Genomic DNA, 113,193 nt, shown 5'->3' with positions numbered 1-113,193 from the left:
AATTTCATGCAGCTGTATATTAGCTTCTGTTTCACTAGATCATCACTAATCTTGAAGTGTTTTACCATTTTAAAAGGCTTGGAATTAGTTTTGTTACACCATTAGCATAAGAAATCTTTCATTAATGTCATAGAAATGATACTGATACTTTTCATGACAGAAGATAAATGTACTTACACACTGTTTAGAGCAAACTTGTTTAAATATTACTTTGCCTTGCTCATCACTGTCTCATTTTCAGATATCCTTTCTAATCAGAAAGTGCAGAAGTACATGATGTTTATGTGATAAGTCTTCATCTATATAGTAGAGCCCTTCAGGAGACATAATTTTTTTTTTTGCCTTCATTTGTGTTGTGCTAATGACTTCAGAATTTAAAGGTCAGTATAAAGCACAATATGTTGGCTGAAGGAGCCCATGCAATTTTAATACTGCTTAGTAGCCTGGTGAAAAGAGCAGCCTTTAACAGTAGGCATGTTCTGTGGGAGTTACTGGTTTGTAAAGTGCAGACGTTGAAGAAAGAATACCAGTGGACAGGAAAGTTGTTAGAGCTTAATGATATCCTGCAGTTAGATAAATACCAAGATGAACCAACCATTCTTATTTTCAAGCTAGGATAAATTGATTTAGTGATAATTTCTTTCTTGATGAATTATAAATAATATCTTCTGTCAATATGAATCTTTTCTCCTGCTATTCATGTAACATCTTGTCTATAGTAACTTTTCCTTTTAAGTTCAACTCACTTTTGCCTTGAGAAAAGTTTGTGCAGGGATGCAATGATGAAATGGAGTTTAAAACCTGTCTTCTATGCGGATGGGTTTGTGTCGTGTCCATGTTTCCACCCCACTCATTTAAATTCTGCATTAAACAGCCTCAAAATAACATGATATTTAGAGGAGTGGGTCACTTGTTTGGGTTTTTTGAGAGAGACTCTCAGGGTATCTTGGGACCAGCATTCTGTCATTGGCATTAGCTGTAAGCTGAAACCTAAAATACAGCGTTAAAATTAAATACGTGCATTGCTAATGTCAACATGTTGTAATGCAGAAGTAAAATGAATGTGGCTGAGAGAATTTTAATTTTTAGAAGTTGTGACACATGCCACAAGCTGAGAAATTATTTTCTTCTTCTAACAATCTGATGTTAACCATAGAACTGCCCAAACCAATGTAGTTTTCTTTCTCCTCTAATTTCATTGCATCTTTTCCTTTCATTTTCTTGCAGAATAATAGAATATACTGTTTGATATAAAGTGTGAGCACTCATTCTGTCTTCCAGCTCTTAACGAGGTGTCTTTGCAGGAAAGCGAGACAACTTAAAAGAAGTAAAATCCTCCATGTCATGAAATGACAAACTTTGAACATTTTTTGATGCATGTGTCTGATCTTTCAGCACACTGAATTTGACCTAGTTAAACTTACTTTGTCAACTCATGAGTTTTAGAACACTCTCTCTGCTTTACCGATACATCTAGTTTGTTTTGCCGAATTTACTACCTATCATGTAATAGTAAACTGAACTGTCATTGATTGTGCTTTGAATCTGTTTATTAGAAATTCAGCTGAGGTCACCAACATTGACATGTTAAGCAGTGGCAACCGCTAGCTGGACTAGTCTTAAGAGGAGGGTTTTCTAGATACCACTGCTTAGCTTAGTCATCCACAGTGTCGTGCTGCAGAGGGCAAAAGTACTTTTATTTGCTGTCTGTCAAGTTTTTGTGTTTACTTTTTTGTGCTGACACTGAATAGTGTTCTGGGTCTGGAAGGAGATGTTGGAAGCTGGTCCATAGCTATTGTTAACTTGCTGTGTATCAGATCTTCTTCCTGAGGTGCTGTGTAGTAATGAAAAATCTCATCATTATTTGTTTAATGATGTGAATGCAGTAAAAGGAGAACATGTCTCCTGACAGGTGAACTGAGGAAACAATTAATAGATCTCCTAGTTCTGCCTTGTTATTTCTCTTTTCTTTTTTTTCAAATAAAGCCCCCATTTTGTGCTTTACATAATGCTGGGATTAGGCAAAGAGTAGATTTTAGAAAGGCTTGTGTAAGTGTCATTGAACCATGCCTGTCCGGATCTTCCCTGATAGGGATATTTTTTGTTTTCTTTCTCTTCCCCATGTGTCCTTTTCCTACCTATATGTGTCATTTGGTTCATTTGAATAAATGCAGGAAAATGTAACAATTCAATGGAAATCCACTATAAACTTCAGAGTTCAGTATAGTGGCATGATAGTGGTTCTTGTATTGTAAAATCAAGACGTTACTCCAATAACAGATCTGTGCATAGATTGTGCAGAATCAGCTTACTTTCTTCCTAGTACTTGTGATTGCTGATTTTGAGATATGACCAGGAATTAAATGTAATGCTTTGGGGCTACTGTAAATAAATGTGGTTTATTAGTGGATAAAGCTGTTGCTTTTCCTTTGGACAGTCTGAAATAGTGCTCTTGGGTAACAGGAGAGTTGAATATGTACAAAACCAAGATGGTTGATACTACCGTCCTCTCAGGAGTGGGTAGTGAAGGGCTTTTACATTTATGTAGCAAGGGAAGAGAAGAATGTGTGAGAATTCTTGTGCTTTATTTTGGAGTGTAAATGCCCAGACTTTTCTTCCTCTGAAGTAAATAGGTTTATAAACATCAACAATATGAACTTAAAAATGCTTTCAGCAGACTCTAGTAGTAAAATAACAATTTTTCAGCAAAAGATTTTTTTTTATAGGCAGCATTATTTCAACCATTAACTTTCATAAACTTGAGGTTGCTGTACTCATTTCCATTAACAAACCGAACACGCATTTAAAATACACCCAAGACAAGTGGAGTGTGCCTGTGCCAGGTCTGATATGTGAAACTATGTCTATATTGACAGTACTGTTTGCTTTGGTCACAGTGTGTGTGTGGATGGGGGCAACTGGCTTGGTTTTCAAGAAAATTGTAACACTCCACTTAAAACTCAAATCTAGTTCCCTGCTCAGTTGGCATTTGTACCTCAGACATACGTCGTAACAGATTTGCATCTGAGTTGCATGCTGCATTTGAAAAAAATACTGCGTTTTTTGAACAACACTCTCTTCTTTCTTTTTTGCAAAGTAACACTGAATTTGATCAGAAACTGCAGTTGGTTGATTGTGTCAGAGGCTTGTGCAGGTTTTAAACCATTCAGTCTGTAGTAAAACTTGCCTGAGTTATTTTCAGGTAAATATCTGGTTAATTCTAAATTCCCTGTGGATTGACATAGCCCAGAGTTCCGTTTGTTTTAAAATAAATACATTTAAGAAAAACAAAATCCTATGCTTCAATGGATTTTTCAGATAAGGACCGAAGCAAGTCCTTATAAATAGCAGAGTTCATAAACCGTGGGTAGGAGTCTCTGTGCATTAAGGTATAAATTTGAAGCTGTGCGTCATCGAAGGTGTGTTGCGAAGGTTCCAGCATGTTTCGGTTAATAACTTCTCTTACCCTGGAGTCCAGACTGACCTGCATGTTAAAATAGAAAGTCATGTAAGTAATCGTGGTGAATAGTATGTGTGGGCTTGAGAGTTTATTAGTTGAGAAAGCAGTCTTTTTAAAACTATTTCAGCTAATGTCCCTCAAGAGTGTAAAAACTGCAGAATATACTTGGGCAGAAAAAATGACTGGTGAAATCTGGACATAGCAATATCTTGAGCATGAATAGAGAAATTTTCTTGCTGAAGTGACCTTACTTTGGAACAAGGCTGCTTGCAATCCCATTACTACTGAAACCTCAGAGACTAGTGGACTATTTACAGACTTCTGCTCTTTAGTAGAGAGGATTGGTAATTTTTTGTGACAGTTGGTTTCCTTGGGAGTTAGTGCTGCTGTAAAGAGACTGAATTTGGAGTAAATGGTATGACGCAGACGGAAACTGACCTGGGAAGCTGTTGCTTAATCAAATTCCTGTTAAAAAAGCAGGGTGAATTGATGCAAACCACAGGTATAGCTACAATGATTCCATACAACATACAATTAATGTTGGCAATTTTTTTCTGCATGGCTCTAGTGCCTGTAGAAAGATGTTAGTATTATTGGAATAGACTGACTAGATTTAAACAGCATTATTGTAAGTACATAAGTATAGCTTACAAGGTTCAACAAGGACAAATGTGGAGTCCTGTATCTGGGAAGGAACAACCCCATGCACCAGTACAGGCTGAGGGACGAACTGGTGGAGAGCAGCTCTGCAGAGAGAGACCTGGGAGTCCTGATTGATAATAAGCTAAATTTGAGCCAGCAATGTGCCCTCATGGCCAAGAAGGCCGATGACATCCTGGGATGCATCAAGAAGAGTGTGGCCAGCAGGTCCAGGGAGGTTCTTCTCCCCCTCTACTCTGCCCTGTTGAGGCCTCATCTGGAGTCCTGTGTCCAGTTCTGGGCTGCCCAGCTCAAGAGGGACGGGGAAGTGCCGGAGAGACTCCAGCGCAGGGCTACCAAGATGATCAGGGGACTGGAACATATTTCCTATGAGGAAAGGCTGCGGGAACTGGGGCTGTTTAGTCTGGAAGAAATTGAGGGGTGATCTTTTTAACATTTATAAATATCTAAAGGATGAGTGTCAGGAGGTTGGGACATCCCTCTTTTCTATAGTAGCTATCAACAGGACAAGGGGTAATGGGATGAAGCTGGAACATAAAAAGTTCCACTTAAACATAAGAAAAAACTTTCATTGTGAGGATGATGGAGCAGTGGCACAGGCTGCCCAGGGAGGTTGTGGAGTCTCCTTCCTTGGAGGTCTTCAAGACCTGCCTGGACATGTTGTATGTGACCTGATCTAGGTGAACCTGCTTCTGCAGGGGGGTTGGACTAGATGATCTCTAAAGGTCCCTTCCAACCCCTACCATTCTATGATTCTATGATAGCTGCAGTGGTTTTGCGTGGGCCACGTTTTGGTAGTGGGGGGCTACAGAAGTGGCTTCTTTAAACAAAGATCTCCCAGAAGCTTCCCCTGTAGCTCATAGGTCTAGGGCCAGTAAATTCTAAGATGGACCCACAGCTGACCAAGGCATGGCCAATTAGTGACTGAGATAACGCCTCTATGAATAACATATTGGAGAAGGGGAAGAAGTTGTTCCACAGTTGATAAAACTGCAGCAGCAACAGGGAGGGAGAATGTGAAAACATCTCTGCAGACATCAAGGTCAATGGCGAAGGAGGGGGAGGAGGGTGCTTAGGCCCTGGAAGAAAGACTCCCCTGTGACCTGTGGTGAAGAACATGGTGAGGCAACTGTCCATGCTGTCTGTGGAGGCCACCAGGAAGCAGAGACCTACTTGCAGCCTTTGGAGGACCCCACACTGGAGCAGGTGGATACCTGAAGGAGGCTGTGACTGCATGGGAAGCTCACCCTGGAGCAAGTTCCTGTCAGGACCTGGGAGTCTGTGGGGAGAGAGGAGCCCATGCCAGAGCAGGTTTGCTGTCAGGACTTGTGATCCTGTGAGGGACTCAGGCTGGAGCAGACAGTACCTGAAGGACTGTTCTCCCTGTGGATGACCCACGTTGCGGCAGTGTGTGAGGAGCTGCTCCTGTGGGAGGCCCCATGCTAGAGCAGTTCATGAAGAACTGTACCCCAAGGGAAGGACCCACGTTGGAGAAGTTTGTGAGGGACTGTCTGCCATGGGGAAGGACCCCACAGTGTAGCAGTGGGAAATATGAAGAGGCCCCCCCCTGTGAAGAAGCAGTAGCAAAGTCAATCTGTAATGAACTGGCTCATAAAACCCTATTCCTCTGTGCCACTGGAGGGGAAGGAAGGAGAGTCCAGGGAAAAGGAGGGCTGGGGGGAGATATCTAAAGATTTGCATTTTATTTTTCATTGCTCTGCTCTTTTCTGATGGTTCGTTAATAAATCAAACTGTTTCTCCCCAAGTTGACTCTGTTTTGCCTGTGACACTAATTGCTGAGTGATCTCCCTGTCATGAACCTTAACTCATGAACCTCTTGTTATATTTCTCTCTCCCTTGTCCAGTTTAGGAGGAGGAGGTGATAGAATGACTTGGTGGGCATCTGGCACACAGCCAGGGGCTAAAACAACCACAATAGTTTGTACCGCAAACAATTAAGTTTGGGTTTTGCAAGGATGCTGGGAGGTCTAAAAATTCCACACTACTTGGTAGGATGATACTCAACTGAGATGCCTTTGAAACTTGGCATATTTGCTAGCAGCAAAGTGACAAGTCGTTTTGAAAATTTTCAGGAAGTTGGCGCGCTTGTTCTATGCTGTATTTTAACAGCTGCTCTTTGAGCAATTTGTGCTTCGCAAATAACACTTGCGATTACTGTGTTTTAGGAGAGAAGTGCAGACCCCTTTCCTAGTGCAAAGAAAAATCAATTTGCCCAACAAATAAAATTTAAGTTGAGGAGAATATTTGTATCTCAGACTAAAGGCTTCCTGTCAGCATGCCAGCGTAGCGTAGGAAGAGCTTTCTTAGAGTTACTGTAAATAGTTTTGTCCATCGCACCTCAACAATGGGGCTGCCATTTTCCCTTAAATCTCTACTTGATGGCAGTGGACTGTGGGGAGGAAAAAGTTCTCCTTTGGTATTGTAGCTTTAAACATGTGTTTGAACTAAATGTGCAAAGCAGCATCAAAGAATATAGTGGGGAAAATAATATACCTCTTTCGGAGAAAGGATAGAAATATAATCTTCATAAATTAGTCTTGCTTTTTCTTCAATGACACTTTTGTTGGATTCTTGTTTGAGTTCCTCACAAGCCATCCAGAAGAGCATGTTCTCCTCGCTGAATTCTGTTCGTAGAAATTCACGAAAAGCATTTCTGCCAGCTGGAGTAAGCATCAACTTGTCAAATGATTGAGCCCAGGCATTTACTTCTTCAAGAGTAGGAGCAGGGCTTGAGGAGGAAGGAGAGTACAAGAGAGAAATGAGTGATTGTTACTCAAGCTGCTCACATCTGGCAGGAGGCATCTGCCATCACGATGAAACACAGTCACAAGGTTCATGGGATTCTTAATTCCTCATGGGAACTACCCAAGTGCAAACTCCAGTAGACATATTTGTAAGATGCTTTTTGAAAGCATAATTGTCAAAAGCTCAGATGCAGATGATTGCCAGCACTTTGATGCAGAAATTGTAGTTTACTGCTCAAAGTAATTGCAACAAAGAAGTCTCCCTGCAACAGCTAAGCATCGTTTTCTCTACCCCGTAGTCCTTGTTGAATTATTGTTAAAAAATTAACGAAAATATATAGAAAGAAGCAATGATTCAAACACCATAAAAGGGGTCCTCCTTGCCTATTACAATTTTACAGGTGCTCCTGCCTGTTAGAGCAATTCTAAAGAGACAGTTGCCTGATTCTTGTGAGGATCTGAGCTTCTCTGTTATCTTTATTAAGCCAGTTATCTTTGTTATATAGTTGCTGGGTGGGAACAGATGTATTTAGAAATTATTTCAGAAAAAAGGGAGACTGTTTACAATGTTGTTTTTGATTTGCCATTTTATGAAAGTGGGGATGTGGTTACAGGTTGTATATAAATAATGTAAAAGATATTAGGTCAGGCATTTTGTTCCTTAGGAAGTAAGAGAGAGATGACTGCAAATTCAGCATAAATGACAATAATAGTTACTTACATACTTCAGGCAACTCACTTCAACTATTTAGCATGATTTGTTTGGTTTTTATTTCATTTTAGCTTGTTGGAACACTTGGTAAACACCATACCTTTCCTCACAGTTTGGAATGCCTTCTGCTTGGAGTTCATGAGATGATCTTCTTGCTCTCTCCTCATCTTGATTTCTGACAGTAAGACTGCAAGGTAGCAAACAAAATTGCAGTCAGCTTTCAGAGTAAAAGGCTGGACACCAAGCGCTTTTCCTCTGATATTAAAAAAAGAAAGAAAAAAAAAAGGACAGGAGCCCATAGTTATTCTCTAACATTTTCACAGTTGTAGGAGCCTGCCAAACTTTAATGTATCTGAATGCTGTTCAGTATTGTATCTCACAGACTTTCTATAACAAGGACTCACAGATGATCTCTGTCACTTCTTCCTTCTAAGAGGAGGAGGGCTCTTCACATTCTTCCCCCACTCCAATGAGGTGTCTCTCCCGTGAGGTATGGTCCTTAACGAACCTCTGGCGTGAGTCCTTTCCAAGGGCTGCACCTACTCACAAACTCCTCAAAGAGCCACGAAAAGTTTTGGGCAACTTCTTACAGGAGCCACCATTACAGTCACTTCCCTATTACTAGAAGCAGCTCCACACAAACCCAACACAACTGCCAAATGGGACTGTTAAACTGAGCCCAGTGTGGCCACCAGCCAGGCACCGGGACGAGTTCCTGTGTAACCTACTCTAGTTGGTCCTGCTCTTGCAAGGGAGTTGGACTTAGATGATGTTTTGAGGTCCCTTCCAGCCCTTAAGGTTCTGTGATTCTGTGACCATAGATTTGAAGAATATCCTGAGTTGGAAGGGACCCATAAGGATCATAGAGTCCAGCTCCCTTTACTTGTATACACAAGTACCCTGTATCACGTACTAAGTCTGTTCTCTATTAATGCTTGCTATACTGTGTATGATTGAAGTGCTTTTACTTAAGTTCAACTAGACACACTAGTTTTGTGTGAATTAGGTTTCAAGGTTGGCTCTTCTGATGTTTCTTTTGGTTTAGTTTTTTTCCCCTTCTTTGGTGCTTTTATATGTGCATAGGGCAGGATGAAGGCCAACACTTTGGCTTAGAATGGTGATAACCATGTTACAAGAAAGTGAGAGTTCAGAAGCCAGAGTACAAGTTATAAGCAAGCTAGACAGTTCTGTAAGTATTGTTGGATGCATAACCGTCTTTCAGAGTTCAGATGTAGGTGGACTCAGATTGTGTGGTAATCGATTGCAACTCTAAATTGCTAGTATATGCTTGAAAATGTGAGGCCTGTAGCACAAAAAGCAGATATGTAATTGCTGAATACAATTTTGAATGTGTCTGACTGGTAATGAGTATTAGCTTGTTTGTGGCATTACAAAGAAAAAGTTTGCTGCAATCAGTAATGATTATCAAGAGAGTTTTTCATGTCCTATGGAAGGGTAGCTGTCAGCTCCTACTGCCTTCATCAAACGTTAGTTTAAATAACTACACTTTTAAAAAATTCCCTTTGTAGTTGCAGATGATTCTTTTTTGTTTGAGACTGGATTTAAGAATATACATATTTCTACTTAGGGAATGAGGGCAACGTTCCAGTTCATAGGCTGACATAGTTCAGTGAGAAATGCATGCACACGCTCACACACACATACATTCATATAATCTGTAAAGCTGCTTAAAATTTGCCAAGAAGAAAAGGTCATGATGAAATATCACCTGTAATTTATGTGAGACAAGTCCTCTGGTTGAAATGAGGCAATACAGTTGCTATAACTTCTAGGAAAATGTCAAATTTAATATCTTCATTTGTATCTCTTTTTTTAATGCTAGTGTCATAACTGTTTTATTACCTTAATCCTTAAGAATCTAACATATCTCTAGTAAGGCTTTTTTGTTAAAGCAATTAATTTTTCTGTCCTTTCTGCCTTCTAAACTCATGACTTTGTCATATTTGCAGCCTTACTATTTACTTATCTTTTTCTCTTGCATTCTCTAGTGTTAGTCCATAACCTGCAGGGAAGAGGCCTTCTCTTTGCCAAGGCAGTTCATGCATTGAAGAGCTAGGGAAGCTTTCCTATTGCTAATTGGAGAGCAAACACTTTTTTTGTTTTCTGCAGCACCTGAGCCATGCATTCAAAACGATGAACTCCTTCTATTCACCTTTTCAAGACAAAAAAAAAAATAGTTACAGTTAGTTCTCTCTTCGTTTGGAGTGTGTAGGTCTAATCCTTTCCTACTCTTTTTACCAATGGTTCTGGGATTTTGGGTTTTTTTTTCTTTCCAATATGAAAAGTGATGTATTACATATTCCTTGCAGACAAGAAATTATTGCTTGTCAGTTATCTTTGAATTGGGAAACGACAGATCCAATAGAGGATTACAGTCTTCATAGGATAACGTACAAAAAGGGAAAAAGACAAGAGAAATAACAAAAGCTGCCTTAAGAGAACATGTCATGCCTCAGAACATTACTTTCAGGCACGCTCTTTGCCTAGAAATGTACAGGTGAACAAAGAAAAGGGACTAGAACAATACTGCATTTTCTGATGACCTGGAAAAGTAACAGGTTGGAGGCTTGAGTTTTGGCTGTGGGAGTGAACAAGGCCTCTGAGCATCCAGCTGAGAGACTCATTTCACCATTTCATCCTTCTAAATCTACTATTAAGAGTAAGCTGAATATTGGATGTTCAGCAACTCAGCTGCATGACTCATGTAGACTGTTATTTTTATCCCTATTCATAATTTTTCTGTTCAAAGTACTCAAGCTATTTTGAGGAAAGGCTCTATGAATAGGGAACATAAATAGCTTAATTACGGTTTGTTTTTGCATTTCTTGCTACTAGAAAACAATTGCTCTCAAAAAAAAAAAAAAAAAAAAGCTAAAACAAGCTTAAGCTGCTCTGTTTTCAAGCCTGCACTGGTTTCCCAGATGATTCTGATATGCAGATAGGAACTTTAAGCATCATGAAATTTGGATACTTTCACACACTCTGTTGAGTAAATTGCTTTCTTTGAATAGTGTGGTGCACAAAAAATAAGTATCCTGGAAAGTATCAGATAAAATGGCAAAAAAAAAGCACTTTATCAACAATTTTTTAAATAACATGCAAATTTTGTATAGTCTGATTTAGTAGGCAAATGTGCCTTATTTTCTTCTTTTATGGCAAGATGTGTGTGTGTAATATGCAGCTCTAGATCAAGCTTCTTGCAATTGCACTGGGCAACTGATCAGACTGGAACTGATCAGACAACACTGGAATTTGTATGGTGATGCTGTAACATAGATGCTATTCTGCAAGGCAGCAAACTGATCCTGAACCAGGCACGGGACTTAATATTTCTCTCAACTCTGCCTTAGTTTATCTTTAAGCACCTGCTGAAAAGCTTGGTAGGATCAGAGCCAGAGTACTTGGCATCTTGTAGAAAAAAACTTCAAGCAACCTTTTGTTCTTACAGAATACTGTAGTTGCATAAGAGAGGACAGAATTGGGTATCTCAGCTTCTGGTGAGCTGAGTGCTAATAGCAAAGCAATGATACCTTGCTTCTCCTTTGCCATTTAATGGTGTTCTCCAAAGCATTTCCTACTAGCTGCTTTTCGAAAGAAATAATGGTGGAATAGATTCCTAGCTGGGTCTGTAAAGTTATTTATGACTTCTTCCCTTCACCTCAGTGCCATATTACCATGCTCTGAAGTGTTTAAGTGGTGGATAGTGCCTTTATAAAAAGCCTTCAGCTCGCTGTCAGTGTTTTGGTTGAACTCCTATGGCAGTTAAGGAATTTTTTCCTTTATTTCATTGCAAGTTCTAGTCTCGCTTATTACTTAACACTTGGCCCCAAACAGACACAGGGCGTTTGGGTATGTGAAGTTTTACTACAGATTTTAATTAAACCACTTGGATCTGGAAAAGATGGTAAACAAAATTAGTTTAAGGAACTGAGTGACTCCTTTTCCTCTTTTGTTTTACTTCCCAGAAAATTTCCTCCTTAACACTTTGTAATGGGAGTTCTTCTGAATTATGTTGATCTTCAGCAAATACCCACATTGTTTAAAGTCTCTGATCCTAAGGATTAACATATATGAGTTGAAGGTGCCATGAGCTGGTATCACTAATTAATGACAACAGATCCAGTTGCCTTCAAAACAAAGAACAGTGCTGGGCACATGATTATTAATTTGCAGACATACAAATTCTTCCACCTCCTCCTAACTCCACTTAACAGAATTTGTGCTGTGATATATTCTGATATTGTTTTTCGTGGAATCCCCAGTGAAGCTCAAGCCTGAGGAGAAACAGTCCTCCATGAAATAGACCTTCCATTACACAGTATTGACAACAAAAGTACAATAGAGATACAGTACAGAGAAATATAGAAAAAAATAAAATCCATTATTTCAAAGGCAAGAAGAAAAAGGGTAAATGGAGTAGCAGGCTGCATGCAGCACTACAGCAGAGTTATCTCTCTTAGTCCCTGAGCTGCAGAATTACCCTGGTGGTTGCTTTGGTTTACATTGTCCTCTACACTGGCTATTGCCTCCCACCGCTGCTACTCTGTTCCCCAGAGGCTTGAATAAGAGGAGTTACCACGAGCAGCTACAGCAACAGCACCAACAGAAGCAGCAGGCATTGGAACCCCGATTCCCTGCAGCGAGCTGCGCCTGCGCCGTGCCTGGGGTCTCCTGGGTGGCAGACATCTGCTGTTTGCGTATCTCCATTCGCTCCGATCCCATGGGCTGCAAGACAGCAAGAGGAGGGGGATGTAAGCGACCTCTTTCTCACTCCTTTTCCTTTTGTTTGCTTTAAAAGCCTTACCAAGATGTGCTGAAGGCCACAGCTCCAAAGGAAACTAAATGCTTGATTTGTTTGTATTTTTTTTGTTTCCCCACAGAACCTCTTTGGTGCTGAATCCTTTGGACAAGTCACTGGTTTTATTTGAGTGCTGTGATGGGAGGTAGAGGGCTAATGATTTCTGCACATGGGTGGGAATACAAAGTGGTGATGCAGAGAGCAAAAGGTGGAAGTAGGGGGTCTTGGAGAGCTGCAGCTCTTAGCGCAGTGGTTTGTAAGCCTAGGAGTTGAAAAGGGTTTCCTGAGGCTTTGACTTCAAGGCCAGCCCTAAAGAAAAAGGTACAGAATAAAGGTAGTTAGAGGCTCTTTTTTTCTTTTTTCTCTCTTTCTTTTCTTTTTCTCTTCATTAGCCAATGCACAGGCTCAGTGAGACATCTGAGCTCTCCTGAAAAACCAGCCTTTGAGTACTGAGGATGGCTCAAACCTGCAAGTTACCCTGTAGCAAAGGAGCAAAGCTTACCTGTCCATTCTAGGCCTGACTGCCACAGTTAAAAAAAAAAAAAAATGTTTTTCTCACAAGAAGAAATCAAGTGCTTCTATGGAGAAAACACCATTGGATGTTAATACTTAATATGCAGGTTTTTGGTCACCTCCCCTAACTGAAGATGGCATGAAACAGTTTTTAGTGTCTGTGGTTTTTCCACTGTTCTAGGAAACCTTTTTGGAGCCTGAATTCTGCAGACTGCACAGAGAAGTGGTGTTAATGAAAAGGCAAGTCCCCTTGAAGTCCCTGTCCCTGTCTGACCTATCTTTGCCCTTCAAACTTGCTCTACAGCACTTAATAATGCTCTCCCTATTATGGTGAGAGTTGTGCTGTATCTGGCAGATGTCCTTTATAGATGAATTACCAGCTTGTACAAATATTACTTCATTTCTTTCATTTCTGTCTTTCTTCATTTTGATTGTATTTGATTTTTGGATACATAACTGGTCATCTTCTTGTGTCATTAGATCCCTTTTGTGTGTAGGGTTTTTTTCAGTTTGCTGAACCTTGAGGCTGAGACAGTTGTCAGGGAATTAAAACGAGCTGATGCATTCTTTTTTTTTTTTTAAATTGATAACAGATTACATTTCCAGTCTAGTATTCAGTGCTGAATACTGGAAGGTTAAAAGTTGCTTTCTTTTCTAAAATGTTCAGCCAGATTTAAGAAATACTATTTTGACATGAGGTGGGGAGAGGTGCACAGACAGTGTCACGGACCCAACAGAAGCGTCAGGAGAAGCAAGGACTTTAGCAGAGTGCAGCATTACATTTTGCTGGATTTTTTTAATGCTGAATTTGTTTCTCTCTTATAGAGCTTAGTAGTTTTTGTTTTTATGAGAACCACCCACTCTCTCAAGAGAAAAAAGCATGCCATGCTGAGCAGAAGATGCACCTGTTTTGCAGAAGGAATAAAATGTAAGAACAACACCACAGATAGAAATGATAACCCATTTTGTAACTCTATAGACCTAATCTGACAAGCAATGCCTAAATGCCCAGAAATAGAAAGTCAGAAAAAGAACATAGCTACCAAAAACCTCTCAACCTTTCTTGTTTCAAAATGTGAAAGAATAAACATAAAATGTAGGATACGTTTGTAGATTCAGATTTCTTTCCTTCAGAGTTGCACATTCACAGGAACAGAATGAAGCCCTAAGTATTGACCTCCTCTATAGATACCTATGCTTTTTTAACTAGAGCATCTTCATGTTTCAATTAGAAAATGTTAGCATATAAAGCTTAATGGAACGATACTATAACAAGAATTCATGCTGCTTTGGACAGTAAGTGACTTATTGATTAGAAAAGTGTAACTTGGATTCACATACATGTTTTATATAGCCTAACCCATCCACTCTTACTTTTGAGATGTTTTCTCTGGACACTTCACATATGATTATCTCTAATCCATATTACAGTTGAACTGACAGTGGTCTGAGTAGAAAAGCTGGTTCCCGATTGCTTTTTTCCTAAGAAGAAAGGCAAAGGATGGTGGAAGTAGGAAGAACACACTCTTCCTCCTCACTTCATCCCACTGTGGCTTAATTCTTTAGCTTGGAGGAGACTGAGGGGTGACCTCATTAATGTTTACAAATATGTAAAGGGCAGGTGTCAGGAGAATGGAGCCAGACTGTTATCAATTATGTCCAGTGATAGGACAAGGGGCAATGGGTATAAGCTGGAACATAAGAAGTTCCAAAGAAACAAAAGGAAAAAATTTTTCACTGTCAGGTTGACAGAGCACTGGAACAGGCTGCCCCGATGGATTGTTGAGTCTCCTTCTCTGGAGACATTCAAAACCCACCTGGACGAGTTCCTGTGTGATCTACTCTAGGAGGTCCTGCTCTGGCAGGGGGGTTGGACTAGACGATCTTTCAAGGTCCCTTCCAGTGCTTAAGATTCTGTGATTAATTCAAGAGATCTTTCTGGATCCACTGTTACAATTTCAGGCTCTTCTTCAGAATTGTTCCTTGACATCTTTCAATAAAGGGAAGGATATGTAAGTAGCTGTACAGCAAAAACTGCCCAGCAGCATTCTGTGCTTCACTTCTGAATCATGCACCTTACTTAGAAGTGTTGTGTTGCTATAGTTTTTTATGAATGTTTGTAATTGCATGACTTCTCACACAGTTTATGGAAGATGGAGGATTGAGCAACACAAAAACTCAAGACATTTCTTTCAGATTAAATGATGCATTTTAATTTTTATTTAGTGGATGTATAGCAACTTTTTTCTCTGAATAAGCAAGTAGGTTTTAGTAGTTTATATGGAGAAGGTATTTTTAGCTGATAAAACATGTTTTCAAGATAGCAGAGCTGTATTAGAGTAATGGGAAACAAGAAAGGACTGGAATCTATCTGTTGGCTTAAAGATGCCCAAGATTTGAATTACAGTTCAGCGATTATCACGGATGTATTTCCTGTGGCAGCTGACACATTGTACATTCAATAAAGGTTTGGAGCGGATCATGAAGTAATTGCCATTCTGTGGTGTATTAGCAGGAATACTGTGGTAAGGTACAGGATTTACTCCTCTGTGCAGGCACTATGACTACCACATTCCAAGAAAGATCCAGCATCTATTTAAACATCTAACAATGTCTGGAAAGCATTATTTGAGTGGAAGAAGTTTAGAAGTTTGAGCTGTTAATCTAGAAAGGGGAACTGAGAAGCATATTGATCCTTCTGGTCAGTAAAATATTATGATGCTCTATCTTAGGCTAAATTAAATCTAGGCACAATTTTACAGGATAGCAAAGTAGAGAGCTGAGTAGTGGTGCAGGCTATTACAAAGTTGTAGAAATTCCTTTGGCACAGGCACTATTAAGACCTGTAAGATAAAAGTTAGTCAGGCTGGTCCAGGTTCACAGATGAAACAGTAAGTGATCCATCCCAGTGTTATTTTTCTAACTTCATTCTTCCTTGCCTTTTTTTTTATTATTGTTATTTCAATGCAGCTCCAGTTCTAAAGCAAAACAGTCCAGATTTTTGGGGTTCTTCCTCTAACCAGGATCACAAAGTTAAAATGTTCGTGTTTGTAGCACAATTTGTTGCAAATGTATATCCCAATCATGATTGTACTGATTCAGTATCATGTCAGATATGAGGCCTGAACACATAGTCAGGCATGGGCTCTGCCTAAAGGATATGTCACAACTTCATATAAATATTCGTAGACTAGATGTTTTTGCTTTTTTAAGAAAAAGAATCAAAAAAACCCACCACAAACGTAAATCAGGGAAACACAAATCCTGCAATTTTGCAGCTGTGTGTGGTGATACAAGTTTACCAGAAGTTTACCGTGCTGTTTTCGCTCTCCCATAAACTACTTCTTGGCTGGAATAGAGGCAAAGGCACTGAGTTTGTGCAAGTCATCTAAGGATTCATTTTCAAAGAAAAGTATCTTAAAGAGTATTAAGACTATTTGAGTGTGACTGCACACAAGGAAGTATGGAAATAAGCTGTGTATGGGGAAAAAAGTCAAAGATGAAGCAAGTTGTTTCAGATCACGCAGTGAGCTAATGACAGAGCCACTCATGGGACACAAACAGAAAAACCTTAGGTTATGCATGCACTTTTCTTTCTGCTGTCTCTAGTATATCCAGAATATATCGAGAATTTCACTATGGGTCATCAAAGTTCTCCATCACACGTCACTGCTTCTTGCTGCAGCTACCATAGCTGTGTAATGAGCCTTTCCAGATAACTGCTTGAATCACTGCTTCGAGTTGTGCAGTGTGCAGGAATGGACAATAGATTTATCAACAACTCTAGCAAAGAGTATTTGTATGGATTTACAAAATTTCTTGCTTCTTTACAACCCATGTTAGCAACAATTTAAACAATTGCTTGACTAACTTACAGATTTGGGAGAATGAAAGTTATTTTTTTGCCTTCAGAATCTAGGTGCTCAGGGCAAAAGGGAGAGGATTTTGGTTTTAGACCTCCCAATAAAAAGGTCTTAATATTATTAATAATAATAATGTTAATTTGGGACATCAGATGGTCTGACTAATTGGTAAAACCAATTAGAAAATCTAGTGCCTGTGTTCTTCACATCAATGGTGAGAGTGCGTATTAGTTAAAAGAATTACTTGCCTGTGGCTCCAACTGCTTTAGTACATGGTACCAGTGATTGGTGACCTCTTCAAGTTTATTAGCCCATAGTATTAGGCCAAAGAGCCTCAACCAAAACCAGTGAAATTGTGACAGCTAATTTTGCAACAGGGCTTTCCTTATTTTCTAGGCTGATATTGTGGGTGATCAGGTTGCTTTCATAGTGAAAAAACTGAATCATCAACAGCACTTTGATCTAATGGCTTACCTTAAAGTTGTTAAAAGAAATGACATAGGTTGATACTTAGGTTGAGCTAATTATTTTTCTTTCCATATCCTAGTTGAGAATACATTCAGTAGACTCACAAGTGGTGGAGTGGGAAAGCAGGGTAAGAGGCATGTGGATTTTGCTGTCCTTTCAGCTGCTGCATTTCATAAGTAACATAGAGTTGGCCTATACTTGTTCCCACAACCTGACTGTGATGCTTAAATATTGATCTCTGTATTCTTCAACCACTAGTATGACGTTGCTGAAAAATGCATATATAGAACCAGGAAGGGAAAATATTAGTTGTAGCAATCTGTTAGAAGACTTTGGAGCTTGAGCCCAGAAGGCTGAAGTATGTAAAAAAGTAAGTGCACTCAAGGGTGGGGGATAGTTCAGAGCTGTTTTTTGGCTGCACAACTAAAGAGTGCATTCCTGAGGGAAAACAAGGTGTACAGCCATCTGCCTACACCTGCTGCTGTCAGGTAGATCACTCCAATCTGACATGAGGCTGTGTTTTAGTCAATATAGCATTGAAGTAGGAAAGAAACTGCGTTGAACTGGACAGATTTTTCCCTGTAGAGAAATTTTATAATGCAGTTAGAAGAAAAAAAAAAGAATAAAGTGGATGCATTTTCTGTAAACACCAGTGCAAATGTTCTTCCTTCAGCCAAAATGTTCTGTTCCTTTTTACCAGGTGTACACTTTGGAAATGGCAGTCATTAAATACAGCTTTGTTGTCACGCTGGCCTCCCGGGACAGTTACTTATTTGGTCAGCTGACACTCTGAAATAAAAACAAGATGGAAGTGTTCTTTCTAAGGTTTTCAGTTTGCATGGTGTACAATTACTGTCTGGTTTTAAATGGATTTTCTGTGGGACTGTGTCAAGTATTTTCTGTTTCATTTCCCTGGACAATCGAATAGAAGTATGTTCATCAACAAAGAGGATGTTCTCTTTGGAACATCAAGATCTCATCGTGATGACAGAAAATTCCATCCTAGTTTTTATACTTTCAGGTTTGAAGTATTAATGCTGCTTACGTGTAGTGTGTGTGTCAAGTTTTCAGCTGCTGAAGAACTACATCACTTTGCTGTGGCCAATGAAGACAACGGGACTTACACTGGCTGAGTATCTAATCTGGTATTTGTATTTATGCTGCAGAGAAAAGTCACTTCATATCTTGGGTTGGACTAAACATCAGGTGGTGCTAAGCAGAAGAAGTGCCTTTCTTCAAAATTTCAAATTGTTTTGTTTAAAAACATCCTCCTTCTGCTTCCTGAATGCATTCACATTCATATGGTTACAGAGAGAGTTTTATCTCATCACTGAAAGTTACTTTTTCCATCTTACTAACAGAATGTAGAGGGTGAATGTGTATCAGTGCAGATAAACTATTGCTCTCTATTTCTGCTCTTATTTAATACTTTTTATTTATTCTTTGAGAGAAATCTTACTGTTTTGACTCCAAAGTGATTTTAGAGATGGATGTTCTTATTTTTTTCAAAGGATGTTTAAGTATGTTTAGATTTTTTAAGATATATCTCCTTAAGTAATTAAAGAATCAGACCTACGAGATTCTGTTCTACTGTCATTGGGGTCCTTTCAAGTTCAGGACGACTAAAATCTCAAATTACTGCTTCATTTTTGTTGGATTTTTTTTTTTAAGTCGCTTGAGTAGTCACACTGAGGTCTAGTGCTTTCCCTCTTCAAGACCGAGGCAAGGTTATGTTGCCTCTTTAAGGCAAGAGAGGAAAATGCAAAAGGAGAAGTTTTCCCTGACTCCAGTGGAAGGATTAATCAACCTAGTTTGTGACAGGTTTATCCCCTCATACACCTGTATTTCAAAAACCTCAGATAACTCTCGGGTCTCTTGTTTCATTTCCTATTGCCCTACTGGGTGGTTGTACTACAAGAGCTATCCATACCCAAAAATTTGCCTCGCTGAGGAAGAATAAGCCAATCAAAAATTGCTTTTCTTTCTCTAGGTTATCTCCCTCACACCAAAATGGAAGTTTCACTGCTCTAGACACCCTGTGTCTCCTTTATCTTCTCAGATTTCCAGACGTCTCAGAAGGTGCTATGAGGAGTAACAAACTGTGGGAGCCCTGTGTGCTGGATGCCATCTGCACTTTGAGAACTGAGGTCTGCCCTCCCTGTCTCTGCCATCTGGAGCACCTATGTGCCTTGTTTGAAAATGGGTTGGAGAAGAAAATATAGGGAAGTTTAAAAACTGGAGATGGACTGTTACCTTGTACATGCTTTCTAAAGAATCCAAAAGTATTTTTAGACTACTAAAGGAATGAAGTGAGATACCTTTAACCGAAGGACTGCAACTTCTGCTGTCTGCAGCATTGTTTAACCCCAGCCCAAGGATAGTTTTAGCCAATTGCTGATATAACATGCATTACAGAATGGCAGCAGTTGGAAGGGACCTCTAAAGAAATGTATCTATGTCCAATTTGACTATCAAAGGCACCTTTGTCTGCTTGGTAAGTGGTTGGGTAGCCATAATTTAATAGAAAAGTATGACTTTCTGGTTCATGTGGATAGGGGAGGACTAAAAGGTGATTTTCTGCTGGTTCTTAGGTACTCGGTAGGATCTGATTTTGCTAATATGAAGTCAGTGTGAGGAATCAAATCCTTGACCAGGACAGTCAGTCAGTGTCCAGATAGTAACAGGAGTTTCTGTTGCAGAGGTCATTGTAGTGGTGGTATTGGAATTATGCGTTACTTTGTAGTTCTTCAGGCTGACCCATCCTCCTTGGGACCAGCACATGCACGATCCATCTCTAGGGATTATCTTGAGCTACATACAAAACATCTCCTAACTACCTATGCTGTGAACAAAAGACTGTTCTACAGGATCATTTCTGCATCTATGGGAAGTTTCTTCTATTTGCAAGTGACTGGCTACTTACACTACTCCTCTGACTACCTGCAACCTTGTCATGGTTTAGCAAGGAGCCACTTTTGCTTGGTAACAGGGGGAGGGGGCTGCAGTGAAGACCCGGTAAAGAGTAATCAGACTTTCCCCTGGCTCTTGGGTTCAGACCCATCTCCAGCCCGGCTGGGCCAATCTGGCACCTCTGCCATCACTGTTTAAGGATGGGAAACTGAAGTGCTTGGGAGGAGAGGGAAGAGTGGTACAGGATGGAGGTGACCATGCAGACCTCACAGTCAGAGAAGGAGAAAGGAAGGAGGAGCACCAGACCAGAGACTCCTCTGCAGCCCAGGGCGAGAAGGCAGCTGTGCCCCTGCAACCCATGCAGGGCAATGGCAGGACTGAGAGCCACCGGGTAAGTGCGCCCAGACAGGCGAAAGACTGTGTGAGGAGGTGGCCATGGTGCAGGCCGTGCTGGAGAGCCTGTGTGCCACAGAGCAGACCCACACAAGAGGCAGAGAGGAGCTGCAGCCTTTGGGATGAACACATGTCGGAGCAGCCCATGCAGGGCTGCCGTGTGTGTGAGGTACCCCACAGAGGTGCAGGGAGGACTGATGTGGAGCCCACCTGCCCTGAGGAGAGACAAACGGCAGAAGCCATCAGGAATAGACTGACTGAAACCCCCACTCCTTGCCTCCCTGGGCCGTTCAGTGGGGGAGGAGATAAAAACACTGGGATCATGGCTCTGAGCCCTGGGAAGAGAGGAGGAGTGGGAAGAACGTGGTCTTAAAGGGCTGGTAGGACTTTCATCATTGTGCCACCCTGTGTTGTTTTCTGTTTGTTATGTGTTGGGGTTTTATGGTTATGTTTTAGTTGGTGGTGGATTCAATTATTTTCTGTTTTCTTCCCTAAGCTGAGTAGCCTGGTCTGTTTAGTCTGGGACCATAAGCAGCAATTAACCCCTCCCTGCCCTTTGGCAATTCTCAAGTCTTTGGTACTTGACTCTATAGAGAACCTATGGAGATTCTGGCCTAAGTAGAGAGTTTCAGGAACACCCAGGGAGACAAGAGGTCCTTCTCTATATAAGAACAAATGTAGTCCCTTATAAAAAAGTCCCTGAAAAGCAATGCGCAAAAAACAAAGTAAAAATTATGGCACACGTTCTTACTTCTCATCCTGCTGGATAGCATCTGTGTTTTGTATAAAGAGTGCACATTCATATTATTCAATGTTAATAAGTAATTAAAGAAAAAAGTTCAGGGATTTAAACAAGCATCTGAAAAGCTGTTTTTGTCAATGGTGGAAAAACTACTGTATGCCTTAAGAGAGCCATTCAGATTATGAGGCCGTTCTGTATGTAACCTTATAAAGACAAAGGAGCATGAAAGTCAGGAATGAAAACTATCTCCATAGTTAAAAGCACCTCAGATGATATACAGCTTAGTTGTAACATTTATAGTATTTGCTAATCTCTCAACAGAAAGGTGGGCTACCAAGAAAATAGCCTTCCCAAAGGAAGACTACTTAAAGTCTAAGTAACAAATGTCAAAAAGACCCAAACCCCAAATTAAAACCCCCAAATTTAAAAAACCCTAAACCTCACCAAAAAAAAGAACCACAGGAATACATGGAACATAGCACTGTAGACAATCGTTTTATACTTTTATCCTCATTTTATACTAAAAGCACAATGACATTTTCTCAGCATGAAATATGAGCCAGCAATGCGCCCTCATGGCCAAGAAGGCCAATGGCATCCTGGGATGCATCAAGAAGAGTGTGGCCAGCAGGTCAAGGGAGGATCTTCTCCCTCTCTACTCTGCCCTGGTGAGGCCTCATCTGGAGTCCTGTGTCCAGTTCTGGGCTCCTCAGCTCAAGAGGGACAGGGAAGTCCTGGAGAGAGTCCAGCGCAGGGCCACCAACATGATCAGGGGTATAGAACATCTTTCATATGAGGAAAGGCTGTGGGAAATGGGGCTGTTTAGTCTGGAGAAGAGGATACTGAGGGGAGATCTTATAAACATTTGTAAATATCTAAAGGGTCAGTGTCAGGAGGTCAGGAGTGTCCCTTTTTTCTATTGTATCTAGCAACAGGACAAGGGGTAATGGGATGAAGCTGGAACATAAAAAGTTCCACTTAAATATGAGAAAAAACTATTTCACTGAGGGTGATGGAGCAGTGGCACAGGCTGCCCAGGGAGGTTGTGAAGTCTCCTTCCTTGGAGGTCTTCAAGACCCATCTGGACATGTTCCTGTGCGACCTGATCTAGGTGAACCTGCTTCTGCAGGGGGGTTGGACTAGATGATCTCTAAAGGTCCCTTCCAACCCCTACCATTCTATGATTCTAGGATTCTAAGTGCAAATACTTCTAATACTTAAACATAACGGCTTAGACATAGTGCTTCCTCCTTGTACATATTACAATCAAGCAGATGTGCGAGCTTGAACTTGTCTCAGGGCTGATCTGCCTGGTCACAGCATGAAGTTTTCATAGTAAGTATCCACCTTGCCAAGCCCTGTGCTTTAACACTAGGCAGTTGGACAGAGTGCACAGATGTGGATCATCGTAGTCCAGTTGCTTTTCAGTAAATACTTTGGGCCTGATCCAAAGGCCGTTACAGCAATGACATCGCCTATCAGTTTCAGTGAGCTTTAGGTGAGGTAGTGTAACTCTTACATTTGCTGCTCTCTCTTTGGACCCCCTCGCAACGATGATAACCAGTGAATTGCAAGAAAGCAATTCTGTCCTTATCTGCTAATGTCATTAGAGGCTTGTAGCGGAAGTCAAGCTCCAAGTAAGTCTCTGAATCTGTATTTCAGTAATATAGAAATATTTGAGGCTGCAACATACTCCCACTGGAGCCTGTGGTGGTTTATTGTCAGATGAAATATGAACGGGAAGCTTGATGCTCGTGCTTCTTCCTCTTCATTGACAAATCTGACATGCAGGCTTTCTGCATCAAGCAGTGTACTATTTTAGATAGAGAAGAATTATAATACATGTTAATGAACTCACCCACACATATGCACATGCCTTAAGGCATAGTTATCGGGTTGCCTGCTTCGTGAGTTAGAGCGAGAGCTCTTCGAAAGTTGTTTTTGTGGCATTATTGCAGATTTAGCATCTTGTGGTGAGGTAACTGAGGCGGCTGAGAGTTACGGATGCAAGACAGACATTAACAGAGAGGAGACTGGCACGGAGTAAAGCAGTTTCTTATGTCATTGCTGCACCCGAGGCTGTCAAAGGCTCAAATGGATAAAATTGCAAAGGAAAGTAGTATTCTCCTATGAGTTTAAATAATAATTCTGGAATGTTTTTATGTAAAATATCCAGAAATTGAGTGCCTTTACCTGTTTCATCTATCCAGATTAAAGTATTGCTTTACATATCAAAAGGAATGGCTGAAAGTGTATCACACCCACATAGTAACAGGTAGTGGTGCCTTGATCGTGTCACCTGTAACTGAGTTCTTCTTCCAAGGGCTTAGATCTCTTCTGCTCCTTTTTCATTGGTATTCAGTGTGGTGCATCAGGCTACCAGATCAGCCAACTGTTTAAAAAAAAACCCCTGCACTGAAGTCTGAGTAAAATCTGACTTTCCTGTTAAGAAATGTAGTTACTTGGGTTTCAGTGGTGTTTTTGTGGGTGTGAGGTTTTGTTTTGTTTGGCGTTTTTTCCTCTGTAAAGTATTTCTTTACTTTGGGTTTTATCACAAGAGATTTCACTGAAAATATTACTCTAACATGCAACTGTCACTCTCTGTTATTACTTCTCCTGTAGTATAAGAAAGACATGACAGAAATCTTTTACCAGTTGCATAGAAAAGGCACCACAAGCAACCTGTCACTCCCCCCAGCTATTTATGATGGTGCTATGACGGTGGAGTGGTGCAAATGCAAGCATAGATGTAAATTCATCCCATGCTGAGTCCCTTCACAAACCAGGTCATTACAAACCGCAATTAAGATTAATCAGCATCAAGTCCTTCTCTGCACAGCACAGGCTGTCAGCATCTCTTGCCCTGTCAGCTGTGACAGCTGGAGTCAGCCTCAGTGGATGTATGTCAGTTCACACTGGCTGATCAACTTTCTCAGAAGCAAAACCTAAAAAAACCCTGCCAAACCTTAGGCTTCTCCTTTGTTGGGACTTTGCTTTGTCTGGTTTTAATGTCAGACAAAGTATTTGCTCCTTGGTTATTTTTCTGCAGCTCACTTAAAAAATGAAAAGTATAAACGAAATTTTAAAAATCACTCATCCTAATGTTTTACAAATGTCTTTACTATGCAAACAGTGAAACCAGTGCACATAGCAGGTTGCTCTGCTTGCTCCCATCATCTCCTACTGAGCGCTTGGTTGCGTTGTGCTTAATTATGAATGGTCTCCAAAAAGCCCGTTTTACTGTACTATGAAGTGACTCATATCACACAGAAGCCCTGACAACTCGCACTGGGTACCGGAGTCACATGGTGCTGTATTAGTTGGTGACTCATTTCATATTGTACTCGGTGCTGAGATCTGACTCACATCGAGCTGTGCAAAGAGCTGACTGACAGTGTACTGCTCGGAAAGACGGTTTGAATTGGGATGACTCACCCTGGAGCACATTAAATAGCGATTCACATACTGTTTCCTATTGATTCCGATTGTCGCAACTCACTTGGGGTTGTACTACAATCAGGCTCTGGCTGGGCTGGCAGGGAAGGCACTGACTGAGGTAGCTACCTTTGCGTGGCAAGCTCAGCTCCCGTGCCAAATGGCACAGTGTTAGCCTGGAGGAGTATTGCCACCATCAACTTAAAGCTGATATCAGGTCAGAATGTGACCTGGCATACCGCCACTTCCGTCATGACACTTTCTGGACTTCTTTGCTATGACAAAGTTTGAAACATGCTTATAAACAGAAAGTTCAGGGGCGGTCTAGGAGACTCTAGCTAAGACCGGAGTCATAGAAACACAGAATGGTAGGGGTTGGAAGGAACCTCTAGAGATCATCTAGTCCAACCTCCTGCTAAAGCAGGTTAACCCAGATCAGGTCACACAGGAATGTGTCCAGGTGGGTATTTAAAATCTCCATAGACTCCACAACCTCCTTAGGCACAGCCTGTGCCAGATCCCCCTCACCCTCACAGGAAAGAACTTTAAGTGGAACTTTTTCTGTTCCAGCTCATGTCCATTACCCTTTGTCCTGCTACTGGTCACTACAGAAATAAATGTCACCCCATCCTCCTGACATCTACCCTTTAGGTACTTATGAGTGTTGATGACTACTCCCGCTTCTGAATGTGAGGAGATCTCCGCAGTATTTCTCAGACCCGCTGCCTCCTTGCATAACTTTTCCTACTGACAAAAAGATGTGGTGAATGTTTAGAAGTGTCTGAGCACTGCTAGCTGCCTATGATTCAGGTTCAACTTGTGACCTGTGCTCCAAGAGACCCAAGCACCTTGAACTCTGTAACCTCCTTTCTGATGCTTTAAAGCAGAGCCCTCAAACATCACTACTGCTTCTGAAAAGTTTGCCCTGCTCTTTCCACAGGACAGAGACGTGTGTAACAGCTGAGGGGATGCTTCCACAAGTAACTATTTTAGGATACAATGTAAAACCACCAAAAAAAAGTATTGATGGGGGGAGATAAGAACTTAAAGGGGAAGTAAAGTTACTATCTTCTCATCTCGGAGAGCGCTAAATTTACATTCAGTGGGCTTGAACATGCTCTTAGTTTAGAAAGACACTCCTAACTTTAACAGAATGCTCCCAATGTTAACCTGACTACAACAAGGGCTCTCCCAACTGATAGTTTGACTCAACAAAGCACTGAAATTACTATCAGTTGGTGGTTCTCAGTCCCGTGGTAGCGCAGTGATGTAACGGGCCCCTCAGCACGTGGCTTCACAGAACGACTGGCTCAGAGGCTGATTGTGTGTGCAATGGGCACAGAGGTCACTCCTCGCTCACACCAACCAGAGCACATGAAAAGTTTTGATCTTACATTTTTCAACAGCAAAAATGAAATAATGGAATGGTTGCATCAATTAAATTACATTGGCATTAAATTACTGTAATTCTCACTGGCATGTACAAGGATAATCTTATTTCACTTTCTGCAGTTGCGTCCAATTTTCATTACCTGCTTTTTCTTACCTGTTGATGGTCACTAATGGCAGAGCTCAGGAAGAGCTCTTTCTCTTACTCAGGCATTCACAGATGGGCAGACTGATACTGGAAGAACCTGTCTGATGGGAAACGCTCTCTGGTTGCTACTCCTCTCTAACTCCGCGGGGGACCCAAGGGCCTCGAGAAGCGACATGCTGCGGGTCTCCACTGACGGGGCAGAGGGATGGATGCTACCTTATTTTCATCAGCACTCATGAAAAGAGGAAGATGGGTCCCTGAGCGCACGGCGGGGGACGAGTCGAGGTGTTACCTGCGCCGAGGCGAGGGAGGCGGCGCGGAGCGAGGCGTGATCCCTCCCTGGAAAGCGGGGGCAAGGCGGGTCCGCGGGGATGGGGGTCTTCCCTCGCTCCCGGGGCGAGGGGCTTCAAGTGCTACCCAGTGGGAGGGACGGAGCGCTCCCAGCCCTCCGGGAGCTCGCGGGAAGCGCCTTTTGCGCCGGTTCCCTCCGGCTACGCCCGGGGAGGGCGGACGCGGTTCCTCGCGTGCCCGGACGGCGGGAACCGGTGCCGGCAGCGCGGCCGCTCCCGTCCCGTCCCACTGCACCCAGAGCGGCCACTTCAGCAGCAGCTGCCGGCGACGAGTCCGCGCCTGTCCGAGGCGCGGGTCCGTGGTGTCTGGCGGCCGCCAGGCGGGACCGAGCGGTACTTACGGTGTCGGCGGCGGGGCCCCGCCGGGAGTCCTCGCCCGCTTCCCCTCCGGTAGCGGCGGGCTGAGCGCCCGGGGACGGCGGCTCGCCAGCTGCGCGCATGCGCCCGGCCCTCGCAGGCTCGTCTCACGGTGCCCGTCGCGGACGCGGGTGGGCTTTGCTCGCTGCGGCCAGAACCGGAGCTGGCCGGACCGAGGGCGGCAGACCGCGCTCCCGTCCCCTCCTTGGTGCCGGCACGACGGGGTGGGCTGGCGCCGGGCCGCCCCCGGCGAGGCGAGCGCAGGGCGCCGCTGCGGCTCAGGGGCGGTTCGCAACGGGAGTCGCTGCCGCAGCGCCCGCAGCGCGGCGGCGGGCTGGGGCGGGCGCGGGGGGAGCCATGGGGCCGGCGCCGGGGACAGCAACGCCAGAGAAACCGGCGTGAGGGCGTGCGAGCGTGAGCGCGTGTGTGTGTGCGCGCTCGAGGGAGGGCGGTGGGAAGGGCTTGAAGAGGCGGCGGTGCCGCCGCGGGGCTCGGTACTGGTGCTTGAATGTTCATAGAGGCTTTAAATGAGAGCCGTACTGGTAAACCCGGGATTAGAGCACGCTTGCATTTTAAGTATCTGCAGGGATACATTTTCCCTGCCTTCCCCTGACTCCCAGCGGCACGCAGCTCGCCGTCGCCGGGCTCGCGGGCTAGTTCTCCCATTCCAGCGGGTCACGGTGGTACCCGGCTGAGGCAGCCGCTCCGCGCGGCCCAGGGGAAGGTGTGTGACCAGCTCCGCGCAGGACGGCGGGCGGGGGCCGCCGGGTTCGGCTCTCTTCCCGCTCCCCCGGGGCGGCCCTCTCTCTGCAGCGCCCTTACCAGCACGGCCGCGTTTTGGGGACGATCTCGCCGGTAACGTCCCGGTACCGCGGGCTCCCTCGGCTGTCACAAATGCTGTCTGCCGGGAGGGCGCGGCGCATCCATGGCGGGACAGGGGCTAACCGGACGGCTGCGACTGGCTTGTGTCACCGCTGTCCCCGGGCAGAGAGCCACGTCTTCCCGCGAAATTGAGACTGATCGGGGGTACGAACTCCCCGCGCATTCCCGGTTCGGAGCGGGGCTCTCGGTTCCTGGGAGCCCTGGCGGGCAGCCCTGCCGTCGGGGCTACACCCTTCCTACCCGCGCACCAGGCGCGGAGCGCGGCAGCCGCAGAAGCCGCCTTGCTGGAGCCAGCGCACCCGGGGAGCATGGGAATTGCAGCCGGGGAGCGCTGGGCTTTGCCCGTGGAACTCGGGGCTCTCAGCCGGGGGAGCTCACCCAGTGCCCCCGAGACTCTCATGCCGGTGCCGGCTGCGGGCACGTGGGCGGACAGCGGCTTCCCCGGTGTGAGGAGGAGGAGGAGGAGGAAGGGGGCGGACGGGGCCCCGCTAGCGGTACTCACAGCGCCGGGCGGCTCGGGGGCAGCGCGGGGCTGCGGCGACGCGGCTCCGTGGCACGCCGGGCATCTCCGGCGCTCCGGGGGGAGGCGTCTGGGCGGCGGCGGCGCTGGGGCCGGGGCGGGGGCCGGCGGCGGCGGCTCAGCCCAGCGGCCCTGCAGTAGGGCGGCGAGCGGGCAGCGGGCGGCCGCCCCACTCCCGGCTAGCAGCGCGGCCAAGCCGGCGGGGCCGCAGCGGGGCCCCGGGGCGTCTCGATGGGGCGCCGAGACGAAGCGCGGGCAGGGCCAGCGAGCGGGGAGCTGCGGCCGCAGGAAGGGGCTGGAGAGCAGAGCTGACAGCGGGGCGAGGGGCCCGGCGGGCCTTGGAGGCTGCGGCGTGCGGGGGAGGTGTGGGAGCGGAGGGACGGGGCGGGGAGAGAGAGAGAGAGAAAGAAACACAAAATAAGCATTACCGGGGGAGGCAGGCGGGCGCCCTGCACAGCCAAACCCTGAGCGGAACCCCTGCACCACGGTGCCAGTCCGAGGAGTGTCAGACATGAACCCCACACCGGTCTGTCCCTGAGTGCTCGGGGCTGCCCCTCACCCCCCTGCAGGCGCGCTCTGTGCTTTTAACTTTTCTAACCTGGCCCTTTACGTGAGGACTGGAGAAGACTTCTCGTACCGAGCCAGTGCCCCGTGGAGTACAGCTCTGGCCATAGTGCCAGGAAGCACTGGGAGGAGGCTGTTCGCTTACAACCTACACGCAACGAGCGTCCTCCTCCCCCTGCCTCGACAGCCACTCTCCGATGCTTCCCTGTCCCTGTCCAGGGTCCTGAACCCGGCCCGCGCCTCCCTCTGCTGCGGCTCCGCGGGGCCGCTCCATCTGCAAGCGGCGGCGCAGCACGGCCTTCCCCCTCCTTGCTGAGTGCCATCGTCCCGCGGAGAGAAGGCCACTCTACTAGAGAGCATGAGCCCAGAATAGGAATAGGGAGAAACTACATCCTTTTGGGCTCTGCTTCCCGTTTCTCTAGCGATGCTTTCTGCCCCATCCTAGTCAGGCCTCCATTTTTTCATCGAGGCCCAGCCCTTCCCAAAATATCTTTCCCCAATTTTTAGCTGGCTACCATTCTCTTGACATCAAATGGACAGAGAGGAATTGAAGGCCATACAGTGTGAAGAAAACCCTTTCCACGAGCGATGATGCTGCTCAGGCAAAAGCCACTGCTACTGCAATGGGAGAACATGGCTACAGTGCCGTTGGTGCCAGGGGAAGGTGTTTGTTAGAGCAGAAAGCTGCCATTCTTGTACATAAGGAGAACTTGCTGTTGCTTAGCAGCAGAGAGTTTCCCTAGGTCTGTTCAGAGGGGTGAACTAGGGTGGAAGTTGGACAGTGCTCCCAGGAGAGTTGAAAAAATAGAAAGGCTGTTTCCTGCCCCAAATCCCCACTTGGTATTTCTTTTGCCCAGTGGCAAGCAGCCCTTCTAAAAATCTCTGCCCTTTTGCTTGAGGCACAAAGCATGTGCGTGAGATGTTAAATACACTGTGCTGAATCATCAAGGCCTAGGCAGAACCTATGGAGGTATAGGCTTGACAATTGGGATTAAAATATACTGCCTTACTTGGCAGAGAAAAGGGAATAAAGTATCAGTAAGTGTACCAAGGTGGTTCTCGATGGGTTCATCATGATCAAAACACCTGTTAACACCCCTGGCCTTTGAATCCAGCTCCTAGTCACTCTGCCAGGAAGTACAATTGTTTCTCAGACCAGTGAGTGGACGTGACTCCCCTAAGCCCTCTCTAGGACTATGGTCACAGGTGGTTTTGTAAATCTTAGCAACAACACTTGAACAGGGGCAGGTTTATAATGCTGGCATAGTGTAAACTCTTTGGAAGGGATGATCTTGCTCCATCCTTCACAAGACGGTCGCCATCAACTAACACCTTATTTAATGTGGCTATTTATTTCAACATCAATGTTACACAGTGACAGTACTTTATAAGAGCATCAATGTATAAAAGTATCCCTAGCACAAAAGTTTAGGTAAACAAAGCCACTTAACTTGTGCATCCTCCAGTGCTTGGTATTTGTAGGCAACTCTACCTAGCTCTATAGGCAGGAACATCTGCATCATTGCACATGTACACAACCACCTAAATCCTGAAACAGGTGGGCAACTTGGAGGCCTAAAGTTCTCTCAGAATTGGTAAAATAGGAGTAATCTTCTACTTCCTCCCTGAATAATGAATGTGGGCTGATGTCCAGCTGCACGAGACAGAGCTGCATAAACAAATGTTTGGACTTTGTTGAAGCAGGGCTTAAAGTTGAGGCACTTTAAGAACTCAGAGACACAGACTGAACACATTCCTCTGCCTAGAAGAAACTCAATCGTGCATTCCTCATGTGTGAAAGAAAATTCCCTCAGTTATCAGAGTAGCTTGCTCTGCATTTGCGTATCTGTGACATTACTCTCAGTCCCCACTACTGCCTTACTTTGTACCAGTTAATTCAACCTTACAAGGATGGATGGAAAGCAAAATGTGAGCATCTTGACAATCTAGTAAGGCATGCCAGTATTTGGTCTGGGTCTTGTTTCTGATCCAAAAATTATGCCACATAAAACTACGTAAGAACTCTGTATTTAATACAATTATCCCATATAGTGGTACCTTTGCTTGTAACATACAAGGTAAATACTAAATAAGTATTGATGTCACAAGGTAAACATTAAATTGGTATTGATATCAGCTACTCGTATAGAAAAAAAATCTCTTTGTTAGGTTTCACTGAAAATTTTTGTATTGTCTGTATAAGTTATCCATAAACTTTTAGGAGTGAAGTCTATCCAGCATGCAGTAGTTTTCTTTTATTCTAGAGCAGAAATGAATGGCTTTGTCTGAGAGTAACCTTGCTATTTAATATTGCCCCTTTGTATGTTTCTTAGACTCCAGCCTCTCCCTTTCTGCAGACTTGACTAGTTAGCATATTTTCCTAATTTTGCTTCTGTGTAAATGAAGAAACCTGTTGTTGTTGTTGTTGTTAGTAGTATTGTATTTTATTATTACAAAAAACTTGTGTGACACTTTTTTCTTTTTTATAATTTTCTTCCGTTGACTGCATTAAGAACAGAACTATAAGAAAGGTAATATAGAACACATATCTGCACTTTAATAACACTGTATTCCAACATTCTTGCAGTCACGCTGCAATGAGTGATATAATGAGGAGATATGAGGAAAGGCTGCGGGAACTGGGGCTGTTTAGTCTGGAGGAGACTGAGGGGAGATCTCATTAACATTTATAAATATCTAAAGGGTCAGTGTCAGGAGGTTGGGACATCCCTTTTTTCTATTGTATCTAGCAACAGGACAAGGGGTAATGGGATGAAGCTGGAACATAAAAAGTTCCACTTAAACATAAGAAAAAACTATTGCACTGTGAGGGCAAGGGAGCAGTGGCACAGGCTGCCCAGGGGGGTTGTGGAGTCTCCTTCCTTGGAGGTTTTCAAGACCCATCTGGACATGTTCCTATGCAACCTTATCTAGGTGACCCTGCTTCTGCAGGGGGGTTGGACTAGATGATCTCTAAAGGTCCCTTCCAACCCCTACCATTCTATGATTCTATGATTCTATGATAATGCACATATTAGCTCTTTTGGGGTCTGCTTTGCTTTAGAGTGTTAGAACAGATTACTGGGCCTCATACCTGAACTTCTGCTCCTTACCCAAGGACAGGTCATACACGTTCATATGGTGGCTCACAGGTACTAATCTATTTTAGTGTTTGCCACTCACTTCTGTTGTTAGTTTCTCAACCATTGAATGGAGCTGATTCATAGTGAATTAGGGAGCAATTCAAACAGAAAGAAGACATTTCCAACTATTTTCATTGACATGGAAGTACACTTGTTGCAAATCTCTTTGAAGACGGATAGACTTTTATGGGAGAGGAGATATTTACAGGAGTAAAATGAGTTTCCAGGGACTTTAGTTGAACTTAAATTCTCTTCATATATCAGCAGTATTCTAGTATTTGCTTTATCTTATTCCCTAATAAAGAAATTAAAACGTTTAAAAAAGTTAAATATTAAAAGATGCATTTTAAGTCACCAAATTTTGCATTTAACATAATGCCAAAGATATAATGGGAAATGGCTTTGTTGAACTTTTCAGTATATGTGTGTTCTTTCAACATCAGTTTCTTACAGGTGTAAGTAACTTTTCTTAATGGATTTATTAGTAATAGATAAAAAATGTAGGTTCAATGTTTATGAGAGGCAGAATAAACTAGAGTCTTCAAACATGTAAAACTAACCATAGATGGGTCCACAGAACATTAACTAACTAGTTCTACCTGCAGAGATTTGTCATTACCGTTAGTAGCAATGTGTTAATTCGCCAGTAGAATTTATTTTGTGTAAACTCAAGTGTGAAAGTCACATTGAGAAGTTCTTCCCAATGCCATGCCATTCATACTGTCAAAATTTAACTGTTCGGTAGCACAGGATTTCCCTTAGCCTTTTGCTGTAGGATTAAGTTCCCTCAGGGTCTTCTGCTAAAAGCTGTGATTGCATTATGTTAGGGCTAATGCTTGAGAAGTTACAATAGTGGTTAGACCTGGCTTACATCTCGGTGCAGCCAGAACTCTTTACTCTTGATGGCTCTGCTTAGTACTTTGGTAATTATTTCAGCACTCTATGGTTATTTTCTCGGGTGATGTACTTTCTCAGAGTTAGCCAATCCCAGATGTATGCTCTGCCAAAACTCTCAGCTTCAGTATTTCTTTCAGTCAGCCTCTACTCTGAAGTGTTGGGAAGTCTGGAAATGAGCTTCTGCTGTCTCCACACACAATTTTCCAGTCCTCTGTATCACATCATTGTTACTTCTAAGGAAGAGGAAGCTTAAAGAGAAATAATCTTTGAGATGGAATTAAATATTAGAAAGAAGGAGATGTTTTCCAGTAAATGACTGAATGCCAGATTTTAATGCATCAGAGTCAGCTCAGTGATGGCTCTGCTCCCCATTCTGGCCCCTGACCAGCTGATGCATGCAGGCACCATGGGGTTTGTGAGCCCTCGGATGGAGTTCTGTGGCATAACTCACACTTTAAATCCTTGGTGAGTCAGAGTTTCTGGCAGGTTGACAGACTACCCAGGAAGCCGGTGGCTTGAGCAAAGAAGGTCTAATTAGAAATTGCAATATGACGCATACAAAAAACGAACCCTTTGCTGAATTACGGCTGCATTGTGAAACAATGTCATTTGTTTCAGTTGTCATGCTTGGCAAGTTGAAGGCTCACTATATTCTATCTGAGCCTCTCACCTTATGGATGACAATAAACAGTTAAAAATGTAATGCCAACTGCATCCTGAGATTAACATACATCTCTCTAATTCTATCGTCTTTTGATTTTTTTCCTCATAAACTTTTAAACCTATAGATTTGTGTTGATTTTTAAAAATTCTCCCATCACAACAACGTTCTGTTAGTGTATGTCCCGATGACATCAGAGAACCTGTACCAAAGGGCAGGGCAAAACGTTGACCAGAAAAAGATGTGCTTCTACATTCCGAGTTTCCAGAGAATGGAAGGAAGCTGCTCGGTAACTCCCATTACAAGTTTCCAGAAGGTGTCACTGTGCACTTACAATTTGAATGAGGAACCTCAACAGTTGACGCTTAGTGTCAAAGCACTATTCTTCCTTATGCTAGTATGGGTCCTCTTCGCTGCCCATAATGGAAAGTAAATGAACTAGAACTGAAGACACAAGTAGTTTCCCTTTCTCATGATTAGCAAAGGAAAAGTATTCTCATGGTAACACGTCATTCTTGAGGTACTAAGAACTGTGAGAATATTCCTGATATTCTGGGTCACACAAAACTAAGTTGTTACACCGCATCCTTATCACACAGGAGTTCTGTAATTAATAAATATAGTTACATTAAAGAAGAATCCCAAACTGACAAGACTGCAAAATAGTTTGTAGTTATTATTCCAGAGCTGATTCAGAAAGAAAGATTAATGAGGCAATTAAGAAGAAATATTCCCAAACAGCTCAAGCTTTCAGAGTAGTTCAAAGTGTATTTGACATCCTGGTTGCACAGTGTGGCTGTACAGTAATATTCTAGCTTGTCAAGATTTGTGAGGAAGCCATTGTGACTTCTGCCCTTGACTTTTCATCAGATTTTGGACCTTTGAAATGGAACTGGGGGAACTATGCAGCCGTGTTAAAAGGCTGATGAGAGAAAGTATAACTTGCTCATGGGATGTGGCAGACAACATGAAAAGACACCAAAGCAAAAATGCACTATAATTTGTTTGAAAAATAAGAACAAAAGAATAAAGATCAGGCAATAAGAGACTGCTAAAGAGTAGGAGGTCAAAAAGAATAGTCTAGACTGATAGATGCTGCCATGAAGAGCAAATTCTCTATTTGTCTCATTGCAGACTAGTTTGAGGTTGTGACCAGGAGTATTTCTTCAGCATCTTCAAAAGACCTTTGAGTGATAATGTGAGGAAGAGGAGCTGATCTGATAAGAATGACCATGAGGAGAAGGTGTGAGCATATTTGAGAAATGGGGAAAGTCCAGGTGATATCTACCCCAGTGTACTATCAATGGTACTAAGCAAGTACTGATTTAGAGAGGTCAGGTTATCCCTGTTATGTTGATAATCCCATGGAAATGAGCCTTCCCTGCAGAATTTCTTACTAATCTTTCAGAGCTGCCTTATGTGGTGGTTTAGCCAGGTGTCCACCAAGTCATAAAATCACTCCCCCTCCTAAACTGGACAGGAGAGTGAGAGAAATATAACAAACAGCTTGTGAGTTGAGAGAAGAATGGAGAGACTGCTCAGCAATTAGTATCATGGGCAAAACAGACTCAACTTGGGAAAGAAAAGGTCTGAGAGAGATCAGAAATAAAACTGAATCTTAAAATGTGAGATTCCCACACAGTCACAGCCTCCTTCAGGCATCCACTCGCTCCGGCAGGGGCTCCTCCACGGGCTGCGAGTGGATTTCTGCTCCCCAGTGGCAGCCATGGACTGCAGGGGCACAGCTGCCTCACCATGGTCTTCACCACAGGTCACAGGGGAGTCTTTCTTCCAGGGCCTAGGCACCCTCCACCCCTTCCTTCTCCATTGACTTTGGTGTCTGTGGAGATGTTTTCACATTCTCACTCCCTGTTGCTGCTGCAGTTGAGCAACTGTGCAGCAACTTCTTCCCCTTCTCCAGTACATTATTCACAGAGGCATTACCTCAGTCACTAATTGGCCAGGCCTGGGTCAGCTGCGGGGTCCATCTTAGAACTGACTGGTCCTAACCCTATGGGCTACAAGGGAAACTTCTGGAAGCTGTTTAAAGAAGCCACTCCTGTAGCTGCCCCTACTACCAAAAAACCTGGCCCAGGCAAAACCACTGCAGAATGCACGCGTGGATTAGAGAGACTGTGATTGCAGACAGCACAAACTATTGGCTGAATGTCATGCTTGCTTTAGGCTTAAGATCAGACTTACAAATGGTATCAGTTCCTAGGTATCAGATACCAAGTTACAGGTGATAGACACAGAGGACCTCAAGAAAAAAACCCCCAACCTCATAGCTAATGAGGTTTTGGAGAAGGCACTTGATGTAAAACTATGTTTCTCCTGTCAGATGCTCAGAGAGACTGACAATCCTTTCTGTAGGCTGTACCTTTTCCACTGTCCAACCTGGGTCTGTTACTCATGTTTCCCTGCAATTGAAAATACATGGCACTTTGCTGAGGATTCTAAAAGTGTCCTGAGAGAGGGAGAACAGCAGTTCAGATGGATAGAAATTTGGCCAAAGCTATTTTTATGTCACATATTTATGCGTAATTGTTCAAACCAACTCATTAACAGATCATGCTTGTGGCAGTTTCCCTCTGTTACACTACTGCTTTGAAAGACTGTATGTTCCTCCTGGGCAGATGAAAAGTCCCTCCCGTCTTCTTTCTGCAGTTCATTTCAAACTTACTTCCTGACCTAACACAGAAAAGACAAAGTGGATCTGAAAATGTTCTGTCTGCAATAGTCTATACTTTATCTGATGTGATTTAACACCTCTGACTTATTTCTCTTGATGATTTGGAAAGGTTGGTAAGAAACCAGTAGAGTTTGGCTTTTCTTTCTGTTTGAAGTGTGCCTGTTTAGATCTCAGTATGACACTTGAGAGAGCACCAATTTCTTTGTGAGTCTGAAATGATTTTATAGTCTGAGTATGCCAATGTTGGTCAGGTAAATCATTCAAGCAGATGCTATTCTTGTACTTAAGAGAAATGCATGCAGTTATCTGCACAGGGTATATATGAACAGAATAAACAGCACAGTGGGAAAGACTGGTCTGTCATAAAAGTAGCAACCATCTTTCAGAATCAAAATTTTCAGTGAACATTAAAAAAAGACTGGTTTGAAGAAATGTCCCTGACATTCAAGGCTGTGACTCACTTTATCAGTCTTCTGACTGGAAAACTATCCAGCTATTCCATGCCAAATAGTCCAGAAGATGTATATGCAAACTGAGAAAAAAACCTTTTAACCCTCTTATTTAAAGCCTATATCATGTAAAGCTGTTACAGATGTCCCATTTATTGACATGCACAATTCTGGGTAATACAGATCAGTAAATTGAGCAAGAGAAAACAGGAGAAAGGGATAGAAAGGAGCAACTCAGACACTTCCCTGGCACAGTCTGAGCATCTGTGCAAACCTAAGCACCAGATCCAAGTAATAAAAGGCACAAAGGGTGTGCGTGTCAAAGCTTATTTGACTTAAAACTCCAGGATTGGCAAGGAATCCCTAAAAGGAGATTCTCTTCCCCAAAGACATCTGTCCCAGAGGAATGCTTGTGTTCAAACAAATCAGTTTGGTAAAAGAAAGAGAAGAGCACAGATTTTACAAAATCAAGCATTGCATGGACAGAAGATGAATACTTTAAAATATTAGAATCCTCCTACCTCTCATAATAAATGATAACTGTTATGTAGTTCAAGAACAAATACTTTATCCTGTCTCTGTTTAAGTCTGAGCCACTGTTATTTACTTTTAACTTGATTACCTTCAAAGGAAATAGTGAAGTCAACAGAACAGTAAGAAATGTTTTCCTTTTTATTTGGTCTGAAAGTAAATCACACAAGACATCACAGGAAAGAAAGATCTCAGCTACTTCCTGAAATTAGGCTGTGCTCACAAACGGAATGGAATGAATAATGAAACAAAGCTGAGTCCTTCTCCTTTTTCTGTATGAATTCCTTGACCTACACCTCCCATCTCTAGACTCCTGAGAACAGTTTTGAGCCTTGTTGAAAGTGTAATTAAGCGCCTGCAACAATGAACCAGGAAAACTGATGTGACACCTTGCAAGACCATTGGCTGCTGCGTAAGTGGTGTTACTAGGCAGCTCCTGGTTCGTTGCAGTCTGTTCTTACCTTTAACAGTTGATATGGTATTTTAGATTGGCTTATTTTGAGAATAACAGTAAAAGTATAGTATTGAGGACAACTGGATTGGCTTGTTTTGAGAATAACACTAAAAGTATAGTATTGAAGACAACTTGCCTCCTGAGGTCTTTCCAGCCACATCTGGTGGTAAACTGAAGATCTGTTAAGTTAAAGATTTCATCATCTAAGTTCCTGAAAATCTCAGTGGAATTGGTGCCCAGCACAGGGATGGGCTGTGGGAAAGGCCAAGCTTTCTCAGAAATCAAAATCAGTCAGTAAGCAGGCACAGGCCCACTGCAGGCCAGGCTTCACTGATTCACCTGCTCACAGATCCTTGCCATTTCCCACATATTACCCTTCAGGACACCTTTTGGATGTGGCTGATAGAAAAATAACATTCCTCAGTGTCAAGATTTAATGCTTTTGATGGAACATACTTATGCTGCACATAAACAAGGTGCTTTCACCGCTTATGTGGCCTTTGGAAGAGTTTCTCCTTTGCATTTCCTGGCTTGGTGGGGTGTTAGCTTTGACCTGCTCTCAGGAGGATGCACCTAGCTGTTATCTAGCAACCTAGATGAAACTTGTGGTAGTTTTTGCAAAACTCTGATCTTGTTTTGCATTTTTCTTTTGACTGGATGAAGCTGATTTATAAATAGATGCAAATAAATGGGAGTAAAAAAAAAGATGTCCTGCTACTGCACAGAAAGAGCCAACGAAATGTAAGACTGAGGAGGCTCTAAGTGGCTTGAAATAAATATTTTCCCCTGGTGTCTGAATTTTTTGTGGGCAAACTGCTGTGAAAAAGCACATATGTGATTCATGGCTTTTATTTCTTTATTTCTTTATTTCTACCACTCATGGGAAACACATATCAGGTAGCATGCATTGTATACAAACAGGCAAGGCAGAGGAGTAAATTACCCTTCATGCTCCCTGCATATACAGCAAGGAGTAATTGACAGGACCAGCAGGCAGGGATAGTTAGGTTAAATATGGTTTTTTAACGGCAGGATGGTAAAACACTGGAGCAGACTGCCTAGACTGTGTTAGTGAGGTTTTCAAAAAGCAGGTGAGGTAAATCCATACCACAAAGGGCCTGAGAATGGTTGATCCTAGCAGCAAAGATCAGATGACACTTCCAAGCTCCCACCCAGAACTACCTTGAGTGATACAGTACTTCACATCCTTCTCCTGGTCACTGGAAGGATTTCCCAATTAGAGAGGACTGTCTGAAACCTGTGACCCAGGCACTACTTATTCTGGCTCTTAGGAATTCTGCTGGCATTCAGAAATCCCTGAGCACAGGTTGATTTCTCCTGACTCATAGACACCCAAACTAGATGCCTTTTTAAGATCTCCATGATCTTCCAGAGAACTGTTGCTTTTTCCCCCATATCCTTTATCTAAACTGTTGACTCTTGCTGGTAGCAGGATATCCTAAAATAATGTATTTGTAAATCTGAAGTTACCCACTCTCAAATTAGTTGATTTACACTTAAATTGAGTGGGTTATTTATTAAACAACGTGACATTTTGTTCCACTTCATGAAGGTCATCTTATATTAATGAAGACAGTCTCTGTAATTCAGGTCAGTCTAGGATTGTCTGGCTGACAAATTTCTGGAACTAGTGTAAAAACAGTTTATCTTTGGGTTTTTGTATTCATTAAGTTCTCTCTGACAGAAATATCCTAATCAGATGAGGATTCTACATTTTTCCATTTCAAAGGTGCACAGCTAAAAAGGAAGTTTTGGGGCTATTTCAAAGGTAAATTACGTAAATCACTAAATTGCAAAAACACATGATTGCAAATTATCTCTGAGGACTAGAAAATTTGCACACCATTAATATGCAAGTAATCCACCCATTAATGTGTAGTGCATTATTATTTTGACAACTTTTATAAAAGAATGCCCTCTGATTGCTGCCTGCGCAGCTATTATTGGCTCGTAGACAAGGCTGAGCAGTACAGCTAGCTATGCTCAGAACAAGGTTTCTGGATGGAAAAGAAAAATCTTTTATGAATTTAAAAAAATATATTATGCCATGTAATTACAAAACAATTTAAAAAGATAGTCACTGTGAAGAACTCTTTGTTTCACAGAATAGTTGAGGTTAGAAGGTGCCTCTGCAGATAGTTTGGTCCAACCTCCTGATCTCAGGCTTCCTAGGACCATGCCAAGCAGGGTTTGAATACCTCCAAGGATGGAGACTTCAAAGCCTCTCAGGCAAACCTGTCCCATTGTTCAACCACCTCCACAGTAAAAAAGCAGACAACTTTTTCTGCTTGACAGAAAAATTCCTGTATGAACCACATTCATCTGTTCTTATTATTATTCATATTATTTTTTAAAGGAGTTATATATAATGTTTGGAACTGCCTGGAGCAGACTAGCACACTATGGATATTCAGAGGAGACATGGGGAGAAGAAAACTCCAAATCAAGCATGAAAGGTCTCTGCAAGGCTGCCCAGGAGTAGCAAGCAAGTGCAAATGAGTCCCATCCACTGATACCAGCTAAGGCAGTAGCTTGCTTTGTGTCTTTCAGGACCAGGCTCACTAAAGGGTGCCCTGTTCACAGCATGTGGTCCTTTACAGCTCCCAGTGGGGCTCAAAAGGTTGAATTAGGCACCAGGGCCTGCTCCCTCATCCTCCATGGGCAGAGCTGGTATCTAAATATCTCATCTAAAAAACACCAGCAAGCTGCATGGGGAACTTCTTCATGGGGTCAGAGGAAACTCCTAATCACAGGAAACAGCATTTACACTGCATCTTTCAAAGAAAGTTATGGACCCAATTTGGCCCTGTTATGTGCATCATCCCTTCATTTGGGAGCTATAGCTCCAGCTCCCACCTTGCTCCCATCCCTAGACTGTCATGTCTGAATGTTGCTGTTAGCATGTTTGTTGGAGATACAGGAGATATAGGCTCAGATCTTTCTTCCACTCTGAATTTGAAAGGATTGATCTCCCAGGCTGGTGGCCTAGCTGCTGGAGGCAGTCTGTCAGCCTCGGCTTTCAGAAGTGCCCTCCCTGGCTTGGATCTGGCTATCCAGATGGAGGGGAAGGAGGATGAGTTTCCAACCTAGCTGCAAATGGCCTTCCTGTGGATTTTGGTCTAGGCCTCACTGAATACCCGTTAAAAAGGAAAATGGAAGTATTTTGATTTCAGTCCCAGAACCTCATGTGGTAAAGACCCTTAAACACAGTAAAGCATTTCTCTCCCTCTATATCAGGAATATTATTATATAACAAAGAATGATTTCAACAGAAAGGAAGGACGGGGCTTCTGTTACCCTTCTCACAGGCACATTACAGTTAAGTGGTCAGGTTATTCTTCCGACATGTGTGGTTTTAAGTCACCTCAGGGGATGGTTTTGAACTAATTTCTGGAGTATGTCTGGGTCATAGAATCATGGAATCTTAAAGGTTGGAACGGACTTCAAAAGATCATCTAGTCCAAGCCCCCTGCCAGAGAAAGACCACCTAGAGTAGGTCACAGGAACTTGCCCAGATGGGTTTTGAATGCCTCCAGAGAAGGAGACTCCACAACCCATCTGGGCAGCCTGTTCCAGTGCTACCTCACCCTCACAGTGAAGAAATTCTTCCTTGTATTTCTTTGGAATCTATTATGTTACAACTTGTATCCATTGCCCCTTGTTCTATTATTGGACATAATTGAGAAGAGCCTGCCTCCATCCACCTGGCAGCCACTCTTTACGTATTTGTAAACATTAATGAGGTCACTTCCTCAGTCTCCTCTTCTCCAAGCTGAAGAACCGCACCTCTCTCATCATAAGGGAGATGCTCCACTCCATCATCGTTGTGGCCCTGTTCTGAACCCTCTCCAGCAGCTCACTGTCCTCCTTGAAGTGAGGGGCCCAGAACTGGACACAGTATTTCAGATGTGGTCTCACAGGTGAAGAGTAGAGGAAGAGGAGAACCTCTCTTGACCTACTGCCCTTCTAATACACCCGGGATGCCATTGGTATTCTTGGACACAAGGGCACATTGTTGGCTCATGCTCATCCTGCTGTCCACCAGGACTCCCAGGTCCCTTTCCGCTACACTACTCTCTAACAGTTCATTCCCCAGCCTGTACTGGTACATGGGGTTATTCTTTCCCAGATGCAAGACTTCACACTTGCCTTTGTTGAATTTCATTAGATTTCTCCCTGCCCAACTCTCCAGCCTGTCCAGGTCTCGTTGAATGGCAGCACATTCTGGTGTGTCAGCCACTCCTCCCAGTTTAGTGTCATCAGCAAATTTGCTGACAGTACCCTCTGTTCCCTCATCAAGGTCATTAATGAATATATTCAACAGTACCAGTCCCAGCACCGACCCTCTAGGGACTCTACTAGATACAGACCTCGCACTAGACCCTGCTTCATTAATCACCACTCTCTGCCTTCTTCCCTTCAACCAGTTCACAATCCATCTCATGACCTGACCATCCAGCCCACACTTTCTCAGTTTTGCTGCAAGAATGCTGTGGGAGACGGTGTCAAATGCTTTACGGAAATCAAGATAAACCACATACCCTGCACTGGCACCATCTATCCAGCTGGTTACATCTTCACAGAAGGCTATCAGATTGGTCAAACATGATTTCCATTTGGTAAAGCCATGTTGACTGGTTCACGAACAAAAGGAGAGACCTAGCTCTAATGTCACTTGTGTTTCTGTCGATGGCCACCTCTCCAGAATAGTGGCTTGCTGGATCCCATCCCTATGTACTCAGTTACACTCTTCCATACACAGACACTTGGACTCAAACACATAGGCTCCAGGGGTCATCAGCACACCTAAATGCAGCATGCAAAACTGCTGGTCACTGAGGTGACCACAGCCTCTTGTGGATCACAGTGTTTTTACCTATGAGAGTAATTATTTAGTAGGTATTAATGTTTATTTTGGATTCCAGTCCTGTACTTTTCACTTTCATCATATTGGCTTCTTTTAATTCCTTCAACCTATACAGAAAATTGTAGGAACTTTACCCAGCCAGCAGATTTGTACTCTGATGAACCAAAATCATTGCAATACTAAATGTCTTTACCGTAGTTACCAGTACTAATGTTAAGCTAACAGATGTCTCACTTCAGATGACCAGATGAAAGCAAGGACTCTAACTCAAGAAATGACTAACACAGTCTTTTTTACAGCATGGATGACCTAACCCTAATAAGTCCTAAAGACCTGTGTGTGGAGTAACCCTGAAATACAGCCTTCTTTGCCCCAGCAGTACTTAGTGACTTCTGAGTTAATAAAACAGGTTTTCCCTTGGAGGAATTCTCTTGCAAATGAGAAACCACTTCCAATTTCTACCTGACCCCTCTTGCAGGGTTTAAGGGCTAACAGCCCTTAATTCACCCAGCAGGTCTGCTGATGAGATGTGCATCAATATTTTACTGGACTCTGCAGGTCTCAAAAGGATTGACACTTAGTTTGTAAAAATATTCAGGAGTAGCCCTTTCTTAACTAGTAACAATGCTTCAGGAACAAAAAAACCCCCCTTGCTATAAGGCATACATGTCATAAAAACAAAAATAACCAGTACAGAAAATCACAGAGAATGTTCTCCAGCTTGTCCTAGCAGTAATTTTGCTTACTTTAAAAATCAACTGCATACAATTTTACCTCATTATCTTTAACTATTCAGCAAAACACCTACTATTTTCCCTAACTAAAAGTATACTGTATTATCAAAGTAGTTGTCTATAAAACTAGGTGCTCATAATTGGTGCTCCTAAATATGCTGTAATACTAATATTTCTCTTCCATAATTCTGTCTTCACGTGAAACGTTGCTGAGGAATAAAGCAGAGCATCAAACGTTTCAAATTTTACATCTGCAGTGTAAGAATAACTGTTTCGGCCAAGATAAAGAATGTGAGCTGCCAAGTGATTCAATCCACAACCATACATACAGTTTGCATCCCTTGCCCATCTCAAACATAAGAATTAGATAAGATGTGACTACTAAACTGTGTTTCAGCCTATTTAAGTAAGCACAACACCTGCTGAAAAGAACAGAAATAATGTATTCTCGGTAGAAGTTACTGCTTGGTTTGTTCCAATGACACAATCACAAGCTTTAAGACATACACGCTACCACACCTATGTTTGAAAACAGAATTCACCAAATAAACACTCCTGACATGGAAATGTATTTGGGAGAGATTATACTGACCAAAGAGGGTGAGTATATTTACTAATATCAGGACTATTCTTACTCTTATAAAAAGATGAAGACAATATCTGACTTCAGAGAGACTGTTAACAGTAATAGGAATTAATGACTCACAGTGACCATCAGCTGAGGACACTAGAGAACGTGGTAAAGGAGTGTAATCACTGAACTAGCACGTTGTCCTTTGCAAATAACATCTCTTATGATTTTTGTCCTTTCTGGAGTTGTTTGTGAATGGATCCCTATATTATCAAACAAATCAGGATTCACAGCAGTTGCCAAACAATTTAGATGAGCTATGCATGGTCACGAGCCATTTCTGCATTGTGTGAAGTTCATGGAATAATGTTTGATATCTCCAAACCCAAAGGATTTCTGCAGAGCTTAGAGTAACTAAGTGAGGTAAAACGGATGTCATACTTCCCGTGTGCTGTTCTTCCAGATAGCGTGCCCATTTCAGTTTCTGCCTGGCCTCCCACACAGATCTCAAATGGCAGGACTTGACAATCAGAAAGATGCTGCTGCTACAACTAGGTTATCTATCACTAGGCCTCAGCCTAGAGACTGATGTTTAAAGTGGCTTAATACTTGATCTCTGCCTTTCCTTGGCACACACCGTCTCATTTAACATTGCTTTTCACCACCTCTCTGCTCTGTGCCTTGGGGAAGAAGGGCAAGAAAATCCTTACAGGTAAGGCAGATCTCAACAGAAGCTGGAAAGGATTCTGCTTCCAAGGGAGCAGCAAGAAGAGGGCTGCTCCCTCAGGGAAGGTGAGCTGAAAGCCAAGGGGATCCCACAGCCTATCCCACAGCACCTGAAGCAAAGCAAACAGGACAGACGTAGAGGTGATTCAAGCAATGTTCAGATTGTAAAGCAATATCACAGTAAGGTGGAAGTCAGCCCCTTGGATCAGTGTTAAGATCAGGTCCCACAATCATGAGGCAAGCCCATGGTCACGAGGGTCAGCCAAGATCAAGCCAGGAATTCAGGCCAGGGTGAAGGTTAAGGTTGCAACCAGCTAACTCCACCACCAAATGGGGCAAGGCTGTCACTCTGCTGCAGACCAGCATTCCTTCTACACAGCTCAAGCAGGTAGGGAAGAGGCCCTCAGAGCTGAGCTGAAATGGAGCTGCTGAGTTCATGGGTGAGGGTGGAGGCTCCAGGTGTGGCTCGTCAAGGACATTAACACCTATTAGTACCCTCAGAGCCCTGCCACTGCTGTCCTATCTGCATTTGCCTAGTCAGTCTGTAAACCCTATCACATCTGGAGCCTTTATTGTTAGAAATCATGTTACAGAAGTGAAATGGGTTCTACACAGATGTAACCTGGATGTAAGCTAAAATATGGCATCTCTGTGGAGAACATTCTCATCCTCTTCTGAGGAAGTGATGACAATGAGCTTTGTGTAACAAGATTTTGGCCAAAATTTATCATTAAGAAAAATCTGCGGTGTATTTGCAACCTCTCACTATCTCCTTGTGCACGGTAATTTTTAGGGGTGTTCACTTTGTTAAGTTGCAAAAAGCTCATTGTGAAAAGACAAGAATCTGTATGTGTTAGCTCTGGTTAAGTCCTTGCCTCTTTGTGTTGAGGTTGGTAAAAGTAGTTTATTCACTTTTGCTTTTTAACACTTTTATAAATCAAAAAGCAAACATGTCAGAGGGAAAGGCTTTTTAAGCCATGCAAATGGAGATTAGAAATAAACAACTCAGTGAGTTAATTTAAATGTCATGAAGACAATTTAAAAGGCCTACCACTTTTCACAAAACATTTCTCTTGTTAATTCAGTTTCTGTTTGAAAGCATGTTCAAGAATAAAAAAACCTAATTCAGGTGTTCTGTTAAAAGAGTTGAGATTTATGTGGTTTTTTTTTTTAATACCAATTTATTTAATATTGAAACTTTTTTACTGTTTGGCATGTTGAATCAGATGACAACTTGCTGTCAGAAGCAGCCACTGCTCACGCTCAGAAGCATCAAATTCAAAGCCTTGTGTAAGGTGGAAAGGAATGTGGGAATTAATGAGGACTCAGGAATCGGTGTGGTCAAAGACCCTGTCCATCACACAAATTATGGGTCTAAGAATATAATTTATGTATAGTGACCAGTGTTGCATATAGAAACATTTTACCAGAAGGAATCTGAACTTTCTGCAGGGTTCAATGCCACTAGAAAAAAAAAGAAAAAAAGAAAGTTGTGATGTGATCTTTTCTATTTCTGGGAGTGTGACAGACAAACTGGTCTTGAATCTTACAAACCTTACAAACTTCAAGCTGATATCCTAAGTACTAGGAAATCATGTAAATCCATGAGGTGGTTACAGAGCATCTCCTGGGCTTTCCTGGCACGCTGTCCCTGCTACCAGAGGTGTGAGCCATGATGGTAGAGCTGCAGCATTTAGAAACATAAGCACAGAACAAAGTAAATGGGATAGATAATCAGCAGTAGAAGGGAAGCTGGCAGCACTGGTCTTTAAGGAACTGTGAAGATTAAGTGGCCTTGAACCTTGCAGGCCAGGTTATTTAGGTCCCTCTGTAGATATACTCCTTTGCAGAGCAGAGAAATTATTCTTCTCTGAGGTCCCTTACTCAGTCCTGTGCACCATGTTCTCAGAGACTTGGCAACAAACTACAGCTTCAGGAGAGAGCCATAAAAGGATCACCAAGTTGGAAAGAACTATTCACCTGGAATGAATAAAAGAATGGCTAAATGAGAAACTGCTAGGAACATGAGCTGTGAATAACTCCATATATGAGTTTCAGTACCAAGGGTTAAATCCAAGAGCCATTGTGCTTGTGACAAAACCCCCTGTACCTTCAAGAGGACCAAGAAGTCCTCAGGCTCACATGCTAAATGGACAGATAATGAGACAGAATGACACAAAATTCTGAAAGGAGTGTACTTGGTTCATTATCAGAGATAGTTTCCTGATAGTGGCAAAGCAGGCTGAGTACTTGCTCTCGGCAAAAGCAGTGAAAGTCATTTAGGATTTCTGATGGGTATATTCCTGTAATTCAAATGAAATGGCCTCCTGGAAATGGACTTGCACTGGCTAAAGAGATGGATTGCAGAAGCCAATTCTTGCTTTAACTTGAACATCTGTAGGACTGATGTAGAATGGGGAACGGCTTCTTTCCCCATCTTGCCTTTTACCAACTCTGCCAACAATCTCTCCTCTCTGGTACTGTTAAGTCTGAAAAAAACCCAGACTTTGTCGTTTCCAAGAGTGTGTGACTTTGCTCAAGGTGCACTACTTCTGCACCAAAGTTTCTATAATGTTTCTTGCATCTGTCTCTTACACAGGAGAGTTCTGCTCACCACAAATAACATTGGTTCACCCCTCAGGCAGCCCTCAGGCTTTTGACAATCTAGAAGATATGTGACTTGGTTTTAGTTAAGGAAGTGGTTCAACTCTACAAGTGCACTGTACTTTACTGTAACACCCTAATATATTTTAGTATTATACTGTGTTTGATTTTTCTGAGATATCTTCTTTTGTTAATTATCAATAAAAATAATCTGCATTTTCAGCAGTAAGAATTATAGACCTCTTCAGTGTCTAAGTAGCATGAAACATGTTTTCCCTCACCCTTTTAATGACAGAGGTTAGCTTCTTCTGTGGAACAGAGCACAGAGAATGAGGCTCAGGAATAAAAGAAAACTACATGAACACCAATGTCTTGGTGACAAACAGTATATGGCTGTTATATATGACATGAACACTTTCTTTGTTTTCCAAATACATCATGTTTCCCCTCCGTCAGGACATTTGGATAACTCTGGGTTTTGTCTTACCTTGAAAATCCACTGTGCTGCTTTAATATCCTCTTCATCTTCATTTTGGAGGGTCTCCTTTACTTGACAGTTGTCTGTATGGTAGCTGTGAGTCCTGAAGTAGAGCAAAACTTGCCTCCACATTGAGAAATAAAAAGACTGTTCCCGAATCCAACCTTACAACAGCCTTTCCTGGAAAAGCAACACTTGAACGATGAAACAAAGCAAAATCACAGTCATTGGGCTGAATGACAGCAACACGAAGATGATGCGTCCTTACACTAATGGGTGGGTGTCAGGGTGTCTTGCACTTTGCCAGTTCTTCCTGCAGCCTCCACAGTCCTGGAGATAAACAGGATTATCTGCCCTCAGATATCTGCGGTGCCTCATCCCCTCAGCATCCTGCCAGCTTAGAGATTAGATTTACAACTTCTTAGGTTTTAGTAAATTGGAAAGGAGAAGACAGGCACATAGTAGTTGAATATGTGTCAGAGAAACAGGCTGTAACAATCATGAAACACATTCCATCACTTCAGAGTGAATGTATTTAATCCACCACTTGAAGGAAGAGGCAACTCAGCATGTAGTTATACTCTGCAGGCAGCACCAAATGGAGATGTCTGTCTTAGGTTGGTGGCATCTGTCAATCATGTTTTTTTCTCACCAACTGAACAGATGGTCTACTGGTAATCCATCCAGCCACAGTGAAAACACCACAAGAGCAGCAGCTATGTCTGCAGATAGAGACAAACTAAATATAAAGTCTAAGGCTCCAGGCAGATTATTAATAGATTATTTCCCTTACCTTTATAGAGGTCTGCTAGGATTTTGCCTTTTGTTTGTCAAAACGCACTTGCTCTTTATTTTTTGTGCTTCTTGAAATATGGATGGGAGAAATACAGAAAAATGAGAAGAAATATTAAATTACTGTGAAATTTTCATTAAAATAATTAGATAAACACTGCTTATACTTCTAGTCATTAGCAATGCTGTTGTAAGAAGAGTTAAGCAATTAATAGTGCTCCTTATGTTTCCTTCTTGCAACCCACAAGCAGACTGGAATCATAGTTACTTTTCAGCTGTTTCCTCTCTCCTGCTACAGAATCCCCTTTTCCCAAAAATAACAGGTTTAATTTAGAGTCTGATGACCATGTGCACTTGATCCTTAGTTCTGTGATAAAAGAAATATGTCCTACTTTTGCAATGCACCCATGGGGGCTTCATGCTGAAAGAAGTCACGCTAAGAAGACTATGCCCATGGCTCACATCCATTTCTTGTCATGCAATGTGCGTGCTGCTTCTTTCCATATTGCACTGGGAGGATGGGTTTGAAAACTTGGAAAAGCAGAAGCTTCCTCACTCAGAAGGTCTGATCTGAATCCTTGGATGAACAACCTTAGGGTAAAACTAAGTACATGCTTTAGGAATGGTAGCTGTTAATGGTGAAGCCAATCACTGTGCTTTTCTAGTATACAGGTACCATTTTGAAAATGTCCTCCTTTCCAAATTTTCATAGAATCATAGAATGGTAGGGGTTGGAAGGCACCTTTAGCGATCATCTAGGCCAACCCTCATGCAGAAGCAGGTCCATCTAAATCAGGTCACACAGGAATGTGTCCAGGTAGGTACTGAAGACTTCCAAGGAAGGAGACTCCACACCCTTCCTGGGCAGCCTGTGCCACTGCTCCCTCACCTGAACAGTAAAATAATTTTTCTTATGTTTAAATGGAACTTTTTGTATTCCAGTCTCATCCCGTTATTCCTTGTCCTGTTGCTAGCTACAATAGAAAAAAGGGATGTCCCAACCTCCTGACATTCACCATTTATATACTTATTAATGAGATCCTACCTCAGTCTCCTCTAGAGTAAACAGCGCCAGTTTCTGCAGCCTTTCCTCATAAGGAAGATGCTTCAGTCCCCTGATTATCTTGCTGGCCCTAAATTTTGCCATTTATTTATTTTTTTTTATTTGTCAATAGTATTTTGTGAGTTAGAGATGCATTTTCACTTTTCCTGACCTTCTAAGTATGTTTTGTTTGGATAAACTTTCCAAGCCATTTCTTGTACTCATGTTAAAAACTTGTACAAATATGCACAGGAGAGCCAGGTGATGTACAGAGTGCTGAAAGGTTAAATGATAGGTGTGCAAAACACTTCTGTAATTTACAGAATATATGAGAGACAACGATACATTGTTCTCATTACAAAAAGGAAAAGAGAACAGAAAAATACCCTCACGATCCAGCTGCCTGTAGCCTTACTGTGAGGGTGACTCATTTGCATTCATTTTTCTAGTACTAAGGTATTGAATATTTTTATTCTTTGTGTTCCAGGGAACTGATGACTTTTATTCTTACATGCTGACAGGCTTTTCATTTTTCTCTATATATTTCACACATCAAAAAAGTCATATAAATATAGCAACTGCAAGTGAAGCTGTACTGCCAGGACTTAATGGAGAAGCACCAATGTGACCAAAATTAGCTAAATGACAATTGTTTTACAGCACCTGAATCCTAAAGGATAGATGCTTATAAAAAAATCGGAGCACAGCATTTTTCCAATCATAACCTTTAGCAAGATCTAGTTTAGAGAATTAATCAGCATGGATCAAGCACCAGGTGGTGTTCTCCAAAGCTGATGACACAGGATGGGTTTGTACTGCTTGCTGCAGACTGCCTCTTGCTGTCATAGCGATGACAGGCACATAGGAGATGGGTTCCTGTAATGATTATACTATGTTTTTCTTTCTCAAAGCCTATTCTTGCAATGCAATGAAGTTTCTTAACACAGCGTGCCCCATCGGACTCACACTGAGCAAAAAGTTTCAGATGTGCCCAAGTGTCTAACGGGGGGGGGGGAGGGGGGCGGATAAGAAAGCATGTAAATCTGTAGCATACTCAGCATCCTCTATCAAGGACAAACACTGCCATCAAGATTCTTGCTACACTACTTAACATCTTTACTTCTGAGTCTGCTCCATGGCACAGACTCCAAACAGATGCTTTTTGCACTCTGTGGTAGACCTTTCTGCACTGTGAATGCTGATGTCAAGAGTTGTGCATCAATGCTGACTGTAAAGACTTTTCCTTCTAACCGAGGAGAGTCGATGTTTTTTGAGAGCAGCTGCAGATGTATCCCGCTGAATGCTACTTGGAAATAACTCCAAGTGAATGAAATCTACCTGTACCAATCTTGTCCACACATACAAAGAACTGCAGAGGTGTGAGACATGACTGTCCCTTACAGAGCAGTAATGACTTTTTTTCAGGTTCTGCATTTATTCCCTTACATGGCATAGAGGAATATATAAATTAAGTATATTCTCATACAGGTATATTCAGGAAGCACATATTGTTTCCACTCTCTAATATGGTAAATTTTGTTCAATAATTTGATTCCTCTGCTAGAGACTCTGCTGATGTGTCTGGTATAGATGTCATATTTGTTGTTTGTTAATTCCTTAAATGCCCCCTGGAACTCCTGTTAAAAAATATATGCTATCACTTTTACATTTCTCCTCTCTTTGCCTTTCTTTTGCTGCTAATTCAGTAGGTGTGTGCTTTCAGACAGTATGCCTCACTCCAAGGTTACAGAAAAGTTAATGGAGAATACTTTTTGCTGTAGCCTATCAACAACCTGTGAAAGGAATAGTAAAACCAGAGTCTGCCATTTTTGACTAAGTCAACATGCCAAATCCCAGCTTTTCAGATTTCGTTTCTGTAGAAAAGTAACCATGTTGCTGTAGTATCAAAATTTCAGCTGCAAATACTAATCTGTCTTCTTTTAGCCAGACTGAATGGATGCAGCTAGACTTTTGCAGGCCAATGAGGCAAAATAAAAAGAATTTGCTATGGAAAACAAAAAAGGATAACCAATCCTTTGGAGCATGCATGGATCTAATGTATGCTCCAAATAAGAGATCAAACTGGGCACCAAATCAAAACCATGAATTTATGATTCTCACATGAGCACTGCATACAGTATTGAGCAATACTGCGTGCAGGAGCTACAAGTGAGAGAACCACAATCCCATGCCTATTCATACTGAGGTTCACCCAGAGTACTCATGTACTGGTACTCAGGTTAAGCCAGGAGTGTGCTAAAGGGTGGGAGAAATATGCTGTGCAAAGTAGACTACAGTCCAGTGTTTTGGATGATTTCCTGGAAATAGGTGATCTCCAGCAGAAGAGATGGCTTTGCACACCTAGGAAATAATTTTGACTGTTACCCTACTAGATGGGCACATGACTGTACCTTCAGCAGTGCTGATCCAGTTTCTGTGGGTTTACTTAAACTATGAGAACCACTATTGGACTGAGCTTGGAAAGGTGAAGATGGAAGAATACCTTATCTGGCCTACGTAAGAGAAGGCACTAAGCTGTCAGTGTTTTCAGTGCTGGCACAGTTTGGGGTTTGGGCAGAAGTATTATTGTGGACAACTGAGAAAGTTTAATGGAAGGAAAGCCTGACATGCTTCCAGTTTATGTAAGGGCTGAATGGTAGGTTGAAGGATCACTGTACAGGCCTTTGATACCTTCATTCTGCAAACCCCATTTTAAAAACTTCAACCTTTCTTCAGATTATCTTGTAAGCCCTTTTTGTTTTGGTTTCTTTAAAAAATGGGTAGAGTCATGTGTATTATCATTCCTAATGTGTTTTGAAATGACTGTGGAAAAGGCAAAAATGTTTATTCCAGGTGCCTGATGCCAGACTCAAAACAAGAGTGGCAAATGAGCCATACCATAAAAAACAGAGCAGCAGCAGAAAATAAATGCAGAATGCCAAGTGACAGAAGTTACACTTCTAAAAGTGATCACAACAAATCTACATCCCAGCCCTGAAATAAAAATCAGAATCAAACTTTCCAAGTAACAGACCTTTATTAAAGATTGTGTAGAGATTTCTATGTTAGAGGCGAGGAGTTGTGCAAGCATTTCTTATTGCTGTATGTAAGCAACCCGCAAGAACACAAACATTTCATATTAAGCCTCAAATTTCCATGTGCTGGGTAACCCATAGAATCATATTAATGCATCTATTTACTATAGACCAGACTATACAGAGTGTGCACATGGCTTAGAAAGCTTACTTTTGCTAAAGCATAAAGAAATGCAGATGCTGTTACTTTAACTGTGCTTGGGATTTAGGCTCAGTGGCCATGTTACCAGGAAACCAACAGTTTATTGCGGTATGAAGACAGATCAGTTTTAAAGAAAAAAAATCTTAGGGAGATAGTAGGATTAATCAGTGGCACAATAATGAAAATCCTCCTTGAATTAAAAATCCTCCTTGAATTAAAAATCCTACTAATAGAGGTACTGGGCAGGCACAAGTTAAAGAACTATGTATCCTCTAAATGAAAAATACACACTCTAGCAAAATGAAAAGTGAACTGTTGACATCTTTAGGCCAGCTCTACATTGTCTGTCTTCATCTGCTCACACACAAAATGCTCTGATCTAGTTCTCCGCCTTTCCTCCTTATATATCAGCAACATTACCCCGCAGGACGGTTATGGACTAAGAGTGGTATATCTGTCTATTTCAGCATGGTATGACTGGAAAACTTCAGTCAGTAAGTGAAGAGTTTTTTCCTGGACATATGGAAGGTTAAGCCTGCTGCTTCCAAAACACTCAGCCTTCAGTCTGAAAAGTTTACTGCTCCTTTCACTTACAAAGCCTAAAATATACATGGCCTTTTTAAAAAAAAAAAAAAAAAAAAAGAAAAAAAAAGGAAGAAGTTGTACAGGGTGTATCTCTCACTGAGATATAACTTGAGAAAAAAGAAATTATGTGGCCCCAGCTGAGCTCAGGAGGTGATGGAGAGGTGTGACACCACAACACCAGTGACACCTGGTGCAAAACCACTGGGCATAGGCTGCGTAGACCTCTCTGTCATCAGTGGGGGCCCAGAATATCTCCCCTCTTTCCAGCTGTAGGAAAAGAGTAAACTCAATCCATTGCAGCAGTCTAGTGATACTGTAAAACTCAGTAGTTTAAAGAACCATCTAACATTTTTCTGTAAGTTTTGGAAGGCAGGTAGTCTTTATTGCAGTGCTGGATGCATGCGAGGATCGCTTTACCTAATGTGCATACTGCAAGTCTCTTCAGGCCAAGTTTATATTGTCCTCTTACATATATATGCATGGGTTTTCAGAATATATAGATATTCATGATTCTTCCTGGAACTATGTATAGTATTTGCACCTCTACTAAGCATGAGCTTTGAGTTTCTCAGGGTCTTCTGGGAGGGTCTCTGCTGGTCTTCAATGATCTTCACGACACTCTGGTAGTCGTTTTCTAGTGTCTATTATTTGAACTTTCTTTCGATGCATACACAGTGTGCGACAATCCATATAGCTTGTGTCTTCTTTTTGGTTAATTGGCTCTTCCTAGTTATGATTGCAAAGTACTTGGCTTTTGCTAGTTGTAATTGCAAAGCTCAAGGTTTCTTGAGTCTCTTATTTGTGCATACCAGCGGTCATTCAAGCAAACACCAAACACGACAACTGTGAAAGGTATAGTGGATTTTTTTTTCCCCCATCTTTCAGCGTTTGTTCTATTCATCAGTTAGCAGAAAGCAAGAAAACGCTAAACTGGGGGGAAAAAACCCCCAAAACAGGAAAGCCCTGGAGGCCTTTGAGTGCCAGAGGCGCTGGACTGCCTCCCATCTCCCCCTCCCTTTCCTCTGGGGAAACGCTGTCCCGTTTCTCTTCAGCAAAGAGCACTGCCGGGCAGCTACACGCCTGCTCGGCACGGGGCTAGATTCACACAAGAAACCATATACGTATTTATATGTGTGGGTGTACATAGCTGTGTTCCCTAACCACCGAGCTACAAATCTACTGTCGCCACCACAGCACCGATAGCACCTCCCACAGCTCCCCCCCAGGCACGGGCACCGGCGGCGCGCGCGCACGAGGGGCGACTTGTCCCTCGGAAGCCGCCGTCGCGGTCAGGTGAGCGGGGTCACGTGATAACGGCTGCTGCGGAGCGGTCGCGGAGGGCAGCGGCGGGGCCTTCGGGTACACGGGCAGTCCTGCCCTGGCTCTGACTGCCCTGCCGAGGGACGGCTGCAGCCCTCTCTCTTCTACGGCCCTCACCCGACGGCGTGCTCCCTAGGTGAGTGAGAGCTGTCCCGGGCCTTGCCTGCCACCGGGACGCACGGGCAGGCCGGCGAGTGGGGGTCTCTTCCCTTCCCGGGGGCTCTCCCCACTTCTCTCTCTGCATGGGGTTCCTCCTGGCGCTGCGACTGCCTGAGAGGTCGGGCCCTCTGCACCCTTCAGGAGGCGGCTGTGTTCGTGAGTCCTGGGGAGGAGCGGTGGTAGGACAGGGGCCGAGTGCCCCCCTCCCTCCTTCGCCTCCGTCCCAGCCGCCTCTCGGTTTCTTCGGCTTATCCATATAGCTTGCATGCTTCGGAAACCGCTGTTGCTGCCTCTGCTGCTCGAGAGGTGTTTAAATGGCTCTGTCTGGGCCGTGTCAGAGCTAGGAAGCCTTCAGTGATGCTTGTAGGACATGGTAAATGATGGTGTGTTCATGGATGTCCATTCATAGAACTAGCTTTAAATGGAGGACGATTCTACTCAACCATTTGTTCAGGGTAGTTCCTTTTTCCACTTTTATTAGAATCATATTTTCTTCCAGTCATACAACTGACGTATGTCTGGAACTGATGTTTGTTCAGGATGAGACAGAATGTGCTGGTTTGCACTTGCTTCTGCAACGAGAGCCAAGAAAGTCCAGAAGCAGTCTGCATGGAGAGGCTTGATGCAGTTTCGGTTGTAAGGAGTTCCTGCTCTGGCTAGTTCTTAGGCCTCTGCAAACAAACTTCTTGTTTTGGCATCAAAGTTGGGTGGAGTTTAAGCCATAAAGGAAGGGAAATGGAGAAAGAGGAAGTGGTGAAGGTCACTGTCAGTGGTAATGTAGTATGTCCTGCTGAAGAGCCTTGGTTTGTATTTATTTTTCAGTTTGATTTTTGGACAGTGATGACCTGTATTTTCTTGTGTTTTTAATTTATGTAACTTGTGTCTCTTTTCTGAAGTTGTAGTTCATGTGTTTCTAATGTCCCAATGCTTTTAGTCAAATACCTTGATAAAATCAGTCCTAATTCATGGGGAGGGGGCCAGGCACAGGGGAAATGTGCAGTGAATTTTAAACCTTTTCATCAGCCCTGATTTGGAGGGAGGACAGCTTCTGTTATCTGTAGAGTTCCTTTGGCATTATCGAAAATTAGTCTTTTTTCAAATAACTCAATTTGATTGCTTGAAAATTTACAACACTAGGAGTTATTTAGTAAGGGTATATGTCTTTGATTTTAGCAAACCTGTAATTAGTTACTCTTAGTGTTTAGGTAGGCTTTTTTTGTTTGTTTGTTTCAAATAAATGACAGTTTTAGGTGCTATATAAATGTTTGATTTCTCAGAAAGTACTGAGTGAAGTTTTAGGAAATGGGACACTGGAAAAATGATTTTCCTTTTTTTCCCATTGAAATGTTGGATGAATACTTTGCTGTTTAATACAAGGTCTCAAATCTGACTTGCATTTCTAGGTACAGTTTAATTATCAGTTAAGATGGATATCCGAGGTGCTGTAGATGCTGCGGTCCCAACGAACATCATCGCTGCCAAAGCTGCTGAAGTTCGGGCAAACAAAGTAAACTGGCAGTCATATCTCCAGTAAGTAAAAACTTTCCACATTGTTTCATTTTTCCCCTTTCCTCTAAAGTGTCAGAGTTATGGGGACTTTGACTTATACTGGAACATTAGGCTACACTGAAGAACATTCTGTCTTGGTCCCATGAAAGTAGTTGGAAAAAGTCTACATTAAATGGAAATGGTTGGGGAAAATTTTCTTGTGACTTATTACAAGAAAAGGAACTCCACTTCTGTGAACTGAATGCTAATAATAACAAATAATACAAATTTGCACAAATATGTGGTAAAACTGTCAATTTTCTTCTTGTCAGTCTCAAATTTATCCTTATTGGACTAGAACTCGTGTAAGAAAAGTTTACAGTGAGACTTGCCTGATACGTAGGCATGTTATCTGTATTGCTCAAGTGCCTTATGTGTAAATACAAGTAGTGCTAGCAAAAGTGGACTAGTAGTCCATGAAAGTAATCAGTACCTCAACTAAAGGAAGAATAGTTCTGGAGAGCATTTGAAACAAGTAAATGAGGGAGTAGAGTGTCACAAGTACTTCGATGTGGAGAGAGCTGTGTGCCATTTCAGATAAGCACAGAGTTTTTTCTGGAAGGTATATTGTAGCACTGGGAGTAGAAAGAGAAATATTGTCCAGAAAGCACATAAGGACAAGCTGAGGAAAACAGATTTGTGAATGAGGTAGGCAACAGGGAGAAGAAGCAGACTTTTACTAGTCTTCTGTACTCTGAAGTGAAATGCAGGAGTCTTGCAACCCTGTATTGCTCATGATAGATACTTATAAGGAATATTGGCAAAGTATATATTAGTGTAATCTCTTGAGACTCTACATGTAATATCAAATTGCTTCAGTGTTTGTTGCTTTCTAACCAAAGTAGCAGAAATCTTGATTCCAGAGGTACATGCAATGCTGGTGATGCTTTGTGATTTGCAAGGTGGTATAATGTTGATAAGTCTTTTTCTTTTCCCCAGATAGCTGCAATGCATAAATATATGCCGTGTATTAAAACAGAGTTGCACACCTGTACATGTGCAAGCTGGGAAATGCTAATATCTTATTAATGACTACCCACTTTACCTTGTGCTATGTAGCTCAGCCTTGCCTATTGTATTCATTCAGTTGTGTTATTTTATTCTCTTTGTGATTGTATATTGGCATGGTAAACTGGATTAAGGAACTGATCTGCTGAGGAAACTTTCTAGGCTTTTTTTTTCCCAGATGGATCAGTTGCTTGTTAGGTTTGCAGTGTGACATTAGGGTGGCTTTTCAGGAAAAAGAGTGATGGTATGGTAATTTGACAGTGGCAGCTACCAAGTATTTGTCAGACAATCTAAATGGCTTTTGCTATTCCTGTGTGCCCTGTTATCCATCTGGTAGGAAGTGTCTCCTTGGGAAAGCCTGTTCCTGTGCTGTCCTAGTGGCAAGGGAACAGCTAGCTTACCATTATTTGGGTCGAAAGTCAGTCTAAGTGAATGTGGGATAGTCTTTTTCACTGCATCTTTAGTGGGTCAGACTATAAGGCTGGTGTGATTCATTGGTTGCTTTTGTTAGTATGGGGCGTGGTTCTGTTTGGCAAGAAGTTGTATTTTGAATGCATCCCTAGTGTTAATTGCTTGACTATACTTTATGCTCTACCATTTATAATTTGCCTTTATGCTTGGGTTTCTGTGTCTCTAGGGCTGAGTAAGGATGGGGAAGTTTTGCTTATTTATTTGTCAGCAAACTTCCATGTAGTTTCTACATTCTAGATGTCAAATTATTTTTTTTTTCCCTGGGATCTATGAAAGAAGAATGCACTAATTATTTCCTCTCTTTTATGGGTTAGCCAGGTTTCGGAGGTTACTGTAGTGCATCTGTGATCCTATTGTAAAACTGTTCAGTGCTCGGTGCCCTCTGTATGTCAATGACAGTGTGTCCTGTTTGCTATTGCTCTGAAATAAATGTAATCTTTGTGGCTTGTATTTACTCATAACAATCTGGCTGTCTGGCAAAAGTAGCTTCAAGGATGGTGTCAGAGGGATTGTGGAACATAATGAAGATAAATGTAGTTCCTTGGCTGAGGAGTTTCTTTGTTAATAATTCTTGGAGAACATGAGTAGAACTTTTGATGCCTCTAAAGAAGAAAGAAAATGATACACAGTTTTGGTTGTATCTTTTTTTACAATGAGCCAGTTTGAATGTGATGGTATCTTTGAGGCTGGTGCTTTGAAGGATTTGTTGCAAAGTTGGAGCAGCTATATTGCCTTGTTTCTGGAATGAAAGACATTAATAAATTGAGTGAAAACTGCTTACTTCTGGTGTACCTGTTAGAAGCAGGTCAGAGTGGTTTGTTCTGGTCTAGATAGTAGTGGATGGGATGCTGGTGATTTTGGGTCTAGAAGGATGGGATGCTGGTGATTTTGAAGGACAGTTCTCTTGCTTTCTTTTGGGGTCCTGTTCTGACAGTCTGTGCATTTAATGTGGTAAGCTTGAATATAAATATATGGAGGGGTACTTCAACTCTCCAGGCATTTTTATGTCAGAGGAAAGATTGTTTTTTTTTTCCCTGAAGTTAACACATCAGGTAATGCATGATATAATTTGTGTTCTTTAAACTATAGATAGTATCTATGTAGTTGAAGTCAAAGAATGTCACAAGAAATTCTGATGAAGTGGATTTGGTTTTGTTTTTTTTTTTTTTTTACCAAAATCTGTCTGTGGCAGTTGTGTATAAAGATATTTTAAAGATTGCATCAGTTGCAAAAATATTGGAGTCTGGGTCACACAGGAAGACATTCTGAAGTTGTTTTTGTCTCTCTGTTCTTCAGCTTACTAATTGTTGGTCAGGCTCCAGAAGCTTGACTTCTTTTACAGAGTCAATTCAAGCTAAAAATTAACTCTGCATATTGTTTATGCCATCTATGAAGGTTATAACTGTAAGCTAAATGTCAAACTGTGCTAACAGAGCAACTACTGACTTTTGGTGCTTTCTGCATATACTGTTGGCATAAAAGTGAAATATTTAGGTACCACAACTGTATGTGTTACTGGTTTGGGATGGTGTTTGCTGCTGTCTTCAAAATTTGGCTGTGGAAAAATTACTAATTTTTAAAAAATGTTTAAATTTACACTTTCTTTGTGATGAATTACAGCTGGAGTCTGTGTCTGAGGGAGAAGAAAGTAGCGAAACTTGGAACAGTGGAGGGTGATGTGTAGGTCTGCTTGCTTTCTAGAAGCTCAGTGTGCTTCAAGTCATTAGTTCTATACAGACTTTACTGCCTTTAGAGTCTTGAGACATGTAGGAGTTGAGAGGTGTCAATGCACTCTGCTAGTTGAAAATATAGTTGATCACTGATGTGTATTGTGTGGTTGCTTTCAGTATTTGCCTCAGAGTGTCACGGGTAGTGTTAGCTTGTGTGTTAGCTTCTTTGAAGCAAGTTTGGTTTTGCTTCCTAAGGGTAGTAAATGAGTTTTATAGAAAAGCAAACTTATTTCAGAGTTTAACTTGCATCTTACTGCACTGTAAGTTGACTCCACACAAACCCTTGACAGTTTTCTAGGTATGCAGCATGTGTCAATGCTTCATGTTTGATAGGATGAGGTACTTGATGGCTAGTTGGTACTTGATTTTTCTTATGTCTTCAAGTACTTTAAATGTATGTTTGTTAATTCTGATGATAATAAATACCTTTTTTATTTTCCTGAAAGTGGGGAGGCCTTCTAAAACAGGTTAAATATCTTGGACTTCTAAGACAAGAGACAAGATTGGCTTTAAAGAAAGACAGAAGTTTCCCAGCTTGTGCTCTGTGTGTTGGTTTGTGGTTTGTTGTTTTTTCTTTGTTTTTAATTCAATCCAGTCTTGTAGAGTACATTTAGTCTGTTTTAGTTTTGTAATGTTAAAGTTTGTGAGCAATTAGATAAAATGAATGTCTTTTCGATACATGCAAAGTACTTGTAGATATCTGGATTAAGGAAATTATGCCTTCACATGATGGCTTTGTGTAAGCTTCACATTTGCTGCAGATGTAATCAAATTGTTTTATATAAAAAAAGAATTCAACAAAACCACTCAAAAATTAAAGACCAAACAAAACTCCCCTAACCTCCAGAATGGCTTCTGTTGAATAATACAAACAAAAAAAGAAACAAGAGCTACTGGAGGAAATGCCTAGTAAAAAGAAGGAATCACAAGTTTCTGAATCATCTTGAGAGACTAAGTGGTTTTAAAAATTGTGGTCTTAAAATTTCATGCTTTCTAAATCTTAAACAGCTTCAGTTTACTCTCCTGTAGCTCATCCTCTCCAAGGCAAACCTCAGTATTTCAAACACAGAGCTTTAAAATGTGGTTACAAGTCTCCTGCTCTAAACACAATATACTCAAACAGCTCAAAGTGACTTTTATCTCTTGACAAAAAACCTGTGTAGACACATCCTGGAAAACAAGAAATTAAATGTCTGTTAGGAAGATGGATGGAGAGGAAGTTGTGTTTATTTGCATTGTTTGCTTAAAGATGCTGGGAAATTCTCGTCTCTGAGGAGGGGACTAGGAAAATGTAGTAATAGCATCATGTAGCTGGTACCAGCTATCTTAGCCTGCTCTGCATTTTTTTCATGTTGTTGTGTTTTTTAATGCATTTGAAATTATTAAAACTATTAATCAGATATATGAGATCCCTGATAAAATATTAACAACTTGTTTACAAAGCTGTCAGATCCCTTCAAATGTTTCGTATGAGTAGGGGTTGGTGAGTGATTTTTTTGAATGGCACTTACAAAGCTGTAGAGTAAACCCTAACATCTTTTCCTCTCAAGGCATCATCAATCCCCATTTCTTTTTTTTCCCCTGCCTGTGGCTTAATAATGTAGGATGAAAGCAAAACCCTGATAGCCTTTTTCCTTGGCAGTTGTCAGACTTCTTCTAATAGCCTAACTGTAAAGAAGCATCTCTCCTCCTGAGCTGAGGCTTGCTCAAGCATGAAAGCTGAAAATTAAGAATTCACCTTATGTTGTCTTTGAAGTGCTTCCTAAATGGTAGTATTCTTATAAATGGTATATCTTGATATCATCCAGGAGTCTCTGGCTTCACCAGCATTGATTGAAATATGAGAGGCTTGTAGTTATGGGTCATTAAGTTCACTGTTTGTGGTAGATGAATTGTCATCTTTCAACAGCTACTCAGATCTGTTCTTAATCAGCAAGCAAGAACACAAATCAGTCTAAAATGCATGTAATAGCAGCATGGTCATCATTGGTTTGTTACTTTTTAATCTATAATAGAGTGGAAACTACTTAAGGGCTATCACCACCTTTATGAATCTTCCAACTAGTAAGCCTTCATTGCCTTTCCTCAATGCATATGTGGATATTTCTTAAAAAGCATCTAAAAGACAAAAGTAGCACAGGTGATGCTGGACTACTTATGTTCTTTGCTTGAAAAGTAAATAGGTAAAAAATGGCTCTATGATGGAGTCATCTTCAAGACATAACTGTTGAAGAGGAGAGATAAAAACACGTTGTAGGTCTTAGTTATGTTTCTATGTTTCAAGAATCCAGCTAAGCCAATTTAAGAAAAGTTAGTTTTTCCTGGAAGTTTACAAGGATTTTAATGGAACTCAAGTCATAGGACATCTGGAGACTGACACAGTGTGGAGAAGATCAACTAAAAGAATCTGTGTTATGTAGCTTTGCAAAGTGGAAGCAGATTTGACTCAGTGGAAATGTAAGAGGAGATGAGTATTGAAAATAACTGAAACAGAGCAATGTCTAATGCTTTCATCCCCTGTGACTTTTGTATTGATGATGATATGCACAGGTTTTGTTTTTTTCTGAAGTACTTCTGATATTAACTAGTAAAGCCAGTCACCTATTAAAGTCTTGGATATTTTGAGAATGACTTGATTTATAATTAGTTTTCTTACCTGAAGAGTACCTGACTGTACTATTTTGACAAGTTTGCTATTTGTTTAGGATACTAAGTTTTGTATTATAACAGAAAAACAACAATATTCTGCCAGCTCTTCAGCTAACAGCTTTCTGAAATAGCACTGATGATGGCAATAACCCCTTGAGTATTGAGTTAAAGAAAAGATCATGTTAAGAGATCTGTTGGCTTGTAGATATCCACAGCATTTTACTATATCAAGACATCTTGCTATGTGTTTGAATGAGCTTGCATGCATATCACTTTTTGAACTACCAGGAAAAGCTGAAATGTTGTAATTAGTGAACACTAAAAATACGTTAAGAATCAAGTTCTCTGTATGCATTCAAATTGTCTTCATTGCTTTTGGCAAAATTAAAATAACAGTTCATTTTACTTTTCAGCACTTACTTCAGGTTGGATTAGGCCATTATTCATGTTATGTATTAGAATTTTGGCATAAAATGTTAACTGTGTGTATTTAACTTCTTGTAACTATTTCCATTGGCCATTGTGTTCAGCCTCAGCAAGTTTAAGCATTATTTAGTGAATGTCATTGAGCAAAGGCAATGCATAGGGAAGGCTTTAGAAAGATTATTCTGATATTAGCTTTAAATTCTTTGTGCACAAGCTCCTCATGTTCTACTATGGGATACAGTGTTGGTGAAATGTTACTGTTCATATCTCAGATTGTAGAAAATGAAGTTTGTTTGATGGGTTGACCTTGACTGTCCACCAGGAGCCCAATAGGTTGCTCTACTCTTCCTTCATCAAAATGACAGGGGAAACAGCATGACAAATATCTTTTGGCTTGAGATAAGTACAGAGAGATTACTAACCATTTACCATCATGGGCAAAGTAGATTCTACTTGGATAAATATACTTAATTTATTGCTGATTAAAAAAGAATAGGATAATGAGAAATAGGAACAAATCTAAAAAATACCTTCTCTACACTTTTCTTCCCAGGTTCAGCTTTACTCTTAGCTTCTGTAGCTCCTTGCACTGAGTGGTGTTGGGAGACGAGGAATGGAGGTGGTGGTCTGTTCATAAAGCTTCATCTCTGCTGCTCTTTCTTCTCATGCTCATTGCCTGCTTCAGCCTGGGGTCCCGACCGTTAGATGTAGCCCTTCATGAATTGCTCTAGTGTTGGTCCTTTCCATGGGATACAGTCCTTCAGGAATAGTCTGCTCCAGCATAAGTCCCCTGTGGGGTTACTGGTCCTGCAAGGAAACCTCCAGCATGGGTTTCTCTCTACAGGGCCACAGCTCACACCAGCACCCTGCTGTAGAGTGGTCTTTCCATGGACTGCAGCTTTCTTCAGGGCATATCTGCCTGCTTTGTCATGGCGTCCTCTATGGGCTGCAGGGTGAAATCTGCTCCATTGTGGCCCTCAATGAGTTGGGGAGGGCCAACTGGCTTCATTATTATCTTCACAGGCCACAGGACAATCTCTGCTCCAGTGCCTGGAGTACCTCCTACCCCTCATTCTTCACTGACCTTGTGTCTGCAGAGTTGTTGCTCTCACATAGTCTGACTCCTCTCTACTGGCTGCTGTTGCACACCATTTTTTATTCCTTAAATACGTTATCATAGAGATGCTACCACTATTGCCAAGTGGCTCAGCATTGGTCAGTGGTGGGCCTGTCCTGGAGCCATCTGGAACTGGCTCTGTCTGATCTGGGGCCACCTCTGGTGCCTTCTCATAGAAGCTGCCTCTGCAGTCTCCCTGCTACCAAAACCTTGCCTTATAAACCCAATACAGTATAAAATAACTTAATGTTCATGCTACTTATGGTTTATTATTTTGTTTTTCAGAGGGCAGATGATTTCAGGTGAAGACTGTGAATTTATTCAAAGATTTGAACAGAAAAGAAACCCAGAAGAAAAACAGGAGTTGTTGCAAACAGAAGGCAATCAAGTAACTTTCTTTTCTGTTAATAACCTGTCTTTTGTGATGGGGTGTGAAAGGACATTTTCGTATCAACTTTGTTGTTGACTGTTAAGATGTTATGGAAGAAGTATAAAACTTGCTGTTATGATTATTTTGTATTTTTTCCTTAGATATAAGTTGGACACAATTTTAAAAAACTGTTAGGTAACGTCCGGGGGAGTTGTGGAGTCTCCTTCTTTGGAAGTCTTCAAGACCCACCTCAACATGTTCCTATGAGACCTGATCTAGGTGAACCTGCTTTTGCAGGGAGGTTGGACTAGATGATCTCTAAAGGTCCCTTCCAACCCCTACCATTCTATGATTCTGTGATTCTATGATAATTGTTAAATATCACCTGACTTTGACTCTGTTGTGGGACAAGCTAGCTCAAGTCTTTTCTCATCTCAGTTTATTGAATTGTGCACATTTTTACTTCAGTCACTTTTTTTTTTAAGAATTTTTTTGCCTTTTAGTTTGTTGGTGAGAGTTGCTGCCAGTGATATTTCTGCTTAACTAGCTGAGCAAATATATTGTTGTCCCAGCAACAGAACCCATTGATTGCTGAGGTAGATTAAGTTAAATACAGGTGTTTAGTTTCATTTTGGGCACAGTAAGGTATGACACATCTGCATTGGACACAGCTGATACAAGGTTGATAGGTGACCCATGCCATTTGGCTTATGGTGTCTATGCAGGGTGCCCATAGACACTTTAATATTTGAAACAGTAGAATCTCAACCTCGGAGCCTGAAGTTCTAGCAGATGATGTCAGACATTGAGAAAATTGAGGGAGACAAGAGGGAAGATGAAGAGTAGGAGGTGCACTAAAATCACAAAACCTTCCAGTCCATTTTTCTACTTTAATTTTAGGCTGTTCTGTGGGATTTTTTCTTTCTTTCTTTCTTTTTTTTGTCCCCCAAAATTATGTTGTGTGACTGTTGTGTAATGGACCATAATTTGCATAGTGACAGAAGCAAATATGGTGAACATTATATACTACTATATAATTATGGTGTTAGCCCTTCACAGTTCCATTTTTTTCAGTTTTCTTTTTGTAAACAAAGATTTGTCTACATGGTATAGTAAGTGAACAGGTAAGAGTGACCTGTCTTCTCTTCCATTCAAGTTGCTGAAACTTTCTTATGCTGTATCTGAGTTGTTGTTTTGTCAGTTTAGTAGTTTTTCTCCTTATTGCCATAAAAAGGGATGCTGATGGAGATTCTTCTAATCAGCCCTTCAGCAAAGCACTTTGCTGACTTGTTAGTGAAAGTACTTGTTATTTCATTTGAAAGCCATGAAACGATTTGTAAAGGGTAACAATCAATGTGACAAAATTTTCTTTGTAATATAATGTCAAATGTAATAATGTCTTACTGCAATTGAATAAGGTGTTGGGATGCTCAATGCTTATGTAAGACTTAACTGTGAATTAATAAGGTTTTATATTATCAATAGGAATGAAGACAATTGCTAATATTAATTTTAATGTCTCTTATTTTTCTAGTGTGCTAAAACATTTATAAACTTGATGACTCATATCTCCAAGGAACAGACGGTTCAGTACATTCTGACTATGGTTGATGATATGCTGCAAGTAGGTCAATAACCTGTCTTATTTTTGAGTCTTTAAATGTGTGCTTGAATGTTTCCATAGCCTAATTCAGGTCTTTTCAGGTGTTTGTCACGCTGTATTAAAAATACACAGATTTTCAGATTTTATCTTCAGCAATTACATGTTAGCCCTAAAGTTGTGTGGGTAACTTAAGTCTTGTGTGTGTGTATATATGTGTGTAAATATATATGTTCACATTCTGGAAATAAAATCTACCTGTGTGCTTGTATGTTGACTCTCAACCACGTTTGTTGCAGGATTTGGCTATTAAAGAAGGATTTGTGACCTCAGCCCTTTCCTGTTGAGTAGTAGGACTTTTATATTCTTGTTGTAGAAACTTTTCCTACAAAGATGTTAATTTGACCACCCTCAGCAAGAAGGTGTGATTTCTGCAGCTTTTCCAACATAAGTTAGACTGCTTAGGACAACATGTTCTGGAATTCTACAGGATTTAATTATAAAACAGGAACTTACGATTCAATTAAATAACTCTTTGTAGCTGTGGGATACAGTGACTTATAAGAGTAGGCTATTAAATAGAGTGTCAGCACTGCTGCGCTGACTGGAACAAGTCAAGAGGAGACTTTTTGACTCAATCAGATGATCGTGCTTTTACATGTCTTTGTTCTCTAATAGACTAAGAAAGTGGTTGGAGTGATGATGTAACAAAATGGGTTGAGTTGTGCGAGGTTTTCTTCTGGTGTTCACATAGGATATGTGGCTGTTTGACAGTTTTTCTTCTGCTATTTTATGTTGTATTTAATTCAAGGTTACAGTGAAATGCATCTAGTGATAACTTAACAGTTTAGAGCACTGCCCTAGGAGGTGGACTATGTGAGTTCTAATTCCAACTCTGAGTATTCAGTATTGTCAACAGGAAAGTTGAAAAGTGTGAACCTCTCCACAGTACATATAATGTGGACATTATGGTGTTCTTTAGTGCACCTGTCTTCACATTAGAGCCCTGAGGGAGCGCCTCAACTGCTAGAATAATAGCTAGCGGTGATGGCATGAATTTATTCATGCCCATGTGCAGCTTTGTCACTCAAATGCTCTTCCTCTTTCCTTTAGAATTACATTTTCTCAAATGCAACACAAACATCAAGAAGCAGAAGACAAAGAACAGTCACAGTGTCATTCCTTAGTTAGGACACTGAGTTGGGAGTACTTTGTTTTGGTTTACGCATTTGATGACAAATTTTGTCTTAGCTTGTAAGAACTCTGCTTATTATGGCTACTTTTGTGAGGAATGGGTCTCATTTTCTGTGAGAGACATACCAGTAGCCACAGAAGTTCCAAAGAAGGGCAAGTGAAATGATTACTTTTTGTGAGTCTCAGTCGGTCTTGTTTAGCTTATGGGCTTTGACATTCATAGCTATAGACTGTGCTATGTGTGATAGCTGATATAATTTCCTGTGCTATGGAATTAATGCTGCATAAGTAAAGGCTTTCATTGTCTCACTCTTGAGCAATTGCATTAGCTCTAGGTGATCACAGAAAGTAGTTTTGAATAATCTTTTATTTTCTCTGTTGGTTCTGTCATATCTAGATGAACATGTCTTCTTGATTTTATGATCATGCTCTGACATTTCTCTAGTTGGGACCTTACCCTGCCACAAAAGGAGTGCATGTGGAATTTTTAATGTTAAATATAATGACTTGAAATTGTCTAGGCCTTACAGTGATACAGAGGAATGGAGATGTTGGTGCACAGTGTGTATTTACTTTTGTTTGAAATTGGATCTCTTTTTCACTTTAGAAATTCTGTTTCAGTGTCTGAAAGGCTACACTGGCTTTTGCAATGCTCTCTGTGGTTTCATTAATCATCATTGCTGCTGGCATATAGAGGGCTTGTGTGCAGGCATCTGCATGGCACCATTCCAGGGCTTCCTAACCTCTCTATGCCTCTGCTAGGCAAGGCTGAAACATGGTTCTGTTCACATAGTAGAACATCCTATCAGTGATACCTCATGGACTCTTGGATGCACATTTCCAAGGTGTAAGATTCTTGTCAGAAAGCAGCATATTGGCCATTGACTCTGACTGTGAGTTCAGTACAGGGTGTCAGCTGACTGCATGGAGAGAAGAATCCACAATAGTGGATATGAAGTCTACAGTCTTTGCCTAGGTCATCTTAATTCAATACATGTAAAGATTTTGTGCAAGAAACTGTTTAAGGATGTGGCCTGTCATAGTACCACCAACCCTTTCAGTACAATTATTTTGAACAAGGATGTTTGCTACAGTTTTATGAGATGATCAATAATATTTGAAAGCTAAAATTTTTGGAAACTGTTACAGGTAGCAGTATCCAGTTTTTCTTTCTATGCTTTTCATGAGATGCTGTGAAAATCACATCAACTGTGTTTTAAGCACACCCAAAGCCTGCTTGAGTGTCTGGGATTGTTCCAGCAGCTCTACTTATGGATTTGATCATCGTTATAAGTAATATTTCTTTTGGAGGTTGTCAGAAGTGAATTAATGTGGTGGTTACTTTATAAGAGTATTAACATTCTGCTTATTTCTGAAAGTGGAGAGTGTTAGCATACTGGAGTCCCTGAAGAAACATTTCTTATTCTATTCATGTGAAAAATTCTTGGAAGAGTTTCTTTGAATTACTGACCTCATCACATTGCACAGTCTGTTACTTATGAAATTTTTAAGAACATGCACTGTAGTTGGTGCAACTCACAGAACCACCCAAGTGAGCTTCATTATGCTTCTTCAGAAATGACAGATGCAAAATAATTCATCTGTTGATGTGAGAGCTTCAGGATTTACTTCTTATAAATGTAGTCAGTAGCTACCTAGGAAGGTGCAGCACTACATATTTCAGGTCTGTAGGCAGTTCTCCACTCCTTTCCACCTGCCTTTACCCTGCACCTTAATGGCAAACCAGACTGACAGTGTGTTGAAGTTATCTCAGCTTTTCTGCTTCCAGACCTGTGTTCCTCCTCTTTAGATGTGTTATAAACTGAACTCATTGATTTCATTCTTGATCTTTTTAGCTAGTCTCTGTGTAGTGCAGGTGCACATGCTAACAGTAACTTCTTTGACCAAACTGCCATTTTGCATCAAAGTAGCCCTCACAGAGCAGAGGCTCTTCAGCATGCCACTGTGTTCCTGAGATCTTACTTTTAAAAAAATAATTTCATAATTTGAAAAACAAATTTTGAAAAGGTTTTTGAGTACTTTTTGACACATGCCATACAGAACATTAATCACTATAAGGATGGTGACTGTCAGATAACTAGTGACATCTGGACATTCCTCAGGTGGTGATCAGGATAGCAATTTGCAGGCGATGTGGTGCGGTAACTTTGATACTTTTGGTGAAGGGTTGATTGCAACTCTGATGCTTATTACTGTGCCAGTGTTTACATATGTTCAGGTCATCTTGTGCTTAATGGATTGTATTCCAACAAGCAGGTTTGCCTAACTGATTTATGGTCAGTTTTATGCTGAATTCATGGAAGAAAGCCCTTCAACTAGAGGAATTTGAAAATTAAATTCATTGTATAGTGAAGACTGAGATACTGTTCTCGTGAGAGCTCCCCAATTACAGTTTCACACAGTTTTGCCTTCCTTGAGAGTAGCTGTATTCTTGGTTGTAGTAGCTTAACTTCGATGAGGAGACACTTCTTCAGAATGAAAGCTTACTGTCCACCAGCTGGAAAGTATATGGAAATTCTGAGAAAAAACAAGAGTCCAGGTAAATGATTTTCTGGAAGACTATTTATATCCTAGGCTATTATGAAATAGCAGAGCTGTGCTTTCTCCTTGAGACTTACGTGGCCTGTTCTCTGGTCTGCTTTAAGGAGAACCATAATAGTTGCTTTTTGAAGCAGTTATTAGATGAAATAAGTACTCAAAGAAACAGTACACAGTGCCCAACCAAGTTCAGGTACTTGCAGTATCTTGTGCTTCTGCCAAGGAGTCCAGGTTGCCTGAGGTAACAGCCAAATCACTTGCAGCCTCATCTGGGAGTGATAATTTCTCGTTGAGAGAAAGCAAGAGCAGGATGAACTTATATCGCCATGGAGTTTCACTTGTAGCATACACAGCCAAGCTGAATGACAGGCTTTTGTATGGAAGTAGCTATATGTAGAAAACTTTGCATGGACTTTATACAAGCATAATTGACTGGATGAAGAGTAGTGTTCCTTGAGAAAACAACAGTATTTAGCTTGTCTCTCACTTCTCTTATTCTATGTATCGAAAGAATATGTCCCCTTTTACTCAAACAGGTGTTGGAGTACAGAGATATAACTAGGATTTCAAAGTTTGCCCAGATCTCTGACATTAATATTGGAATGCTGAAATGAACTATACCCACAAGTAACTGTCAAAGTGAAAAATTTCCACGGGCTTTTACAAGCTAGGATGGATACACTCTGATAATTTATGCCAACATATAAAGAATGAATAACCTTTATGTGGAGGCTTTGCTGTGTCTTGTAACCTTTTCCCTTCTTCCAATTTTTACAGGAAAATCATCAGCGTGTTTGTATCTTCTTTGACTATGCAAAACGTGGTAAAAACACTGCATGGTCCTATTTTCTGCCAATGTTGAATCGACAAGATCTTTTCACTGTGCATATGGTAAGTTTTATATGAACCTGTCTCTGAAGGTGGTTGAGAAAAATACTAGCTTTATTATTCTTTAGGAGATTTTGGAGTTTCAAGCTGAACTACTGCCTGCACTAGACACTTTTCATCTTGCAGTCTCGATCAGTCATTCTTAGTACAAGCTTCAATTGACCACGTTTTAGAGAAAAATAGCATTGTTTACTGACATTACTTTTTCTGGGAGATTACCAGCAGGTTTTAAAGGCTTAGAAAAACAAGGATTTTAGAATTAATTAAGCATTGTATGACGTAACTAGAAAAATAACTTTTGTCACAACTGCCAATTCATGCTCCTCATGCTGTTCAAATATTAGAATTGAAGTTCTCACCCTATGAAAGGGAAGTATCTTTGTCTTGATGAACCTTAGTGTCTCAAATGCTCAATCAAGTGCTACTTGACAGCTGCTTAAAATGGTTTGTAAGTGTGCTGGGGAAGAAATAATGTGTGCCATTGTGGTGGGTTGACTCTGACAGGAAAACTCCAACCCAGTTGCTTGCACGTGACTTGCAGCAGGACTGGGAAGAGAATTGGGAGGGCAGATGCAAGAAAACATCATGGGTCAAGGTAAAGACAGTTTAATAAGTGGAGAGTGAAAAAGGGAGTGGGGTGTAGAACCCAAAATAAATTCAACAAAAAGGAGTAATGCAAAGCAATCACACACCAACAGACTGATGTCCAGCCAGTGTATCTCCAATTTGTTCAGCAGCAGCCTCTTGTTCTCCCTACCCAGCCTGCTCACTGGAAGCATAGAGTGGGAAACAGAGAAGTCTTTGCTGTTGTGCAAGCACTGTACAGTAACAGCTAAAACATTCATATGTTGAGAGCACTGTTTTGGTCACCAGTCTAAACCGCAGCATCATATGAGCCGTTACGAAGAAAATTAGGTCTATCCCAGCCAAACCCAGTTCAACTGTATGTATGGCATGACATCTATTGTGCTTTGAGCCACTGGGTGCTGATGATGTATATGGAGTGACTTTTCTGGAATTCCTAATGTTATTCTGTCATCTGTGGTGAGAACTGGACATTTCATCTCAGTTAGGTGGTTGGTTTTTTTTCCTTATGGGGGAAAAATGGTTGTATTACTGTAAGTTCCTAATGGAGACCATAATTTCCACCAATCAAACATGTATTATGATTTGAAAAGGGAGAAAACTGCCTGCCTATGGATTGTTCTTCACTGCATACGTTGACATGATATGGTAGAATTAAGTCAGTGGCTCAGACTACAGAGCCAGGTGCCTGGCCTGCGTTAACGCTGTGGTGGCAGCTCTGGTGCAAGGAATTCCAGACAAGTCACGCTGTTTGTCCTTAGGTGTGTCCAGTGCAACTGTGTTTGGGGCTGTGCTATGGCTTGAACAGGGGGCTGGCCCAAGAAAGATGTCAGACTTCATTATGATTTTTTTAGTCCGACTGATTCACTGCATGGCTGTGGAATCAGGTCACTTGGTGCAGCTGAAGAAAAATGCTGCAGAGTTTTTGGTTGGTGTGTTTCTTGGGGTTGGATTTTTTGGGACAATACTGCTGCTGAACACCCGTCTTGTAAAATTGTAGCCTGAGCAAGCTCTGACAATGCCAACTTCTCAAGTATGCAGGTAAAGCATAATTTTTAGAGCCTTGCATGGCAAACTAATTAGTCTGCCTAGAATGGTGGATTTCAGATGTACAGTATAGAGATTTCTATATCCAGTATCTCTGCTCACAGATGTGTTATCCAGATACTGTTTTCTTTAGGTACCACAAAAATATATGAATAACTTTAGAAGTCACAGGAAACCTCGTATGACATGAATCCACTTTAAAACACCTAAATTTATGCCTTTTAGTACTCTTTATGCGCATTTTTTCAAAACAAAGTTTTAAGTTTGTATTATTTTTCTTTCCTTTTGTTCCTCCTTACTATGCACACTGATGCCACATTGCTACATTTGCATAGACAGATAAAAATACTTGTCCTCTGTGTCCAGGCTTAAATTCTACTAAGCATGGATGGTCTCTCCTTCAGGAACCAGGTAGCAGTAATAATTCAGGAGCACAGTAAGCTACAGGTCTATCTTATATTTTATAGCTGAAGAGATTTGATAGGGTTATTTGGCTGCATTCAGAACTGGACTTGATTCATTTTAGTGTAGAGATTGTTCTTCCAGACTCTCACACTTGTAATCCCTCTAGAAATCAGTGGTGATAGCGCTGCACATTTGAATGCAACATAGTCGAAAGGTGCCTGAAGTAGTCTCCTGACTGCATCTTGGAGCTATATGCAGGCAAACGAATCCCTACTTCAGTAGTTGCTTGATGAGACTGCATTTTTGTATGTAAGGTGGCTCTAGTGTTTCTGGAAACAAGGTGCAGGATACAATGTAGAATTACTTCAAACACAATTTGGAAAGATGGGCGTAGAAATGTGCTCTTGTTACACGTATTCTTGTGCCGTAAACATCATGAAAATTCTTAACATGACTACATTTCTACTCCTCAACTTCATTCTTAAATTGCACCTTCCCTTTTGGATTTCTGTCTTCTTTTTTTTTTTTTTCTCTGAAGTTGAAACTTTTTGCCTCCTTGGAGATAACTTGCTTCAAAAAAACTTCAGTGCTGTAGTTGCTTAAAGTCAGGAGTCCATCTATAGTACTGATTTCCTACAGTAGTAACCTGTTGATAGTTCCCCTCCACCTGCTTCTGAGTTCTTTGTTGGTGCCTTGTAAACTTCATCAGCTCCAGGTATCTGATAACGTGAAAATATTCCAGTTACTAGGGAGCAGGAACAGCAGAAAGTTGAATAAATAAAATTACCAGGCATGAAGAATCGCCTACACAGAAAACAGATTTCTGTAAAAGGCAATCTTTTACCTAAAATTGTTTTCCAGAGCTTATAGGACTTCTCACAGAATCCTGAAATTACTCTGTTTATTGCATTCTTTTGCAGGCAGCAAGAATTATTGCCAAACTGGCTGCTTGGGGAAGGGAACTTATGGAAGGCAGTGACTTGAATTACTACTTTAACTGGATTAAAACTCAGCTCAGTTCACAGGTAAAAAGCTACTTCTGTTTAAACATTGTGGTGACTTTGGAAACTTTTCTGAAGAATATGAATGTATAGATGCACCAATGAGGTATGTTTTTGGTTTTCTTTTCTAAAATGAAGTTTTCCTTGTCACTTTTTAAAACTAAATATCCTTTATTCAAACATGTAGGTTTTGACTTGAATATTCTGTATTTTCTACTCTGGTCCCTGAAATGTAAAATAAAAAATAAAGGCTTTTTGCCTTTTCTGTTGATTAACATTGTTTTTTCTCCTAGACACTGAGAAAACATGTGATGAGGGTTTTTTGTCTCCCTGTTTTGTTTTACTTCTCAGAACTTTTTGCTAGGAAAAGTCACGTGGCAGCAGGAAGTGAATGTCCAACCTTTTTTTCCAGTTTACTGTAGTACAAAGTTCTTATTTTTAGTCCTGTCTCTTGAAGCTAAATAAATCTGACTTTTTTGGACAATATTTTTATAGCATTAGCTCAGTGTAAACTGCTTACTGTTGGCTTGTCCTTCACAGATTAATTGTTCTCCTTTATTATTTTTTTGAGATTTTCCCTTCAGTCTTTATCAAAACCCAGAGATTTGTCATTCTCTAACGTAGTGTTGTAGCTGAAGTGCATTCTAGAGGTCAGGGAAACATTCAGTAGGTTTAGTAATGGTACATTACTCAAAGTTTTTTCCAAACATGGTTTATTAAGAAGGAGTTTTACTGTTTTCTCTGGAAGAATGATCTTAAAGTTGGAAATTCCTTCAGAAAGATTCAAGAGAACAATTTTCATATTCTAAGATGAAGAGTGGTAAATGTCTTGAGTAAATCAGCGCTTTAAAATTTTTTCTTTATTTAACTTTTAATCTTGATACATGAGGCTCAGATCCAAGAATTTTTTTCTAGACATGATGTATCTGGGAAAAAATACATTGTATTTTCATAATATATTGAGCAGGAAGAGTGTCTAATAGGTTCTTAATATTTTCTTTTGATGACTAGAGGGATAGAAGAATGAAAAGAAACATGGTAACTCCTCTGTAAGAGTGAAGGACAGCTCTGACTTCACACTTTTTTTTTTTTTTTTTTGCTAGAAACTACGCGGCACAGGCGGTTCTGTGGAAGCAGGAACAGTCTCCACGAGTGATGTGAGTATATCTTTGAAATCTGTCGTTCTGCTATCTTGTGCAGGTGGTATCCACTCCTTGGAATAAGGTGCAGAACTGTTCTGGTGTCAGTAATAGAAAGTACCTGGAATCAGAACTGTACGACAACTTGACGCCAGGTGATGGCGCCAAGAAACAAAAGTATTTTTAAAGCACTGGTTTCATAGAAAGTGCTGGCAGTAGAAGCATGTATTTTACAAGTTGGTTTGTTTTGTTAAAACTTTACATGTATCTAGCATTCTCTTTGATACAACTGGAAAAAATAATACACAATTAATGTATGAACAATACTCACTATTTAGCACTGAACAGTTAGACTTGTAGAAGAAACCTGAGACTAAGAAGCCTTGAGCTCTTGTGATGTGCAGAATTTAGAAAGGGCACATCAGATATTAAAGCTAATCTTACCTCTCAGCTTCTGTAGCATGCAATTCCAAGAGAGCTTTCAAAGCTGTAAGCTTTTCACATTTCAGTAGCTTGAATTCCGGGCAAAATGAATTGTCCTTTTTGCATCGGTGTTTATACCAATTTTCTTGTAGCTGTAATAGCTGAGCTTGGAGATGAGCTGTGATAATATAGCAAATGCAAGTGATCATCATGACTGGATTTTCTGCTTTGTTGTGGCACAACTGGGCAGTTTATTGTAGCTTTTGAATGTGAGATAGAATTCAGTTTTGTCTTTAGTTTCTTTTGAAGCCTGAAAGTGTTCACAGTTTTTCAGGAGATGTAAATATGAACCTGGAATTTGTTTTTCTTCTAAATGTAATGATTGCTTTAAAGTGTTAGCCTCCTGTGGGGAAAAGCCTCTTAAATTACTACCTTACTGGGGTTTAGAATAGGAAAGGTGAAAGACTGTTAGGTATGACATCCGATAGGGGATAAGATTATAAGCTGAAATATTTCAGTATTTCATACGCAGTTCTTTGTGCTGTACTGTTAGATTTTGGTAGACTGACAGCCCTCAGTTATATAGCCTTAAAAAGAGTATATTCTATATTCATTATGCTGTAGTACTGCATGGGTGTATTGTAACATGGCAGGGTCCTAACATAGCAAAACCAATAGTGCACCTGTGTTGTAGGATAATTAAGTTGGGTCAGTACTGTCTTGACTTCATTAGTGTCCTAATTTCAGATCTAGTTTGTGCAGGATTTCCAAGCAGGTCCTGACTTAATTTGTTTCAGAGTAAATTAGGGATGCAGTTGTAACATTTTACACAGGAAATGAGGGCTGGGATGTATTATGAAATTTAATTTGTAATGCTGTTGGAAGAGAATGCTTTTATGACAGACTCTTTAAAAAAAACCTCCAAGTTCTGCAGTACACAGGTTGGTGATGCAGATAAATGATGACATTATTTGGGATGTGAGGGCTGCCTGTGTATTTATAGCAGTTTTATTTGCATGGTGTGTGAGAGTGAATACCTACCCAGGGAAATGAATGTTCTATATGATCATTTGGGCCTAGATATTCAGAGCCAGTTTTTTTATAAAGATCTTAATCTCTGCTGAGAGACACAGAATAATCTCATCTTTATTTTAAATTCTGTTTTTTGTCTGTCTTCATATGGAATTGCAGAACTTCTTTACTCCATTAAATGTCTGAAAGGTTTGACCGTGTATTATGAGAGTGATCTACCATAAGACATTCAAGATTTTTACTAAAGAAAAAAGCTTTTAGGAAAACCCCCCAAGTATTTTATCAGCAGCATATCTGAGTATTAGTGAAGACAATGCCAGAAGTTGGGCAAGAAGAGAGAAAACGGTGCAACTTCACTTGTACCTTGCTGTAGTAGGAGAGAGAATGTGTTGACCAGAAGCTGTTTTTGAACTGCAGCCCATCCTACGTGTCACTGCACAGAAAATACATGCTTTTGGAAATGAAAAGCTGTTTGACGATTCCATCTTTGTGACTGTTCATATAGGAGTCTCAGTGAAAATAGAATTCAGTAGTGCATCTTGCAGTGTTTTCCTGATAGGAAACTTTTTCACCTTCTTTTCTTATCCCAATATACTACACTTAAGCTTTTAATTAAAAGAAGAGGAAATTATGCAAAGCTAAACTTTGATTTTATGTACTAATTTTTCTTTTTTTTGTGTATAAATATACATCTTATTATGATAAGCATGATACATACTGTGTGGCACATCCATAGGAAAACAAGCAATTGTAATGACACCACTGCTGTTTGAGTTGGAGAATGGGAGTGGGAGGAGCCTGAGCTCAAGATTCCTTTTTCTACAGTGATTTGTAGCAAGCTTCAAGCTTGGTAACCAGTTTGATGATTTATTTCCCTAAATTGACTTAATGGAACAACATTTGACTCTGGATGAAAGGGCTCTCTCGGTATAATCAAACAGAGGACAGCCTTTGTTCATAAATGCTGAAAAAAGGCAGGTAGAAATGGGCTATTAAAATCTATTACAGTAATGTAAAATGTTATTGCTTGCATAATACCTCTTTCCTGTTCAAAACTCTTCTCGTTTTGTATTCTTCTTCCCCCGTTTTCTTGTGAGATTTTTTTTTTCTTAAATAGGGAGTGTAAAGCATTAGAAAACTGAGCCTCTTTAACTTGGAAGTGGCACTAAAGGAATGTGTGGTGAAGTACACCAATAAAGCTTAGTTTGGAAAACTGAACTTCAGCACTTACTACCTAACTCTTCTCTTTTTTTCACCCAGAGTTCCCAGTACGTACAATGTGTTGCTGGATGTCTGCAGCTGATGCTCAGGGTCAATGAATATCGCTTTGCGTGGGTAGAAGCAGATGGAGTAAATTGGTGAGCATTTATTTCAATTTATGTGAATATACTTACACTTACAATGGCACATTCCCCACTGACCTCTTTTGACATAGAAATCTCTTGCAAAAGACAGCTACTCTGTTTGAGTACAAAACCTATTTGTTTTCAAACATTAATACAGTTACATAAACAAATTAAACTTGCAAATATAGGTACCAATGTTGAGGCTTTACTGCTGCTTCACTCTTCATGAAGAATTGCTTAAATATCTGAAGGGGAATACAGCCATTTGTCTGAAATTTGAGCTGAAAGTGCTCTGTTTTTTATTTAATAGAAAAAGGACTAACAAAATGAGTTTTTCCTAATCTTCATTGACTTTCAGTTTGGAGTTGTTCAGGCTGGAAGTATTAGTGAAAGGAGAAACATGTCTGACAGCGAAGCTCTGCTGTGTTTTTTAATCTTTTCACATATGGCTTCGATTAGGTCATTCTTTTACCTAGATTCTTGTAATGACTAGCTCTGCATCAGACTAGGATGTTGTCAGTCATCTTACTTAACAGAGTGCTGGTCCATAAATAATTTTTTTTGATGTGCCTGCCTCTGTTGGGGATAGTGGCCATACAATTTGCATTTCAAGACAGAATACCCTTGTACTCAGAAATGGGGAAAAGTCAACATTGCCAGTGAAGTAAAAGTTCAAAAGATGTTCATGTGTGTCAAGATGACACTATTGAAGCCAACTTCTTCCCCACAAAGCTTTTTAATAAACTCTTAAAGCCTTACAATAAACCTGTGTTTCAACAAGGTCGCATTTGTCTGAAATTTGATAGCAATGTGTCTTCAGAGTAGGGGTTTTTTTCCCAATTTTCGGTTTTTGTATTTGGTTAGTTTTTTGGAACAGACCTGTAAATTGCTTATTCAACTTTCAGAACCTCACCTGAACAAAGCATCTGCATGACTTCTTGGAAATCTTGTGATGTTATTTCTTCTCACAGTGATTTGTGTACTGTGATGCGCTATATCTTTAAGCTGTTTTCTGAGAACTGACTTGATAAATAATGACAGACATGCCTGTGGAAAGATACGGTTAAGGAAACAAGTACCATTTGTGTAGATTTTGTTCTCTTTACGTCTTCTCTGAAGGAGTAGGTATTTGTTTATTTCACTTAGAATGATAAATAATGCTCTAAACATGCCAGTAGAAAAAGAGTCTTGGTGAACCTGAAGATGGATAGAATACCACATCAGTTCATGTGGGAAAGACTGCTTTATGGCTGTAAGTCTAAGGAGAAAGTAACTATATCTTTAAAAGGTGGCTTGAATAAGCTGCTTGTGCAATGATAAATACTGGTGCAGGATACCCCAAAGTGTGGTATGTACTCAGCCTGAGCAGCTCTTCTCAATAAGTTCCTGTTAGCCATTTATTTTAACATTTCATGTTGGAGCACTGTAATCTACGCAGCCATAAAAAAAATAAACGTATACTTTGTTCATTTTTCAGTATCATGGGGGTCTTGAGCAACAAATGTGGCTTCCAGCTCCAGTATCAGATGATTTTCTGTGTGTGGCTGCTGGCATTTAGCCCTCAAATGTGTGAATATCTCCGTCGGTATAATATTGTTCCAGTGCTGTCAGATATTCTTCAGGAATCTGTCAAAGAGAAAGTAACTAGAATCATTCTTGCGGCATTTCGGGTAAGTGTCTGTTGACTTCAGTGGACCTGTGCTTCTATCTCAAATAAATAGGTCTGTAATATTGTTGATGCACAAATGTTTCTGGCAGACTGGATTGGTAAACTGGACTGAAAACTTCATTCTTCCTTTTTTTTTTCTGTGAACTGATTTTTTTCTACAAGTAATAGATGTACTGTTACAAATAACAGATGTCTACTATTCAATGTCTTAAAATAAGGTTGACTGAAAAACCTATGTTAACACAGACACTAATAATTTTCACTCTTTAGTTCAAGGTTCTTTTTTATACTGGTACTAGTGCAAAGCACCATAGTTACTAACAGCTGGTAAGTTTTGACTTATTAAGCTTTAATTAAAAAAAAATTAGTGTAAACATGCATGTGTTTATCCAACTGACTGAGAAATTATTTTTATCTACTTAGTCCAGAAACCTTTTCTTGGTGCCTCTGTCAAGATCAATGGGAATATCCACGTAAGAGTGATTAGTTGGCTTATTGTGTCCACGTTATCTGAAGATAACTGGTCCTATTTGAGATAATTTGGACTAACTGAGCACCGAGGCTTAATGTTTTCACTATTAGAGTACCAATTTGTGTTCATGGATGCTAATTGTGCATGGATGCTAATTGTACAGGAATGCTTTAACAACCGATTTTCTCTGGGATAGAAATAATTTTCTTCTTTCTGCTGTATTTTGTATTTAGAATGAGAATAATATTGCTAACACCTTGATGTTATAGTTGTTGCTAAGCAGTGGTCAAGGACTCTTCAGCTTTCTCTCTTTGCCTCACCAGTGATTAGGCTAAGAGGCATAAGGAGCTGGGAAGAAGTGTGGCCAGAACAGCTGACCTGAACTAGCCAGAGGACTATTCTGTATCATAGAACCATAGAATGGTAGGAGTTGGAAGGGACCTTTAGAGGTCATCTAGTCCAGCATATAAACTGGGTGAAGAGCTGACCAGAGACTACTGCTGGAACTTACTGGGCATTGTTTGATGGGTGGTGAGCAATTGTGTCATGGCATCACTTGGCTTTTATATTTGAATTATTTTTTTTCCTCTTCCTTTTCTGTCCTATTAAACTGCCTTTACCTCAGACCAAAATTCCTCCCTGATTCTCCCATTCCACTGGGATGCCAGGGAGAAGCAAACAAAGAGCTGCATGACCTTTATCTGCCTGCTGGGTTAAACCACGACAATTTATAATCCTGTTTTTAAGCAGGACTTGTATCCTGAGTAGGAGATGTAGATCTTGGAAACTGTTCGTTTTCCTGGGTGTTGATTGTGTTCCCGTAGTAGATGTTGCAAGCAAATTAGGATGGGGAGAGAGGAGTTTTTGCTTACTGACTTTTTGATCAGCAATAACAAGCTGTGTGAAAGTCCTTTGATTTTTGAAAAAATTTCTGGACAAGGTAGATAATAAGAATATGTTATTTATTCTGTTGAAGGAGATCAGTGGCGTGAAGTATTCAGTCTCACTATATAGACCTCTGTAGATATTCTAGTATTCCTTAGGATTGTAACAATAGGATTAAGCAGGCATGTCTAGCAAAACAGCATAAAAATTTGAGAGGCTCAGTAGTTCATATTCAGTTTCTTCCCATTCTGAGGTCCTAAAACAGGAAAAATAATTGCTAATTCTTAGATTCAGTGTGTTTCGCAAGAGGAGAGAAAAATGAAGCCAAATTCTTTTAATAAGGTTAAGAAAGAATAAGATGGTTCTGTTACAGGATTTGAGGAAATTAACTTGTCAATTTTCTTTCTCCAACATTAAAGACTAGTGTTGGCATGAAAATGAGCTATAAACTGGCAGCTGAGAAATAATAGATTAGAAATTAGACATCAGAACTGTGAGTTCTGAAGCAAAATTGAAATAAATAGCAGAGATAACATAGCCCTTTTCCTGTGTGACAGGCCACAATATCAGTTTATGAAAAAGATAACATAAGATAAAATTGGTGAATTGTATGAAAGACTAGACATGATGATTCCCCAAATCATCCCTACTGCCTTTGCATTGCTGAAGGTATACATGAGTCTTGACAACCTCACTGAAGTCAAAATCCTTCTCTATGGTTTCATTGCTTATTTCTGCTATGTGTTAAGGCTTATTTATATGAACACGTGTTCTTGTTTAAGGACTTTGTCATTTATATGGAATTAACGTTTTCAACTTTATAAAAAAGTGCAGGTGACTAACTCTGATTGAACAATGTAATTTGAAGCTGACTAAATTGAGTTGAAATGTAATGAATAAAAGACATTGGAACTAGACTATTACATTCTGTACTCGGAATTCCACTCTTACCAACAAGCTTCTGTTTGAAGAAAAGTGTCTAGTTGGAGTATTTCCAAATTCAGAAGAAGCTGATCTAATCCAGATGGTAACTCTTGAGTTGGAAAGATGACTTCAGGTTGTTTTGGCGTATTTTTTTTAAGGCTTTCCTGCTTTGTGCTGCTGCTGCATGGGAAGATAAAATGATAAACCTAGTTGTTTTTGGCAGACACTCTGGGATTTGGGGATATAAGCCTGGCCTTTTTCTTTGAATAGTCTGTGTAGTCAGCCTAGTTTGATGTGTAAAATTATCAAAGTAGGTGAATTATAGGTTGGGTTTTTTTGATGGGTTTCTTTTTGTAAGTTCTTCTTCATCTGCTGTAGTGACAGATAAATACTGTTCCTGCATACTAAGGTCAGCAGTTTATGCTACTAAACGTTAAGTGTAAAGCAGCCACTGTGGTAGGCTCATGCTTTACTTCCTTGGGGAGATTATTTCAGGAAGTGGTCAGTTCTGTCACTTACTAAATTAAGCTCCAATAAGAATTTCTTAAAAATACCGCTTTGTTTCAAAATAAGCTGTTGTTAAACAGAAGAAATGTTTATTTCCCCAGAATCTGTTAGAGAAATCTACTGAGAGAGAAACTCGCCAAGAATATGCTCTTGCTATGATTCAGTGTAAAGTTCTAAAGCAGCTAGAGAATTTGGATCAGCAGAAATATGATGATGAAGACATAAGTGAAGATATCAAATTTCTACTGGACAAGCTTGGTGAGAGTGTGCAGGACCTTAGGTATGCTTTGCAGTGTGAACTTCTGAAAAATGCAATTACACAAACATTGGTAAAGCCTTTTTTAAGGCTAATATACAGAATTATGACATGGCAATGCTGACTGTTAAGGTAGTGTTTACAGAGATACTGCTTGTATACAAATTTACTGTTCTAAGTGAATATTTACAGGCTGAATAGAAAATAAATCTTCACTTTTGAATACATGGTCTTCATAACTGTTAAACTATGAAAGGACTTTGGAGGTAGCTTATAGGAGTTCCAGCCTAAGCTGAAGACCACCTGATTAGAACACATTTTGCTGTCCAGATTAACTAAAATTTTTGCAAGTGTTTACGTAATTCTTGCTCTAGTGTGTAAATGGAACTGAATATTGTAGTTCATGTCAAAGGTTTAATTGGATGAACGGCAAGAACTGGGACCTTTGGTTGTGGAAATTAAAACTAGAAAACAGGCAAAACAACCAATTAAATTCCTAAATGCTGTGGTTGTGTGGGTTGGATTTTTCCCTTTTTTTTTTTGTTAATGAAGGGGTAGATGAAGGGCTATGTTTGAAAATAGATTTTTCTCTTGCTTTTCATGCCTTCCCGTATTTTTAAAGTTTTGCACTGTGTGACAAGGAACAGTTCTTATGCTCAGTAGAGAACTGGCTTCCAAATGTGTCATAGCAAGTTGTGGTCCAGCTTTGCCTTTCTGGGGACTGGCATGCCCATACTATTGAAACTCTGTTCACAGAAGCTTAGCCAATATTTCATTTAGATTTTTTGTGTTGCAGCTCTTTCGATGAATACAGTTCTGAGCTCAAGTCGGGAAGACTGGAGTGGAGTCCTGTACACAAGTCTGAGAAGTTTTGGCGGGAGAATGCTGTAAGGCTAAATGAGAAGAATTACGAACTACTTAAGTAAGTTTTCAAGTCTTGAACCACATAATTCTTTACATTTTCTGTGTTAACTGAACCTGTATCTAATAGAGATTTTACATTTCAACGCAAAGTAACGCCTGGAATGAAAGCAAGTGCTGTCTTTAGAGTGAATGGTCAAAAGCAGAATTGTTTATTTGCTTTACTGATTAAAATCCATTGATGATGATGGTAGAAGGAAAATCTCTAGCTTTACTTGCATGCAGATTTGTTGACTCTTTTGTCAGTGCTCTCAATTGAAAAACAACTATACTAACTGATAGAATTAGAAATGTTTTTACCATACTTTAGTCTTAGCTTTGTGTTGTGAGTTGTTGATGTGAATAACAAACTATGCTTTAATTCCTGAGAGTTGAAAGCTGTGGTACTGTTCTGTGGAAAATGTGACTTGCTGCATTATGTTGCAGAGTGTCTGTTTTGTCTTTGTCTAAGTAGATTGTTAGATGAAATAAAGCTGAAACTCGTATTTCCTTTTGGTTTCAAGGACTTACTTCTTGTCTCCTGAAAGTGTGTACTCAAAAGATGTCTAGGTCTTAAATAGCTTGTAGGAGCATTAAGTTGTTTCTCAGTTAATGACAATGTAGTAATACGTGGTGTTCTTGTTGAGTATTCACTAATAAGTGCCCGACCTAAGAGAAATTAGGAGATTGAGTGGAGCATGTGAGATGTTAGAAGACATGGCAAGAACCTATGTGCCTTTCAGTCTGCCCTGGAACCTCACCAAAACCAGTATGAGAAATTTCTGCCTGCAGGCATATTTGATAAACATCACGGAGGATTATAGACTTAAAAATTTTGGATCCTGCCAATTGCAGCATGGAGTTGATGTTGAGGCTTACAATTTCCTGTAGAAATTGCAATGTTTTGCTGTGTTTATCTCTGCTGGTTCTGGGACTATTAGGTAAATTTACTGTGCTTATGCTATCAAAAAGGCAATGATCTTGAATAGTTACTTTGAAAAAAACCCAAACCTAAAACCAATAAATAAACTCCCAGAAGAAAACCTACTACGTCCTACACAATGTGATAGGGAGATTCTTGCGCATCTCAGAACTACTTTTGCATTGTAAGGCATTTGACAGACAGTCCTTCAAGCCACATAATCTTATTTACCCTTATTTGCTAGCTTACTTGTTTTCTAATCCTGATTAGGCTTACTGTTAAACTTACTTTTCTTTCCCTGCCTTCTGTGATTTTTGACTTCTAGGAAGTTCATCATCACATACTTTGTTGCACAATATTTTATGGATCTTCAGTGCCTTCTGATTAGTGTTGCAGTTCAAGTTTCTGCTTGTACTTCTTGTCCAAAGTAGGAGTTCTTTTAAACTGAAAAGAGCTTCATCTATCACTTCCTGGGCTCTAGGGAGGCAGCAGTGGTTGTGGCAATTTAATTTTACCAGAATGTTCTTTTTTTTTAATTCCAAATTAATTTTTAACATACCTATTTCAACTTGTTACTAATTTTCTGTGACTAGAATGCATTTGTCATCTCACTAAGCATAGATGAATCTAATTTCCCAGTGGCCTGTATGTTTTAAACTAATTATTAGTGCCCAACCTTCATATCTGTGTTATTTTTTCCTCCTCCTCATTACTATCTAGAACACAGTGTTACTGGTAGCAGTTTTCCACTGAAACTGGTTGGACTACTTAATTAAAAAATGCAGATGATATTGAGAGCTGAGAAACTGTTTTCTCATTCTTACTTCTCTCTCTCTCATTTCATGCTACCAAATAATTAACTTATGAAACAGGAGTCAATTACCAGGTTGTAGTTTTCATCATATCAGTCTTTGAGTTAGGACAGAACTGCTTTTTAGACCACAATAGTTTACTAAACTAGTGATATTTTTGATGATCTTGAACTGAGAGCAGTTCATAATTGCACAAGACCAAGGAACTATGTGCTGCTTTGCACTCAACTGTTAGAGTGCCTTTTGATTTCTAAATGACTCTGTGTAACAGTGTTCTGCATAAAATTCTGCCCTTTTTGTCCTTCTGTCCTATGGCTTATCTTGCACTCAAAACTGTTGGCCTTGAAGCTAATGGGTAAAACAAGAAACATTTTGTAAATTCTGGTTATAGATATTCAGAGTTGTGTCTCTCTAAACTCACTCTAGTGAATGCTCTTAATAATTCTGTTAATTAGGACAAGATCTCCATTGTTTTAATTGCAGCCGCTGATTTGGAAAAAATGCTATTCTAGCTTTGCTAAAGCATTTTTAGAATTATAGATCTGTAAAGCATTTTTATGAGTGCAGGCTTTGTTATTTTAAGTTATCAGTGATTTAAAAAAAACAAAGAATGCACCAAACCAAACTTGACACTGATGCTTTTCAAATCCTTTCCTAGAATACTGACAAAACTACTGGAGGTTTCTGATGACCCACAAGTGCTGGCTGTAGCTGCTCATGATGTGGGAGAATACGTGCGACACTATCCCCGTGGGAAACGGTAAGAAAAATGCCAATATGTTGGTACTCGAGAGACTAGCTATATATTTTGCCTTGGGCTTTTTTACTTATTTATATTAAAATTTGCTACACAGGGATTGCAGTTTGTGCTTGAGTTTAACTCACTGGGAAGATTTGAAAACAAACTAGGTCAGATGAGAAAATATATACTAGATCTTTGACTTGATATGTTTTAGTGTCTCTTAAGAGTGAAGGGAACCTATGTCTAAAAAACTCCTCAATAAGTTATTTAGGCTAAAGCAGAAGACATGTACCACAGGAATTGAGAAGAGCTAACAAGAATTTAGTCATCATATCATTCTTATCCTCTGTTGTAGTTCTATATTGTCCAATAGGACAATACTTAATGGGACTATATATTATACTTAAAGGTCTTATACCCTGTTGTAGCTCCGTATTGTCCAATAGGACAATACTTAATGGACTTAATGGTAGGGATGAACTATTTAAAAAATGATTAAGTGTATTTTGTGACTCAGGACCACTGAGAAGATTTTTCTCACTATTGCTTTTTAATTTCAGTGATGTTAGCACAGATTCGGTTATCACTCTTCTATTTTATCTTTTTTTAGCTACGCTAATACCCATCTTGGTGAAAGTGTTAATTTATATTGAGTATTTGGAAGGGAGTTAAGATATCCTCCTGTTGCCTGACAGAGCTGAAGGCCTAATACTTGTTGCTTCTGCTTTGAGCTGTCCTTTAGAACCATTTTATTAGGCATTTGACATGGTCTTTAAACAGCTTGCGAACATCTACCCAAATGTGACATAATACTTGGGGTTATATAGGCATGTAGTTGCAGGCCTGAAGCTATGAAGTCGGATGAACGGATAAACAGGACGTGTTTTTGTCATTGGGAAAATGCTGCTGCTTGGACCAGAGCTCTGTTCCCCTCCCAGGCTATTAAACCTATTGAGAAGTGCATCAGCCTTCAGAAGCACTGATCATCAGCAAATAAGTGTCCTAGATACTATTCTGACCTACATTCTCATGTCAAATTCCAATACCTTAGCTGCTTTCTGCTTAAGAACTTGGCTTATTTTAACTTTCTGTTCTGATGAACATACTAAAATGCCTCAATCTCTTTATTTTAAAGAATTTCCTTTGTAATCCAACGTGTTCTTACTAAATTCTTACTAAATATGACTTCAGCAGTTTTAAGACTAAAAGCTCAAAATAATAATTGTCCATTTCCTACCATGATGGTTTTTGGTGTATTATCGTTTACTGCTCCCGCGCCTGGTTAGCGTTTTACACTCTCATTGCATGACTCATTTGGAGAATGGATACTATTAGTTGGCTTAAAAGAATAAGAAAATTCAAATGTCTTAAATACTTTTGTTTCCTTAAAATATTCAGCTCTTAACTGTTTTGTCCTTCAGTCCTTAAAAATTGCAGAGGTGAATTAGAACTTACAGAGTCTTGAGTTTATCCCCTGTCCACTGTGGAGACCTAGCATTACAGTTGTTGCTAACCTTTCCCTTTGTCTGACAAAAGAAATTTTTTGTTAAATCCAATACTGTATTTTGCTTGTCTGTTCTCTGATATTGTCAGCTTAAATAATTTAATCTTGCCTTGAAAATTGCACAGTGTGCCAAGTTTTCAAGGCAATAGTACCATAGGTGCTGTAATGAGGCTCACCAACATGCATTTTCTGACAATGTAACAGCAGAAGTAAAGTATGGCATTGGCGTTTCCTGTCTCTGAAAAGAATTGCAGGCTAAGCATCAGCCTCTGGTACAACTTCCATGTGGCCCAAGGATTATTGCTATGTAAAGTCAACACTTTCAGTCACCTGAATGGGTAAAACATGGGTTTTACTTTTTACACCTAAAATTTCTTTTGCCTTCATCTTCCATTTCCTTCCTGTTTCACCCATTAAATGGGTCATGTTAAAATCTGGCTCTTCAGCATCCGGAAGCTTGTCTGAATTGCCATAGTGCACTGTAATTAAAGGGAACAGTCCTTCAGATGTGCACTGAGCTCTACTACTGCTGTAAAGTAAGCAGAAGTTGAGGCAAAGCTAAACATAACTAAAAGTAGTTGTTTTGAGCAGGTTTGGAACTTGAAGAAGCAGAATTGACTGTGAACCTTCCTCACGGTTGCTTACCTTTGTCAAAACGCCTGGCTGGCAAATGATTTGTACCAGTAGCCAGTGTTATGCAAGAGTGGTGACGCTGTTCCTTAACTCTTCATATCCTCAGCCATAATTTCAGTGATGTACTGTCATAAGAAATACTGTATTACCATTTGTGATTATAGGATTTTAATTGTAAGAATTGTTTTGATTATTACATGTTCCTAGTGTTAGAAAGCTTTTGAGTTTAATGCCTTTTTTACCTAATTTCAATTCCTGCAAATTCAGTCTTCAAAGTCAGTTCTGTAATGAGGAAAAAATACTTGTTTGTGTTTCATAGTATTTTCTTTTTGTGCAGTGTTTTGTATTTAACCTACGACTAAAAATATGAGGCAATGTAAGGCAGGCATGAAGGTTTCTTTTTTTTAATCTGTTGTTACTACTAACTTCTTGAATTCTTGACGAGGATTTTCCAGCTTAAAACAGTTTCACGTTTCTGAATGTGTTCCTGTCACGTGAAGCATCCTTAAATGTTTTAATAGTGTTGGGAAATAATATTCCCTGTGATCTCCAGGATGGTTTTGATTGAGATGTAAAATGAAATGGGAAATCCTGTTTTACATTTCCACGCTACATCTTTATACTTGTACTTCAGTTTACAAAAACGTGTTGTGTTGTGTAGCAGTAATGCATTAATTTCGCCATGAAAAGAATGGTAAGAAAAGCAGATAGCTAAAGCAAGCTTAAAATGGCAGGATAGCATTGGGTTAAGAGTAGTACAGTTGTTAGAATCATAGAATGGTAGGGGTTGGAAGGGACCTTTAGAGACCATCTAGTCCAACCCCCCTGCAGAAGCAGGTCCACCTAGATCAGGTGACACAGGAACATGTCCACGTAGGTCTTGACCTCCAAGGAAGGAGACTCCACAACCTCCTTGGGCAACCTGATCCAGTGCTTCCTCACCTTCACAGTGAAAGAATGTTAGCCTCTTCAGAGGATATTGTGCTTAACTACTTACTGACCTGTGAGAGAACTGACGTAAAAAACATATCCAAGTCATCAAGTAATTGGTTTATATATTCCTTGCAAATTCTCTCCAAACTTTCTTTGTTATGACAGACAGAAACACTTCGTGCAGAGAGTCATCTGCATGGTGATACTTTCAGGTTTTAAGTGTGTTGCCTTCTGTTTTTTAAGAAATGTGGGATTTGGTGTAGCTGTTAAAAAGCTGTGGCTCACTACTGCAATGAACTTCATAGTGAAAGATGCAGCTCAAGTGTGTACTTTTTCCAGAAGTCATAACTTAGCAGCCAGTTCTACATCTTGTGAAAGAATAGCTGTGGCTCTAGTTGAGTTTGAAAGGCAAAAAGCACTATGAGGAGTACCAGGTGGGTGGTTTAATAGCTGTTGGTTTGATTATAAGCATTTTTTTCTGGATTAGGCAGTGCTGAGCTGGATTGGGGCTTTATTCTTGCAAAAAATGGAGTGACCTGGTTATCATCAAGTTATGGAAGGGAGAGCACTACCACCTTCTAAATAATAGTGCTGTATCCTACCAATCTGGTTCTTTGGCAAGCAGGGTAATGCAAATAACGCCTCTGAAAAGGGCTTCCTTCTTGATTGTTATTGATTTCAAAATTTATAGATCTAGGTAGTGTATGGCAAACAGGAGCCCATTACAAACACTTTCTGATTTTGTGAATTCTTAAAAAAAAATAAATCCTCTCAAATAGGTAGTATGAAATCTGCATCTGTAACATGGCAAATAAGATGTATATGTTAGCAAATAAATACCTTGAATAAAATAAATAGTAAACGACTTAACCTGTTGTGCCCTGAACATGTATTGTTTGGATAGATACCCAGAAGCTGAAGTAATGTCAAAAAACCTGCTCTTTTTCAGAGTGATTGAACAACTTGGTGGTAAACAGCTGGTGATGAACCACATGCACCATGAAGACCAACAAGTTCGTTATAATGCACTACTGGCTGTGCAGAAGCTGATGGTTCACAACTGGTATGTGAAGATTATTTAACACACTACTGACAGTAGGAAGTACTGGGCATGGAGAGAGGATTCGAAACAGTAGATTTCTGTAAGGGAGGAATAACTTTTTTTTTCGTAAGGCTGAAGTTGTTAAATGATAGAGCAATATAATGCTGATAGAGAAGATCTTATCTACTTTTTCTATATATTTTCATGGCAATAGGATTGAGTACCTTCACCTTACACGATTGCATGTCACATGAGTAATTTGCTTGAAGAGTATATTTTAACTTACATGAACTGCTTAACATTCATTATGAGCTGTAATTTAGACTTGCACTTGTTCAAGTACTTAATTGAAGTTGGTTTGCAAAGTGCATGCCCAACCATTCTTATGCATTGTTCTTGGCTCTTAAGTCCTTTCCCTCATTCTACACTGTTAGTTTTCTGTTGCCATTTTAAGGGGTTCAAGTACAACTTTTCATTATCTTCTGGAGTAATAAGCTTACAGGCTGGTTAGTTAGATAAAGTTGAAAGTCACTTGCTGGCATCTCTTTCAGCTGAGAGTGGAATTTGAAGTGAGGTGTTTCTTTTTTACATTACTTGTTGACTAGTTCTCTAATAAAGCTCCAAAGCCCCTTAAGTCCTGGTGTGTTCTTTGTTTAGTCACAGAGGTTGCTGGTGGACGATTCTGCCTTTCCAACAGAGCACAGGAAGTTTATAGTGAAGGACTAGAGGGCTGAAGTTCTGAAAACTTCAGTGTTGATGTAACAACTTTGTATAACTTGCCAAATTATTTAGGTATGCTAGGCATAAAGCAAGGAGAGTTAAAAATGCTAATGAGGAATTCTTAATCAGATTCCTAATTATGATTCACCAAGGCTTATATTTAAAATTTGGCTTTGCCTTAGATAAAATACAACATTACAACTAAGTATGTTTGAACATAGATGTTGAGATACAAACAACTAATTTAATTTTGAACTTAAACAACCTTTTATTTCTGAAAAGCTTGGTGCTTGGGAAGTACTCAACTTCTGTCAGTTTTCTTGCTTCTTACACAATGTGATCTTTTTTAAAAGGCTGAATAGTGATGATGCTAATGGTGTGAAGGTGATAGTGCTAGGGGGAACAAGGTCTATCAAACACATTCTGACAGGTTTTTTAAATCATTTGCTGTAGAAGACAGGCTATCAAGACTGACATAAATCTCCTGTACCCTCTCCCTCCAGTGTATCTTATGTAAAATAAAAGCTAGTTTCCCCCTTTTCTGAAGCATATGGGTTTTAATTCTCATATGTGTTACATTCATTTTATCTTGCTTCTCCCTTCTCTCATACTGTGGGAACTCTTCTACAGCACAGAAACACACATTTAAATAACCTACTATGACAAATCCACAGTTAATATTTTCCACCTGTTAGGAGGACTTCGGTAGCTGACATTGAATTTCTATGTAGACATGGAGACTAAACATGTGATCATAATTTGGAATCTGAACTGTAGATCACACTCCACCCTGCTCTTCAGTTTGGTAATATGCTTCTTTTCTGACTGTGCTGTGGTGATGTATTTGAAGCATTCTGAGTATTATAAACTTGGCTGTAGCTAAATAGAGACTACAGCATGGAAGGTTTAGTTACTTAATTTACCTTCTGCAGGGGTACCGGGTCTTATTTCACTTGTGTTCTGATGTCTTGAAAATCTTGTAGTAAAAATATAAAAGTCTATTTCTAGCACAAAGAATTAAGCTTTCCTGGATGCCTAACCTGGCTTTTTTCTCTTTTTCAACTGAAGCATACTAATTTGAAAAAGTCACATTTGTTCATATAGATTTTTCTGGCTTTTTTTTTTTAATGGCATGAACATTTCTGTGCCTACTTTTCCCAGTGTGTGAATCTTTAGACTGCAAGATTGCAATTACATCTAGTTTCAGATCTTCAGAGGTGTAAATAAGAGGAATCTGTTTAAGTTAGTGCCATTTTCAGATTTGTATTGTCATCTCTGTAGGAAATACGTTCTTGTTTAATTCTTATTGGAACAACCCTCTGGGACACATTATCCTTGGCATGTATTATCCAAAGTAGTGTTGCCCTTGGAATGGACATCAAGTAGCTTGAGCTAAGGAAATGACACGTCGTTTATATGTGGGAAGCTAGATCTGTCTTTGCATAGATCTGGCTTTTGATGTGTGTCAAGAGATCTCCTGTTTCATAGTTTTTGTGGGGAAAAGAGAGAGCAACTTTCTATGACTGCTGCATGGTACAGTTCAAGTGCCTACTTATTTAGCTTTGCTTTATCATAAGATAGATTACTCAGCAGCTTCACAATTTTGCTCACTTAGCTCTTCAGAGCTGGGGAAACAATAAACATTTCCCCCCTTACTTTTATGTGTTTTGGAATTCCAGTTAGTTCACTCAAACCAATTTATTTTTTCCCTTTAATGTATTCGTCATGGAACAACTCTGCGTTTCTGTCTGTAACACATACCTGACAGAGGTTGTCAGGCTCTTCCTTAATCTGGAGGCTAATGGAAAGAAGGACTGGAAAATAAAGGATTGCTCTGTCAGGCTGAGGCTTAGTGCAAATGCTCTGCCTGGAGTGATAACTTCTCGTACCCGAAGAAAGGAGTGTCCTGGGGCAGCTGAACTGGCATTCTGCTTAAAAGACAGCTGCATCATTAGACCTCTAATAACTCAACTTGGAAACAATTAACTCCTAAGTAATTTGAATAATTCATTAAGGGCTGCTCAACTGGCTGTTCCTTAGAGGGTTTTAAGTCAGTGATAAATGGGGGGAAATCAGACTGTCAAGCATTCTGTTAAATGGTGAAGCTAGGCTGGCAAGTGCAGTAACTGCTGTCAGCTTTTCAGATGAGGTAAGTTCAGGTGAAGTATTCCAGCTACATTTGCATGTTAAATGCTCATGCACTTGATAGAAGCAGGAAGCAAAGGTATCTTTTTAGCATCAATTAATGTCTTCAAAAGGTAATTTATCCTGTGTTTTAATCTCACTTGAAGCACCCCATGCTGATGCTAAAAACCTGTTATTGACAGATGGAGGAGTCTGTCGATGATGGTGCAGATGTTTTTGTGTGTCCTGTTCAATTTGTGCTTTAACTATATATGAGAAAGATAATCACCTTATTCCTTATCTTTGCTGGTGTTCAGAGGCAATACCCAACTTCACTATTTTAGTATTAGGAACTGCTTTTAGGAACCTAGTGCTGGTTGTGTAGTGCTGGTTTTTAATGCTGTGGACTTAAAAATAGTTGTTTCATTAAGGTTTAACAAGGGCAAGTGCAGAGTCCTGCATCTGGGAAGGAACAACCCCATGCACCAGTACAGGCTGGGGATGAAACTGCTGAAGAGCAGCTCTGCAAAGAGAGACCTGGGAGTCTGGTGAGCAGCAAACTAACCATGAGCCAGGAATGTGCCCTCGTGGCCAAGAAAGCCAATGGCATCCTGGGATGCATCAAGAAGAGTGTGGCCAGCAGATCGAGGGAGATTCTGCTCCCACTCTACTCTGCCCTGGTGAGGATTCCTGTGTCCAGTTCTGGGCTCCTCAGCTCAAGAGGGACAGGGAACTTGTGGAGAGAGTCCAGTGCAGGGCCAGAAAGATGATCAGGGGACTGGAGCATCTTCCTTATGAGGAGAGGCTGTGGGAACTGGGGCTGTTTACTCTGGAGAAGAGGAGACTGAGGGGGAATCTCATTAAATGAGGTTGAGGCATCCCTTTTTTTCTGTTGTATCTGGTGACAGGTCAAGGAGTAATAGAAAGATGCTGAAAACAAAAATGTTCTGTTTAAAAATAAGGAAAAACTATTTCACTGTTGAGGTGAGGGAGCCCTGGCACAGGCTGCCCAGGGAGATTGTGCAGTCTCCTTCCTTGGAAGTTTTCAAAACCAGCCTGGACACATTCCTGGGGGACCTGCTTTAGCAGGGGATTTCGACTAGATGATCTCTAAAAGTCCCTTCCAACCTTACCATTCTGTGATTAAATTCTAAACTGACAGCACTTCCTGGATTTCTTTTAAAGTGATGTAAGTACATTAACAGCTACAGATAAAGCACAAGCTTTTCATGTGCTTCCCAGTAGAATGTTTTACTGAACTTTAGGGACGGGATGTTATGGCTTAAAGCACCTACAGTTAGAAGCCTAAGCTCCTTCTGTACACAACAGAAAGAAGCAAGTTGTTTGTTTTTTTTAGGGCAGTGCAGAGCAGCTTCAGTGTCTGAAGTCAAGCGGGTAGAATAACCTAACTTTAAGATCTGTGAACCTATAGTCGCCTAGCTTCGTTCTGAAGGAGTTAATTCTGACCTTTTATTACTTTACTAAAATAAGAGGTAGATGAAGAATTAGGTGAATTCTAGATACTTTTCATTTAATTTGTAATTTATTTATGACCTTACTGGTTATGTAGAACCTAGTGCACTAGTTTCCACCACTTGCTTGTCTTCTAGTCAGGTTAGGCGCAGGAAGGTTTGCTGATAACTTCTGTGGTAAGTGCAGCATTAATATCTCTTTTGCTCTGTCAGCAGCAGTGCTCTTGGGAGTTGGGGACCAGAGGCCAGAAACCAAAGAGAATTGTTACATTATCTAGTCTAGCTGACACAACCGGAGTTGGATCATGTGTGCTCTTTGTTCATACAAATGTAAAGTAAAATGTGATTGCTTAACCTCTGTAGCTCAAATGTTTTTTTAAGTATTCATGCAAGTGCTACTGAATCCATAGTGGATCTGATTGCAAACTTGTTTGTTTCCTCTGGCTCAGCAGAACTTGCTCACAGCATCCTTTGCCAGTTGCTCCCATAGACTAAACTACTGGACTGTGTTGCACCACCTTTCTGCTTATGCTGTAGTGGTGAGCTGCTGTTAGGGTGCAATTGCATTATAGCTCTGGGCTCAGGTGTCATGCCTTCCATTTGCAGGATCTTTTGACCTGTGCAGGCTGTAAACTTTTAATAGTCTGCCTTTAAATAGGCAGACGTTTAGAGTAAACTTTTATTCAATGAATTGATACTAACATGGAGAGTTTGAGTACGTTGGTGATGCTAAACAGTGGGAGTTTGGATGCATTGTTGATGCATAATCAAGTATGATATTGGAAGTAAAATTAATAAATGGCATACTGAATGAAGCAATAAATTCAGGTAAGTTTTGAATATGCAGTACACTCATATATGATGTTCAGAGTGCACATCCCAGAGAAAATTACTTGCTTTTGATCTTTTAAAATGACTAGTTAGGCAGAGAAACATGAAAAAAATCTGAAACTGCCTAGGATTTGCAGTATGCTAATTTAGAAGCTGTTGTTGAGAATAGAACTCTTATTGTTCTGTAGTATTAGCACTGAATATTCAGCATTTGTCAGTGTTTTTCTTTGGTATAAATTTTATTCTTGAAAGCCTATGTATCTCCTAAGATAGCTTCTGTACTTTTATTTGAACATGAACAGTTCTTCATCTTTATGTGCTATGTGGAAAAACGTGTCACCAAAGAAGTAACTTTTTGTTAGTTTCACTTCTGATTAGTGTTATTGTAAAGATCTGATTTCCGGATAGGAAAGTTCAGTTACACTGATCTATGCGAGTCATTCTGAAGTATTCCTTGCAAACTCAAAGCTCTTAAGTGTTGAAAGCATTTTGCTTTCTCTTATTTGCAGCAAATAAATCTTCTGATGAAATATAAACCCACTTTCAAACCAAGTTGCATGGTTTAGTCAAGTTGGTTCTTTTTAATTCACAGAATGGCTCCATGTGTTAGCTCATAATGCATCTTATAAGTGAAAAATGACTTATATCTTTTCTCCCTTATAGAAAGGCATATATTGAATTTCATAGTTTTTATTTTCTTTTAAAATCTAGGGAAATGCTTGGGTCATAGCCTTGTAATAGAGCTCATTGACCTACTGTTTCTTCATAGCTTGTATGTGAAGTTGTGAACTGGAAGTCTAGAATTACTCTTCCAAAAAATGTAGCACTTTTCCTAAGTGACCTTTAAGCTTTTGTTGTGGTGGCTGTGACACTTATGTCTCAGCTTGAGGGTGTCAGTATTTCTCATGGCCAACAAAACTAATTAAACGGAATGAAGCAAAAAATTGGAATAAGGATTTGAGATACAACAAATAAATGTATTCACCTCTAAGTTCCCTTGTCTTCTTGGGAAAAGTATTTGTATACTGCAGAAAATGTGTATTTAAAGATAGGCCTGAAAAAGGGGAAATTGTTAGTGTGGTTGGAATCTCATTTGGTTATTCTAATAAAAAAAGAAAATATTATTTTGCAAATGGAAATTGCTTATGCCTCACTATCAGACTTTTGAATGAACAAGGAAGTGAGAAAATGTTGGGGTTTGAAGTTTTGTTGATCTGAGCTTTGGTTGAAGAATAGAGGTTTTAGTAGTTACTCTCAAATGATGTACTACTACAGTTGCCCGTTTTGAAGTGTTTCTGCAGCACAGAGTCAATACTTTGTATTCTCATAAATTTATACCGAATCAGTTGTTTCATGTTTTAATGCAGTTAACCATAAATTGTCTAGACCAGCTTCATCTGATGTGTAATAAGGATGGGTTTATGTTGAAGGTAGTCAGAACTTTTATGAAGGCCTTTCTGTTCCAGTGTGAGGAAAACAGTCAAAGTGGAACTTCTTATTCCAAAGAGCTAAACTCGCAAATTTGAACTTCCAAGGTACTTGGGCTTTTGCTCAATGAACTTTATATCTTGATTATTCATACTACAGAACAAATTACCTTCTTCTTGTATGTTGCATGATTTCTAGTGTGAATTCCATAGGAACTCTTGCAAGGTACCTCATAAATATCCAGTCACCTCTGCAGTCCCAGCACGTGGAGTATACCAAAATGATGTGCTTAATTGTAAATCTATTTTTGTGGGAGAACATAAGACTTTTGAAGATGCTTATTGACTTGAGAATGCACTATTAAACCTGTGGTAACTGTCCTTCCCTTTTCTTTAAAGTGATTAAGGTATGAAACATTATATGTAAACATGTTCAAAATTACCGGACTACTTGTACATAAAATTTCATTCCCCTTCATACCCTTATATGATTTAAAAGAAAAATCCGCCTTATGTCACGGCTGATGTATTTGTGTTGGGAAAATATTGACTACTTCTGTCTGACTTTTGAAGTAGTGTATACAATAATACAATGCCTACTCAAGAGTGCTTTCTGAAAGAATGGGTGACTGAATTTGTTGTTGGTCAAGAGAATATTTTGCTCTTTTTCCACAACTTTGTACTTGGACTTAGTACATCTTGCAGAATGCATATTGAGTAATGCTCTGCAGATCTACTTGGCCTGATTAGAAGGGAAAAATGGTAAGCATTGTGTATTGAAAGACAATGGGTATGTAGGTCTCAAAGCTCAGCTGTGCCAAATGTTAGCAGGTTATGCTTTGTCTTAGTCTATAATATGAGCTTATCAGGCATGCATGAATCTCTGACAGTAGTGGCCACACTCATGTACTTTTTCTTCAAAGTTTAACCATCTTAGAAACTTGATGTGCTTCTCAAAAAAAACCAATGACAATGCTTTTGTTATGATAAAGGTGGCCTTTTTCTAAAGTAACAAAGACAGGACTAACAAAATAAGTTTAAAATAGGGTGACATGGTCCAATTCATGGATATATAGCTTGTAATTTTAAGAATCAAGTCTAATACCTCATTACTTTCCATTGTAGTGTGCATCTGTAATATGTCAGATGCTGTTTTGAATACTTTGTGAAGTGATTTGTTAGCCTGGTAACAAGGTCAATCCTCCTTTCATCATACCTGCTCCTGTAGGGCAGTGTGTTGAATGCTTGCATTCTTAGGGTAATTTTAATTTTGTGAGGTAAATAGTAAATCTAAGATCCTAGTTTTTCTTTTCTTCTAGATTTAACTAAGTAACAGTGCAGGATAAGTAAATCTTAGACACTTGATTTGTAATAGCATGGGGATGGACACCTATATCTAACTTATGTGTGAAGATTGAAACTTAAAGTGCTGCTAAACTACAAGTGTCCTTGTAGTGTGTATTTTTACAGAGGGCGAACAGGGGCCTATGGAAGCTACTCCTGGTAGCTTGATTTTCAGTGGAAGATGGGAGGAAGAAGTGATTGAAGGCCTGGCAGAGTAACCTCCCAGTCTGTTCTTCTAAGGCTGCACATGAGAGATTCATGTTAAGGAGCTGTCTAAATCTCTCTTACTGATCCTTCTCATCATCTGGCATAGGCTATACAAGAACTTGTCCTGGGTTAACCAATGACACTCAGTTGGAAGTGATAACCAGATATAAAATTAGCAGGTGGGATGAAGTTTTTGCATTTTGGTGGTCACTAAAGAAGTGATGGTGTAGGAGCAGTATGGGTTTTTTGTCTGGGTTTGCATCATGGTGGTGTAAAGCAGCAACTGCAGATACTCATTTTGTATGGAGAAACAGATGAGTTTTTCCTTGTCCTTGGACTTTAACCTCACTCCTGCAAATGAATGATAGAAATAAAAGCTTTTATAGGGAAGATATGATACTGTTTTATCTACTGCATGTCCTTAGAAGTTGAATGTATGTATGAAGGCACTAAGTACCTACAAAATACATTACTGCTCTGTGTTCTCAGAGGTTTGTGCTGAATACACTACGCTATGGTTGGATTTTAGTAAACCTTGAGCATGCATCTGAACCAATGTAACTATACAATAGTGTTGTACTGTTACAGATTATTAGCTTGATTTTCCTGCTGCAAAATAATTGCACGGGAATTTCACATTCCAAATGGTTCACATGTGCTTTAAGGGTAAATAAACTTTGCAGGTTTTTGATGCTGTGAGCAGAGTCATGTTGTATGCACCAACCGTTGCTTGCTTTCAAGGCTGAGTGTCAGAGAAGAAATACTAGAATCAGTACATACATATTGGCATGAAACAAAAAAGCTACTGAGGGTGCAGAAGGAGATTTAGTGACTTTGGAAGCCCTGTTATAGTTGCTGGCTGTGTTTTTGGATGGCTCTTAAATTTTGGTTTTTTGGTGGCACAATTTTGAGTCCTGCAAATCCATAAGTGAGCCACTCACATCCTTCTTTGCCATCAAGAATCTCTATTTCAAGACTTATTAATCTACTTATTATGATCAAGAGTAACAACTTTTGAGTGTAACCCAATCATTAAAATACTGTGATCCTGCAGCAACACCTGATAAAGCTGTGAAGGAAGGTGCTAAACCACAACATTTGGCTCAGCATACAAATTACACGTTATTTTCTTTGCTAATGGAGTTTGAAGTTAACGTGATGCTTTATAGGAGTTTGACTTTTCCAGATGCTTAACTGTAAAATTGAGAAAAGTGCTGTTGGGTGGTACAGTTGCAGTGCTAAACCTCATTGTGTGATAGGAATTGTAACGCGTAGGGAGTAGCTTTTCAATGGGACACTAAATTGAAAGCTAGTTTTTGAAATGTGTGGTAAGAACAGATCTATTTTGGTTTTATTTCAAATCAAAAGCGCATTCTCTTGAGTTATTTTGTTGGGTTTTTTTTTTAAAGACTTAATCCTGAACATAATTTCCCTGAACTGCTTCTGATGTTTGCCCTGTGTAGGCGGAAATACCTATGTAGTGAGAGAAACTGTGGTGCTAAGTGTACAATCAGCAATGGAAAAAGAATGCCTACGTTTCACAAGTCCTCAAATCTCTCTTTCAACTAATACAGTGGTACAAGTATTGAGATTTTTTTTCTGTAACAGGCAAGAAACCAGATAATACTAAAGGCTTCTTTCAGCTTTGCGGTTCTGTGAAGTGCTGAGCTGCTTTCACAGGAAACAGTGAGGAATGAGAGTGTTCTGTGGAAAACACTGCACAATTTTTACGAATTTACATGTTCAGATTTCTTTTTTTTGAAATTTAGAATTTTAGATTGCTACTCAAGGCAGATGCTCAGAATTTGGGGTGTGTTTGTTCCAGTCTTGGGGAGACAAGTGTAAAATAAGTGACTTGGTGCACAGGTGAGGAAAACATTTTAAAGAAAGTGGTCTTGGCCATTTCTTTCTTCGGCTTGAACATAGTTCTTTAGTCAGTGTCTATTTCACTAGCTTATGGGTTAAATTGCCAGTATGTTGTGAGTTAATGCAACTGGATAATGGGAAGAGATCTTTTTAAATACTTTGCTGCAACTTCTAATATGTGTATTCAGCAACCAAAATCTGTGAGCTTCACAGGTGTTTGTAACAATTGGAATATTCACACTGTGAGTTTCTTGGTTTTTTGTTTTTTGTTTTTTTTTTTCTTTTTCCAGACAGTTTTGTTGATGTTTGGCTTGTACCTTATTTTCAGAGTAGTAAATGATGGATACCTAAAGCTTAGGTACTCTTATAGTACTCCAGTTCACTATTGACAGTGGACATTGTTTGAAGGAATAATTCTAAATTAAAAGCTCTTTCCTTTTTCTCAACTTTATACTTCCCACCTCTGTCCTACTTCCCACTCTCCAGAATGTTTCTCAATTTAATTTTTATTGTATTTCAGGGAATACCTTGGAAAGCAATTGCAGTCAGAACAACCTCAAACGACCACCACACGGAGCTGAACATGTACGTCAGTTCATGCTTATAACTACAGTATGTGTGTCTTGAAATTTATAGCAAGGAAATACTGAAATTACATGTTCATTGCCTGCTACTAGCACATAAATTTTCCAGCTTTCCTCTAGTGTTGTTGCTTTAGTAAAAATTTGTTCAACTAGTTCTAATGATTTATGCCTATTATCTTCTTGTTATATTCTAAATGTTTATGAGGAAATGTGGCTAATGTATTGCGTTTGTTTTATGTATTTATTCTCATAATAAAGGATGTTATTAAAGGGTATTCATTCTATGTTATAATTGGCCTAGAAAGATCATTCTCTTCTTTTAATGGGTTACAGTATTGTCTCTTTCCAAGAAAAACAAGTCTTCAGGCAAATTAATAAAACTTTGTGTTGGGTTTCATGAAGCTGTTTGCTTTTCAGGGGTGTGGGAGAGATTGGGGTTTTTTGGGTAACACAGACAGGGCTACAGTCCTGGCCCCTGTAAGCAGTTCTCAAAACTTCCCATGGCTCTGAGCTGGACCCACCTCTGGCCTGGCCAGGCCAATCTGGTGCCTCTGGCATCATTGTTTAAGAAGGAAAAATGAAGGAGGTGGACGCTGAGATGATGAGACAAGATGGAAGCAACCATGCAGACCTTGCAATCAGTGAGTGAGGAGGGGAGGAGGTGTGCCATAGCAGGGGTGGTGAGAAGGCAGGCGGTCCCTGTGCAACTCATGGAGGGCAATGGTGGGACTGAAACCTGCTAGCAGCTCTGGGAGGATCCTGTGCCAGGAGGAGCAAATGCACCTGGAGGCACAGGAGACTGTGTGGGGAGGCGGCCATGGTGCAGGCCATGCTGGACTGAGTAACGACCTTGGAGGAGACCCACATAGGAGCAGTCAGCGAGGAGCTGCAGACCTTGGGAAGGACTCATGCTGGAGAGGTTTGTTAAGGGCTGTACCTCGTGGAAGGGACCCTGCGTTGAAGTGGGAGGAAAGGTGAGGAGTCCTCTTCCCCTGAGGAGAAAGGAGTGGCAGGAATGATTGCTGAGGGACTGACCACAGTCCCCATTTCCTGTCCCCTTTTGCCACTGAGGGGGAGGTAAAGACATTGGAATCAGCTATCTAAGCCCAGGAAGAGGGAGAGGTTGATGGAAGGTGGTCTTAAAGGGCTGGTGGTAGTTTTCCTCATCATCCTGTTCTGTGTTGTTTTCTGTTTATTGTGCTTTTGGTTGATGATGAATCAAATTAATTTTGTTTTTGCCCCTAAGTTGAATAGTCTTGTCTGTTTTGCCTGGCACTGTAATCTGTGAGTGAACACTTTCTGTCATAGAATCATAGAATGGTAGGGTTTGGAAGGGACCTTTAGAGATCATGTAGTCCAACCACCCTGCAGAAGCAGAGTCACCTAGATCAGGTCGCATAGGAACATGTCCAGACGAGTCTTGAACACCTCCAAGGAAGGAGACTCCACAACCGCTCTGGGCAACCTGTTCCACTGCTTCGTTTCCACTAGCAGTTTGGGATACACTACACAAGCTGTTTGCTGAGCCTCTCCTGCTCAGCAGAACTCAAGACATTTTTAAGGGCTGGATACTTCCTCTCCTTTCACTTCTGTACACATATACACAGAAATGGAGATTCAGGAACTAACCTGGACCTCTCTCTGGAAAAGGCACTGGAGATGGAGGAACTAGATCATCATATCTCGCTTCCCACCACTGGGAAGTAGCCCAGGAGAGAAGAAAATCGCAGCTCTGTACTTCATATGGCTGCCAGCCCCATCAATTGCAGCATGATGCCAGCAGGAAGCCCCTGGCTGCAGGGCACCATGTTCTGCCTGTATCTGTGGGAGAGAGGCATGGCAGACAGCATAGACAGAAGGAGAAGGGGAGAGGACTCCTCAGAGGGATCAGTAAGGACCCTCTTGGTCAGCTAGTGTAAGAAGCAGGATTACAATAAGATCTAAGCCTTCCATGCTCAAGAGGGGTGTTGTGATGCACCACAGTTAGTGCAAGGATGACGATGCTGCTGACACCAACTTAAAAGAGTCTCATGAAAATCAGTTGTCTTTTTAGATTTCCAGGACCCAGAGAACAGTGTTTAACCTTGATCTTTAACCTTCTATTCCCTTGATCATCTTGGTGGCCCTGCGCTGGACTCTCTCCTGTCCCTCTTGAGCTGAGGAGCCCAGAACTGGACACAGGAATCCAGACGAGACCTCACCAGGCCAAAGTAGAGGGGGAGAAGAACCTCCCTTGACCTGCTGCCCACACTCTTCTTGATGCATCCCAGGATGCCATTGGCATTCTTGGCCATGAGGGCACATTGCTGGCTCATGGTTAGTTTATTATCAATCAGGACTCCCAGGTCTCTCTCCGCAGAGCTGCTCTTCAGCAGTTTGATCCCCAGCCTGTACTGGTGCATGGGGTTGTTCCTTCCCAGATGCAGGACTCTGCCCTTGTCCTTGTTGAACCTCATGAGGCTCTTCTCTGCCCAACTCTCAAGCTGGTCGAGATCCCGCTGAATGGCAGCACAGCCCTCTGGGGAATCAGCCAGTCCTCCCAGTTTGGTATCATCAGCCAACTTGCTGAGGGTACACTCTGTCCCCTCATCCAGGTCGTTGATGAACATGTTGAACAAGACTGGCCCCAGAATCGATCCCTGTGGAACTCCACTGGCCACAGGCCTCCAACTCGATTCTGTGCCATTGATCACCACCCTCTGGGCTCTGTCATTCAGCCAGCTCTCGATCCACCTCACTGTCCACTCATCCAAGCCACACTGCCTGAGCTTCCTGATGAGGATGTTGTGGGAGATGGTGTCAAAAGCCTTGCTGAAGTCAAGGTAGATGACATCCGCTGCTCTCCCCTCATCTTGCCAGCTGGTTATGCACTCATAGAAGGCGATCAGGTTAGTCAAACAGGATTTCCCCTTGGTGAAGCCATGTTGACTCCCCCTGTCCTTGAGGATTTCTACAAGGCCCTTGGTGCCTTATGTCTTTTTCATCCATCCATGGAGCGTGGGGAGACGGAGAGTGTGCTAGTGAATGTGTGATGCTTGCGGCCCACTGGACCAAAACTATGACAAGCTTTGACTTGGTGTTCCCTAGGAGATGCAGTAGCCTGAGAAATGTTTATTATCAATACTGAAATATATAACAAGTCTCAAAGTAGTGGTAAAACCAAGTATATAAGCTTTTTTGGTGTAGGGTACTTCTTTTTTGTTAGAGACTACATTAAAATTGGACGTGATAGGAGGAAAAGAAAATGAACACTGCTGTAGTAAAACCAGGTACACTTATGATTATTAGTCAAGCTGTACAATATCAGTGTTAAGGCTGTAGATCAGAGATGGATGTGGTATCTGATGAACTTGGAATTTATTGGAGTGTTTGTGTTTGGTATCATTTGAAAATCTGTGTTATATTTCCTTCATATTAAGCCAAATAAATTGGCCATCGATCTATGTTTTGTAACTCCTGATGTTGAAAAAGATGTAAGCATCAGTAAATCAAAGATGAGATGAGATTGGCATGTGAAAACAGTCTTGTTACATATATAGGAACTTGAGTGCAGGTACTTGCACTTTGAAGCAGTTAATATTCCTGTGGCTCATTTTTAGAATGGAAAAAAAAGATGAGAGAACATGACTTAATCTCCTTGTTAATCTTGTGTAGTGCAGGTCTCTGAGGAATCTTAGGGTACTTTGTCATCAAGTGAAAAAGCAAATAGGAGAAACTTCTCTTACTCAGTTTGGATTTTCACTATACACAACTAAAATTTTACCACTGTCGGCAACAGAGAGGGGAGACTTTTAGGGGGTGACAGTTTGTGATGATTTCTTGACCCTCTTAATTAAAATTGAATTGTATAGATTAATGACTATTGCTTACTTCTCCATGTAGGAGGCATAGGTTTTGACGCTGAAGTTAGTGTCATGATGATTGTCATGGTTTGACATGACAGCCTTTTCTGGTATGGGGGAAGGGGCTGCAAAGATGGCTCCTGCAAGAAGTTGCTCACAACTCTCCCCAGCTCAGAAAAGGCTCACTTCTGGGGCTGAGCCAATTAGATGCCTCCACGATCACTTTTTAAGAAGAAGCCGGAAGGGGAGGTGTCTTCCTCCATCTTCTTTCCTTCTTCTGCCCCTTTTTCTCTTCTTCTGGCTGGTGGTGGTGCAAGGAGTAGGAACGGTGAGAGAAACAACCATGCAGACTCCAAGGTCAGTGATGAAAGGGAGGAGGTGTACTGTAGCAGAGACTCCCCTGCATTCTATGGAGAGAACTGGTGAAGCTGAGATTTATTTTCATTTCTTTAAAGACCCCGCATCAGCGGTACAGACTCATTTTGATAATGAGCCCGCATCAGGGGCAGAAACTCATTTTGCTAAAGCTGACCCCGGACCAGGGGCAGTGATTCACTTCATTAAAGGCCCCGAGCCAGGGACAGTGATTTTGGCTGGAGGAGGCCTTGTCCTGAAGGAGGGGCCCTTTATCACTATGGCCGGAGCAGGCCCTGTCCCGAGGAAGGGACCCCATATCCACAGCTGCAACTGTGGGGAGGAACCCACGACAAAGCAGCTCATTAAACTTATGCCCAGAAGAGGCCTTGTCCCAAGAGAGGGACCTTGCAACTGCAGAAACTGCAACCGCGGTGAAGAATCCACGCCAGAGATATTCGCCAAGGACTGTGTCCCGTGTGAGGGAACCTGTATCGGCAGAAGCCGCAGCTGCTGGGAACAACCCACACCAGAGAAGTTTGTTAAGGACTGTGTTCCGGGGGAGGAACCCCGTGTTGGAGCAGGGGAAGAATGCCAGGAGTCATCCTCATCTGAGAAGACAGAAGCGGCAAAGCCCATCTGTGAGAGACTGACCACATCCCCCACTCCCTGCCCCCCTGAGCTGTTGCGGGGGGGGGAGGAGGTAGAGATATCGGGAGCAGTGAGCTGGGCCCGGGAAGAAAGGAGGGATGGGGGAGGGAGATCTTAAAGTGCTGGTTGTAATTTTCTCATCATCCTACTTCCTTTTTGCTTTTATTCTGTTCTGTTTCTTGTAGAATAAACTTTCCTACTTTCCTCTCTAAGTGGAGTACTAGAGTCTGTTTTGCCCAGAACCATAATTGGCAGTGAGCCCTCCCTGCCCTTGTCTCAATCCACAACAATCTTGCTTATCTTTTTACTCCCATTTCACTGGGTCCTCCGCCATCTTAACGAGGGTGGGGGTGAATGGGGGCATCGAGCGAGAAACTGTCGTGGTGCTGTTGTGCTAGCTGGGCCAAACCACGACAATCATAGATGCTGAAGCCTGAAAAGAATTAAAACAGACTTTGGTTGGAGTAATGGTTATGTGAATGGATCTTATCTCAACACTTCATGTCACCACATTGATGAGGGATACTGGTAGTTTGAAAAGCTGTTGGGAGAATAAGGTTGCATATACACTGACATTTTTATCTTGGATCAGTTGAATGCTCTTGAAATATATCTCTGAGTCTTACTGGCTTTTCACGCTTCAATTTGCATCACATGTTGGTGTCAGTGCATGAATGGGGTTCTTTGCTGATAAAACTGGTGTACATCCTATGTGTCTTGGCTACTTGGCAAGTGTTCAGTCCACCGGACCAGGTAAGATTTCCTTTCAAGTATGACTCTTTGAAGTGTATGCAGAGTGAAAACTGGATTCTTAGTGCCAAATGTCTCCCTCTACAAGTCAGATTCTCGTGTCACCCTTCTTGATGTAATCGTAGCCTAAAACTTACCTTGAAGGTACTGTAGATGAAAAGATTGGTCTTATGGTTACAGCTGTAATGTGGGTTGCAAGAACTGTGACAGGGCATTATTGGGGAAGGAATATACTCTCCTCTTCAAAATGAGAAGTTTGTGTTTTTTTTAAAGGGAACACTGAACCACTGATGGTAAGGGAATTTGGATTTGAGTTGTATGACTAAAGATGATGAATACTACTGATGACAATCTCTCCTGGGTTTTTTTTTGAGCTAGAAATAACCGAGCTAATCATAACACTAAATAAAATTGCTTACAGGGATTGTCCTGAAACATCTAAATATTGTGTTCTTGTATTACACAATTAACTTCTCTCTGTTGCTTTGTTTATTATTACTCTGCACATAGTTTAATTCTTCATTGTGTGGTTTGCTTCCAAGCTATGTGATTCCTAGTCTTCTCCTCTGTTTAGTTAGAAATGAAGGTGTTGGAGACAGAAGAAGGTACTTGAAGAAATGGTTATGATGTTTCACTTAGATCAGTATTGATACTCTGGTGCTTCTGAAACTTGAAGGCCATGATATTTCCAGCCACTGGAAATCATTTAGATGCCTTGAGGGTCTTGATCTCAGGGAGCTCATGTGAACCATTGTACAGTAAGAAGCCTGGTAACTTGAAGGGTAGTGTGTGATTATGGAGAACCTTTCTGTGCAGCCAATAATTTGGGCTGTAAAGTTGAAAGAGATGAGATATCTGTAGGAGTTGAAGTGCTCACTGTGTCTTAGAGGTCCTGGAGAATCTTTGCCATAGCAGGGAACTGCAGACTACAGGTTCATCCACCTATTTCATGGCAAGTCTGTGCCTGTAGGTCCTGGAAGGTCTTGCATCCATGGTCCCAAGAGAGCAAATGGGAAAGAGCTTGTAACGTTGGAAAATCAGGAAAATTGACTAAAAGCTTTCATTGAATTTCAACTAATTCATGAAACTTTCTACTGCATCTGTTTTTTGTCTGACTGTCATGGTTTAGCGAGGAGCTGCTTTTGCTTGGTAACTGGGAGCAGGTTGCAGTGCAGACTTGGTAAAGAGCTTTTGGACTCTCCCCCGGCCCCTGGGTTCAGACCTACCTCCGGCCTGACTGGACCAATCTGGCACCTCTGCCATCACTGTTTAGGGATGGGAATTTGAAGCACTTGCAGGGAGTTTGAGTGATACAAGATGGAGGCGACCACGTGGACCGCACAGTCAGAGAAGGAAGAAGGAGCACCAGACCAGAGACCCCTCTGCAAGCCGTGGTGAGAATGCAGGTTGTACCCCTGCAACCCATGCAGGGCCATGGCAGGACTGAGAGCCACCAGCAGCTCCGTGTGAGTGCACCCGGATGGTCAAGAGACTGTGTGGGGAGGCAGCCATGGTGCAGGCCGTGCTGGAGAGCCTGTGCGCCACAGAGCAGCCCCACACGAGAGGCAGAGAGGAGCTGCAGTTTTTGGGATAAATGCATGTCGGAGCAGCCCGTGCAGGGCTACTCTGTGTGTGAGGTACCCTACAGAGGTGCAGGGAGGACTGGTGCAGAGCCCACTTGTCCTGAGGAGAGACAAACGGCAGAAGCCATCAGGAATAGACTGACTGAAACCCCCACTCCCTGCGCCCCTGGGCCGTTCAGTCTGGGAGGAGATAAAAACACCCTGATCATGGCTCTGAGCCTGGGAAGAGGGGAGGAGTGGGAAGAACGTGGTCTTAAAGAGCTGGTCGGACTCTTCATCATTGTGCCACTCTGTGTTGTTTTATGTTTGTTATATTTTGGGGTTTTATAGTTATGTTTTAGTTGGTGTTGCATTAATTATTTTCTGTTTTCTTCCCCAAGCTGAGTAGCCTGGTCTGTTTTGTCCTGGACCTTAAGCAGCAATTAAGCTCTCCCTGCCCTTTGGCAATCTTCAAGTCTTTGGTACTTGAGGCTAATCGTGGTCTTTTTTTCCCTGATGGGCCTAAACCAGGACACTGACAAATTATGATTAACTTTAGTTTTTGCTATTGAGGACTGTTAGCTCACTTAACTTGTTCAGCCTCATGCTTCCAAAATCTGACTTGGGACAGGTGGGCAGATGCCATGGTGGCAGACTGAACACTTCAGGGCTGTGTGATGACGGTGTGGGTAGAGCTTCAGCGTTAGGAAGAGAAGTGTGTGCCAGCAGCTTCCTTCCTTCCCTCTGGTGGTGTCAAGATTTAGAGATGACTGGAGATTAGCTGCCACGAAGCAGATGACTAACTTGCTTTCAAACAAAGAAATACAATTACCTTTCTCCAGATTAGGGTAATTAATCTTCTCTTTTTGATTTTTTTTTTCATTTTCCTAATTTTCATTTCTACTCTTATGTTGCATCCAAGAATAAATGGAGTTTAATTTTCCTGCAATGAAAGTAACTGAGTCTTTAAAATCTTTATAAGCTGACTTTAAAGTTTTGCATTTGAGATTTCTTTTTCATGATACATCTGCTTAAATGATCTTCTTTAAACTTTGGTATTGGTCTGAAATCTAAAAAGGAAATAAATTTGAGTATTTTGCAAGAGGCAGCAACTGTGAAAAGAATTTAAACCCATCAAAATTCAATGCAAGAGAGATGGGTTGGGGGGAAGCATGACGGAGGACAGTACTGACATCTGCAATGAAGGCAGGAAAATGCTTTAATTATATGCTGAGTGCATGTTTATTATTCCTGCAAGCCATTTAAGACCTTAAGGACTTGCAGATGGATAAAGACGAGGCCAAATCTTGGTCTTGGCCAGTGTGAGCTACTCTGCTAGAAACAAGCCAGAGCTGAGCAGGAGATGGACGGCCTGTGTCTTGGATGTACCACGCTGCAACAAACCTCTCTTCATTATCTCATCAGAATTGCAAAAATGTCACTGTGCACCTGCACGAACAAATGAAGGTTGTCAACAACTTCTAATACTCAGACTTGCTGGTTTTTTTTGTTTTGTTTTTTTTTTTTAATTTCATGAATAGTTTTAGCCCAGTAAGTGACAAGAGGTCAGAAAGAATCCTTTTCTCATCTCTGTTCAAAAGCTTTTGCTTTTCACTTTGGCAGCTTCTGCAGAGTAGTTGTGAGTTGTCTTTTTAGAACCATGTGTTGTGTCAGAGTTGAGAGTGGAGATAGTGCTCTCAAGATCATCAGATTGTTAAGTTAATTATATTCACTTCCCCTTAGACTACAAAGTGATTACTTGAAAAATTTGAACTGCTGTTGAGATTTTCAAATGGCCAAAGGTATCATCATTCAAATACCACAGAAAGCAGCACCTTGGCTTGCAAATGTTGGGTGCAGCACTTAGGGAGTTATATGGGAACTCTTCTTACTGTGTGGTGTGTGTATTTCATTGGTACAACTGCTTCTGAGATACATCAGACACTGCAGAACACAAATGATGTACCAAAAACTCCTTGTCCATAAGAATTTTTTTTATTGTCTGCCTCTCGGCTTTACTGCTGCTTGTCAGCAAAGCTGTTGTCACAGTAAGGAGCCTAATAAAATACAGAAGTTGGGAAAATGGCTGATAGCTGTGCAGAATGTCTTGTTTCTGTTACTTGGTTGTATCCAAGAAAATTTCTGTGCTATAAGAGTATAATTTTTCTTGAGGGGTGGAAACTTAAAAGGAAAAAAATCTGTCATCAAATAAAAGTGTGCACTAGGACTTTATATATCTATATCTATATATCTCTATATCATCTATATCTATATCATCTGTATCTATATCTCTATAGAATTTTTTAATCCTATAATCTCACAGATTTTCCATAATTGCCCAGTTTGTGACTGTGTGAAAGCTGAATTTGTGAAAGTGAGCAATTAAATTTTTCATCCTTGGTGCTGTTAATGTGTATATTCACAGTAAATTTTTTTTAAGGCTCTTCAGTTAGTTTGTCTTGTCTGGACTCTGTGTAGAGACAAATCTGTCAAGCTGGAAATTTTTTTAGTGTCATCCTAAACTATTTAAAAAAGGCTGCACACATCCAGCTCTGCTAAAAAATGGGCAGCTGCTGTGGTAATGACAGTTAAAACCTATTGATTTGGAAGTCTCAGAACTGCTGTCAGATTATTTTGCAGGAAGACAACATGAGGAATTGCAGACTTAAAGGTCATAATTCTCTAGATAATTTCAATGAAAAGAAAATGTGCAAAACAAGCCTATTCTGTCAGGTTCAGATGGCTAAAATATGGCTTTGAGTTACGGGTCTGCCAGTGTGGGGATCACAGCTAATAGTTTGGTTATGGATGCATGCAAACAAGGAAGATATTTTGGTCCTCAATTAAGAAGATGAAATGATTTTGACATAAAATACTGAGTAGAAAGATTGTTTTTTTTTTTTTTAATTACTCTCAAGATTTTTTTTTAGTGTTGTAACTAAAAATGTTTATCTCAAAGCATATACAAACAATCACTTTATATCTGGCTTAAGAAGGAAGAATTTCTTCCCTGTGAGGGTGAGGGAGCACTGGAATTCGCTGCCCAGATGGGTTGTTGAGTCTCCTTCTCTGGGGTCATTCAAAACCCACCTGGATGAGTTCCTGTGTGACCTACTCTAGGGGGTCCTGCTCTGGCAGGGGGGTTGGACTAGATGATCTTTTGAGGTCCCTTCCAGCCCTTGAGATTCTGTGAACAGAGCCAGTCCTTTCCTATCCACGTGTATGGGCATGAGACTGCTAGTGAGATACTGAAATCCACGGAATGACTTCAATTGGTGAAGTCCTTTTAAAGGAGAGTTTCATAGTGCAAAGTGTACAAGCTGTACTTTCTGTATTTCTGAATGTCACTCAGAATTTCAGATCTTAGTGCTATCTAGTTTTTTCTGTATTATAGTCTAATTCCTCTTAGATTGGTAGTAATTCCCAATTTATATACATCATGGTACTATGTCAAGCAGATGATGGATGAGATGTAGAAAAAGGGTAATGCTTTAGAAAAAAAATAGTTACATTTCTCTGGTAAGAAAGGGCCATTTATGGCTCTATTGTGGTGTTGTATTTTACCTGTCCAGTTCAAATTCTGACAAATACTATTAATAAAGGAAAAGTCAAGATTGTTGTCCTATTGCTTTTAATCTAGCAAGTCTGTTTAAGCCCAGATCATATTCTTGTTTTGGTTTTTTTTGGTTTTTTTTCACTTACAGACATTAGATTTCCAAATTTTGTCATTCTTGATTTATTTGCATTATGCTTTTTTTTTTCAAAATCTTCCCCTAAAGAGAACACATCAAGTTCCTTAGATTTTGTTTCTATGGAAGCTTCCATTTCCTTAGGTCCATCTGACTAGCCTTTAACCTGGGGCAAAGCTAAGCAGTGCTTCATGGTTTTGACTGCTCTGCCGGGACTAAACACTGTAACTTCTTTGTAACAGTGTGTTTTTCTTGTCATGCTTATGTGTCCTTTCTGGAGATGAAAGCAAGTCTGTTGAAGATTACTGGACTTCTTTATTTCCTAATCCAGTATAGTAATTAATAATTTTTATGAGAACTTTGTGAAGTTGCTACTCAGCATGAAGTATAAGTAGTAGATGATTCCATCACACCACTGAGATCTCTTTCATCCTCTGTTTTCAATCCTGTGTTCCTGTTCTCAGGTCACAGTGATTTTCCTTTTAGCATGACAGAAAAGTCCTCAGTCATGTCAAGTTGCATGTCTTGCAACTGGGATGAACATCTGATCTTCTCTGGCTTTCTTTTCTTTTACATAATCTCTTTGCTGCCTTTCCCACCCCACCACCCCCCAATTCCTTCTTATCCTTCTGCTTCTTTCCTCCTTGTTCTCAAGCATTGCAAGGCTGCAAAATTACTTATGAACTCCATTTCCACATCTATCTTAGTCTCTTGCTATTCCATGCTTTATGCAGGGAAAAAAACTCTTAAGCGTCTGTTCAAAACTATAAAGCAGAACTTCTCTCTATAGTGTCATCTTTTTGGGGTCTTTTCCAGTGCTGCCGGAGTTGCTGTTGCTATCCATTCTCTCTTTTTACACATTTTTTGAGAAGGACCAAAAACTCCTTGTTTTATAAAGTCATGTGCAAATTTTTATGTTGTTTATGCAAATTTGGGATTCTCAGCTGGTATTTTGACGAGATGGAGATGCTTTTTCTACAGCACTGGGAATGCAAACACGTCTGTGGCTGTGAGACTACAGCTTCATGGTACTGTAGTTTAAATTTTTGTTGTAGGCAAGTATGGCAAATCACAATTTGAGTTAAAAAAGCCAATTCATATTCTGGAGTAATCCTACATGACCAGATGTGATAAATATAATACGTGAAATGTTAAAATGTTCCCCTCCACTCCCTGCCCCAAGGTAACTTGAGAAACAGATGTTGGAAGATGATGATTCAGAAGAGCATAGTCTTGAAGACCTATTTTGTGCAGTGCTTGTAGTAGAAGTATTTTGCATTCCCTCTGATTATATCTCACAAGATCCACTCTTTGCACTATCAGCAGCATGATACTTGAAGTTTCATCTGTGTGCCTTTTAATTTAATCTGCCTCATAGCCTGGCAGAATTAAGTAATATATTCTCAAAATAAAATTCTGAAATAAAGCAACAATAAGATAATACAAAGGTAAAGTTTTTTTCTCGTTGCTTCCCTTTCTACCATAAATCAGTAACAATGATGTATAAAATACTACTGGAGAAGCGCTCTGGAATCAGCTGCATTGCAGCTTGTGTAGGTGATACTAATAACATGCACAACCAAATTAAATCTTAGTCTTTGTCAAAATAGTCTGCTCTGCACCAACTTCTCCTCCCTCTGCTCAGTGTTTCAAGCCATATATAATTTGAAATGCCTGTGGTACAACATCTTTAGCCATTTGCTTCTCCCTTGTGCCCAGTCTCAATGCCACAGAAGTAATTGAATTGGGGATGTTCATCAGGTAAGTGTATTCCAAAAGAGATCAGCAAATAGAGGATGATTTCTCAAGCCAGATTTCAGCTCTTGCCAGCTTGTACAAAGAGCCTTGCAAAGGTTATAAAAGAATTGATGTATTTTTTTCCCTCCCTATAGACTGACAGCTACCATCTTGCTTACCTTAGGAAAAAACGAGAAGCCAAATGCCTTCAGAATATATGCTGAGGCTTCAGCATAGTGTGTGTTATGCAGTTCTCCTGAATGCGGCCAACTCTACTTCTGTGCTGTGTCTTGGTACAAATGCTGGCTCCTAGGGCAGTGAAGAACTGCTTGTTTTTCCCATGAGACCTTTTGGCTTTCTGAGAGGCCAGCTGTCTGGGTT

At 40.7% G+C, this 113,193-nt stretch overlaps 2 protein-coding genes across 3 annotated transcripts; one reads left to right on the top strand and one right to left on the bottom strand.

The window, feature by feature from the left end:
• Positions 1–3,295: 3,295 nt before the first annotated feature.
• Positions 3,296–47,910, bottom strand: RGS20 (regulator of G protein signaling 20). 2 transcript variants are annotated; one of them, XM_061995465.1, is made up of 6 exons: positions 47,788–47,910; positions 46,947–46,949; positions 12,195–12,343; positions 7,698–7,784; positions 6,635–6,869; positions 3,296–3,484 (listed from the first exon to the last, which is right to left on the bottom strand). In XM_061995465.1, exons 1-6 carry the CDS (start codon positions 47,908–47,910, stop codon positions 3,296–3,298), a joined length of 786 nt encoding a protein of 261 aa, XP_061851449.1. The 2 variants fall into 2 exon arrangements, with proteins under 2 accessions (XP_061851449.1, XP_061851448.1); XM_061995464.1 differs by lacking the exon at positions 46,947–46,949.
• Positions 47,911–54,738: 6,828 nt separating this feature from the next.
• Positions 54,739–100,509, top strand: ATP6V1H (ATPase H+ transporting V1 subunit H). Its single transcript, XM_061995143.1, has 14 exons — positions 54,739–54,890; positions 56,317–56,443; positions 64,148–64,250; positions 65,767–65,856; positions 70,363–70,476; positions 73,431–73,535; positions 74,615–74,668; positions 77,366–77,463; positions 78,929–79,121; positions 82,010–82,188; positions 82,961–83,086; positions 85,457–85,558; positions 89,560–89,673; positions 100,164–100,509. The coding sequence occupies exons 2-14, from the start codon at positions 56,340–56,342 to the stop codon at positions 100,222–100,224; spliced, it is 1,443 nt and encodes a 480-aa protein (XP_061851127.1). The 5' UTR covers positions 54,739–54,890; positions 56,317–56,339; the 3' UTR covers positions 100,225–100,509.
• The last annotated feature ends 12,684 nt before the right edge of the window (positions 100,510–113,193 follow it).

This window comes from Colius striatus, chromosome 4 (assembly GCF_028858725.1).
Source record: "Colius striatus isolate bColStr4 chromosome 4, bColStr4.1.hap1, whole genome shotgun sequence".
NCBI lineage: Eukaryota > Metazoa > Chordata > Aves > Coliiformes > Coliidae > Colius > Colius striatus.
Note: the sequence above shows the minus strand (reverse complement) of the source record. Positions and strands in the feature narration are given on the sequence as shown.

Excerpts from the sequence above, each read along its gene's own strand:
- RGS20 (XM_061995465.1), bottom strand. The coding sequence starts at position 47,910 with ATGTGGAGGCAAGTTTTGCTCTACTTCAGGACTCACAGCTACCATACA. Across the intron at positions 6,870-7,697 it reads ATTCCAAACTGTGAGGAAAG|CCCTGCTCCTACTCTTGAAG; the intron begins GTATGGTGTTTA and ends TTCCTCCTCAAG. Across the intron at positions 3,485-6,634 it reads CTATCCTTTCTCCGAAAGAG|GTCAGTCTGGACTCCAGGGT; the intron begins GTATATTATTTT and ends TTTAACATGCAG.
- ATP6V1H (XM_061995143.1), top strand. The coding sequence starts at position 56,340 with ATGGATATCCGAGGTGCTGTAGATGCTGCGGTCCCAACGAACATCATC. Across the intron at positions 77,464-78,928 it reads GAAGCAGATGGAGTAAATTG|TATCATGGGGGTCTTGAGCA; the intron begins GTGAGCATTTAT and ends TTCATTTTTCAG. Across the intron at positions 82,189-82,960 it reads GAGAGTGTGCAGGACCTTAG|CTCTTTCGATGAATACAGTT; the intron begins GTATGCTTTGCA and ends TTTGTGTTGCAG.